At 47.6% G+C, this 137,613-nt stretch overlaps 3 protein-coding genes, 3 long non-coding RNA genes and 1 pseudogene across 11 annotated transcripts; 3 read left to right on the forward strand and 4 right to left on the reverse strand.

The window, feature by feature from the left end:
* Positions 1-35,002: 35,002 nt before the first annotated feature.
* Positions 35,003-42,293, forward strand: MMP9 (matrix metallopeptidase 9). Its single transcript, XM_002747606.5, has 13 exons — positions 35,003-35,159; positions 35,982-36,214; positions 36,569-36,717; positions 36,994-37,122; positions 37,214-37,387; positions 37,645-37,818; positions 38,231-38,407; positions 38,521-38,676; positions 39,331-39,598; positions 39,721-39,860; positions 40,190-40,340; positions 40,436-40,539; positions 41,984-42,293. Exons 1-13 carry the CDS (start codon positions 35,022-35,024, stop codon positions 42,100-42,102), a joined length of 2,112 nt encoding a protein of 703 aa, XP_002747652.1. The 5' UTR covers positions 35,003-35,021; the 3' UTR covers positions 42,103-42,293.
* Positions 42,294-44,638: 2,345 nt separating this feature from the next.
* Positions 44,639-45,242, reverse strand: LOC144582481 (U6 snRNA-associated Sm-like protein LSm3 pseudogene; annotated as a pseudogene).
* Positions 45,243-47,957: 2,715 nt separating this feature from the next.
* On the forward strand, positions 47,958-86,910 carry SLC12A5 (solute carrier family 12 member 5). Of its 3 annotated transcripts, none has more exons than XM_008996044.4 (26): positions 47,958-48,167; positions 61,100-61,194; positions 61,555-61,686; positions 61,924-62,070; positions 62,889-62,943; positions 63,421-63,551; positions 66,592-66,833; positions 67,862-68,073; positions 69,683-69,853; positions 70,162-70,260; positions 70,405-70,462; positions 71,483-71,657; positions 72,286-72,404; positions 72,735-72,833; positions 74,134-74,253; positions 74,648-74,752; positions 76,474-76,642; positions 78,504-78,699; positions 79,793-79,962; positions 80,412-80,543; positions 81,746-81,853; positions 82,978-83,100; positions 83,193-83,392; positions 83,714-83,728; positions 83,986-84,119; positions 84,330-86,910. In XM_008996044.4, the coding sequence occupies exons 1-26, from the start codon at positions 48,047-48,049 to the stop codon at positions 84,419-84,421; spliced, it is 3,420 nt and encodes a 1,139-aa protein (XP_008994292.1). In that variant the 5' UTR covers positions 47,958-48,046; the 3' UTR covers positions 84,422-86,910. The 3 variants fall into 3 exon arrangements, with proteins under 3 accessions (XP_008994292.1, XP_002747655.1, XP_035154632.1); XM_002747609.6 differs by lacking the exon at positions 47,958-48,167 and adding an exon at positions 55,434-55,572; XM_035298741.3 differs by lacking the exon at positions 47,958-48,167 and adding an exon at positions 55,663-55,750.
* Positions 48,228-49,785, forward strand: LOC118153614 (uncharacterized). The gene is made up of 3 exons (XR_004742899.3): positions 48,228-48,352; positions 49,146-49,276; positions 49,576-49,785. It is a non-coding gene; the product is annotated as an uncharacterized LOC118153614 (long non-coding RNA).
* Positions 53,804-54,674, reverse strand: LOC128932052 (uncharacterized). The gene is made up of 3 exons (XR_013535216.1): positions 54,579-54,674; positions 54,164-54,320; positions 53,804-54,048 (listed from the first exon to the last, which is right to left on the reverse strand). It is a non-coding gene; the product is annotated as an uncharacterized LOC128932052 (long non-coding RNA).
* Positions 86,911-87,885: 975 nt separating the features above from the next.
* NCOA5 (nuclear receptor coactivator 5) lies at positions 87,886-117,062 on the reverse strand. 4 transcript variants are annotated; one of them, XM_002747610.7, is made up of 8 exons: positions 116,917-117,062; positions 107,023-107,089; positions 97,901-98,227; positions 95,809-95,945; positions 94,018-94,144; positions 91,987-92,186; positions 90,272-90,592; positions 87,886-89,798 (listed from the first exon to the last, which is right to left on the reverse strand). In XM_002747610.7, exons 2-8 carry the CDS (start codon positions 107,058-107,060, stop codon positions 89,209-89,211), a joined length of 1,740 nt encoding a protein of 579 aa, XP_002747656.1. In that variant the 5' UTR covers positions 107,061-107,089; positions 116,917-117,062; the 3' UTR covers positions 87,886-89,208. The 4 variants fall into 4 exon arrangements, with proteins under 4 accessions (XP_002747656.1, XP_035154633.1, XP_008994293.1 ...); XM_035298742.3 differs by having other exon boundaries at positions 90,249-90,592; XM_008996045.5 differs by lacking the exon at positions 107,023-107,089.
* Positions 102,553-103,721, reverse strand: LOC144582482 (uncharacterized). Its single transcript, XR_013535217.1, has 2 exons — positions 103,463-103,721; positions 102,553-103,078 (listed from the first exon to the last, which is right to left on the reverse strand). It is a non-coding gene; the product is annotated as an uncharacterized LOC144582482 (long non-coding RNA).
* Positions 117,063-137,613: the final 20,551 nt, after the last annotated feature.

Here is a 137,613-nt window from a genome sequence, read left to right on the forward strand (position 1 = left end):
GTTCGGGAGGCTGAGGTGGGAAGATCGTTTGAGTCGGGGTGGTTGAGGCTGCAGTGAGCCATGGTCACACCACTGCACTTCAGCCTGGGCGACAGTGAGACCCTTTTTCAAAAAATAAATAAATAAATACAAGTCAACTACCTATCCTTTAAAAGTGGAGAAAGAAAAAAAATCTAATTAAAAGTCAGCTGCGCCGGGCACGGTGGCTCACACCTGTAATCCCAGCACTTTGGGAGGCCAAGTTGGGTGGATCACCTGAGGTAAGGCGTTCAAGAACAGCCTGGCCATCATGGTGAAACGCCATCTTTAAAAAAAATAAAAATAAAATAAAAAATAAATAAAGTCAGCTGCCCTGAAGGTATGTCTTTCCTCCGGAGTGCCCGAAATTCACCTTTTGTTTAAGCCTTTTTTTTAGCAGTTTGAAGTGGAAGAGCACAAGAGAGGGAGTAAGGTGCTCTGGGTTTTGTCCCTAAGTCTCTGTAGTTTAAGCTTTTTTCCTTAATTGAAAGATGTAAATTTTTTGGGAAAAAAATCTCAGCTCCTAAGGAGGCCAGGCGCAGTGGCTAACGCCTATAATCCCAGCACTTTGGGAGGCCAAGGCCAGTGGATCACCTGAGGTCAGGAGTTCAAGAGCAGCCTGGCCAACATGGTGAAACTATGTCTCTATTAAAAATACAAAAATTTGCTAGTCGTGGTGGCACACACCTGTAGTCCCAGCTACTCAAGAGGCTGAGGCAGGAGAATTGCTTGAACCCCAGAAGCAGAGGTTGGAGTGAGCTGAGATCATGCCATTGCATTCCAGCCTGGATGACAAGAGTGAAACTCCATCTCAAAAAAAAAAAAAAAAAGAATAAATAAATAAATAAAATTAATAAAAAGGACCAAGGGTGCTTTGAGCTATTATTTTTATGTACCTGTGTATGAGGGGATTTATCGGGTTCTTAGGTAAAGTTTTCTTTCCTAGGTTTCCCTCTTGGGTTGAGGGAATAGAACAGGGGGCCTCTGGATAGGTTAGGACACTCATCCCCTATCCCTTGCAACCAGCAGGACCAGGCCCCGGGGCAGCTCTGAAGAGCTAGGTCAGCACTGGCATGCTGACAGGTTGGTTTTACTATCTCCAGGCAGTTTTCCCATATGGACCCCATTCCTCAGCCCTACAAAGGCATATGCCCCCCCATGGCAGTAGGGTGCATCCTACATTTGACCAAGTCACTCTCCCAAGATTGGAGTACTCAGAAGTACCCCCACAGCACCCTCATTCCCATCCCCACTGAGCCTCAGGCCTCCTAGGAGGTAGAGACTGCAGTGAACTATGACTGCACCACTGTACTCTGGCTTGGGTGACAGAATTACACCCTATTAAAAAAAAGACTCAACCCTATTCTTGGCCTTGGCCACAGCATTACAAGATTGCAGAATGTCATGGTACAGATGGAACAGCCTCATCATGAAACCAAAGAGCTCAAGGCCCAGAAGGGGAAAGCTAGCAAACAGCCTGAGGTCTCCTGGCTTCTTGGAAACAACATATCGGAAAACTCCATCACAAAGACAAGCAAGCAAATCCTTGTTTTCTGCCTGTGAATCCAGGGTTTGTCCCTCCAGAGTGTGCAGTCCAGTTCTGGCCTCAGCTTTATTTTTTTGTTTTGTCTTTAAAATTCGTTTTCTCTTTTAAAAGATTGTTTATAGACCAGGCGCTATGGCTTACGCCTGTAATCCTAGCACTTTGGGAGGCCGAGGCGGGTAGATCACTTGAGATCAGGAGTTCAAGACCAGCCTAACCGTCATGATGAAGCTGTGTCTCTACTAAAAATACAAAAATTAGCTGAGCATGGTGGTGGGTGCCTATAATCCCAGCTACTAGGGAGGCGGAGGCAGGAGAATCGCTTGAACCTGGGAGGCAGAGGTTACAGTGAGCCAAGATCGTGCCATTGCACTCCGGCCTGGGCAACAGAGTGAGACTCCACCTCAAAAAAAAAAAAAATTGTTTCTAGAGATGGGGACTAGCTATTTTGCCCAGGCTTGTTTCAAACTCCATGGCCCCAGCTTAGAGAGACTTATGGAAGCAGTGAAGGGGCTCTGGGTCAGAAGGACATTACAGCGGACGATTGAGAAAAATGTAGAAGAGCCAAGAGGGAAAGAGGAGGGAATATGTCAGGCAGTGTGTGCGTGTCCTTTCCTGAGTCTTGGTTTTTGTTTTTTTTGCTTCCACAAAGCTTTATTTCTATTTGGTCCAAGGCTTGGACGAAGGCTCCAGGGTAGTTAAAAAGCTGCCTAGTAGCTGGAGGGAGAGGCTTAGGCAGAAGCCCTGATACTTTGACAGGGGCCCTTCAGGCTCCCAGCTGCACTTGAAGGTGGGTGAGCCTTCCCAAGAGAACCTCACCCAGACCAGCCTGGGGCACGCCACCTGGGAAGGTTGGCCAAGTGGTTGCCCAGCTTGATGAGCTTCACTTCCTCATCTAAGAAGAGACTCTCCAGGAAGTCATAGGGATGGAGGTCTGTGTGGGCAGAACTCAGGGCTTGAAGATCTAAAAGGGCTTGGTTCAGATTTTCTCCAGGGCCACGGTGGCTTCCGTGGCATCCAGGGTTTTATTTCTATTTATTTATTTTTGACACCCAGGCTAGAGGGCAGTGGTAGGATCTTAGCTCACTGTAACCTCTGCCTCCCAGGTTCAAGTGATCCACCTCAGCCTCCCAAGTAGCTGGGGCTACAGGTGTGAGCCACCACACCTGGCTAATTTTTTTGTATTTTTAGTAGAGATAGGGTTTTACCATGTTGGCCAGGCTGGTCTTGAACTCCTCACCTCAACTGATTCACCTGCCTTGGCCTCTCAAAGTGCTGGGATTACATGGTGGCCTCCCAAAGAGCCACCATGTCCAGCCACATCCAGGGTCTTACCTAACTCAGTGCAAGCCAGCTTCTGGATGTCCCGGAAGAGAGTGCGGACACTGTGCGGGTTTTGCATCTTCAAGGCACCCTTGCACTTCTCCTCGGCCAATTCATGGAAGAAATGGCCCACACCTTCCAAAGCCACATCGTCGCAGTGTAAATAGAAGCCCAGAGAGGCAGGGCGTGGTGGCTCATGCCTATAATCCCAGCACTTTGGGAGACCAAGGCAGGTGGATCACAAGGTCAGGAGTTCGAGATCAGCCTGACCAACATGGTGAAAACCCCATCTCTACTAAAAATAGAAATATTAGCCGGGTGTGGTGCAGCGTGCCTGTAATCCCAACTACTCAGGAAGCTGAGGCAGGAGAATCGCTTGAACCCAGGAGGCGGAGATTGCAGTGAGCCAAGGTTGTGCCATTGCACTCCAGCCTAGGTGACAGAGAGAATCCATCTCAAAAAAAAAAAAAAAAAAAAAGCTCAGAGGAAGGCAGGTGAGGAGGCCTGCAGGTGCAAACTGACCAGGTGGTTCACAGCTGCCTCCACCTTGGTGGAATAATTCCGACGAATCTGGGAGCTCACTGGTTGGTAAGAAGGAGCTAACCACAAACAATGGTGTTGGCTGGACCCAGAAGCAGGAGGTGACTGAGAAGATGGTCCCTGAGGTTGCAAGTGGAAAGAGATTAGAGGATGGTGAGAGTCTGGAAGAGTGGAAGTCCTGGGATCTCTTCTGTCCAAACACGGTTGAAGCAAGAAATCAAGCAAGATCTGTGAGATTGGTTAAACCCAACTCTGCTGTGGAGCCATGGTATCTTAATATAGCAGGAGTTATTAAATAATCTTCCACTGTAGAGAGGAGACAGCTGAGACTGAGAGGGGAAATGACTTCTCCAAGGTCTCGAAGCCAGGAGGATGTTGCTGGTATATGGAAGCAGGTCCGCCTCATTCCATAGTAATCATGCACTCAGGCCAAGGGCCGTAGCTCACGCCTATAATTCTAACAATTTGGGAGGCCGAGGTGGCGAGGATCACTTGAGGTCAGGGGTTCAAGACCAATCCGGCCAACATGGTGAAACCCCATGTCTACCAAAATATACAAAAATTAGCCAGGCATGGTGATGCATGCCTGTAATCCCAGATACTTGGGAGGCTGAGGCAGGAGAATTGCTTTAACCTGGGAGGTGGAGGTTGCAGTGAGTTGAAATTGCGCCACTGCATCACAGAGTGAGACTCCATCTCAAAAACAAACAAAATACCTTGAATTACTCTGTGCCAGTCACCATTCTAAGTGATTTTATACATTCATTTATTTATCCTCAAAGCCACCCTATGAACCTGCGAAGTGGTCGTCATTATTATCTCCATTTAAGGAAACTGAGGCACGGAACAGTAAAAAAATCTACCTAAGTAAAGGATGAAGCTGCGATTGAAAAGTAAGCAATCTGGCTCTAGATTCCATACGTTTAGATTGCTGTCTCATTTCTCATCATGATACCTGACTCTTAGGTGATACTTTATCTTCTCCTGAGTCAGGCTGGGTGGTTATTGTGTTCTCGTTTTACAGATGAGGACACCGAAGCCCAGAGAGAGGAAGTGACTTGCTCCAGATCACACAACACATTTTCTGGTGTAATGGAAAGGGCCATGAGTCCTGGCCAGATCTCCTGCAGTAGATAATAATCATACTAGCAGATGTTTTTTGTTTTTTTTTGGCTTTTTTGGTTTTTTTTTGAGATAGGGTCTGGCTTTGTCACCCAGGCTGGAATGCAGTGGCACAAACATGGCTCGCTGCAACCACCGCCTACCCAGCTCAAACAATCCTTCCACCTCAGCCTCCTAGGCAGCTGGGACTACAGGTATGCACCATTACACTCAGATAAATTGTTTTGTATAGTTTGTAGAGATGAGTTTTCCCCATATTACCCAGGCTGGGTGAATGTTTACTAAGCATTTACCAAGTATCAGGGGCTGTATTTGGTGTTTTGTATGCATTTTTATTTTTATTTTGAGACAGGATCTGGCTCTGTTGCCCAGGTGGGGGTGCAGTGGCAGATCTTGGCTCACTGCAGCCTGTCCTCCCAAGCTCAAATGACTCTCCTACTTCAGCCTCCCAAGCAGCTGGGACTATAGGTGCACACCTGGCTAATTTTTGTATTTTTTTTTGGTAGAGATGGGGTTTTGCCACGTTGCCCAGGCTGGTCTTTTTTTTTTTTTTGAGATGGAGTTTTACTCTGTTGCCCAGGCTGGAGTGTAGTGGTGTGATTTCAGCTCACTGCAACCTCTGCCTCTCAGGCTCAGGCAATTCTCCTGCCTGAGCCTCTGAGTAGCTGCGATAACAGGCATGTACCACCATGCCCAGCTAATTTTGTATTTTTAGTAGAGACGGGGTTTCGCCACATTGGCCAGGCTAGTCTCTGACTCCTGACCTCAGGTGATACACCTGACTCGGCCTCTGGAAGTGCTAGGATTACAGGCATGAGCCACCTTGCCCGGCCCTATATCCATTTTTAAGCTACAGTCACAGCAACCAGAAATACTAGATACTCCCTGCATTCCCATGTTACTGATGAGGAACCTGAGGCCCAAGAGCAGTTGACTGTCTGACGTCATGTGCTTGATCGTCAGCAGAGCTAGGATTCAAAACCTGGTTTACTGACTCCCAGTCCAGTGCTCCTCATGTTGCACCAGGTGCCCCAGGAGGGCAGCGGGGCTGAGAGTAGGTGTGAGGGTTTATCTCTACCTTCTCTTTTCATGTCACTGTTGTCTATGGGTTTAGCTAAATCTGTTTTTAAAAACCTATTTATGTGCCGGGCGTGGTGTTTCACGCCTGTAATCCCAGCACTTTGGGAGGCCGAGGCAGGTGGATCACGAGGTCAAGAGATAGAGACCATCCTGGTCAACATGGTGAAACCCTGTCTCTACTAAAAATACAAAAAATTAGCTGGGCATGGTGGTGCGTGCCTGTAATCCCAGCTACTCGGGAGGATGAGGCAGGAGAATTGCCTGAACCCAGGAGGTGGAGGTTGCGGTGAGCCGAGATCGCGCCATTGCACTCCAGCCTGGGTAACAAGAGCAAAACTCTGTCTCAAAAAAATTAAAAAAAATAAATAAATAAAAACCTATTTATAGCTTAAGACTATACCACCACTTGGGATAATGAGTCCCTTAAGTTGATTCCCCATGGTAGAAATTAAGGCTTCCTTTTATTTGTCCTAAATCTTTCTCTTTCACAATTGGAGGGGAATAGGGCAGTGGGGAAAGGCTCAAGGACTAGAATACTTGGATTTAGAAAATAGGCTGAAGGGCTGGGTGCAGGGCTCATGCCTGTAATCCCAGCACTTTGGGAGGCCAAGGTGGGTGGATCACTGAGGTCAGGAGTTTGAGATCAGTCTGGCCAACATAGTGAAACCCTGTCTCTATTAAAAATACAAAAATTACCTGGGCATGGTGGCAGGCGCCTGTAATTCCAGCTATTTGGGAGGCTGAGGCAGGAGAACTGCTTGAATCGAGGAGGCAGAGCTGAGATCACGTCACTGCACTCCAGCCTGGGCCACAAAGTAAGAGTCCATTAAAAAAAAAAAAAAAGAAAATTGGCTGAAGTCCAAATAGTATTTGACTGTTTGTTTGTTTGTCTGTTTGTTTTTCGAGACGGAGTCTTGCTCTGTCACCAGACTGGACTGCAGTGGCATGATGTCGGCTCACTGCAACCTCCGCCTGCCGGGTTCAAGCCATTCCCCTGCCTCAGCCTCCCAAGTAGCTGGAACTACAAGCACATGCCACCATGCCCAGCTAATTTTTTTTTTTTTTTTTTTGGTGTATTTTAGTAGAGACAGGGTTTCACCACGTTGGCCAGCATGGTCTCAATATTCTGACCTCATGAACCGCTCACCTCAGCCTCCCAAAGTGCTGGGATTACAGGCGTAAGCCACCGTGCCCGGCTGACTGTTCGTATATGATGGAATTCCTGACATCAGGCAGCAGGCAGCATGTATGGAAACATCTGATCACTAAAAAGACATAAGGGGTAGGCAGGGCCTGGATTTTCATCTCCTTTGATCTGTCTTGTTTCCTGTGGGATCCCCAACATTGAGCACATTTTGCTGATACAGGCAGATAGATACTAGATAGCTATTTGTTGTATGAATGAACCAATGAACCCTCATTTTATTGACAAGGAAACAAAGACCCAGAATATCAGGGGTCTAGCCAGGAAAGCAAGACTTCTGTCAGATGATTCCAAAGAGGGAATTTAGGCCACGTGAAGTGATTCACACCTATAATCTCAGTGCTTGGGGAGCCCAGGGTGAGAGAATCACTTGAGGGCAGAGATTTGAGACCAGTCTAGGCAACATAGTGAGACCCTTGTCTGTACAAAACAATTTTTGATATATATATATATTTTTTGAGACAGAGTCTCGTTCTGTCGCCAGGCACCAGGCTGGAGTGCAGTGGTGCAACCTCGGCTCACTGCAATCTCTGCCTCCTGGGTTCAAGCAATTCTCCTGCCTCAGCCTCCTGAGTAGCTGGGACTATAGGCGCATGCCACCATGCCCAGCTACTTTTTGTATTTTAGTGGAGACAGGGTTTCACTATGTTGGCCAGGATGGTCTTGATTTCTTGACCTCGTGATCCACCCGCCTCGGCCTCCCAAAGTGCTGGGATTACAAGCGTGAGCCACCATGCCCGGCACAAAACAATTAAAAAAAAATTAGCTGGGCATGGTGGCATGTGCCTGTACTCCGAGCTACTGGGGAGGCTGAGGTGGGAGGACAGCTTGAGCCCAGTAATTTGAGTCTGCGGTGAGCTATGACTACACCGCCGTTGCACTCCAGCCTGAGCAACAGAGCAAAGACCCTGTGTCTCTCTAAACACACACACACACACACACACACACAACACAGGGAATTGAATGTGGAGAATTAGCTACAAAGTTGTCTTATGGGTAGAAATAGCAACCAGGGGAAGTTGAGACAAACCCGAGATTAGCAACTTCAGGAAGCTGCTACCTCCCCTAGGGCTAGAGAAGCTGGAATCACAGCAGGTCCATCTAGCAGGAGCTGAACCATGAAGTAGTCACTGCAACTGCTAACATTCCCCCGCCCCATCCTTCCCAAGGATGAGAGAAATGGGGGAGAAAGACCCTGGCTTCTTCCTTCTTCCTCTCCAGTCTCTCACCAGGACTTCCCATTGGCTGATCCTAGCCAAAAGCCAGTTGGCAAGGGAGTCAGGAAACATGGTTTGCAGGGATTAGCCTCTGCTGTATGGAGCAGAGCAGAAGGGCAGAGAATGGATTTGAGACAAACAGAAAGTTACCTGCCCCAAATAATCCCATACCTGGGAAAGATTGCGTTATGTATGCATTGGCAGGCAGCGCCCCTCCCCCAAGTCCATGTGACCTTTCTAGGCTCTTTATTTTTACACGTATGGCTTAAGCATCACCTCTTCCAAGAAGCCCTTCTTCCCAGCAGAGCTGCTACTTCCCATCAGTGCATTCCCCTAGCATGCTCTGCCTGCCTCTGTCAGAACATACACCACCGGCGGGGAGATGCTGCCAGTTACCTGCCAGGCTCCTCGATGGACGGAGCCTCCCAAAGCCAGTCCAGAGTTTGATTTTATTTCTCTGCTGGGCAGAAAGTGATTGTTGAATGAGTCAGCTGTTATCCCCGGAAGGATAACACGGGGAAAGGAACACTAGAGTCAGAACAACTGAGGGTCCGCAAGTCTGTTTTCTCATCTGTAAAACGGGAACTTTGAGGAGTGAGAGGGAGAATGTGTGGTAGGGCAGTTAAGCTCATAGGCTCTGGAGTCAGACCATCTGCAGTCAACCCCCAGCTCCACTTTAGTTACGTAACACTCTACTCCTCTGTTTCTCACTTATACACTAGGAATGACACTAATATTTCATGTGGTATCTGTGAGGATTAAATGAAACGGTGTGGAAAACAGTGCAAGTGCTTAATAAATGTGCCTAGGAGATCGACACCATCCTGGTCAGCACGGTGAAACCCCGTCTCTACTAAAATACAAAAAGTAGCTGGGCACGGTGGCGCGTGCCTGTAGTCCCAGCTACTCGGGAGGCTGAGGCAGGAGAATTGCTTGAACCCAGGAGGCAGAGGTTGCGGTGAGCCGAGATCTTGCCATTGCACTCCAGCCTGGGTAACAAGAGTGAAACTCCGTCTCAAATAAATAAATAAATGTGCCTAGTATCATTATGTGTGGTGCCTAGCCACATGCCTGAACATCACATAGGTAAGAGATATCCCCTCCCCTCCCCTCCCTCCCCTCCCCTCCCTTCCCTTCCCTTCTTTCTTTCTTTTTCGACGGAGTCTTGCTCTTGTCACCCAGGATGGAGTGCAGTGGCACAAGTACAGGCATGAGCCACCGTGCCTGGCCTTTAATTTTTTAATTAAAAAAAACAGAGATGGGGATTTCTCTATGTTACCCAGGCTGGTCTCGAACTCCTGGCCTCAAGCAGTCCTCCAGCCTTGGCCTCCCAAAGTGTTGGGGTTACAGGTGTGAGCCACTGCACCTGGCCAGGCCCTTGTCTTTCTTGTTGATCACTGTAGCCCTATAACCAAGCATAATCACTGAAACATAGTAGGTGTTTAGTCAATCTTTTGAGTTTTTTTTTTTTTTTGAGATGGAGTCTCGCTCTGTCTCCAGGCTAGAGTGCAGTAGTGCGCACTGCACTTGACTCACTGCAACCTCTGTCTCCTGGGTTCAAGTGATTCTCCTGCCTCAGCCTCCTGAGTAGGTGTGACTACAGGGATGCACCACCACGCCCAGCTAATTTTTATATTTTTTAGTAGAGATGGGGTTTCACTACGTTAGCCAGGATGGTCTCCATCTCTTGACCTTGTAATCTGGCCGCCTGGGCCTCCCAAAGTGCTGGGATTACAGGTGTGAGCCACCATGCCCAGCATTTTTTTTTTTTTTTTGGAGATAGGGTCTTGGTCTGTCACTCCAGCTAGGGTACAGTGGTACAAACATGGCTCCTGTAGCCTTGACTTCCTGGGCTCAAGTGATCCTCCCACCTCAGCCGCCCCCCACCCCAAGCAGCTGTGACCACAAGCATGCACAACCATGCCTGGCTGTTTTTTTTAAATTTTTATTTTGTAGAGACGAGGTCTTACCATGTTGCCTAGGCTGGTCTCTGACTCATAGACTCAAACAATCTGCCCACCTCAGTCTCCCAAAGTGCTGGGATTACAGATGTGTGCCACCACCCCGGCCTCAATCAGTCTGTATTGGGCCATAGAAAAAGGCTGAGTTTCATTTGATAACACTTGTCTGCTTGTGAGTCCAGCGTCTGGTTCTGTGACCTTCCCCTCTGTCCCAGGTATCACAGAGGATACCTACACCACCTGCCTACACCACCAGCACAGCCCTGGCACTGAGCCCTCTCACAGAGGTCAAGGGACCATCCTGGGATTAAAAGTGGGGACTTTGGGGCCTGTGAGGTGGGGGCATGCATGGAAGGAGACAAGGGTCTGGAGCAAAGGACTAGCAAAGGAATCTAACACTTATTGAGCACCTACTGTGTGCCAAGCACTGCACATGCTTACTGCATTTCATCCTTACAGCAGCCTGCAAAGATTGTTCCTCCCATTTTAGAGGTGATGGAATGTATGTTCCAGGGGTGAAGGCATTTGCCCACGGTCGTGCAGAAATGAAGGAGCACAGCTGGGTTTGAACTCTAGACTGTCTGGCTCAACCCTATTTTTTTGTTTTTTGTTTTTTTTTGAGACAGAGTCTCATTCTGTCACACAGGCTGGAGTGCAGTGGCACGATCTTGGCTCACTGCAACCTCTGCCTCCCTGGTTCAAAGCGATTCTTCTGCCTCAGCCTCCCGAGTAGCTGGAATTACAGGGTACACCACCATGCCCACCTAATTTTAGTATTTTTATTAGAGACGGGGTTTCACCATCTTGGCCAAGCTGGTTGCCAACTCCCGACCTCGTTATCCACCTGCCTTGGCCTCCTAGTGTTGGGATTGCAGACATGAGCTATCGAACCCAGCCCTTTTTTCTTTACTTTTCTTCCTTTCTTTTTTTTTTTTTTTTTTTGAGACAGAGTTTCACTCTTGTTGCCCAGGCTGGAGTGCAATGGTGTGATCTCAGCTCACCACAACCTCCACCTCCCAGGTTCAAGCGATTCTCCTGCCTCAACCTCCCGAGTAGCTGGGATTACAGGCATGCACCACTATGCCTGGCTAATTTTTTTTGTATTTTTAGTAGTGAGAGGGTTTCTCCATCTTGGTCAGGCTGGTCTCGAACTCCCAACCTCAGGTGATCCGCCCACTTTGGCCTCCCAATGTACTGAGATTACAGGCGTGAACTATCATGCCCAGGTTCTTATTTCTTTTCTTTTCTTTCTTTCTTTCTTTTTTTTTTTTGAGACAGACTCTCGCTTTCTCTCCCAGGCTGGAGTACAGTGGCAAGATCTTGACTCACTGCAACCTCCGCCTCCTGGGTTCAGGCAAGCACATCCGGCTTATTGTTGTATTTTCAGTAGAGATAGGGTTTCACCATGTTGGCTAGGCTGGTCTCGAACTCCTAACCTTAAGTGATCCACCTGCCTAAGCCTCCCAAAGTGCTAGGATTAAGATATGAACCACCAAGCCTGGCCCTCCCTGTTATTTTCACTGTACCCAATCTACCTCCCAGAGAAGGGAGGAGCAGGGGAATGGAAGCTGAGCCTCAAGCCATACAGGAAGCCACGAGAGCCAATGCTGAGGCCAGGCTCAGGCAGAGTGACAGCTTGAGACCATGACTTTGACAGCTGTGCCAAGGCTGGCCTGAAACGGGGAAGACTAGCTGTGATTATCAAGACAAAGGATAGCCAGGGGCTGCAGCAGGGCGCTGAGGAGGTGCTGGGCTCCTAACAGAATGTCCTTGAGCCCTTATCCCAACAGAACAAGCTCTCTACTTACTTGCTCTGTGACCTTGAGCAAGTTACTCAGTCATCTCAGTTGGGCGTCCTCGCTTGTCACACAGTCATCACACATGCTGAACTGTCAAGGGATGACATGAGACGATGCAAGGAGACAGAACTGGGTCAAGTCCAGGTGAGGGCTCAATTACCAATTAGTCTATCATCTGAGACAAGTCACTTCGTCTCTCTATGCCTCAGTCTCCCTACCTAACAAATGGGCACAGTACCTGCCACACCAGTTCTCTGTGAAGATATAGTGATTAAAGTACGGGCTCTGGAGTAGTTTCCCTGGGTTCAAATAATGTTCCACCCCCTTAACTTGCTTAGTCCCTCCCCTCCCCTCCCCCTGCCCTTCTTCCTTTCCCTCCCCTCCCCTCCTCTCCCCTCCCCTCTCCTCCCCTCCCCCCTGCCCTTCTCCCCTTCCCTCCCCTCCCCCCTGCCCTTCTCCCCTTCCCTCCCCTCCCCTCTCCTCCCCTCCCCTCTGCCCTTCGTCCCTTCCCTCCCCTCCCCTCCCCCTGCCCTTCTTCCCTTCCCTCCCCTCCCCTCCCCCTGCCCTTCTTCCCTTCCCTCCCCTCCCCTCCCCCCTGCCCTTCTTCCCTCCTCTTCCCTCCCTTCCCCTCCCCCCTGCCCTTCTTCCCTTCCCTCCCCTTCCTCCCCTCCCCTCCCTTCCCTTCCCTTCCCTCTATCCTTTCCTTTTTTCTTTTCTTTCTTTCTCTCTTTTTCCTTCCTTTCTTCCATCTTTTTTTTTTTTCAGACAGAGTCTCCCTCTGTCCCCCAGGTAGGAGTGCAGTGTCACAATCTCAGCTCACTGCAACCTCCACCTCCTGGGTTCAAAGGCAATTCTCCTGCCTCAGCCTCCTGAGTAGCTGGGATTACAGGCACTCACCACCACACTTAGCTAATTTTTTGTATTTTTTTTTTTTTTTTAGTAGAGACGGGTTTTCACCATGTTGGCCAGGCTGGTCTTGAACTCCTGACCTCAACTGATCCTCCTGCCTCAGCCTCCTAAAGTGCTGGGAGTACAGGTGTGAGCCATCAAGCCCTGGCAGTTCTTTTTCTTTAAGCCCCTTCCATTCTAGGAATTGCAAGGTTATTCTGTACCTTGGTTTCCTTCCCTGGAAAGAGGGGGTGAAAGCACACTGACTTCATGGAGCTGTGATAGATGATCTGCTCAACAGGAAGAACACAGAATGGCATCTGGCACAGGTGAGCTCTCTGTCACTGAAATCACGAGCCCTGGGTCTGGAACCTACTAGTAACTAACGCTTGCTGCTTGATGGGCACCGCTTGGGACACTTTACCCTTTGACTGTAATCCTCAAAGCAATCCTATGAGCTAGGTGATATGTCTGTCCCCATTTTACTCAAGAGGAGCTGTTATTCAGATGTCCAATGACTTGCCAGAGGCCACAGCAGGTAGGGCCCAGACCAGGATTTGAGCCCCGGCGGAGTCTCAGTCATTTATTCATCGCTAATGAAGGCTCCACGAATGGAGCAATTAGGATGTCTACATTATGTATGAACGTGTTTTGGAACCAGAAGAGATGTAAGTGGAGAATGCCTTCAACGAACCCTAAAGGCTCGGTGAGGAGGGCGGGGGTGAAAGGATGGAGGGATCGCTCTGTTCAGCTCCTGTTTGCTGCCAGCAGGGGGCGCCCGCTGCCTCCACCAGGTCTCCCAGCCCTGAACCAGGAGGCTGGGCTGAAGACCTGCCCACTGGCCCATCCCCCAGGCGGACCTTGGGGACCACGTGTAGGAGCTGCAGAGAGTGGCGATGTTAGCCCATGCAAAGCCAGGGGCATGCCAAGAGGGGTTTACCTCCCCAACCGGGTTGCGAAGCTGCCTCACACAGACCTTCCAAAAGATGCAGATGCTTCAGCCTCATCTGGCCCCTCCTCCCAGCAGAACCTTCTGGGTGGCCGGGCACAGTGGCTCAGGCTTCTAATCCCAGCACTTTAGGAGGCCAGGAGTTCGAGACCAGCCTGGGCAATAGAGGGAGACCCCCCCGTCTCTAAAAAACATAAAAAAAAAAAAAAAAAGTTGCCGAGTATGGTATTGTGTGCCTGCAGTCCCAACTACTCCAGAGGCTGAGGTGGGAGGATTGCTTGAGCCTAAGATGTCAAGGCTGCAGTGAGCTGTGATCATGCCATTGCACTCCAGCCTGGGCAATAAAACGAGACCCTGTCTCAAAAAAAAAAAAAAAAAAAAAAAGGAGGCCAGCAGGCGCAGTAGCTCACGCCTGTAATTCCAGCACTTTGGGAGGCCAAGGAGGGCAGATCACTTGAGGTCAGGAGTTCAACACCAGCCTGGCCAATATGGTTATCTGTTCCTTTTGTACCCTCCAGAAATGGTTTTTTTTTTTTTTTTTTGGTGGGGGTGGTTTGAGGTAGAGTCTTACTGTTACCCAGGCTGGAGTGCCATGAACATTCATAATGTTGTATAACTGCCACCACTAATTAAAAAAAAACACACTAATTTTGATCACCACTACATTGAAAACATTTTGATCACTGCAAAATAAAACCTTGTATCCATTAAGCAATCTATCTTTATTTCCCTCACACTGTGGCCATTTATTTTATTTTGTTTTGTTGGCCTTTTTTTTTTTTCTTTGAGACAGAGTCTCACTCTGTTGCCAGGCACCAGGCTAGAGTGCAGTGGTGTGATCTTGGGTCACTGCAACCTCCGCCTCCTGAGTTCAAGCAATTCTCCTGCCTCAGCCTCCCAAGTAGCTGGGACTATAGATGTGCACCACCACGCCCAGCTAATTTTCATATTTTAGTAGAGATGGGGTTTCACCATGTTGGCCAGGATGGTCTTGATCTCTTGACCTTGTGATCTGCCTGCCTCGGCCTCCCAAAGTGCTGGGATTACAGGCGTGAGCCACCACGCCCAGCTTTTTTTAAAACAGAGTCTCTGTCACCTAGGCTGAAGTGCAATGATGCCATCTCAGCTCATTGCAACCTCCACCTCCCAGGTTCAAGCGATTCTCAGCCTCCCGAGTAGCTGGGATTATAGGCACCCTCCCATCATGCATGGCAAATTTTTGTATTTTGAGTAGAGACAGGGTTTCATTATGTTTGTCAGGGTGGTCTTGAACTTCTGACCTCAGGTGATCTGCCTGCCTTGGCCTCCCAAAGTTCTAGGATTACAGATGTGAACCACCATGCTCGGCCAACCATTTGTTTTTATGTAGCCAAATTTACTGATTTTTTAATTTTTAATTATTTTGGAGGACAGATTTTGTTCTGCCGCACAGGCTGGAGTACAGTGTTGTGACCCTAGCTCACTGCAGCCTCGAACTTCTGGGCTCATTCGATCTTCCTGCCTCCACCTCTTGAGGAGCTAGGACTACAGGTACGCACTATCGCAATCAGTTTATTGATCTTTTTCATAATGGCCCTAAGATTTTGTGCTGTGCATGGGAGTACTTTTCTCACTAGATTATTAAAAGGCAAAGGAGGCCAGGTACAGTGGCTCAGGCCTGTAATCTCAGCACTTTGGGAGGTTGAGGCTGGTGGATCACTTGAGGTCAGGAGTTCAAGAGCAGCCTGACCAACAAGGTGAAGACCCATCTCTACTAAAAGTACAAAATAGACAGGTGTGGTGGCACATACCTGTAATCCCAGTTACCTGAGAGGCTGAGGCAAAATTGCTTGAACGCAGGAGATGGAGTTGGCAGTGAGCCGAGATCATGCCACTGCACTCTAGCCTGGGCAACAAAGTGAGATTCTGTCAAAAAAGAAAAGAAAAGCAACAGATTTTCAAGTTATTATTAATGGTCAGTGAAATCTTTTTTTTTTTGAGACAGAGTTTTGCTTTTGTTGCCCAGGCTGGAGTTCAATGGCGTGATCTCAGCTCACTGCAACCTCTGCCTCCTGAGTTCAAGGGATTCTTCTGCCTCAGCCTCCTGAGTAGCTGGGGTTACAGGAGTTGGAGGGTAGGGACCTCCCATTTGTCCCCATCTGTAGCCACAACATGAAGTTGGATAGTGAGTAAGTATGCAGTTAATGGTGATTAAAGGCAGTTTCTACTTCCAGATTATAAAAGGAAAACATCTCATATTCTCTTCTAGTCCTTTCAGAGTGTGTTTTTTAAAATTATGTGTTTCATCCATCTGGAGTTGATTTTAGTGCTGGGAATGAGGTAGGGATACAGCTTTATTTTTTTCCAAGTGGCTAGCCAGTTGAACCAACACCATATTGAGTAATCTGTCTTCCCCCTACTGATTTGAAATGCCACCTTTAGCATATACTCAATTCCCACATGTATTTGGGTCTATTTCTGGTGATGGCTCTGTCTGGGATTCTATATTTTTTAAAAGCTCCCCAGGTGATTCTGATGCAGCCAGTCTGCAGATGGTGCTTATCTATTATGAGATATTTTTGTGGATTCTTAGCAATAAAGGAAAAAAGAGTATCACAAAGTTAAATTTCTTTTTGAGGGTCCTTCTTATATTTTGTGATTATGCACTTACTATACTTTCGATTTTAAGATTTTAAAATAAATTAACATTGAGAGTAGACAGTCATTCTGGCTTCTTTCCCTCCCTCCCTCCCTCCCTCCCTCCCTTCTTTCTTTCTTTCTTTCTTTTGAGATGGAGTTTCGCTCTTGTTGCCCAGGCTGGAGTGCAATGGCGCGATCTTGGCCACAACCTCCGTCTCCCAGGTTCAAGCAATTCTTCTGTCTTCGCCTCCCAAATAGCTGGGATTAATGTCTGGCTAATTTTTTGTATTTTTAGTAGAGATGGCGTTTCACCATGTTGGCCAGGCTGGTCTCGAACTCCAGATCTCAGGTTATCTGCCTGCCTTGGCCTCCCAAAGTGCTGAGATTACTGGTGTGAGCCACTGTGCCTGGCCTCTGGCTTATTTATTTCCTGTTTTGTTTTTTTTTTCTTCTTTTTTTTGAGAAGGAGTCTCACTCTGTTGCCCAGGTTGGAGTGCAATGGCTCGATCTTGGCTCACTGCAACCTCTGCCTCCCGGTTCAAGCGATTCTCCTGCCTCAGCCTCCCGAGTAGCTGGGACTACAGGCACATGCCACCACACCAGGCTAACTTTTTTGTATTTTTAGTAGAGACGGGGTTTCACCACGTTGGCCAGGATGGTCTCGATCTCTTGACCTCATGATCCGCCCGCCTCGGCCTACCAAAGTGCTGGGATTACAGGTGTTAGCCACCATGCCTGGCCTGGTTTATTTATTTCTAAGTACATTTTTAAAGAAGTATAACATAGAGAACATAGAGAAATGTGCACAAACCCAAGTTTGCAGCGTGATGAATTCTCACTGACTGCACACACTTATATTAGTTTCTTGGGCTGCTATCAGAGATTAACACAAACCTGGTGGCTTCAGACAACAGAACTTATTCTCCTACAGTTTGGAGGCCAGAAGTCCAAAACCAAGGTGTGGGTGGCTCTAGAGGAGAATTCTTCCTTGAGTCTTCCAGCTTCCAGCAGCTCCAGGAGTTCCTTGGCTTGTGGCAACATCACGCCAACCTCTCTGCCTCCATGGCCTGCTTCTCTTTATCTCTGTTTCACATCTCCTTCACCCTTTCTCTCTCTCTCTCTCTCTCTCTCTCTCTCTCTCTCTCGGCTGAGTCTTGCTCTGTAGCCCAGTCTGGAATGCAGTGGCATGATCTCAGCTCATTGCAACCTCCACCTCCCGGGTTCAAGAAATTCTCCTGCCTCAGCCTTCTGAATAGCTGGGATTACAGGCACCCACCACCATATCTGGCTAATTAAAAAAATAAATAAATACGGGGTTTCTCCATGTCGGTCAGGCTGGTTTCAAACTCCTCACCTCAGGTGATCTGCCCACCTTGGTCTCCCAAAGTGCTGGGATTACAGGCGTGAGCCACCATGCCTGGCCAACCTTTATCTTACAAGGACTGCAGTCATTGGATTTATGGTCGACACTAACCCAGAATGAGCTCATCTCAAGACCTTAAATTCCATCTGCAGAGACTCTTTTTTCTAAATAAGGTCACATTCAGAGGTTCTAGGCTGATACATCTTGTAAGGGATGGGGAGCACAATTCAACCCATGAGATCATCCATGCCACCAACAATCCCATGTCAAGAAATAGGATGAGCCAGGCGCGGTAGCTCACATCTGTAATCCCAGCGCTTGGGGAGGCTGAGGCAGGTGGATCACAAGGTCAAGAGTTTGAGATCAGCCTGGTCAACATGGTGAAATCCTGTCTCTATTAAGAATACAAAAATTAGCCAGGCGTGGTGGTGAGTGCCTGTAATTCCAGCTACTTGGGAGTCTGGGGCAGGAGAATTGCTTGAACCTGTGAGGTGGAGGTTGCAGTGGGCTGAGATCATGCCATTGCACTACAGCCTGGGTGACAGAGCAAGACTCCATTTTAGTTAAAAAAAAAATACGACATAGTTCGGTGTGGTGGCTCACGCCAGTAATCCCAGCACTTTGGGAGGCTGAGGTGGAATGATCACTTGAAGCTATGGACTTTAAAACCAGCCTGAGCAACCTAGCAAGACCCCCATCCCTACAAAATATACAAAAATTAGCCATGTCTATAGTCCCAGTTACTTGGGAGGCTGAGGCAGGAGGATCCCTTGAGCCCAGGAGTTTGAGGTTGCAGGGAGCTCTGATCAAGCCATTGCACTCCAACCAACAGGGATACCCTGTCACACACACACACACACACACACACACACACACACACACACACACACAGAAATGAAAAGAAATAGGATACCGTACAATGCCAGAAGACTTCTCCACGCTCTGCCTGGCAGTGGAGTAATCATTATCTTCTCCTAATTTTCTTCTTCCTTTTCTTCTTCTTTTTTGAGGCAGAGACTTAGTCTGTTGCCCAGTCTGGAGTGCAGTGGTGCAATCACAGTTCACTGTAACCTCAAGCTGGGCTCAAATGATCCTCTCACCTCAGCCTCCTGAGTAGCTGAGACTATACAGACACACACCACCAAGCCCAGTGAATTTTTTTCTTTTGAGACAGTTTCGCTCTTGTTGCCCAGGCTGGAGTGCAAGGTGAAATCTTGGCTCACTGCAACCTCCACCTCCCAGGTTCAAGTGATTCTCCTGCTTCAGCCTCCCGAGTAGCTGGGATTACAGGCATGTGCCAGCATGCCTGGCCAATTTTTTGTACTTCTAGTAGAAATGGGGTTTCACTATGTTGGCCAGGCTGGTCTTGGACTCCTGACCTCAGGTGATCTGCCCGCCTTGGACTCCCAGTATGCTGGGATTACAGGTATGAGCCACTGCTTTCGGCCGAGATCTAGTTTCTTAAAGGGATTCTGGGGCTTTAGAAGTTGCAGGACTAGCTGGGCATGGTGGCTTGTGCCTATAATCCCAGCTAATTGGGAGGCTGAGGTGGAAGGATCACTTGAACCGAGATGTAAGTCCAGCCTGGGCAACAAAGTGAGACCTCCTGTCTCTCTATTAAAAAAAAAAAAAGAAAGTGGAGGACCCCTGAGTCACAGGAAGCTTTTCAAGTCTCTAAGTGGGGTTGAGTGGGGTTTTGGGGTGCTTTGTAGGGAAGAGAGGACCTCCCCTGCTCTCCTCACAGGCTCCAGGTCTACTCTGAGCCCACACCTGCCCCAAGGCATGCTCACTGGGGTCTTCCTTGCTGAGCAGTGAGTGAGGCAATCCCTGCAACGAAGGTGTGGTGTTTCTGGAGTGAGCCTGAACCTCAGGGCAAGACGGGAGGACAACGTACTTCTCAGCCATTGCAGGGTGTGTGTGACCTGCCCCACTAGTGGGTGACTCAGGCTGAAACGGGACCCAGCACTCACCCTGTCTAAGCCGCGTTGGTTAGCGTCTGGAGTGCTGTCAGTTGCTTTACATTTGCCCTTCAGGGAAATGCTTTTGCACTGACAGATGGGGGCCCAGATTGGAGGCTGTTAAATCTGCAAAGCCCTACTCCTCCACTTTCACACGGCACTCCTATTCACACTTCAAAACCTGGCCCAGGTGGTGTTCCTGCTGAACCCTTTCCTGATCTCTGACCTCTCCCCCATGGAGTGAATAATGTTGTCTTCCAATACGCACTCTGGCGCCAGACTGCCTGGGTATAAATCCCATCTCTGCCGTTTACTAGCTGTGTAAACTTGGTCAAGTTACTTAACTTCTCTGTATTTCTCTGTCTACATCTGGGAAATTGGAAAAATTATAGCACCCATTTCACTGGGTAGTTGTGGGGGTTAAATGAGTTACTATACATAAATACTTAGGACAGTGCTTGGCAGACAGTATGAGCTCACAAAGAGCTGACTAGTATTACTCTTATTATTATTATTTAGACAAAGTCTTGCTCTGTCACCCAGGCTGGAGTACGGTGGCATGATTTTGGCTCACTGCAACCTTTGCCTCCCAGGTTTAAGAGTTCTCGTGCCTCAACCTCCTGAATAGCTGGGGTTACAGGAGAGTGCCACTGCGCCCCACTATGTTTCTTTTTTTTTGTATTTTCAGTAGAGATGGGAGTTTCACCACGTTGGCCAGGCTGGTCTCGAACTCCTGGCCTCAAGTGATCCTCTCACCTTGGCCTCCCAAAGTATTGGGATTATAGGCATGAGCCACTGTGCCTAGCCACTCTTTTGTTTGTCTTTAAGAGATACCTAGGCGAGCTCAGTGGCTCACGCCTATAATCCCAGCACTTTGGGAGGCTGAGGCGGGCAGATCATGAGGTCAAGAGACTGAGACCATCCTGATCAATATGGTGAAACCCCATCTCTATTAAAAATACGAAAATTAGCTGGGCGTGGTGGTGTGTGCCTGTGGCCCCACCTACTCGGGAGGCTGAGGCAGGAGAATTGCTTGAACCCAGGAGGTTGCAGTGAGTCCAGATTGTGCCACTGCACTCCAGCCTGGGTGACATAGCGAGACTCCGTCTCAAAAAACAAAAACCTAAGGCTGAGCATGGTGGCTCACGCCTCAAGTCCCAGCTGTTTAAGGTTACAATGAGACATGATTGTGACACTGCACTCTAGCCTAGGTGACAGAACAGGATCCTGTCTGTTAAAAAAAAAGAAAAATACCTGAGAATACAGAGAACACAGCAGATAAGGTTCCTGCACTCATGATATGTTCTCAGCCTGTGTGGACAGATAGACAAATAAACAGGAAATTCTGTCTGAATGATGAAAAATGTCTCAATAAGGGAAGTGGTGGGTTGAGGGGAGTCATGGGAGCACTGAAGAGGGCCCCTTCCCAGGTTGGGTGGTCAGCAGCATTTTCCTGGAAGAAATGACATCTCAGCTGAAATATAAAAGATGAATAAGATTTCACCAGGCAAAGTGGGAGGGCAGAGAGGGGAAGCGTGGGAAGGGTTTGAGGCAGCGGGGATGGATAGTGCAAAGGCTCAGAAGCCAGAGCTCTTAATGTGCTTCAAGAATCGAAGCTCAGGATGGAGCGTGGATCCTGGAGTGTGGGTGGGTGGGTGCCCTTGGCATTTACACCAGTTATTTACTGCATCTCTTCGTGACCTGTCTTCCTTCCTAGTGTGTGAGCTCCTACAGGACAAAGCTCACATCTTTAATTCCCTGCGCCCAGCACCCAGCTCAGCACTCAGCAGGGATTCAATAAATGTTTGCTGAATGGAAATGAGAAATGAGAACCCACCAGGGAGCCATCTTGGGCAACCTTTTCATTTGCTTAACCTATGAATTTGGAATTCTTTTTAGCCTTGGGCTATTCTTAATAGCCAAGTTTATTTGTTTGTTCAGAATTGTCATCTGCTGTGTGTCTCAGACTTCTGTTAATGAGGTGGTTCTGTCCGGGCAAAGTCAAGTTTCTGGCCCAACAAGGTGAAACCTGATTCTTTGAGTCCCTCTCTGGATAACATTGGTATCTGTAAACTTTTTTTTTTTTTTTTTCCTGAGACAAAGTCTTGCTCTCTCACCCAGGCTGGAGTGCAGTGGTGAGATCTAGGCTCACTGCAACCTCTGCCTCCTGGGTTCTCCTGCCTCAGCCTCTCCAGTAGCTGGGATTACAGATGCCCACCACAACATCCAGCTAATTTTTTTATTTTTTTTTATTTTTAGTAGAGACGGGTTTTCACCATGTTGGCCAGGCTAGTTTCAAAATTCTGACCTCAGGTGATTGGTCCGCGTTGACCTCCCAAAGTGTTCACAAGCGTGAGCCAGCACGCCTGGCCAAACTTTCTTTTTTTTGAGACAATTTCTCCCTCTGTCACCCAGGCTGGAGTGCATTGGTGTGATCATGGTTCGCTGCAGACTTGACCTCCCAGGCTCAATTTATTCTCCCATCTCAGCCTCCTGAGTAGCTAGGACCACAGGTGCATGCCACCACACCTGGCTAATTTTGTTGTTGTGGAGACAGAGGGAGGAGGAGGGGAGTCTTGTTATCTTGCAGGCTGATCTCAAACTCCTGGACTCAAGCCTCCCACCTCGGCCTCCCAAAGTGTTGGGATTACAGGCATGAGCCATGATGCCCGGCCATCTGTAATCTTTCAGGCTTTGCCATGCATCAGGTCACCTGGGGGATCTTGTGCACATGAGGCAGATTCTGATTCAGTAGGTCTGTGGTCTGGCCCGAGATTCTGTATTTCCGACTGGCTCCCAGGTGCTGTCAATGCTGCTGGTCTGTGAATTACACTTTGAGTAGCAAGCCATTAGACAACATTGCCATCTTTCCTGGCCCTCTCTGTGGTGATGACTGCAAACACAGGCTCAGCAGGGCCTTGGATGCCAGGCTAACAAGTTCAGTGTTTATTCTGGAGGCACTAGGGAGCTGGGTGCTGGGTGCTAGAGGGGCTGAGCTATTGCAAAAACAGGAGAGAGGTGGCAAGGCTGAAGCTCAGGCAGAGGCAGTGGGAACACAGAGGACGGTGGTGTCATGGGCTGACTGTGTTCCCCCCAAAATTCAATGTTGAAGCCTTTCAGAAGGTGACTGCATTTGGAGACAGGGTATTTAAAGAGGTAATTAAGTTAAAATGAGGTCACGGGAATGGGCCCTAATCCAGTATGACTGGTGTCCTTAAGAAGAGGAAATTAGGACACAGACATGCACAGAGAAGAGGCTGTGCGAAGACAAAGAAAGGAGACAGACATCTACAGACCAACAAAGGGGGCCTCAGAAGAAAGCAACCCTGCCAGCACCTTGACCTAGAACCTCCGCCTCCAGAGCTAAGAGAAAATACATTGTTGTTGTTTAAGACACCCATCTGTGGGACTTGGTTATGGTGGTCCAAGCAAGCAAATAAATACAGAGGGATGGATTAAAGAGGACTGTCCAGATTGTCAGTTACTTGGGATGTCATTGTCAGGGGCTATCGGATTCTGTACTGGTGATTTGGAAATTGGGAAGGCCTGGAGAGACAAGCCATGAATAGAAAGCTCGGGGAGGAGCCCAGAGGGAGGAGCAAGGCTGGGGAGGGCTGGATTTGGACCAAGTTACATTGGAGGTGCCATGGGACCTTGGCAGGTGCTATCCAGGGGGCTTTAGGACACGAGGCTGGGGCTGGGTTCTTGGGTGTAATCCAGCACTTTGGGAGGCCAAGGCGGGTGGATTACCTAAGGTTGGGAGTTCAGGACCAGCCTGGGTAACATGGTGAAATCCCGTCTCTACTAAAAATTTAAAAAGTAGCCAGGTGTGGTGGCACGTGCTTGTAATCCCAACTACTCGGGAGGCTGAGGCAGGAGAATTGCTTCAACCCTGGAGGCAGAGGTTGCAGTGAGCTGAGATTGCATCACTGCACTCCAGCCTGGCTGACAGTGGGAGACTCTGAAAAAAAAAGAAAAAGAAAAAAAAAAGAATAAGAAAGAAAGAACAAAAAGAAAGACAAGAAAAGAAAGAAAGAAAGGAAAGCAAGCAAGCTAGAGGAGGAGCCCAGAGGGAGGAACAAGGCTGGGGAGGGCTGGATTTGGACCAGGTTACATTGGAGGTGCCACTGGGACCTTGGCAGCTGCTATCCAGGGGGTTTTCGGAAATGAGGCTGGTGGTGCTTTCTGTTAAAGCCAGGCACTCAGGGGGTGAGGAGAAGGAAGAGAACGGTCCTGTGTTATTGGGGACCCTGTTTTTTTTTTTTTTTTTCTGAGATGGAGTTTCACTCTTGTCACCCAGGCTGGAGTGCAATGGCGCGATCTCAGCTCACTGCAACCTCTGCCTCCTGGGTTCAGGCAATTCTCCTGCCTCAGCCTCCTGAGTAGCTGGGACTACAGGTACGTGCCACCGTGCCCAGCTAATTTTTTTGTATTTTTAGTAGAGACGGGGTTTCACCATGTTGACCAGGATGGTCTCGATCTCTTGACCTCGTGATCCACCCACCTCGGCCTCCCAAAGTGCTGGGATTACAGGTGTGAGCCACCGCGCCCGGCCGGACCCTGGGTTTTAAATAAGTAAAACCATCTCAGGCTAACAAGCAAAAAGGAATGTACTGAAAAGGTTTCTGGAGGCTCACAGCTGCGATGTGAAGGCTCAAGGCCAAGCTTGGAAGGTGAGCTGGAGTTGAGGGAGATTGGTCCGCAGTGTGCATGATCGGGAACACGTAGCAGGGCCAGCCTAGGAGGACCCTCAGGACCGCTGGGCTCTGCTCATCCCTCTATCCAGCAGTCACCTAAGATTCAGCGATATGGGGAGACGGCCCAAACCCAGTCGCATGTCTGCATCCTTGATGCCTAGGGGAGGATTCCAGTGGGAGGAGGCCTCTCTGTCCCTGGAAGATTAAAGATGGCTGCCACTCTGTGATACTCCTTGTGTGGAGAATTGGGCTCTATCTCCCTCTCCTGGCCTGTGACTGCTTTGGCCAATAGAATACAGCAGATGTGACACTATGCCAGCTTTGGGCCCAGACTTTAAGGGAACTGGCAGCTTCTGCCTTGGTCTCTGGGAGCCCTGAGTCACGCTGTAAGAAGACTGACTAGAGACACCACATGGAGATTACATGGGGAAGGGAGAAGGGCCCACTGCAGCCCAGCCTTCCAGCGAGCTCTGCTAAGACCCCAGTGCTTTATATGTTTCCTTCTTTTTCATTTTAGAGATGGGGGTCTTGCTATGTTGCCCAGGCTGGTCTCAAACTCCTGGACTCAAGTGATCCTCCCACCTTGGCCTCCCAAAGGGTTGGGATTACAGGCCTGAGCCACCACACTGGCTGACCCCCATGTTTTAAAATGTACCTGGGATTTTGTTTTTATTCAGGTATGTTGAGGCCAAAAGATCAGGAGATGATTGTCATTGAAAGACAGTTGGTTACTCACAGTTCTCAAGAGGAGAGGGCATGCTATGTCACACAGGGCCACATGGGGAAGCAGCAGGGGCAGTCAGGGGGCAGAAGGAGGAAGGGGGAAGTGTGGGCCAGATACTTTGATGTGGTTTTGGAGGGAAGGACTAGGCAAGGCAGGGTAGCTGAGCTGGGTGGATTTAGGATTGGCTAGTTTGAACAATTTCCTTGGGTTCTGGGCTCTGGAGTGGTCTCTAGTTGTCTAGTACCTGAGCAGAATGACTTAGGATGGGGGTTAGCATCCTGAACTGCAGGAGCTGATAAAAGGAGGTAGGTGGTGGATGGGGCTTATGGGCTCAAGATTGGTTGGTTTGCAATGAAGAGGTGCTCCCAGGCGAGATTGCCATCTCTAGGAATTGGCTATCCCTAGGAGGGGCAGTCCCTCTCTGGGGCCATAAGGCCGCTGGATATCAAAGCATCATAAAATACAGAAAAGAAAAAAAGCTTAATTAATAGACCAGGCATGGTGGCTAACACCTGTAATTCCAGCACTTGAGGCTGAGGCAGGAGGATCACTTGAGCCCAGGAGTTTGACACAAGCCTGAACAACATAGTGAAACCCCATCTCTACCAAAAACAAACATAAAAAATTTGCTGGGTGTGGTGGCGCATGCCTACTCAGGAGGCAGCTACTCAGGAGACTGAGGCGGGAGGATCGCTTAAGCCCAGGAGTTAGGGGCTGCCGTGAGCTATGATCGTGCCACTGCACTCCAGCCTGGGCGAAAGAGTGAGACTCTGACTCAAAACATAAAAAACAAAAACATGATTAATCCATCCAGGAATGAAAGAAAAACACCTTGGGCTTTCCAGTCCACACTGAGCCACCAGCTGACTCCCCCAGCTGAGGCCCCAGGCATCACAGAGCAGAAGGAGCAGCCCTGCTGTGTTCTGTCCAAATTTCTGACCCACAGAATAGTGAGACAGAGTCACAATAAAATTGTTGTTTCATTTCAGAGCCTTTAAGTTTCAAGGCTGTTTGTCATGTAGGTGTAGATTTCTGGAGCCCCTCTATCCCCTCAAGACTCACTCATTCGCAGACTCCTTCCCAGTCTCAGAAGGGACCTGGGAAAGATAATTCCATGATCAGTTAGAGATACGACTCTGATGACCATGTAGTGAGCTTTTAACTCCCATTACAAAGATGAAGAAACTAAGGTTCAGGGAGGGAAAGTCATTTACCCAAGGTCACACAGTGCAAATCCAGGCCTGCCACATTCCAGTGCTCAGCCCCTTCTACTGCACCAGCTATCACCTGGTTGGCCTCTCTTCATGGAGCCCATGGTTGACGCTGAGAGATCCTTATGGATGGTCTCCAAGCCAGGCCTCCCATGAATCTCACCTGCCCCCTCTCCACATACTCCTTGTGTTTTCCCACTGGAGAAATCCTGCATTGCCTTTCATCAGGAGCTGGGCTAGAACTGCTACTTCCAGACCCTAGGAAGCTTCAAGTGCTTCCCTTCCACTGGCCTTCCTGCTGCATCCATGCAGAGACAGTGCCATCTTCCCTGCATCCTAGCGCCCCTGGCTTCAGGTATATCAAAGTCCCAGCACTGTGTGAAATTCAGGTTTGAACACATCTCAGCAGGCTTTGTGAATACATTAGTTTTTATTTTCCGCTAACATGCTACAGGGGTGGAGGGAATGGGAGGGGGCACTAGAACTTAACATGCAAATGTATGCAGATCGCATCTAAATGAGGGTGTCCCAGGATTAATGGAAAGAACAGGCAATCAGAGCAGGCCCAGCCCAGCCTGCAGCCCTGGGGCTCTGCAGCAGCGCAGTAGGAAATGACTCTCCCGGGAGGGTGTCTTGGGCTCTTTTTCAGATCGTGTTCTTTGAAGCAATGTCTCCACAGCACAGGGGAAGGAAGAGCTACGGAAATTGGTTCTGGATACTTCCTGGCAAAGTGTTCTCAATTGCTTCAACTATGTTGGGGGTGGGTGGGGGAGAGGGGGTAGAATCTCTGAACCTCTCCGTTAACACAGCCAGCAGCGTCTGTCCCTGTCAGTTATTTCTAAACCAAAGGAGCTTGCTAACATCTACTTCCAGATCATACCGATTACTAAATCAGAATCTCTTGAGAATCTTTGTTTTTTAAAAGTCCCCAGCCTTAGGAAATCCTGACGCAAACCAGGGGTTCTTAATCTGGAGGCTCTTACAGGTTCTGAGGGCCCTGTATAGCAATGTTCTCAACCCTTCCCCTGCATCTTAGAATCACCAAGGCTTAAAAAAAACCCAATGCTCAGGCTGCACCCTAGACCAATTAAGTCAGAATCTGTAGGAAGAGAGGTGAAAGTCAGGCATCAGTATTCAAAAGAACATCCCAAGTGATTCCAATGTGCAGCCACATTTGAGAAGCAATGCTGAACAGGCATTCCTACGAGACACTTGTTTCCCCTGTGCTTTGGGGCTGTCATTTGCTGCAGGCCCACCAGCTGGTGCCAGGTTCAGAACACTCCTTCTAGGAAGGGGACCATAGTCAGAATTCGTGTGCAGCTGGTATGCACTGGCATAGCAGCATCAGTTGTAAAAATACTGAAATATGGCTGGGTATGGTGGCTCATGCCTGTAATCCCAGTACTTTGGGAAGCCGAGGCAGGTGGATCCCTTGAGCCCAAGAGTTTGAGACCAGCCTGGGCAACCATGGCAAAACCCATTTCTATAAAAAATGCAAAAGTAGCCAGGCGTGGTGGAGTGTGCCTGTGGTCCCCGCTACTTGAGAGTCAGAGGTGGGAGGATCGCTTGAGCCTGGGAGGCACAGGTTGCAGTGAGCTGTAATCGTGCCACTGCTTAACAGAGTGAGACTCTATCTCAAAAGTAAAATAAATACTGAAATATTTCCCCATCCATTTGTAACTGGGGCTGCTTTGAACTTTTTAAGTGCCCCACAGTCCTAGCATCACCCTCCCCTTCTCCCCAGACCCCTGGACCTAATCAGTTCCTGATTGGTTAGGGCTCCTGAGGACCTGCTTGGTAAATATTTGAACATCATCCCCAGCTGTAATATTATGGTGGGAAGCACCTGCTTTATATAGTCAGAAAGGGCTAGATTCCCACTTGCTTTTGGCACTAGCTGTGTGACTTTTGGACAAGTGGCTTCATCTCTCTGAACCTGTTTCCTCCTCTGAAAATGGGGTCAAATGCCCTCCCTATCAGCGTAGAGATGAAGCTGCACTAAAGCAGAGATCTCAAACTGAGCATGCATCAGAATCACTTGGCTGGGCTGGGTGCAGTAGCTCATGCCTGTAATCCCAGCACTTTGGGAGGCCGAGGCCAGCAGATCACCTGAGGTCAGAAGTTTGAGACCAGTCTGGCCAACACAGGGAGACCCTGTCTCTACTAAAAATACAAAAATTAGCCAGGCGTGGCCACAGGTGCCTGTAGTCCTAGTTGCTCAAGAGGCTGAGTCAGGAGAATTGCTTGAATCTGGGAGATGGAGGTTGCAGTGAGCCAAGATCGGGCCACTGCACTCCAGCCTGGGTAACAGAGCAAGACTCTGTCTCAAAAAAAAGAAATACTTTGGCTTGTTAGGACAAAGATTGCTGGGATGCACCCAGGAGTTGCTGATTCAGTTGTTCTGGGGTGGAGGATTTATGTTTCTAACAAGTTCTCAGGTGCTGCAGAGGATTCTGGTCCTGGGACTACAGTTTAAGAACCATTGAACTGGAAGATGTATGAGAAAGTGGGCTGGGCCAAGAGTACAGGCTCAACCCAGGCTTGGAAAAGGGTCAAAATACGTGCCAGTTGCCCTGTGTGTCATACGGGCTTCTCCCTCCTGAGCCATTCCCCAGGGCTCTCTCCATCCATTTGCCAAGTAAGGACCGAGCCCCCGCTGAATGTTTAACTTTGGGTTTCTCAAAGATTAAGTCCTCTTCCCAATTCCTCTGCTTTGTGAACAGGGCCAGATTTAGACCTTTAGTAGCTGTGATTACTAAAAACATGGTGCCCCTCTCGTCTGTCGTCCATAGCACAACAACACTAAACACTGAAATGACTATAAAAAGAACAAAAGAGAACTGATTTTTTTCCCCATGCTGGCTACTTTGAGGAGTTTTTCCCCAAATATCAAAAACAATATTTTTATTTATTTATTGAGATGGGATCTCTGGAATCTCACTCTGACACCAAGGCTGGAGTGCAGTAGTACAATCAATCTCCGCTCACTGCAACCTCCACCTCCTAGGTTTAAGCCATCCTCCCATCTCAGCCTTCCGAGTAACTGGGACTACAGGTGTGCTCCACCAAGCCCAGCTAATTTTTGTTTTTTTGTAGAGACAGTGTTTTGCCATGTTGCCAGGCTGGTCTTGAACTCCTGGCCTCAAGCAGTCCATTGCCTCTCCCTCTGAAAGTGCTGGGATTACAGGTGTGAGCCACCACATCCGGCCATAAACAATATATATATATATATTTTTTTTGAGACGGACTTTCGCTCTTGTTACCCAGGCCAGAGTGCAATGGTGTGATCTTGGCTCACTGCAACCTCTGCCTCCTGGGTTCAGGCAATTCTCCTGCCTCAGCCTCCTGAGTAGCTGGGATTACAGGCATGTGCCACCATGCCCAGCTAATTTTTTGTATTTTTAGTAGAGACGGGGTTTCACCATGTTGGCCAGGATGGTCTCGATCTCTTGACCTCGTGATCCACCCGCCTTGGCCTCCCAAAGTGCTGGGATTACAGGGTTGAGCCACTGCACCCGGCCACAGACAATATTTTAAATGTATATGTTGGGTCTGCACCTGCTTTGCTGGGACCCAAGCATGTTCTTACCTGCTAGTGGCCAACCCAGTGTCAAAGGAACTGGTTCCAGGCCCACTCTCTTTCCCCTCCACTTCCACGACTCTCCCTCCACAGCACCATCCCTTCTTGTAGACAAGAACCTCTCATCTTAAATAAAACTCCACTTGAGGCTGGGCATGGTGGCTCATGCATGTAACCTCAGCACTTTCAGAGGTGGAGGGGGTGGATTGTTTGAGGCCAGGAGTTTGAGACCAGCCTGGCAACATGGAGAAACCCTGTCTCTACACAAAACCAAAAATTAGCTGGGCTTGGTGGAGCACACCTGTAGTCCCAGTTACTCGGAAGGCTGAGGTGGGAGGATGGCTTAAACCCAGGAGGCGGAGGTTGCAGTGAGCCTAGATCACATCACTGTACTCCAGCCTGGGTGACAGAGTGAGACCCTGTCTCAAAAAAAAACAAAAACAAAAACAAAAACAAAAAAGACCCTTCATTTGACTGTTCTCTGCCCTGCCAGCTACCTCACTCTTATTTTCCTTTTTTTATCTCCCACTTTCTTTTTCCTACAAATTCCAGCCAAATACCTCACATCTGTTCTCTCTGTTGGTTCCTAGACATAACTCCTCCAGTCTGGCTTCTGGGCAACCACCCCTCCCTGCCACTAGTCTGCTGCCCCCACGGACTTCCTGTTTGCTAGAGCCAGTGATCTGATCTTAGCACGGGATTTGGAGTCAGAAGGCCTAGGCAGGTGCTGTGTCACTCGCCAGCTGTGTGACTGTGACCAACTTAAAGCACTTCTCTGAGCTGTGGGTCTGAATGTTAATTTGTAAAGTTGAGATGAGAGCATTAGAGTAACAGAATCATAATAGCTAACCTTTGTGTGAGTGCATGTGTGTGAGCGTGTGTGTGTGTACCTGCTAAGAGCCAGGCACTGTGCTGAGAATTTGCAATGTATAATCACATTTAATCCTCTACAACACCTCCAAGAGAGGTCTGCTCCTTTCCCCACTTTAAATGAGAAAATGGAGGCATAGTGAGGTAAAGTGATTTGCCTAAAGTCACACAGCCAGTAAATGATAGGTATAGAACTTGAACTCAGGAGGTCTGATTCCAAACTTTATGCCCTGTGGCTTCCCTACTGATGGTGCTCAGTACAGATAAGTGGGAGGTGTGACTTAGTGTTAATGGGGTCTCGAAGAGTCAGTGTGGGAATTGTCATTACCCTGAAGCTAGGGATGGCAGGTGTGTTTGTGGGTGGGGGCGGGACACTTTTGAGTGATGCTCTCCCCTGAGGCAATGTCTTGTAGGATACACACCTTTCTATTTCATCTCAGACTTCAGTGTCTCTTCCACATCCTGCCAGAGGCTCTCTGGCCTGGCTGCCCCTCCCCTTTCTGGGTGGTTTGGGAGAAAGAAGCTTGGAGTTCCCCCATCCTAGATAGCAGGACAGATTCCTCATCTTGTGAGGCTGACCCTGGCCTGGGGGTATGGAGTTATTAATAGTGGCCTGCATGGCTGTGTCATCCAGCTAGTGACTCAGGGCTCCAGGGGTGCATAAGCTACCTCAGGGCATAAGCTACCTCAGTGAGCAGATTAGGGTCCAAGCTATGACTCTACTTGAGGGTATATCCTGTTCTCTGCCTGCACTCCCAGGGTCTTGGCTAAACTCTGTTGTGGTATTAAAAAGAGAGGCTGGGGGGAAGTGGGGAAGGGGATGTGGTAACTAGAACCACTTCCTGCCATTGCAGTGTTGAAAGCCAAGCTCTGTCCAAGTTCCCCTTGATGGGGGTTGGGGAGTCAGGGGGTAAAGGAGGAAGTTGTTGGGAGTGGGGGCAGGGAGGTTAAGAAAAGGAGAATTCTTGTTTGGATTGACTCCAGGAATTGAGATCTGGATTTTCTAGCTGCTCTCTCCCTATTCCCATTTGGTAAAAACAGCTGCTGTCCTGAAGGTGATCCTAATTAACATAGCGGCAAGCACTTACTCTGTGCCAGGCACTTCATATTTGCTAATTCTTTGATCCTTACAAACACCTCATGAAGGAAGCACTATAATTACTCCAATTTTACAGATGGGGAAACTGAGGCAATTAAATGGTTGTGTCAATTGCCCCTTCCACATAGCAAGTGAGTGGCAGAGCTGAGATTTGAACTTAGGCAGCCTGGCTCCAGAGTAAAGGCTCTTGCTCTGTGACCACTATGAGTCTCTGTTTCCTCATTGCATGATGAGGGTAATTGGAATACATAAATACACTTTCCTTTTGTGATGCCTGCCTCTCTGGCAATTAATTATTCATTCAATTTCTCCCCTTGCTGAACTCTCAGTTCCATGAGCAATGAGGCAAAGGCTATCTTGGTCACTACTTGTATTCCCAGTTCTTAGCATAATGACTGGCCCAGAAAAACTCAACATGAATGTGTTGAATAAATGATCTTTAAAAGGTTTGAAGATCATCAACAATGGTTGTTTGAGTGTCTGATAAAAGTTTTAGACCCTTTACATAGAAAAATCAACATATACCATTCGCTGGGAGTGAGTCTGCCCCTCCCACTCGCCCAGGATGAATTTGGCAATGTTTGGTAACATTTCTCGTTGTCACAACTGGCAACTGGGGGAGGTGCTACTGGCATCCAGTGGGTAGAGGTCAGGGATGCTGCTACGCATCCTGCAGTGCACGTGACAGCCCAAAGTGTCAATGGTTCTAAGTTTGAGATATGTGACCTACATACACAGATATATATGTATGTCATATTTGGTACCATTGATGGCAAGTTGGGGGTAGTTATTGGATTTTTCCTAAAAGCCCGTGTCTGCCATCCAGATGAAGATTCCCCCAGACTGGAGGATCTCTTCCTCTTAAATCATATTGCTGTATGACTTCACATTCCCGAGTCTAGAATCCAGTTCCTCGTGGGTCTCCTGTCCTAGCCTCTGATTCCCTAAATGCCTGGGCCTCCTCTCTTACCTTCAGTGGGTAGCAGAGGATCAAAGGGGAAGGATCCAGGTTTTATGCGCTGCCCCTCTCACCGCATCCACCTACTCACGTTTATACTGGGGTCATCCCAGTTCCCTGTAAATGGTAACAAAGATGAAAAGCTTCAGAACCAGGCAGTTCTGGGCTTGAACGCCAGGTCTGTGGATTAACTTGCTCTGTGATCACAGGCAAGCCCCTTAACTCTCTGAGCCTTAGTTTCCGCCTCAAAACAGGAGGGATACTCATTGAACCTACCTTACAGGTGGTAAGGATGAAACGAGAGGCTTATAGATAATTTATTATGGTGCTTTACATAGTAAATCTCAAAAAATGCATTATTATTATTATAGTTCAGATAAGTGACTTGCCCAAGGTCACAGAGCTGGGAAATGGCTGAGCTGGGACTGAAATCCAGGACTTCTTGACTCCAAAGCAAATGTTTATTAGTTAGTGAACTTTAGAACTTCAGCTTTTCTGTAAAGGAAGTTAATTATCTCCATCTCACAGACTCATTTATTAGATAAGCATATAAAGTGCCTGGCACATAGTAGGTCCTTTAAATATGGCTTGTTGGGCTGGGCGCTGTGGCTCATGCCTGTAATCCTAGCACTTTGAGAGCCCAGGTGGGCAGATCACTTGAGGTCAGGAGTTCAAAACCAGCCTGGTCAATGTAGTGAAACCCCATCTCTACTAAAAATACAAAAAAATTAGCCAGGCATGGTAGTGTGCACCTATAATGCCAGCTACTTGGGAGTCTGAGGTAGGAGAATTGGCTGAACTCAGGAGGTGGAGGTTGCAGTGAGCTGAGATCGTGTCACTGCACTCCAGCGTGGGTGACAGAGTGAGACTCCATATAAATAAATAAATAAATAAATAAATACAGCTTGTTGAGTTGTTAGCATGTTTTCCCAAACAGGGCTTTGAAGAAGGTGAATATAGACACCACCTGACATTGACTGGCTAGGAAGCAAGGAGGGAGGGAGGCTGCTGGTGTGGGGGGCTTGGGAGGGAGGCTTGGCATAAGTGTGATAATTGGGGCTGGAGCTTTGGCTGCATGGAGATGGGCTGGAGAACCGAAAGAGCTCCTAGAGATCGTTTTTCCCCCACATCCTGCCCTGATTTGCAGTTGATGAATCCTAAGCTGAGAAAGGGGAAGGCATTTGGTCCAGGTTACACTGCAGTTTAGAGCCCAGTAACCCAGTCTCCTGATTCCAAGTTGGAATCATAGTCTTTTGGCAGGGTCTGGTCTGTCACCCAGGCTAGAGTACAGTGACATAGTCATGGCTCACTGTATCCTTGACCTGCTGGGCTCAATCGATCCTCTCACCTTAACCTCCCAAAGTGCTAAGATTATAGGAATGAGCTACCGCACCTGGCCTAGAATCTTAGTCTTGGCCTCAGTAATTAAACCAATCACAACCATCCATCGAGGACTTACAACCTACAGTGAACTAAACATTTTATATGTTTGATTTCATTTTATCCTCATGTCAATTTAGGGACAAAGAGTCTCCTCTCCAACTTTATTTATTTATTTTTTTAACGGCTGAGGAAACAAATTCAGAGTGGTAGGACATTTGCCTGAGGTCCTGAGGGAAGAGAGTAAAGTCATGTCTGCTGGTTTTTAGAGACTGCTACTCTCCCCTTTACTACTCTGAAGATTCAGCCTGCCGAAAATACGGGGTTGCCCTGGTGGAATTCCCCAGTCCCTGCCTAGCAGAGCCCACTCCCTCCGCCCCCAGATGAAGCAGGGAGAGGAAGCTGAGTCAAAGAAGACAGAGCCTGGAGTGTGGGGAGGGGTTCAGGGAGGAAATCTGACCAGGGAAGGGGTGTTGGAAAAGGCCAAGGATGGGCCAGGGGGATCCTTAGATTCAGAAAGAAGTCTCAGGGAGTCTTCCATCAATTTCCCTTGGCTGACTACTGGAGGCTTTCAGACAGTGGGATGGGGGAGTCTCCCAGCTTCATCCCCATCCCTCCCTTTCATACAGTTCCCACAAGCTCTGCAGTTTGCAAAACCCTACCCCTCCCCTGAGGGCCTGCGGTTTCCTGTGGGTCTGGGGTCTTGCCTGACTTGGCAGTAGAGACTGTGGGCAGTGGAAAGAGGAGGTGGTGTAAGCCCTTTCTCATGCTAGGGCTGCCACACACACACACACACACACACACACACACACCCGTCCCCTGAGTCAGCACTCGCCTGTCAAGGAGGGGTGGGGTCACAGGAGCGCCTCCTTAAAGCCCCCACAACAGCAGCTGCAGTCAGACACTGCCACCCTCACCATGAGCCTCTGGCAGCCCCTGGTCCTGGCACTCCTGGCACTGGGCTGCTGCTCTGCTGCCCCCCAACGGCGCCAGCCTACCCGAGTGGTCTTCCCTGGAGACCTGAGAACCAATCTCACTGACAGGCAGCTGGCAGAGGTGGGAAAACACCTACTCTGGAGTTGGGGAGGGCTGTCCAGGACAGTGCTGAGTGTCCCAGAGAGGACACAGGGCCTCAGAGGAGATGCTTTAGTGGTGTGTTAGTGGTGATGGGCATATATGAAGAACAGAGGTGTCCAGGGTTAGGCAATGGGGAGTCTTGTGGAGCCTTTGAGCAGTGACGGCCAGAAATGGGGAATGGGGCTTTCCTAGGTGGGAAATGGGAAATGTTTTGGGGTCGGGGAGGCATTGGAGAGTCCTGGGGTAAGCATGGGCTGGGAGTGAACAGGGGTAAACCTTATGCAGCTATGGGGTAGAAATGGGCTAGTGACATCCAGGGGTGAGAAAGAGCTGAGGATGTGTAAGGGAGGGGAGATTCCTGGGTGGTCAGAAAGCACTGGTGTCTGGAAAGCATTTATACTTTATTAAATGCTAGTCCCTGCTGGGCAAGGTGGCTCACACCTGTAATCCCAGCACTTTGGGAGGCCGAGGTGGTAGGATCGCTTGAGCTCAGGAGTTTCAGCCCAGCCTAGGAGGCAACATAATAAGATCCTGTCTCTACAAAAAGTTAAAGAAATAGCAAAGCACAGTGGTGAGCACCTGTAGTTCTAGCTATGCAGAAGGCTGAGGTGGGAGGATCGACTGAGTCCAGGAGGTTGAGGCTGCAGTGAGCTATGATTGGGTTCCATTGAATTCCAGCCTGGGTGACAGAGTAAGAGACCTGTCTCTTCAAGAAAACAACAACAAGAACAACAAACAACAGACTCCATGAGCAGAGAAAGGGGTCAGAGCTCTGACATGTGTCTGCCCCTGCCCCCACAGGAATATCTGTACCGCTATGGTTACACTCGGGTGGCAGAGATGCGTGGGGAGTCGAAGTCTCTGGGGCCTGCCCTGCTGCTTCTCCAGAAGCAACTGTCCCTGCCCGAGACCGGTGAGCTGGACAGCGCCACGCTGAAGGCCATGCGGACCCCACGGTGCGGGGTCCCAGACCTGGGCAAGTTTCAAACCTTTGAGGGCGACCTCAAGTGGCACCACCACAACATCACTTATTGGTGAGCCGGGGCTGTGGGGGCGGCGGGGTGGGGCAGGGAGGACCGGTCTGGCTCCTAGGCCATTGGTGAACATGTCCTGTCTTGGACGTGTCCCTGGGTTTCTCTACTTATTATGTGGCCTGTGGGGGAGCGTCTCCACCTCTGAGCCTCTGTTTTTCCTTCAGGGAAATGGCTCTTGCCATCCAAGTCTTCCTGCCAGGGCCATTGTGAGGGTCTGTATAGAAAACAAAACCCAAAAAACAGTCTGGAAGCGATTTATAGATGAGAGCGTGGAACATTGTGTATGTTGAAGTGCCTGCTGCCCCTCTCCAACCTCTCACTTCTGACCTCTTTCCTCTGGCTCTACCCCTACAGGATCCAAAACTACTCTGAGGACTTGCCGCGGGCGGTGATTGACGACGCCTTTGCCCGAGCCTTCGCGCTGTGGAGCGCGGTGACGCCACTCACCTTCACTCGTGTGTACAGCCAGGACGCAGACATCGTCATCCTGTTTGGTGTTGCAGGTGAGAGCGAGAGGAGGGAAAATCCAGGAGAACTGGGCGGGGTCAGGGAAGGGCCTGTAGGCGGCTGCGGCGCCGGCTTCCTTTTGCCTGATGGCGCTGCCCTGGCTTCTGCGGCCCCTCCCGCCAGATAGTGCGCAGGGCCAGGGCGCCAGGCTCGGAGAGCTTCGCGCAGGCGGGATTTCAGCCCGCATTTATCTCGGAGTCCTTACCGTGGGCAGCGCACAATCTGCGCAGCAGTACTCGGCGAACCCTCTTCCTCTTCACCGGTTTCTCCAGAGCACGGAGACGGGTATCCCTTCGACGGGAAGGACGGGCTCCTGGCACACGCCTTTCCTCCTGGCCCCGGCATTCAGGGAGACGCCCATTTCGACGATGAAGAGTTGTGGACGCTGGGCAAGGGTGTCGGTGAGATCCTGAAGCGTCCTGGCCCCCCGATTCCCTTTTCCTCTCCCTCCCATCACCAGCCGCCCTGACTCTGGTCCCCCTCTTCCCGTAGTGGTTCCAACTCAGTTTGGAAACGCAGATGGCGCCGCCTGCCACTTCCCCTTCACCTTCGAGGGCCGCTCCTACTATGCCTGCACCACCGACGGTCGCTCCGACGGCGTGCCCTGGTGCAGTACCACGGCCAACTACGACAACGACGGCCGGTTTGGCTTCTGCCCCAGCGAGAGTGAGTGTGGGGGCGCGCCGAGGGCTGGGGGCGCCCACCACCCTTGATAGTCCTGGATTCTAATCCCAGCTCTGCCACTAGTGCTGTGTGGCCTGCAATTCACCCTCCCGCATTCTGGGCCCAATTTTCTCATTTGAGAAACGAGGAGAGGAGGGATGAACTGCAGACCGTCCATGGGTCAAAGAACAGGACACACTTGGGGGAAATAATGTGCTCTCTCTGCCTTCTCCCTCTTTCCCACCTCCTCCTCGCCCCAGGACTCTACACCCAGGACGGCAATGGGGACGGGAAACCCTGCCAGTTTCCATTCATCTTCCAAGGCCAATCCTACTCCGACTGCACCACGGACGGTCGCTCGGACGGCTACCGCTGGTGCGCCACCACCTCCAACTATGACCAGGACAAGCTCTACGGCTTCTGCCCCACCCGAGGTACCTCGGCCCAGTCTAACAGGTTCAGCCCCGCCCTCTCATCACGCATTGGCCCCCGAAACGCGGCTCTTCCGCCCATCAGTTTGTCTTTCCACTCTCATTGGTCCTCAGGACGGCCGTGACTCCGCCCACTTCCACCACATTCCCCCCCCCCCCACCATCTCTGACTTCCAATGGCCCATCTCTGACTTCCAATGGCCCCGCTCCACCACCGAGGCTCGGCCTTTTCTGCTCAGCTGGCAGCCTCTTCCTTGGTCTGGTGTCCCAGACCCCGCCCATGGGTCTAGCCTCGTCTCGAGTGCTCTACAGCGCCCCCTAGGCCACCAAGATGGTCTAGCTCCCTATTGGGTCGGCCCCTGGTTCCCTATTGGTCTCATCTACCTGGCTCATCCAAAGCCTTGGGTCTCTCCAGCCGACTCTACAGTGATCGGGGGCAACTCGGCGGGGCAGCCGTGCGTCTTCCCCTTCACCTTCCTGGGTAAGGAGTACTCATCTTGTACCAGCGAGGGCCGCGGAGATGGGCGCCTCTGGTGCGCTACTACCTCGAACTTTGACAGCGACAAGAAGTGGGGCTTCTGCCCAGACCAAGGTGGGTGGGGTCCTGAGGCTCCGGGGCTGGGGTTCCCGGCTGTGGTGGTGGTGCGGTGGCCAGGGCTAGAGCCTCAGCCCGGCGCTCACATTTCAGGTTCCCTCTCCCTCCAGGATACAGTCTGTTCCTCGTGGCGGCGCACGAGTTTGGCCATGCGCTGGGCTTAGATCACTCCTCAGTGCCGGAGGCGCTCATGTACCCCATGTACCGCTTCACTGAGGAGCCCCCTTTGCATAAGGACGACGTGAAAGGCATCCAGCACCTCTATGGTAAGGCTCTGGGGCAGGGTTGGGAGGAAGAGAGGAAAGGGTGTGTCTGTGGCGCCGTGCCAAAGAATGGGGGTTTGGGGGAGAAACGGGGGGTGCAGGAGAGGTGGGACCTCAACGTCTATCTGGAAGTAGAGCTTGGGCCCAGTCGCTGCCATGTCAGTGCTTAGAGATGGTGTTAAAGAGACTCTAGAGAGAGATAGGCATGGCTTCAAAAGCCAGTCTAGGCTGGGCATGGTGGCTCACGCCTGTAATCCCAGCGCTTTGGGAGACCCAGGGGAGAGGATCGCTTGAGCAGAAGAGTTCCAGACCAGCCTCGGCAACACAGCCGGAATCCCATCTCTACAATAAATAAATTAGTCAGGCGAGAAGGCACATGTCTGTAGTCCTAGCTATTCTGGAGGCTGAGGAGGGAGGATCCCTTGAGCCCAGGAGTTCGAGGCTATAATGAGCTATGATTGCACCACTACACTCCATTCTGGGCCATAGAGGATGTCGGAAAAAAAAAAATGTCTTCTGGTGTTGGGAAAGGCAGGCTGAGTGAGAAGGAGTCTGTGTGCCAGAGGGGGCCTCACTGAGCAGCTTTGGGGAGCAGATGTTCTAGGGGCGCAGAGGTATGCGGGAATAGGGAGTGTCTCATCACATGTCTCTTTTTAGGTTCTCGCCCTGAACCTGAGCCACAGCCTCCGACCACCACTACACCGCAGCCCACGGCTCCCCCTACGGTCTGCCCCACCGGACCCCCCACTGTCCGACCCTCAGAGCGCCCCACAGGTCCCCCCTCAGCCGGCCCCACAGGTCCCCCAACTGCTGGCCCTTCTGCGGCCACTACTGTGCCTTTGGATCCGGTGGACAATGCCTGCAATGTGAACATCTTCGACGCCATCGCGGAGATTGGGAACCAGCTATATTTCTTCAAGGATGGGTGAGGAGGCAGGGATGTGTGGATGCGGGAGGGGGCCTGGTGGAGGGGATGCCCGTCCCTCCCCGCCCACTGGCCCTGGGTGCAAGGCTCAGAGCCCGTCCTTTCCCTCCTCGCGTCCTCAGGAGGTACTGGCGATTCTCTGAGGGCAGGGGAAGCCGGCCACAGGGCCCCTTCCCTATCGCCGACACGTGGCCCGCCCTGCCCCGCAAGCTGGACTCAGCCTTTGAGGAGCCGCTCTCCAAGAAGCTTTTCTTCTTCTCTGGTTAGTTCTCTTCTCCCCGTCCGCCGCCGCGTCAATCCCCATCAGTCAAGGAAGCCTAGGAGACCATCGATAACCCACGAAAAGTCTTGTGCGTTTTAGAAAAAGACGCCCCCTGGCGGACGCAGTTTAGCAAACGTCGGGGCGGCTGAGTTTCTGCCCCCTCCTCTCCACGCCCTCGAGCCCCCGGACCCAGCGCCTCTGGCCCTGCAGTGCAGAGACTGCGGGCACGCGGGCTAGGAAAGGCCTCGCTGGGATCTCCCTCCTCGCGTTCTAGAAGAGTGCGTGCGCTCTCTGCGTCCCCAGACCGAAGTGACCCTCCTCCCCTGCAGGGCGCCAGGTGTGGGTGTACACAGGCGCGAAGGTGCTGGGCCCGAGGCGCTTGGACAAGCTGGGCCTGGGCGCCGACGTGGCCCAGGTGACCGGGGCCCTCCCGCGCGGCTCGGGGAAGATGCTGCTGTTCAGCGGGAGGCGCGTCTGGAGGTGAGAGCTGCCGCGGCTGCCGGCAGGGGGAGCCCGGGCGCCGTCCGGCGCCCGCCCGCCGGCTCAGCACCTGTCTCTTCGGTGCCCGCCCGCAGGTTCGACGTGAAGGCGCAGATGGTGGATCCCCGGAGCGCCAGCGAGGTGTACCAGATATTCCCCGGAGTGCCCTTGGACACGCATGACGTCTTCCAGTACCGAGGTGAGGGCTGAAGATGAGAGCAGGGGAGGGTCCCTTCATGAGACACCGCGCTAGGCTCCTCTGTCTTAGTGATTGGTCAAATTCTGAGCGGGAAGAAAAAGCCCTTGAAAATGGAAGCAAGTGCCTCAGCCCGGATAAGATCCCAGTAGAGGCAGCGGCCTTCTCCAGGTCATATAGGAAGTCAGGGATGCAACCAAGACCAGGACCCAGACTTCCTGCCAACCCGGCTGGAAGCTCTTTCCCCTTCAGTACAGGACACAGGTGGTTTGCATGGAAGCTTATTTGACAATAGTCATGAAGTGCTGACAATGTGCCAGACAATGTGCTACAGCGAGAGATAAGACAATTCACAGCTGTGTGACTTTGGGCAAGTCACTGGTTCTCTTCGCTTAGAGCCTCGGTTTCCCCATCTGTAATATGGGGATGATAGCTGGAATTACACTTGACTTCCCTTTCTCCTCAATCACATCCAAACAGTTGACAAGGTGAACAAAATTTTCTGCCACTAAAATCTTTTTTTCAGTCTGTCTTTTGCCATCTTCTTTATAAACACCCCAGCCCAAACCATACTGGTTGTCCAGGACCTTTAACATATTCCATGAGGTTAGGGAGGGGGTAGGAGTGGAGGGCAATAGTCTTGGGAGTGACCCCAGATCCATTCCAAGGTCAAAGAAACTAACTGGATCTGACCCTGTGTTCTCATCTCTTCCCACTACTCCTGCTATTTACTCTGCTCCACCCACACTGGCTGCTCTTTGAACAGATCAAGGACATTCCCAGCTTAGAGCCTTTGTGCCAGTTGTTCCCTCTGTCTGGAAGGCTTTCCCTCCAGATTGTCACCGGGCTGTCCCCCATCTTCCTTCAGGTTTCAGTGCTAAGGCCACTGCTTCAGTGAGGCCTTCTCTGATGCTTATTATCTATTTACTTGTGTTCATTTTCTCCATAGCTTTCTCTATTTTCAAAAACAATCTTACTTATTTATATGTTGGCTTGTTAATTGTCTCTTGCCTCACTAGAGTGTAAGCACTAAGATAAATGAGATCATGCCTGCATTTTTTTCTGCTTACCCCTAGTGTCTTGAACAGAGCACATAGTAGGTGTTGATGAATGAACAATAAATACTTGTTGATGAATGAACAGATTTGTTCAATGAATAAGCGTTGAATGGATTGTTCTGAGCATTAAGATAGTTGGTCTACTCATTTGCTAGTTCATTCACAAAAATGCATATATTGTACCTACTGTGTGCTAGGCTCTGTGGCAGTGATTTGGGCCTTGAGGTCTGTGCCCTCCAGCATTTCACAGACAAGGGGGTGGGGGGGATGGAGGTGTTACGTGAAAACCTTAGAAGTGGCAGAAGAGATGGTTGTAAAGAACTTGTTCCTATTTCTGTACATGTGGGAGAATTAGAATCACTCCTCTCATGCCTGCCCATCTCCTGCAGAGAAAGCCTATTTCTGCCAGGACCGTTTCTACTGGCGTGTCAGTTCCCGGAATGAGGTGAACCAGGTGGACCAAGTGGGCTACGTGACCTATGACATCCTGCAGTGCCCTGAGGACTAGGGCTCCCATCCTGCTTTGGCAGTGCCATGTAAATCCCCACAGGGACCAACCCTGGGGAAGGAGCCAGTTTGCTGGATACAAACTGGTGTTGTGTTCTGGAGTGCAGGGAGGAGTGGCGGTGGGCTGGGCCCTCTCTTCCCACCTTCCTTTTCTGTTGGAGTGTTTCTAATAAACTTGGATTATCTAACCTTTAGAAGCAGACTTTATTTATATATGTATGCACGTATGTATGTATGTATGGGTTTAACTGACAGAATGCAAAAGAAAAAGAAAAACAAATAACTGATAGAGTGCAAAAGAAAAAGAAATAGCTGATAGAGTGCTTTCTACATGCCAGAAAGTGTTCTAGGAGCTGTAATTGTTAACATATTCAATCCTCCCTATTAGGAAAGTATGATGTGATTATTTCTATTTTATAGTCAAGGAAATGATTAACCTATTTGATGAATATTCATCAAACATTTATTAAGCCCCTACATAGAGCCAGGCCCTGTACTGGGCACTGGGGATAGAGAAATGAGTTAGACTTTAGAATGCATAAGATTGCCCTTGGAACTTGCTTAAAATGAATATAACTCCAGGCTCCACCTCCAGAGAGTCTAACTTATTTACAAGGGTCATTCTATGGCTGGTGGGGGTGGGATCACACTTGGGGAGTGTGCAGTGTATGATCTTTTGTTCAATAATGATGAAGTGTATGTGTGTGTGTGTGTGTGTGTGCGCGCGCGCGTGCGTGTGTGTGTCTATGTGTTGTGGCTGAGGTCCAGGAACGTTTCTCAGTCAAGATGACATCTGAAGTGGAATTGACTCAAGAAGGATGAATGAGAGCTTCTTCTTGTGCAAGGGACAGTCCTTCTTAGAGGGTAATTTACTAAGAACCACTAAACCTAAAAACGTAACTACTTTCTGACCCTCACACACATGTTCAAGACAACACATAGAAGGATGTTGACTGCGGCATTGCTTGTTAGTGAAAAACTGGCAATAACCTAGGTGCCCAGTAGTAAGGCGTGGATAAATAAAATATGGGTCATATACCTGATGATAGTAGCTACCCCTTGTACAGCACGATGTACCAGGCACTGTTCTATGTGCATTATGTGTGATAAAACAAGCAGATGAGATAGGTACTCCTATTACTTTGTAGGTACTATTATTGCTGCCATCACCAAACCCTTGTTTTACAGATGAGGAAACTAAGGCACAGAGGATTACACAGCTCACCCAAAGCCTCACAGCTAGTGAGTGGTAACGTGGGATTTGAATGTGGGTTCTTGGTGCAAGTGCTGGGAGAATAAAAAGCAGTGGCTGTCTGGAGAACTTCAAATGGCTCAGAACTCGAGCGTGGGGTAGTAGCAGGTAGATGAGGGGGAATGGAGATGATTCTGGAATGGTTAAGATAGGAGTGCTAGTTTGGGCTAGATGAGAGAAGTCCTGAATGCCAGGCTGAGTATGCATTTGACCTTCAGGATCAAAATCAGCAAAGGGACTTTATTGAAAGATTGGGGCCCATGAGTGGAGGTGATGGGTTTGATCAGAGATGATCATCTGGACCCGGAGCCCACATGGGAATTTTTTTTTTTTTTGAGACAGAGTCCTGCTCTGTTGCCAGGCACCAGGCTGGAGTGCAGTGGCGCAATCTCGGTTCACTACAACCTCCACCTCCTGGGTTCAAGCAATTCTCCTGCCTCAGCCTCCCAAGTAGCTGGGACTACAGGCGCGCAACACCATGTCCACCTAATTTTTGTATTTTTTTTAGTAGAGAGGGGGTTTCACATGCTGGCCAGGATGGTCTCGATCTCTTGACCTCATGATCCACCCGCCTTGGCCTCCCAAAGTGCTGGGATTACAGGCGTGAGCCACTGTGCCCAGCCACCCACATGGGAATTTAAGGAGGAGTCCAGAGAACTGCCCTCCTGAGTTTCCTCTCTCATCTGTTTCTTGCTCACCAATGACCCACTCCCACTGGTATACAGACATTCCCCGCCATGGCTTGTTTACAATCTCTCTTAACTCCTGTTTCCCTGTAGATAGTAGTCCATTTCTCTACCCTTCCCACCCCTATTTATGAGAAAACTTCCCAAAAGCATGGTCTCTACTCACTGCCTCCACTTTCTCAATCCCCATTCTCTCCTCAGCCATTTCCAGCCTGACTCCCACCCCACTACACCACCAAAGTCACCCTCTTCAAAGCTATTTGTGACCTTCTTGTAGCCAGATATGACAGGAGCTCCTCTCTGCTCATCCCACACCAACTCTCCCTACATTGACATAGTAGATCCTGTACTTCCTCCTGAAACTCCTGGCTTCTGGAACCTTACTTCCGGGTCTCCTCCTACCTCACTGGGTGGATCTTTCTCTTTCCGGTGACAAAGGCACCCTTGTGCTCAATCCTGGGAATTCTCTGCTCTGTGTATACTCATTCCCTGTGATGTCTGGTAGCCCACAGCCTTTTTTTTTCTTTTTCTTTTTTTCTTGTTTTGCATCTTGGTGGTCATATTTACTGGAAGAGCTTGAGAAAAATGAAAATACCATTTAGCTTAAGAAGTTGTGGGTTACTGCAAATCAACTCATTTCAGGAGTGGAAGAATCCCTGGAATTATTTCTTAATATCAAAATGTATGCAGGTTTCTCTTTTGAATGTCTTGTACATTTAGAGAGGCCATTGTACAAAGTCTCCTGTTTTCCCTACAGAACAAATTCTTTGTTTCGGTCAACTCTCAGTGGAGGGGCAACCAAGACAACGCCATCTCCCCGTACAAAGAGCACTGGAATATTCCGTTTGTTGATTTATATATCTCTTCCTTTGTTTCGTCATCAATTTCTATAGTACTTACAGTTTCTTCCACATCTCCCAAGATCACATTTAAATGTTGATCATAAGCATGTAATCTGCCTCGAAGCTCTCGGCCATTTCTCATTTTCACATAAATTCGCTCATCTAGGCTGAGCCTGATAAGATCCAGGGGCTCCTCTGCAGTGTTGGTAGTTTTTTGCTCATCTACATCGTCTGCCATGTTTCAAATAGCCTCAAATAGCATCTCTCTGCTAAAGACCTGACATTTACATTCCCTGCCTTAACCTCCTCTCCCCTGCCCCAAGCTCCAGACTCCCATGTTCAACTGCCTACTCCACATTGCTCTTTAGCTGCCTAACAAGCTTCTTGACCTAACAGGTCCAAATGGAACTTCTGGGCTCCACCTTCCAAACGTGCTCCTCTGTTTTTAACTACCTTAAAAAGAGACCACATCATCCACCCTCAATCAAGCTGAACACCTAATCAGTCCTAAAATCTAGGAATCAGTTATTTAAACTTCTTTTCTAGTTCAGGGCTTCTCAGCCTCTACACTATTGACATTTTGGGCTGGATCCTTTGTGGGGGATTGTCTGACGCTACGTCTACCCTGTACCTTGTAGCATGTTCGATGTCTTCCCCTAGGAGGTGGCAGGATCCATGGCCGGATGCCAAGCCCATTCAGGGTCAGCCCCCTTTGCTAAGAAAGGCCCCAGTATGGGGATAGGGTGCAGCAGGGTAATGTTGAACTGTGACTCACGGCCAGGCAGCCCTGGTACAAACCCAGAGGGCCCAAGAGGCCTTTAGCCCCTAGATGTTACCCCCCGCTCCAGTTGTGATAACCAAAAATGTCTCTGAATATTGCCAAACGTTCCCTGGTGGCAACATTGCCCCCAGTTGAGAACCATTGCTTTAATATAATAAATATACAAAGGTAGCTTCATAAGTGTACATTTGAAGACATTTTCATAAATGGAACACAAGTGTATAACCTGCACCAAGTCAAGAAACAAGAGACTGGGCATGGTGGCTCATGTCTGTAATCCCAGCACTTTAAGAGGACAAAGCAGGTAGATCGTCTGAGGTCAGGAGTTCGAAACCAGCCTGGCCAAAATGGTGAAGATTCGTCTCTACTAAAAATACAAAAATTAGCTGGGTGTGGTGGTGGGCACCTGTAATCCCAACTACTTGGAAGACTGAGGTAGGAGAATTGCTTGAACGGGGAGGTAGAGGTTGCAGTGAGCTGAGATCATGCCACTGTACTCCAGCCTGGGTGACAGAGTTAGACTTTGTCTCAACAACAACAAAGAAAGAAATATTATGTTGTCAGCACCCTAGAAGCCTGCTTGCAATCACTACCTCTTCTCCCCAAGGGGTACCACTATCATTACTTCTAACAGCTTAGACTTTGACTATTTTTGTACTTTATTTAAAATAGTGTCATAGGGTATGTTATTCTTTTGGGTCTGGGCTCTTTTTCTCAAGGTTCTATTTGTGAGATTCATCCATATTGTTCTGAGAATTGTGATGATATTCCATTGTGTGAAGGTACTACAACTTATTTCTCCATTTTACTGTTGACAAACATTTGGGTAGATCCCAAGTTGGGGTATTATGAACACTGCCCCAGGAACATTCATGTAAATGTCTTTTGGTGATCATGGGCAGTCATTTCTTTTGGGTATATACCTAGAAGGAAAACTGCTGGGTTGAAGGATGTGTGTATGTTCAGCTTTAGCAGATGTTACCAAACAGTTTCCCAAAGTAGTTTCTGCCTAACTACACTCCCACCAGCGATGTGTGAATTGCCAGGATTTCTCCTTGACTTCACTCTTATGGTCATGCGCCACATCCGATCCATCAGCAGGTGCTGATGGTTTCACTTTCAAAACCTAACTGGAATCAGGCAACTGCCACCACTCTAGTCTGGCTGTCACCACTCCCCAGCTGGGGGTCTGCAGGAACCTCCTAATTAGACTCTCAGCTCCATTCTTTTTTTTTTTTTTTTTTTTTTTTTTGAGGCTCTGTCACCCAGGCTGGAGTGCAGTGGCTTGATTTTGGCTCACTGCAACCTCTACCTCCTGGTTTCAAGTGATTCTCCTGCCTCAGCCTCCCAAGTAGCTGGGATTACAGGCATGTGCCACCACGCCCAGCTAATTTTTGTATTTTTAGTAAAGACAGGGTTTCACCATGTTGCTCAGTATGGTCTCGAACTCCTGACCTTGTGATCTGCCTGCCTCGGCCTCCTAAAATGCTAGAATTATAGGCATGAGCCACTGTGCCTGGCCCTTGCCATTCTTTAGTTGAGCCTTCACCCAGCAGCCAGAATTATCCTGTTAAATTATAAATCAGATCACATCATTCCCCTGCTCAAAAAATCCAGGCTCCTCCCCAAAGCCTTCAGAAGACCACATGATCTGCCCTTCTGTCTTCCCTCATCTCCACTCAGTCTCTTCCAGACACAATGGCCTTGCTGTTTCTTGGACAGTTGGGGTTCCTTCTCACCCCAGGTTTCTGCACTTGCTGTTTCTTCTTCTAGAGAACTCTTCCCCCTAGATGTCTGCATAGCTGTCTCTTCTCATCAGTGAGGTTTCAGCTCAAATACCACATCTTCTAGACCACCCCTCAAGTAGTCTTCCCTCCTACCCATTATCCCATGGCCCTATTTTTAAACATACACTCAATCTCGGATGATCTCATCTATGAGTTTGCTCACGTATAATCTTTCTCTCCTTATTAGAATTTAAGCCACGTGAGGGCGAGAAGCCAGTGGATCTCATTAACAGACGTATCCCTCGCACTATTACCTGAAACACAGAAGTGCGATCCACATGTGCTGAATGAATGAATGAGTCGCAGGTGTTTAGGAAGACCCTAGCAGAGGTGCTCCCATTGTAGGGACGACTCTCACCTGCAGGTGGTCTCCTCAGGCCCTTCGGGTGGCACTGGGAGCACAGGGCCTCCCATCGAAGTGGCCAGATTCAGGAACCCTCCGCACAGCGGGCACTAGGACCCTGCGCAGCGCCGCGTCTGGCAGGGGGCGGCGGGTTGGGGGTGGGGGGGATCCGCTCTTTCTCCCTCCTAGAGCCCGGCTGCAGCCACTTGTGCGATCCGGGCCCTCGCCGCGGCCGCCTGGCCTCTTTCCGCGCCATGAGCCGCAGGTTCACCGTCACCTCGCTGCCCCCGGCAGGGCCCGCCAGAAGCCCTGACCCGGAGTCCCGCCGGCATTCGGTCACAGACCTCGACCACCTCCCGGGGGAAGACGTCAAAGGTAGAGGCCGCAGGGGGCGGGGCTTGCCGGTGCCGGGCGGGGCGACGAGGGGGAGGGGCCGGGGCAGACCGTCTGTTGGAGGGGGCGGGACCAGGACCGGGGGCGGGGAGGGGTCCCAGCTCTAGGCCTGAGAGGGGAACGGAGCCGGGACCAGGAAACCGTGAAGGGGAGGAGCCAGACGTGAGGTGGGCGTGACTACAAGGGAAAGGGGTGGGGCCAGGGAAGGAGTTGGGGCGGAGGCGAAGGGGGCGGGTTTGGTGATGGAAGGGCGGGGGGTCAAGGCGGAGACTAGGCCGGATGGCACTAAAGGGGCGGGGGCATCTCGAGTAGGGAGCCGGATCAGAGCTGGGAGGTGACACTAGGAAAAGAGAGGGCTGTGTGTTGAAGCAGGGTGGTCAGGAGCCCCTAAAAGGGAGGCGGCGGGACTAGGTCGGTTTGGGGTCAGGAAAGGTCAGGACCCGTGGGAAATGAGTTGGGCCAGGAGGATGGGAATAGGGCCAGAGAGAGGGATAGGGTCGAGGGCAGGAGGAAAACTGAGTCAGGGTTGCGGAGGCAGGTGCCGGGTCAGCGGGTCCTCGGTGCCTGGCAGGTCCTCCAATCCTCTACCTCACTGGAGGCGTGGCGGACAGCGACTGGGGATCCCGGGAAGGAGACAGGAGGCAGGGAAGTTAGTGTGACCCCTAGTGTGGAAGCTAGATCCAGGGAGGATGCCATAGGGTCGCTGATCCCGACCCTCGAGGACCCACTTAGCTCCTTGTCTGCTCCAGCTCCGTAAGAGTTGGTAGAAGCCGGCATAGGCGAGGTTGGGGCGTCTTCCTCGCAGGCCCTGTGCAGGGGTCTTGTAATGGAAGTTACACGCAGGGCACAGAGTAGAGGGGAAGGGAAAGATCCTTTTGGCTTTCGATGAAGTAGCATCCTGGGTGCGTGCACAGTGTCCCCGCAGGGGCACTCATCAGGGGACCTCTCCCTGGCTCTTAGGCCCTCGGGTCTGGAAGGAACAAGGAGAATCGGCTTGTAGTGGCCCCAGCAAGGGGAGGAGGAGGAGGAGGAGGAGGAGGAGGAGGAGGAGGAGCCTCCCCAAGCCGCCAGGGGTCGCTGCCGAGCCGCAGGTGAGCTCGCCCCGAAGCTAACCCAAGCGCCGAAACCCCTAGAGTAGCCCTTAGCGGGTTATCTGGCGAACCTCCTCATTGTACGCATGACCAAATTGAGGCCGAGAATTTCGAAGGGCTCAGTCTCGTGAACCCAACGCCTCCTGGTTGTGGCCACTTGGATTTCTTGGGCTCCTGCTATTCTTCATCTTTCTCATAATCCATCTCTTTACTCATTTTTATGAATGATCTTACCAGCCTCCCAGATTCGAAAGTCAGAAATTGTGGAGCCATCTCAACCCTTCCTTTTCTCTTTCCAGCAAATCCACTGGTCCTCACGTCTTGTCCATTCATCTCTGAAACTTACCCTGAATCTGGCAGCATGATCCCCCTCTGTCATCAACACCCTGCTCCAAGCCTCACGTGGCCATGACCACATCCTCTCCACTGGCCTCCCTGCCTCCAGTCCTGCCCTAGCCCTCCTCCACAAAAGCTCTCCATCACTTGCAAAATAAAGGCCAAATCCCTAAGTCTGTCATTCTCTTTCCTCATTTGCTTCTGGTGTTCTTGTCCACATTCATTCTCCCACCTCCATCAGCCAGGAAAACTCCTACTCATTTTGTAAGTTATAGCTCATTTAACCTTTTCCAAAAACTGTTTTCAGTTTCCTCTTCGACCCACCCACTGCACAATTAGTGCACTCGTCCTAGGGGATGGCAGTCATTTTCTTTACTTATGGGTATCCTCCATCGGAACATCTCAAGGACAGGGACCAACCATTTCCTTTATCTTTGTGTTTTGAGTTCCAGACCTGGAGCCTGACACTTGGCACCTACCAAGTCATAATGCTCATCAGAGAAGAGAAGGGTGGCTGTGGGATTCTGCTTCTCTACTCCTGCCTTCTCTTCTCTCACTCCCCATCCCCTGGCTTAGGAATAAGACAGCCCTCTCTCCTGTCCTAAGGTGTTTGCTGTTTTCCCATTCACACTCTCAGGCTCCTGCACAGTTGAAGTGAAACACAACCCCCAGGCTTTGCGTGTGCAGGTGTGTGTGAGCCTGGAATGCTGTGTGCTGTGGCAGGGGCTGTGTGTGTGTGTGTCTCATGGGAGGAGCATCCCCCATTGGTTCTGATGACCTGTGGTGTGGTCAGTGACTCAGTCAGTTCTTTTATTTGTCACTGTATTGGCAGCATGTTGAAGGGTGTGCAAATGTGTGCATTTCTGCATCTATCTGAGAGGTGGGTACCTGTGTGCAGAATTATATTGGAAGTTCCATCTGGACAATGATTTGGGTGACTTTTAACCTTTTAAACCTGAAACAGCCTCAAGCACCTCCTCTTTGGTAGATCACCACATGGGAAAGTAGACAAGGTCTCCTCAGGGGAACCCAGCATCTGGTGGTATCTTCCCCACAGCTGTTCTTGTATCAGTCCTCCGGCCCAATAGATTCTCTTCCCACCTCTTGTCCTCACCCAAAGGAAGGGATGGCAGCACACCTATGATTGGGAAAGGTTATGGGGGAGATGGCATGTGTGTGTGTGTGAGATTATCTTTTATTCTGGGCCAAAGGAGCAGGGTTTGCCAGTTGGGGTGCTTTCTGCTGCCAGAGTATGAGCTATAGGTGAGAACATGACTTACAGGGAGTGAAAGAAGCAAGGCGAGGCCAAGCCTCAAATCTAGCACTAACCCTGGATTGTGAGCCACACACCTCACTTGCTTCACCTGTCATGGGAGATTGATTGATGGCTACGGATGAACAGAAGTAGACCTGGTGACAGTTGTTACAACTCTGAGATGCTCCCCTATTCCTTTACCTGATCCCCCACTGTGCCTCAGTTTCTCAGGGAGTCAGGGCCCTAAAAAGAGCCATGGGCCTGGTAAGACTAACAGGAATTGGGCTGTGTCCCCATGGAGGGGGAGGGAGCTAACTTATGCTGGAAGGATGGAGCAAGACCACAATATAGCCCATCTGTGTCCCAGCTCAGACTCTGTTGTATGACCTTGGGCACACTGCTTCCCTTCTCTGGGCCTCAATATACCCATCTGTAGTATAAAGGAGTTGAACAGGAAGCTATCTAAGGGTTCTTGTAGCCATAAAAATGCTAAGATTTTGTGACGATTTGAAAGGATGAAGCTCTCTGCCTCCTCTAGACCCTAACTCATGTTTCACTCTCTCCATCTGTAAATTGGGAAGAATAATGCTGTTGTTGATATATATATATCGGATCTGGAGATCTCCAGTCATCCCATCCCCAAGCCAGAACTCAGAACCACACTGCCCAGTACCTCAGCCCAAGGTGAGACCCAGGAATCTCCATGGCAACAAACTGGTTATGAACGGGGCTGCAGTTGCCATGGTGACAGGCTGCTCTTTCTTTCTCTCTCTCTCATCCCCATCCTCTCCCCTCCCCTCTTCTCAATGAACCAGAGCGATCTTTAGGCCTCAGTTCTCCAGGTGGGGTGGGGGTGGGGGGTGGGTGCAGTGAGAAAGGGGTCCGGATTGGGAAAGAGGGAAGATGGGCTGACTCTGCAGGGGAATGAGGGGCTGTTGGGGTGCTGTTGCTATGGTGATGGGCTGCAGCCTGTTAATTAAACCCCTGGTTGCCACGGAGACGGTGGTGGTTGACGTGCTCCGCAGTGAGCCCTGTGTGTGTGGGGTGTGCTTTGCACTGGACTTATCAATTCACCGCTAAGGTTTTGGGTCCAAGGATGGAGCATGTGGGTGGGAGAGAAGAAGAGTGAAGGAGGGCCTTCAGGGCCTTGGGCCTATGAGGCCACAGCTAGGGGTGGGTGGGTTAGGTTGTGGGGATAAGGCAGTGGAGATGAGAGGGAGAGGGATTGAGCCATAAGGGGGAATGCTATGCCTGCCTCCTGTGAAAAGAGGACCCAGTCCAGTGACTCTAGCTTCCTCCAGACAGCCCCTAATTCTGGTTCAGTGGATGGAGTCCTGGGCAGGAGGTCAGGGGACTGAATTCTAGTCCCCAGTCTTTTACAAGTTCACCACATGAAGAAAATGTGAACCTTTCCATTTTCAGACTCCAATTACACAATATGTGGAGAATGGAAAAAATAATTTATATTGTTTCTTCCAGTTCCCAAATTCTGACACTCAGGAGGCAGCTTCTCTGAGCTTTTTTCTCTCTGAGACATATGGTGGGAGGGGGTATGAGTTTGAGAGACTCAGAGTTTAGAAATAGGACCCTCCCTAGCTCTGAATCTTGTGCTGCTTTAATGAGAGGGTTTCCCTGGCCCCAGATCTCCCTAGGGTTCTTGGTGGGGAGGGGATGCTGTGCTGGCAGCCAGATTCCTGGGGCTGTGAGCTGCAGGTCACCTTTTCCTGGCCAGTGCCAGGCTGGCAGTGTAGCAGATTCCTGCCATGTGTTTCTAAACCTCACCACAGAGAGTCAGCTGGAGGCCAAAATAGGGCACAGTCTTCCTGAGAGGTGAGAGTGTCAATGAAGGGGCTGGGATCTACCCCTGGGACTGTTTGTTCACTTGGTATGGCCCCCTCAGGAAGGGATATGTGGCTTTGGTCTGAGATTAGTAGAGAGAGCACTAAGAGTTTTAAGAGCAGGAAGACGCGCCATGGATTATGCAACCTAACTCACTTTTACAGATGGGATACTGAGGCCCACAGAGAGAAGTCCAATTTTGCCCAGGAATACACAGAGAATTTGGGGGCAGAGGATACGATAGAACCACTATCTTTTGAATCTCAGATGGCCCTTGAGATGGGAACTCTAGTGAAGGTGGACAGATGGGTTACCCAGGAGAAGAGGAATCACTACTGCCTTCACCTATATTCCCTAGAATCCTCATACATGCGTCCAGTCCCTGAGTGGCCAAAGCTGGACCACAGATGAAGGAAAGTAACCCCAGGGGAACATGCAGACTTGGGATTGCTGAAAAACCTCAGCATATTCATTCCACAGCACTTCTCAGAAAAACATGCTACACGTGTTTTACTGTGTTATGCATCTCTGCAGAGTAGTAGACCACAGTGCTGCTGCTGCTGCTGTTGCTACTGCTGGTGTGTGTGTGTGTGTGTGTGTGTGTGTGTGTAGTGGAATGCTTAAAAAATTTTGAACACTGGCCTTCTCATCTGCTATTCTTTTAACCTCTGTCACCAAACTTGTCTTACCCTTTCGGTGGTTTTCTTTTTGGGAGAGCCAAGGATACCCATGCCCACAACTTGTCTGAATAGCTAACTCTTCACCCTAAAGGGTCCTTCGGGTATCCAAAAAACCAAGTGGCAGCGATACTTGGTTGGTAGGTCCCTCAGAGGCATCTTTGAGCCAGCTGCTGAAGACTCCACGGTTGACCCAAACTGAAGCCACTGACAAATTTATCAATACAAGTAAAGCGGAGACCTGGGTCCTGTCCATGGTTCTGAAAAAGTGCTGTCCTGTATTCTGGTCTCCAGGTATATGAATGGCTCTTTAGGATCCTTGCAGGTTTTCTGGAGGCTTCCCCTTCAGTTGCAAGCCAAGAGTCCATTCTAGCCCTGCACTTCTGAAGCCTGAGCACAAGAAAAGGAAGAAAGCGCATCTCAGACCTAGTCCCTGTTTCTTTTATTTTCTTTTTTCAGGAGCGAATGATCAGCAGCTGCTGAGGGGCTTGGGTATGACTGCACCCTTGTCTCTTTTATGGAGGCAAGACAGATTTTATAAGTTCTGTTGATGACATGAGTCCTAAACTGGAGTGAGGCAAACTGGATGCTAGACCAAATTCTGCCATTCCCTGGCATTATGTCCACAGCAGTCATTTTCCCTCTATGGGCCTTAGTTTTTTCATCTGTGAAATGAAAGCTGTGTGTAAGATACAATGACTGATCCTTTCCCAATCCTAGAACTCTTCTGAAATTTAGAGGATGAGCGAGAGAGCTAGTGTGAGTCTGAAAATTGTTTACCTTGATCAGCTCCCGCCCTCAGATGTTTAGATCTTCCAGAGACTGAAAGCTTGCAAACCTCTGATGCCAATTCCTGAGACATCTGCACCACTGGCTCAAACCTGGACCCTAGGGGTGCTGAGGGGTCCCAGTATGATCAAGCTTTTGGAGGATTGGCCTGGGTGGGGTGGGGGGGGAGGAGGACAGAGAACATGTAGGCTCTGGAAGCCTCAGAAAGCAATCCTGGATTAGGGGATTAGATACTTCTGCCCCAGGAGAAAATCTGGTCTCAAAACGACAGGCGGCCTCATTCCCCCCTCCCCCACTCTGTCCCTGGCCAGCCTCGGGACCGGCCTGTCCTCCCTAGAGGCTGCACCATCCCTGGTGGAAAGTCAGTGCTCCCTGGAACCTCACTGCTGCCTCTTCTCCTCCTTACCAGGTCTTATCCCTAGATCAGTCTGCAGTCAGAAGGTCCCTGGCTGTGGGCTCCAGGGAGTTGTCTTGGGAGTGGGATGCTAGGACTCCTGTCAGTCTAAGCACAATGAGAGAGTTCCTTGTAACTCCTCAGGCGCTACCGCCCTCCATTTTAAGACAGGTTGGGTCAGTCAGCCCAGTGACCTGAATGCCCCTGGGGGTAGCACATTGCTTTAGTTATGGGCCCTGGGCTCTAGCTCCAATCTCTTAAACAGTGGTATGAAAGAGGGTCTGGCTCTCCTCCCCAACTTCGGGGTTGGCCTCTCCAGTCTTGCAGAGAGGCTTCCCAAGGGCCCCATATTCCATGGCGCACCTCCATGGCCACTTCAGTGCCCTTTATCTCCCCCCTGGGGGTTACCACAGACCCCCAGTTGGGCAGCCGCTGCGGGGCCGCCTCCCTGCGGCCGCGACCTAGTTCCCTGCCGTTATTTTTAGGGCGCGGGATGGCACCTGCCCACGTGCCGGGCCCCGCCCGGAGAGTGGGTGGGGGGGAGCTGCGTCTGCTTAAGGGAGGCGAGGCCCTGTCCCCTGAAGCACCCCCTACATCCCACCCACGCAATCCCCCAGTTTTCTTGCAAGGGGGCCACTAGTCGCGCTCTGCCCGCCCCTCATCTTCTCTTCTCCCTCCCTCCCGCTCTCCCCCCCAAAACCCCGCCAGTGGCTCACGCCTCCTGCATACGGGATGAGGTGAGCAGCGCCGCTGCTGAGAGGGGGCGCGCGCGGGTGTGAGCGTGTGTCCGTGTGCGAGTGTGTGTGTGCGCCGGGCGGGCGGGCACTGCAGCTTCTTCCTCCGTGGAGCGGAGAGCGAGAGCGAGCTAGAGCGAACGAGAGAGCAGCGAAGGCAGGCAGAGGGGCGCAGGCGAGGCGGCGCAGCCATCCCCGGACCAGGGGCCGCGCCGCCACCATGCTAAACAACCTGACGGACTGCGAGGACGGCGATGGGGGAGCAAACCCCGGTAAGCTGTGGTCCGGGGGCGGCGGGGGAGGGAGCAGCGAGGAGAGGAGGCAGCTCTGGGGTTAGAGGCGGAGCGGGGGCCACCTCCTTCAGAGGGGAGGGTGGGACTGACCCAGGCGGTGGGCGCCGGCAGAAGCCTGGAATGCAGCTCCATTGGAATGCTCCGGCCGCTGTCCAAGGTGCTGGAATGCGCCGCGCCCGGGGGCAGAGCTGGGGGCCGGGGGATTGTCGCTGTCCATGGCTTCGGGCCGACTTGGGTTAGCTAAACCGAGGAGGTGGTGGGAAGGGGATAGAAGAGCTAGAATGGGCTGACGTGGAGCTCGACGGCGGGAGGAGGGCTCTTTTCCCCGACAGGGGACCCCGGAGTCCTGGCGCAGAGTGGGCAACGGTGGTGCCGGGGGGCGCAGTCTGCTGCAGTCCCTGGTTCTAAGACTTCCATCTGGAAGATGGGGGAAGAGGTGGCTGTGTGTGTGTGTGTGTGCGCGCGCGCGTGTGTGTGCGCGTGTGTAAGGGGTTGGGGCTATATGACAGCCCCCGTCCGGGCTGCGGTGTCTCCTTAAGGGAACCCTTGGTGCAATCTGGGACCCCTCCCCCAAGGCTTCCCAAGGTCCGACCTCAGACTGAAGCATACCTCCTCCATTGATTTTCAGCTCTACTTTGCAGAATCTCCCCCTCTCTCTCTCGCTTTCCCGTGGGTTCCGCTTCAGGACGGGAAGGAACATCACCCTCCTTTCTTCCCTCTTTCCCCCTCCTCTCAGTTCTCTGGGACGGTTCAGGGTGGGGCGGGGGGTTCTTTTCAGTTACCTCTGCTAGCTCCCCCAGTGAGGCCTCAGAAATGGGGTCCCAGCGGCTGAATCCTCAGCGCCGCGGCGCGGACACTGCGGACGCGCTGCGGTGGGTGCGGAGACTCGCAAGGAGCCGAGGGGCTTGGGACAAGTCCTTTTGCTGCTCCCGCTCTCCCCCGCCCTCCTCCGCGGTTTCCTTGCTCCGAGGTCTTGGGGCCAGCCACCCCCTCCGGCTCCCAGGTCCCCCGCCGCCCCCCAGCGGTCTCAGCCATCCATCACGGCTGTCAGCCGCCCCCACCCCCCACTCTCCAGAGGCGCTGCGTCCCCTGCGCACTAGCGCGCTTCCTGCTCCTGCTGTCTGCGCTCAGCGCCTTCAAACGTTCCCCTGGGCACTGCTTGACCCTATGAGCCGACTCCCGCAGATCCCTCTGGGGGATGGCCCCTAGGGCTGAAAGAGCAGGGTCTTCTAGGGATTGGCAGCCTTGACTCTGAGGTCCTCCTGATCTTGGATACTGAATCTCAGTCAGGGCCAGTGGCCACTTGGAAAAGCTAGGGACACTAGGGTCCCTGATCCTTTGTCTGACCCCCCCACCCCCACGCAACTCCTCATTTCTCTTGGGGGCTGAGTGGTATACAGGTGCCAGAACTCATAGCTGGCCAGCTTATCCACCTCCCCAGTGACCCTGGGATCACCTCATCCAGCATCCACCCCCTCCTCCGCGGGCTTCTGGCTGGAGGGGGAGGGGGTTTGGCAAAGTTGAGTCTGCAGCAGCGCCAGGCATCCTGACGCGGATCTTTCCATCTGGGATCCCCTTCAGATGCCTCCACTTTGAAAGGGGGACTCAGATGAGAGAGCATCTCTCTGTTCCCTCAGACACCGGGTATGGTCCTATACCCCAGCACCCGCTTTCTCTGCTAAGGTTTCACCAGGCCTTGGAGTTTCCATGGGGTCTTAGGAGGCCTAGAAAAGAAGCATCACTGTGTATGCGGCAAGAGTTGAACTGGGAACTCGCTTCAGTTCTATCCTTCCCTCTCTGTTAGTTTCTAGACACTGAGTGCAGCGGATTCATTTGGAGACCTTCTTTCTATACATAGGGTCCAGGACCTGGAACTCCAGTGGCTAGAACCTGGGTCAGGTGCTCTGGGTCCCAGAGAAAGAAGATCCCCACCCCGCCACCCTCCAGTGGTGCCTGGAGATGGTGGTAAGAGGTGCTAAGGACCTTATGGACTTGAGGGAGGACCATCAGGTCAAGTGCCCCGACATCTCTGATTCTAGATTCTTGGGGATGTACGAGAAGGAACTCGTTGCTGACCTCGGTGGCAGGTGGGAATGGCCCAAGTAAGTGGGCACTTCTGGACTAAAGAAGAACCCAGGGATGCGGCCTTGTCTCCTTTCCCCTTGGGGTCTGACGCCCCCTCTCTCTCTCTCTCTCTCAGAGCTGGCCTAGGGATTCCCCCAGGCCCAGCCCCAGGCCCCGGGGAGGCTTCTTAGCCTGCGCTGCTCGCCTGTTTCCTCCCCGGGAGCTCTGGCCGCCGCAGCTTAATTGAAAGCCGATTCGGGTTGAGAGCTCCCAGGGGGCGGGGGCGGGGAGGGCTCAGCCTCAGTCTGGCCCTGCCTCTCGCGCGCGCCGCTCGGCGCTCCCGCATCACCCTTACTCTTGGCTCTGGGGAATCAGGGCGAGTTTCCCCTTAGCTGTTCTGGTTCTTTGAGAACTCGGAAGCTCATCCCCCATCCCCCTCAACCAGTGCTCCTGGCGTTCCAGGGAGGGGACGAAATCAGCCCTGGCTGACAAGTCCGGGGAGCCTGGCGTCCCGCCCAGGCAGATAGTGAAAAGGCGGGACCCAGGATGAGCCTACCTAGCCGCCCTCTCCTTTGCCCTCATCTCCTGGCCCGGATCCGGCCTGGAGTCTGGCTCTGCGCTGCGCGCCGCGTTACATAAGCGGCTGCGGGCGCGCGGCCCGCTAGGCTCGGCGCTGCGCTCTCGGCCTGCGCGGTCGCCATGGAGACCGGCGTGGGGCCACCTAGTTGCAGGGTCTCGGCCCGGACGCCCCCATTTCCGTCCTCTGAGTGCCACCCGCCCCTGCGAAGGAGGAGGCGCTTGGGAGGGGGAGTGAAAGGCAGAGGGGAGGGGTTCTCTGGTCTTGTCCTGACCCTAAGAGGGAAAGCTGGGGGGAAAGGGACCCAGCTCCATAGGAGACAGTACCCCTAAATCTTATGGCTGGAGGTGCAGTATGGGATGGGGAGATCAGGCTGGGGGGGCACCAAGTATGTTAATAATAATCGCAATTGCAATAGCAGCAGCAATAGCCACACGTGACGGGCACACCTAACATGCATAATTTAATTGAATCCCTGCAACAGCCCTATGAGTTAAGCTTGGTTAGTATCCTTTTGCAAAGGAGGAAACTGAGGCATAGAGAGTTTGTGACTTGCTGAAAGTGACGACACAGCTAGTGAAGCTGGAACTGGAATGTCTGTTTCCATAACTCCAGCCCCCTTTCTTAACCGTTAGGAAACTTCCTCTCACCTCAGGTCCCCTTAACTTCTCTAGTCCACACCATGGTGTGCTGAGAACAGGAGGCATACTGGCAGCATTTTAACGGGAGCAGGAATCTACTTCATCCTTGTTTCTCCTGTTCTCTGGCCCGAGAGTTATTCTGAGATCCTGGGGTCCAGAGGGGAGCCCGGATAATTTAGTCCCAAATAATTTTTCCTGACCACCTATTATGCGCTGGGCTCCCACTGGGAGGATGGGTCTGTTATTCCCAGGAACTCACATATGTGAGAAGAAAGAGCTGACGCCCCCTATTTGGCAAGCAGGAGTTTCTGCCTTGATGGATGAGGTGGAGGTGGTGGCAGAAGTCTTGGTGATGGGTTTCCTTGGAGCAGGTGAGGCATCATTCCTCCTGGCCCAATTTTTAGTCAGGAAGAGATTGGTTTTATAACAGAGACAGGCCATGCTCTGGCTGGGTGATTGAGAAAGGTTTCCAGGAGGTAGAGAGGAGGACCAGGAAGATGCAGATGAATGGAGATGGGGAGAAAGGGATGTCAGCTGTTGAGGGGACAGGAGAATCAAGGTGTGTAGGCCCTCAATTTCACTTGGAATTTGGTCAGTGGTGAGTTTCTGCAGTGTCCAGAGAGATGTCAACTGCTGGAACTCAGCCCTGGAATTGAAGAAGGGTCATGGCTGAAGCCAAGGAAATGTACCTTTGGGGCCTCTTATATCTTTCTGAAAGGATCTTCCCCCTGGTGCCCAAGATACTTTCTCCTTGAGTGATCTCATCCAGGCGCATGGCTTCACATGCATCCTACACATATTTACCTGGCTTACCCCCACCTCTTTCTCCTGGCCAGCCTCTTTGCTGCATATATCCTGATTCATATATCCAGGTGGCTTCAGGTTGTATCCACTTGAGTGCCCTACAGTGCCTCACCCTCAGCTAAATTCAGCATCTTCTCCACCTCCAAACTCCTCCTCTTCTAGTCTTCCCATTTATTAAATAGCACCATCATCCAACCATTCACCCATGCTAGAAACCCCAGGCGTTATCCTAGATTCTTCCTCTCCCCCTCTCCAAACATCTGGCATTGAAATATGCCAGTAATTCTGTCTGTTGCTCTACATTGCTCTGGTCAGGGACATCATCAGCCCTAACCTGGGTTACTGAAAGTCTCTAACCACCATACTTTGTCTTCTTCACCTAAAAGCTCAAATGATGGCTATAAAACATGGGTTTATTCATGGCACTTTTTAAAATTTTTTCTGAAACTCTTCAATGGCTCCCCATTGCCCTCTGGATGAGGTCCACATTCTTGAACATGATCTGCTAAACGCTTAAGGGCCCAGCCTACAATTCCCTTCCCAGGCTCACCTTTTCACTTTTCACTACCCCTTCCACAGACTCCAGCCAGATAATACTTCACTCCTCTAACCCACTCTGTTTGCTCTCACCTCTGGGCCATCGAACATGCTGTTCTGCTATTCTCTCTGCCTGGAACACCCGCCCTGCCTCCCTCCCAGTCTAGCTCTTACTCATTCTTGAGTTCTCAGCCAACACGTCACTTCCTCTGGGAAGCCTCCCATGACCTCCCAGGCTGGGCTGGGTGCCTCTTCTGTGTCCCACAGCCCCTTGATCTTCTGTCATAGAATTTACCATGATGGATTGGAAATTCCTGGATACTGGTTTGTCTCCCTGCACTTGGATTGGTCTCCTGAGAGCAAGGATGGTGTCTTCTGTGTTTTACCCTGCCTTCCTCATGCCTGTATTGGCACGTAGTAGACACTTGGTAAACACATCATGAGTGAAGATGACTAAAGGGAATAGGAGATGCCAGAGGAGGTCACTTCTTCAAGAAGTAGAGCATCTTTGGGGCTGTAGTGCTCCCAGAAGGCAGACCTTCCTTACTGACAAAGAACATGCTTCCACCCCAAACAACAGTGTGAGCCCAGCTGTAGTCAAGAAGGGAACTCTGGAGAGTCTTGGGGTGCCCTGGTAAATGGAATAAGACCCCAAAGAGCAAGGAAGCACTCACACATCCATAAATACGCAGTGCATGCCAGCTAGTGCATTAGGCTCTTTATACATTCTGTTAACTACATCTCTGCAAGGAAGGTGGTATTAGCCCCATTTTCCCAATGGGCAAACTGAGATTCAGGGGCTACCATGGCCTCATGAGTGTATGCCTAGGTGGTTAAACAACAGCTGATTGGTGCCAGATCCCTGACTCCTCTGCCTTCTCAGGTGATGGCAACCCCAAGGAAAGCAGTCCCTTCATCAACAGCACCGACACAGAGAAGGGAAAGGAGTATGATGGCAAGAACATGGCCTTGTTTGAGGTGGGCTGCTAGGGCTGTTGGGCTCCCACCTACAATTCATCTTCCTGATTCATCAGCTATTCCCTCCCTAGGGGACAGTACCCTTCTCTCCACCCCTTCCTCAAGCCCAACTTCCTTGAGTCTCCCCATCCCTCCTTCTCCCTCCTGGGCTTTACTCCCTCTGCTTCCTGCTCTCCTCTTCTCATCCTATCATTCTTATCCCTGTTCTCCTTCCCTGTTCCTCCTCCTTTCCCATCTCATCCCAATCAAAATGATTTCTGGTTTTGAGCTCCTTGTCCCTATTTCTCCCTCTGCCCCTCACCCGCCAGCTCACCCCACCTACTTTCCCAGCCTCCTAGCACTGACACCCTCCCTCCATAGGAGGAGATGGACACCAGCCCTATGGTGTCCTCCTTGCTCAGTGGGCTGGCCAACTACACCAACCTGCCCCAGGGAAGTAGGGAACACGAAGAGGCAGAAAACAATGAAGGTGGAAAAAAGAAGCCAGTGCAGGTGAGGGCTTTGGGGGACAAGAAATGGAAGAAAAGAGATGGATGATGGGGAAGGATGGGGGAGGAAAATGGATTTGAATGGAGGGAGGGAAAGGGGATACAAATCAGAAAGAAGAGGGATGAAGGGATGGGGATAGAGAGAAGAGGAAGGTGGGGGTGGAGGAACACGGAGGAGGAGCACGCCTGGGGTGTTGGTAATGGTGAGGGCTGCAGAGACTGATGCCGGCCTCCCTGGCAGGCCCCACGCATGGGCACCTTCATGGGCGTGTACCTGCCGTGCCTGCAGAACATCTTTGGCGTCATCCTCTTCCTGCGGCTCACCTGGGTGGTGGGCATTGCAGGCATCATGGAGTCCTTCTGCATGGTGTTCATCTGCTGCTCCTGTGTGAGTGACACTCCTCCCCTCACCACCCCCTGACAGCTGGGGCTTGGCAGAGGCCTGGGGGTGGGAGGTGGGAGGATGGAAGCATGAGACCCGAGCTTTTTATAGGAACCACTGCTTATGATCTTTGAGAGTAAATTAGGTCTGACTGGTCCTTCCTGCATCTCACAGCCTTGTCCCTGATGGCTGTTAACCATGTTTCACCTGGATCTCTCTCTGCGTGTAATTACACAAGTGATGCAGCTTCATTGATGAAAATGATAGGGGAGAGAAGAAAATAAAATTCACCTGTAATCTTACAATAGTTAACATTTTGGTAGGTCCAGACTCACAAAAAATGAGATTATGTGTTGCAAACAGCATTGTAACCAAATTCTTCCCATTCTTTCTAAAAAATCAAATATTCACCAAATGCCTACTTCTTGACACATTTATGTGTCCTCTACGTAGCCTTGAGACATCTGCAAGTGAGGTACCCAGTATCGGAGCTGTTATGCCTATTCCATAGATGGAGAAACTGAGGCTTGGAGAAGTGAAGTGAATTGTCTCAGGTCAGGCAGCTGGTCAGAGATGAGGCTGGGATTTCCAGAGCTCTCTTATGCTGTGGCTTGCTTGGGCTCATTCCGTTAACATGGTGATTAAGAGGTTTTCTTAAGAAGAAGGACTTGGCAGGAGTAGAAGTTGGAACGGGCCCAGGGAGCAGCTCAGTGGAAGAGAACCTGTGGGTTTGGCTGGTGTTTATGGGGTATAAGGCTTGGCCCCCACCCAGGCCACTGCGGTCCCCACCCCAGCCACTGCTCTGATGATCTTTTTCCTCACAGACGATGCTCACAGCCATCTCGATGAGTGCAATTGCAACGAATGGTGTTGTGCCTGGTAGGTAACTGGGGCTTCATGGGGATGGGGGATGGCTGAGTGGAAGGAGGGATAGTACCCTGGGTTTTGGAGGACATCAGGACCCAAAAGAGGTAATATTATAGACTAGGGGGCTGGGCTGTATCTGTTTATGGATAGGTAGGGGAAGCCCTATTGGGGGAAGAGGAGGAGGAGGCAGTTGCTGGTGTTGAATAGAGCAGCCCTCCCCCCACTCAGCCTGAGACCCTCCTCTTCATCATTCAATTTTCTGAGCCATGATCTCTTTAAAGGGGTAATTAGCAACAGGGTAATTAGTGTTCCAAAATCCAGGCAGAGTGGCTTCCTGGGTCTCCAACCAGTCCCCTTTCTAGGGCTGCAGGCTGTAAGCCTACGAGGCCTGGAGCAACCCCTTTCTGCCTCTGTCACTGAACACCCCTCACCCATTATGGCAGCCCAGTGCGCCTCGACCCTCTCGCTGATGCCAGATTCTCTCTGCAGCTGGTGGCTCCTACTACATGATTTCCAGGTCTCTGGGCCCAGAGTTTGGGGGCGCCGTGGGCCTCTGCTTCTACCTGGGCACTACCTTTGCTGGGGCCATGTACATCCTGGGCACCATCGAAATCCTGCTGGTGAGAGGGGCTGAGGAGGAGGTGTGGGATCCCGGGCTGTCAGTCAATCAGTGCTCCCTGGACACCTCCTATAGGCCAGGTCATTCAATGAGGCCGAAGATGTGGTTCAGTAAGGCCAAAGTCAGGTGTGGTTCTGTTTCTAAAGAGTTCACAGTCTAGTTGGGGAGACAAGACAATAATTATGTAACATACACAGCTGTCATTTATCAGGCACCCACTGAGCTCTCAGCATCCTTCCAAGTGCTTTCCAGCCATTCTCTTGAATCCTTATGAGGTTTAAGTATTATGATGCCCATTTTACAAATGAGAAGCTCAGGGAGGTGAGATAACTTGCTCAAGGTCACTCAGCTCTCAGGTAGGTGGCAGAGGTGGGTTGATGAGTTAAAATATGGTAGAAATAATAAGAGTAATGTAATGCAGCAGCGACCATTGTGTGATTGCCTCCCACGGGCCGCAGACTGTGCTAGGTACTCTATGATGTTAATGGTAGATGGCTGATGGCTACTGGATTGCAAAAGAGAAGAACCAGGGGAGGGACCTGTGTGAAGAGATCTGTTGGGAATAGTGACTGATGGAGAGAAACCAGGTGCTGGGCAGTGCTTGAAGGCCAGGAGTGGTGACTTAGGTCTGCATTCTTCTTCCCCTCCCCTTCCTGTAGGGTATGGGTGCTGATGAGGGTTCCCTGGTGGATAGGAAGTGGAGCTGACATGTCCCAAGCCTATGCAGGCCCCAAGGCTTGAAGTATATCATTTTATGTTATCCTCACAACTCTCTCCTGAGTGAAAGGTGGCCATTTTATTTTATTTTTTGTATTTTTTGAGATGTAGTCTCACTCTGGGTGGGAGTACAGAGGTGCAATCATGGCTTACTGTAGCTTCGACCTCCCAGGTTCAAATGATCCTCCCATTTCAGCCTCCCAAATAGCTGGTATGCACCACTATGCCCAGCTTATTTTTGTATGTTTTTGTAGAGATGGGGTCTCACTGTGTTGCACAGGCTGGTCTCAAACTCTTGAGTTCAAGTGATCCTCCCACCTTGGCCTCCCAAAGTGCTGGGATGACAGGCATGTGCCACTGCGCCTGGCTAAAAGGTGGCCATTTTACAGATGAGGAGAGCAAGGCTCAGAGTTTAAGGAATGAGTGGAAGGAATATGAGCCTTGGTCTTTCTGACTTCCAGAGCCTGTGCTTGTCCATTATACCACACTGCCTTGGAAACCTAAAACGAGAAGGTGCCACAGCAATTAGTTTTGCAGCAGGATGGAATAGAGCAGGACAGGGAGGATGGATGGGGCATGAAAGACCTGAGGAGGCAAATGATGAGGGAGAATAATAGACCTCCATTACTTTTAAGAATTAAAATATTTAAAAAATTGTTGTAAAAACAATTCCACCCATTGCAGAAAATTGGGAAAATATCCAAGTCATAAAAAAAAGTAAAGAAGGATATTAAGTCACCCAAAGAAAATCATCACTAACATTTTGGTGTATTGCCTTCTAGTTTTTGTTTTTCTATGTGGTATTATTTTTTATGTAAAATATAACCCTATGTCATAAATGTTTCCCTAAGCAACTCATATTCTGTTGGTATATATTATTTACAGTGAAAATAACTCTTGGAATAATGTAAACACTAATATTTAGCATGAGAATTTAAAAAAATACAGATGTATACAGAGAATAGATTATCCACATTTTTTATGATTCAGGAAAACTGATAACATTTTGATGTACCTATGAAAACACATATAGACATATACTAATATATGTATATCTTTTCACATATAAGTTTATGAAAGTGAGATAATAAGACATATTCTTTCTCAAAAACCTGATTGTGTTCACCTAATGTACCATGGATAGCTTTTAAAGTCAATCCATATAAATGTATGTCATCTGGCAGTGACTTAATCCTGTAATCCCAGCATTTTAGGAGGCCAAAGCGGTTGTATCACCTGAGGTCAGGAGTTCAAGACCAGCCTGACTGATATGGTGAAACTCGTCTCTACTAAAAATACAAAAACTAGCTGGGCATGGTGTTGGGCACCTGTAGTCCCAGCTACCTGGGAGGCTGAGGCAGGAGAATTGCTTGAACTCAGGAGGTGGAGGTTGCAGTGAGCTGAGATTGTGCCATTGCACTCCAGCCTGGACAACAAGAGAACTCTATCTCAGAAAAAAAATCTATGTCATCTTTTTAAATAGCTCCATAGTCTGTGTGGGGATATCATGATTTATTCACCCAACCTCTAGTGATGAACATTTATTTCTACCATTCCATTAGAAATTATTAAAATGAAGACCGGATACGGTGGCTCAAGCCTGTAATCCCAGCACTTTGGGAGGCTGAGGCGGGTGGATCACGAGGTCAAGAGGTCAAGACCATCCTGGTCAACATGGTGAAATCCCATCTCTACTAAAAATACAAAAAATTAGGTGGGCATGGTGGCACGTGCCTATAATCCCAGCTACTCAGGAGGCTGAGGCAGGAGAATTGCCTGAACCCAGGAGGCAGAGGTTGCAGTGAGCCGAGATTGCGCCATTGCGTTCCAGCCTGGGTAACAAGAGCGAAACTCCGTCTCAAAAGAAAAAAAAAAAAGAAATTATTAAAATGATAAATAATTATTAAGAATTATAATTAAAAATGACAGAAGTAATCACTCCCAGCATCCTTGCAGTGCCATTAAAAATGTATTTTTATTTGTTTTTGAGATGGGGTCTTGTTATATTGCCCAGGGTGGTCTTGAACTCCTGGCTTCAAGTGATCCTCCCACCTTGGCCTCTCAAAACATTGGGATCACAGATGTGAGCCACCGTGACTGGCCTTGCAATGTCGTTTTAAAATGGCTGCATCATAGTCCTTACAGGACAGGACATGCCTTCTTTAGCAATTCTCCTATTACTGGATGGCATTTCCAGTCTAGGACTACTGTGATTGTGCTGTGATGAGGATCTTTTTTTTTTTTTTTTTTTTTTTTTAAAGCCCTGCCTGTAGTGTGAAGAGCCACTGACTTAAGTCTCTGTTCTTCCTGCCCCTTTCCCACAGGCTTACCTCTTCCCAGCCATGGCCATCTTCAAGGCGGAGGATGCCAGTGGGGAGGCAGCAGCCATGCTGAACAACATGCGTGTGTATGGCACCTGTGTGCTCACCTGCATGGCCACTGTAGTGTTTGTGGGCGTCAAGTATGTCAACAAGTTTGCCCTTGTCTTCCTGGGTTGTGTCATCCTCTCCATCTTGGCCATCTATGCTGGGGTCATCAAGTCTGCCTTCGACCCACCCAACTTCCCGTGAGTGCTGCCAGTCTGAGCCCAAGGAATTGTCCTCTTACCTTTCCTGGCTCTGTTTCAGAGTCTTTGTGACAGTCTCTGCCAAACTCCCTCTTCCTGCCCCTCAGAATCTGAGTGGTGTGGGTTGGGAGCAACTTCCCTTGGAAAGGAAAATCTCTCTTAGTTTGGGGACAGTCTCTTCAGAGTGGGGTAACTTTTCTGGAGGAGGGAACAATTTTCCTTTTAAGAGTCAACTGCTTGCTGGTGGGGTGGACTTAGAATTAAGTGGGAATGAATTCCAAAGCAATGAATATTCTCTGTGGTAGGGAAACCTTTCCTGGGTGGGGACAATCTCCTGGAATGAGGCAATCTCCTAGTGTTGGACAATTTTTCCAGGATGGGAAAAGACACAGAAGTCTAGAGGGTTCAGAGGCTCAGACCCGAGTCCCCTCCATCCACTGCTCAGAAGAAGGGGGCTTCCCCTGAGACCGCTGTCCGCGGTGCTGAAACAGCGTGGCGTTAACGCCGTGGTTCTCCCCCTTGGCTGCTTATTAGAATTACTAGGGTAACTTAAAGAAAAAAAAATGCCGGCCGGGTGCGGTGGCTCACGCCTATAATCCCAGCACTTTGGGAGGCCGAGGCGGGTGGATCACGAGGTCAAGAGATCGAGACCATCCTGGTCAACAAGGTGAAACCCCATCTCTACTAAAAATACAAAAATTAGCTGGGTGTGGTGGTGCGTGCCTGTAGTCCCAGCTACACAGGAGGCTGAGGCAGGAGAATTGCTTGAACCCAGGAGGCGGAGGTTGTGGTGAGCTGAGATCGTGCCATTGCACTCCAGTCTGGGTAACAACACCCAAACTCCATCTCAAAAAAGAAAAAAAAGGAAAAAAAAAATGCCAATGGCCAGGCTTCATTTAACTTAAACGAGGAACTCTGGATATGGGGACCTGGCGTCCATGTGTTTGAAAGCTCTCCTGGTGGGTGTATTGTGCAGTCAGGGCAAGGTTATGTGGCTTCCCACCTTCCTCCCTTGTTTCTCTCCCTAGGATCTGCCTCCTGGGTAACCGTACTCTGTCTCGCCATGGCTTTGATGTCTGTGCCAAGCTGGCTTGGGAAGGAAATGAGACAGTGACCACACGGCTGTGGGGCCTTTTCTGCTCCTCTCGCTTCCTCAACGCCACCTGTGATGAATACTTCACCCGAAACAATGTCACAGAGATCCAGGGTATCCCTGGTGCTGCCAGTGGCCTCATCAAAGGTCTGTGGCGGGGCAGGGAGGATAAGGGCTGACATCCAGGGAATGCTGCAGGGATTGTAGGTTAAGCGGTCAGGATTAAGGGGCCCTCTTTGGGATTCAGCTAAATTCAGTCAGCTTTAATTGAGCACCTACTCTGGGTTACATTCTGTCTTTGTCATTGGGGAGGAGTAGAGGTGAAAAGGAGACAAGTGTCTCACCACTGGTAGGAAAGGAAGTCATCAATGTAACAAGCAGTCACTGAGTACCTATGGAGTGCCCAGCATTGTGCTGAGTGCTAGGAACACAAAATAAATAAGCCACAGTTCCTAGCTTCAAGGAGATTAATGGCAGAGATGGATGTGTTAGCAAATACATTATGCCATACATAGATGGGCATTCAGTGCACAGAGAATGCTCAGGGGAGGGACAGTGGGAGAGTTCATGTGTATAAGATGGCAATAGGCTTCCTGGACTCACCTGAGGAGGATTTTGAAGGACAAATGAAAGATCTTCATTTCTATGAGCGGAATAAGGAAATTGCAACCAGAAGAACAGCTTGCCTGAAAGCACACAGATGCAGAAGAGTATATTGTGTCCTTCCAACCACAAGTAATTTGGTATGATTGGGATACAAAGAGCAAAGGAAGGTGGGGAAAGAAGTGATGTAGCAGAGGCTGGCATGAGCCAGATTGTGGCAGGCTTTGAAGCCATGTTGGAGAGTTAGTGCCATATTATGAAGGCAATGAGCCACTGAGGGGTTTTGGGAAATAGAGGGACATGGTCAGATCTTCATTTTGAAGGTTCATTCTGGCTACTAATGTGGATGGGCTAAGGGGGTGAGAGGAGAGAGTCAGGGGGCCCAGAAAGGGGCTGATGCTGTGAGTCCAGGAGAGAGAGAGATGGTGGTTTTCTGAATGAGAGTGATGTCTGTGGCTGTTACTGCAGTGCTTCTCAACCAGGGCTGTTTTGCCACCTAGGAAACACTTGGCTGTGTCTGCAGACAGTTTTGGTTATCAAAACTGGAGGGGTGTACCTGGCACATAGTAGGTAGAGGCCAGGATACTGCTAAATGTCCTACAATGCTATAGGTCAGTCCTTTGCAGCAAAGAATTATCTGGCCAGAAAGATCACTAGTGCCATGGTGGAGAGACCTTGGAATGGAGAGAAGGGGCACATTTAAGAAATATTAAGGAGGGGTTGAGAGACAGAAGTTAGAGGTGGTGCTGAAGTTGGGGAAGGGAAGAGGGAGCAGTTGAGGGCAGGGCATCAGAATTGATGATGGTGCCATTTACTGGGATATGGGATGCAGAAAAGGAGCTGGTTTCAGGTGAGATCAATTTGGGACACATTGAGTCAATCTGAGATAGGTCTTTATTTGCCCATTTGCTCTACTAGATTGGACTATTTGAGGATAGGGACTGGGTCTGATTAGTCTGTGAAAGCCCTGCCTGTGGCCTGGCCCAAAGCAGGAGCTTAGGAAATGTCAGTGGAAATTAAATAGATCCAAGGCCGAGGAGAGTCAGATGGGGTTGATCTTGACCCTGACTTTTTGACCCCCCCTCACCTCCTGGTCCCAGAGGTCTGGTCTCCTGATAGCTGGCCTCCCTCTGAGCATTCTATCTCCCCACAGAGAACCTCTGGAGCTCCTACCTGACCAAGGGTGTGATTGTGGAGAGGAGTGGGATGACCTCGGTTGGCCTGGCCGACAGCACTCCTATCGACATGGACCACCCTTATGTCTTCAGCGATATGACCTCCTACTTCACCCTGCTGGTTGGCATCTACTTCCCCTCAGTCACAGGTGAAGGGGAGCTCAGAGAGGGAAGGCTCTGCCTGGGAGTGGATGGGGAGGAGAGAGTCGATGATGATGTTGGGAATTTCTTAGTCCAACAACACCATCACGTAAGCAGGGGCCCACATTTCACTTCCCATTGGACACATGAGGGAATTAAGGCCAGGAGAAGCCACGTTACATGCCCAAGATCTCACACAAGTCAGTACGCTAGGACTAGATCCCAGGCTCACTGACCCTGAGGCTGGTGCCTTTTTTCTCATCTGTCTGGTCTCCTGTGGCCCTGACTTGAGTCCTAGCTGCACTTCTGTTTGCAGGGATCATGGCTGGTTCTAACCGCTCTGGGGACCTGAGGGATGCCCAGAAGTCAATCCCCACTGGCACCATCCTGGCCATTGCCACCACCTCTGCTGTCTGTATCCTGCACAGCTACACTGGGGCCACCCTCGGGGGAGGGCTAGAGGGAGGACGGCTAATGCTGCTGCCGTACCTGCTGGTACAGGAGGGGTGGGGAGGAAAGGTATTGAATCTTGGGGATTTTCCTTTATCCTCTGCTGCAGACATCAGCTCCGTTGTTCTGTTTGGGGCCTGCATTGAGGGGGTCGTACTGCGGGACAAGTAAGAGAATTGGGGTTGATCCTATTCTGGGGATGGGTAGGCATCGAAGACTGAGTTCTGGGAAACAGACCCAGCAGGAGGTGCTGGGACCTGTGGGAGGGGTCCGTGGGAGGGAAGCCACAGGGGTTACTTGCAAGGTCGTCTTCTATTTTTTCTTCCTTCTGTCACTCCAGTTTGAGAAGCTTGAATGACGTCTCATTTCCTTTAGGATAATGATACTTTCCTTTTCTTTTCTTTAAAATGGATTAAGTCAATAGTGTATCTAACATTTACTGAATGTCCATGTGTTGGTCACATACACAGGAGTGTTATTTATCTGTGCTCCCAGAACCTTGGAGGGAGCACAGATAAATAACACATGGGTTTTGTCCTGAAGGAGCTCTTTTGGGTGGGCCTCTACTGGCCAACAGACTTTGAGTGCAGTCAGTAGGGATGGCCATACAGGAAGGCCTGGGGGCTTCAGTCCAGTCCTTAGGGGTCTTCCCAGGGAAGTATTTTCAGAGGAAGGGAGGCTGAAAGTGTCTTATACACTTTATCTCATTTATCCTTCCTTCTTTCAAGGTTGAGCAGAGATTAGACAGCTTGGAGGAAGGGCATTCCAGGCAATGGGGAGCTAGGGTGGAGGGGAGAAACGTGTGCGCATGCCTGCAGCTGTAAGTGCTCTGTGCCCTGGAGCACTCACTTCTGAAGGGCATGGGCACATGCAACTGGCCGGGTGGTATAGGAACGCTTCTCAGAGTCACTTTCCACTGCTACCGCCAGGCTTCTGTAAAGGAATGCAGTGGAGCTGGGACCTATGCTGGAGCCAGGCCTAAAGGCCTTGTTTTCAGCATCAGGAAATTAGAGATTGATTTTATTAAGGAAAAACAATGGAACATTTAGGGCTGTGCCTCCCCTGTCACCCTTACAGAGCTTAGTTCTGTGGCAGGCATGAAGTTGGTTCTGCAGTTGATATGGACACCTGCCCTGGAAATCCAGGTGGCACTGCTCACCTGACATCTCCTGTCCACTTCATTCCAGGTTTGGTGAAGCTGTGAATGGCAACCTGGTGGTAGGCACACTGGCCTGGCCATCTCCATGGGTAATTGTCATCGGGTCCTTCTTCTCCACCTGTGGGGCTGGGCTGCAGAGCCTCACGGGGGCTCCACGCCTGCTGCAGGCCATCTCGAGGGATGGCATCGTGCCTTTCCTGCAGGTCAGTGTGGAAGCAGAACAGCCCACCCCTGGTAGCCGAGCCAGTCAGGCCCCTTCCCAGAGAGACCACACAGTGACCAGGGCCATGGCCACCCTTGACTTCCTCCTGTGCCACTTCCGCTCTGCACTGCACAAAGAATGAGTGTGTCTGACTTGGGATTTGGCCCCTGGTCAGTGCATCTCATGAAGCACTGTCTGCTCTTGGGGAGAAAACAAATGGTCCTGTTTTGGCGCAGTGGTTGGTCAGAGCCTCGGGGAGGCAGTCAAAGGGCAAGAAAAGGGTAGCTTTCACCATGGTGCTTAAGAAAAAAAGGCTAATGGAGAACAGGGTCGTGGTGGCTTGCTGGCTTCCTGACAGCTCCTCTCCCAGCTGGTCCCCTTCAGCTGCTTTCCCCCTCTAGGGATCATTTGAACTTCACTGTACTGGGGTGCCCATGTCAGGGTGGGCAAGACATAGCAAAAGCCTGTTATCCATTTGTGTTCTCCTAGAGTAAGAGAAATGCATCTTCTCCCTACCTCCTCACTGGTGGTAGGATTCCTGCCTCTACTCCACTGGCTCCCAAGATAAGGGGAGAGGGATGAGAAGTTGTTAAGGTCTCAGTCCCTCATGATGATTGCTCTGTCCTCAGGTCTTTGGCCATGGCAAGGCCAATGGAGAGCCGACCTGGGCCCTGCTCCTGACTGCCTGCATCTGCGAGATTGGCATCCTCATTGCATCTCTAGACGAGGTGGCCCCCATCCTCTCTATGTGCGTGCCTGACTTCTTGCCCTCCTCACTGGCTCAGGGTGTTTCTGTATCTGAATCCTGCAGCCGTGACCCATGACAACCCACTTTAACAACCCCAGGAATTTCCCCACTGGTCATAAAAGCCCATTGTTTGTTATAGAGAGTCACTTGCATGTGTTATCAGGGTGTATTGTAAGGGTATTTTGCTTTGAACCCCTTCCTAAGCACCAGAGCATGATCCAGCCACCTCCTGACTTCCTGCCCCCTTTACCCCTTTCTCTCTGGATGCTGCTGTTTCTGTTTCTGCCTCCCTTTGCATCTCTGTCTCCCGGGGGCCTTCCTGTGTTCCAGGTTCTTCCTGATGTGCTACATGTTTGTAAATCTGGCCTGTGCAGTACAGACTCTGCTGAGGACACCCAACTGGAGGCCACGCTTTCGATATTACCACTGGTGGGTGCTCTGTCCTCACACTGCCACGGAGCCACGCCTCCACCCCAGTCCTTACCTCACTCCAGCCTTTTCCCTCTGGGTCTAAGGACCCCAAACCTGAAGAGGACATTCTTTTTTCTCCAGCTTTTGTTGACCAACTCACATGAGGAAGGTCCTGTAGCAGGTCTCCTAACAACCATAAATAAAAACATAGGGCCAGGTGCGGTGGCTCACGCCTGTAATCGCAGCGCTTTGGGATGCTGAGGCAGGTGGATCACTTGAGGTCAGGAGTTTGAGACCAGCCTGGCCAACATGATGAAACCTTGTCTCTACCAAAAATACAAAAATTATCTGGGCATGGTGGCAGAGGCCTGTAGTCCCAGCTACTTGGGAGGTTGAGGCAGGAGAGTCACTTGAACCTGGAGGCAGAGGTTGCAATGAGCCGAGATCGTGCCATTGCATTCCAATCTGGCAACAGTGAGACTTTGTCTCAAAAACTAAATTAAAAAAATAAAATAATAACATAGCAGCATATACGTGGTCTCAGCTGGAATACCTCTCCTGTCCATGATGCCCAATAGCCCACAATATAGCAGGGAGGCTGTAAGTCAGCCAACCGGAGTTCAAATCATGACTTTGCACTTCCTAGCTATGAGACCTTGGACTGGTGATGTAGCTTCTCAGAAACTCCGTTTCCTCAGCTGTGAAATGGGCATGATAGCTGCACCTGCCTTGTGGGGTTCTTGGGAGCACTACAGTACATGGCAGATGCTTGCTGCACAGAGACTCCAGTTTCTCTCACCATTTTCCTCTATGGCTCTTCATCCTCTCCTCAGGGGCAGGCAGAGCAGAAATGATCGTGCTTGTTCTACAAAAGGAAACTGAGGCCCAAAGAGGGAAAGCAAGACTGTGGCATAATTGGGCTAGAACTGGGGCTGTCCACTCCTGTCTGGATGCTCCAGCTTTGCTGGTGACCTCCTTTGGGAGGTCCTGTTTCCACATGAGAAACAAGACCCATGAGACCTTGGCCTCAGAACGCACCTTGCCAGGCCTGTCTGGCAGGGTCTAAGGCACAGGGACAAGGGTGGTGTGGAGTGTCAGGAAGTGGGCAGGGCATGGGGTTGTGCCCTGTCTTTGGTTTCTCCTTCACTTAGAAGGTCCCATATCCCCTGGTCCTCATGGGTATGATGGTGTGAGTTCCCCAAGACTGGGCTGTCACCTCCCATGTCTTGCCCATGCCCTGCCCCATCTCCCTCTTGTTGTCCAAACCCAGCAACAACCCTGCTGGGGCTCACAGGCTGGGTCTTCCCACCTTGTCCAGGACCCTCTCCTTCCTGGGCATGAGCCTCTGCCTGGCCCTCATGTTTATCTGCTCCTGGTATTATGCACTGGTGGCCATGCTCATTGCTGGACTTATCTACAAGTACATTGAGTACCGCGGGTGAGTGTCAGGAGTGGAGCGGGGTGGCGGCTGGGGAAGGCTGAGGGGTGGTGGGAAGAAGAGGGAAGGGATCATGAGGGACTGGGGTTGTGAGGGCGTGATGAAGTAGGGAGGGAGAGGATGATATGGGGTGACATTGCAAGATGAGTGTTGGGGGCAGAGGCTTTGGGAAATGGACAGGAATGGTGAGAGAGAATGGATTTGGAAGCTATTTTCCAAGGAAACTTATCCAAGGCTTGATTGAGTCTGTTGGCAGGAGCGACACTTATGTCCTTTCTGAGCCTGAGAGATGGCTCTGCCCTGGGGTAGCCAGTGTGGCGTAGATGGTTCTCCCTACCCCCTCCTGGCGTTCTGCACTCATGTGATCCTCCTTCCTGTGATCTGTCTCCCCCAGGGCAGAGAAGGAGTGGGGCGATGGGATCCGAGGTCTGTCTCTCAGCGCGGCTCGCTATGCCCTTTTACGCCTGGAGGAAGGGCCCCCACACACGAAGAACTGGAGGTAAGTGGCGAGAACACAGGTGTGCATGAGTGTGTGTGTGCGTGTGTGCAAGGCTCAGGAGATAGGGGTGGGGGAGTGGGGAGGGAGCAGGGCCTGACTTATTTTGCTTGCTTTGTTTTGCTGAGTGGTACCCTAAAAGCCTAGCCTTATCCGATTCCTTCCCACCTAAAACACTTTTCCTCTAACCCCACCTACCATGCTATTCTTCTGAGCATCTATCCCTTCATTCATTACATCATTTCCATCATTTGTTCATGAAATATATGAATGCCTGATGTATGGCAAGTCCCTTCCATTCTCTGGGGATGTAGGAAGCACGCAGTTTTGTGGACAGACAAACATCGGGTCATGTAGCATTTGCTCTGGGACAGGTGGAATCATTCCCTTTGGGAGTTATAGGGGCTCTTAGCACTTTGTGAGGCCAAGGTGGGTGGATCACGTGAGGCCAGGAGTTTGGGACCAGCCTGGACAACATGGCGAGACCCCATCTCTGCTAAAAATACAAAAGTTAGCTGGGCAGGCTGGGCGTGGTGGCTCAAGCCTGTAATGCCAGCACTTTGGGAGGCCGAGGCGGGTGGATCATGAGGTCAAGAGATCGAGACCATCCTGGTCAACATGGTGAAACCCCGTCTTTACTAAAAATACAAAAAATTAGCTGGGCATGGTGGCATGTGCCTGTAATCCCAGCTACTCAGGAGGCTGAGGCAGGAGAATTGCCTGAACCCAGGAGATAGAGGTTGCAGTGAGCCAAGATCACACCATTGCACTCCAGCCTGGGTAACAAGAGCGAAACTCCGTCTCAAAAAAAAAAAAAAAAATTAGCTGGGCGTGGTGGTGAGCACTTGTAGTCCCAGTTACTCAGCACGCTGAGGCAGAATAGCTTAAACCTGGGAGGCAGAGGTTGTAGTGAGCTGAGGTTGCACCACTGTATTCCAGCCTGGGCAACAGAGCGAGATCCTGTCTCAAAAATAAATAAATAAATAAATAAAGAGGAAATCAGAGGTCAGAGAGGATCTCACAGGTCACAGAAGGCAGAACTGGAGCTGGAATCCTCACTCTCTACCGCAGTCCTGGGTGCTGCATGCCCAACCCCTCATTCATATCCCTGTGTTTCACTTTGCCAAGAGTAGAGCCTGGAACTCTGATCATTGGCTTGTCCTTGCCGATGTTTACTAAACTGGGCTCTCAGAACCTGGGGCTCTGCAGTATTGAACCGTGAATTCCCAAATGCTCAGCACAGGGTCTAGCCCAGAGTAGGTGCTTAGAGAATGCTGTGAAGTTGATGGGTGTTTGGAGGACTAAGAAGGCTGAATGACTAGGGAAAGGGATGCATAAATAGATGGGTGGGTGGATAAGTGTGTGTACATGTGGGAGGGCAAAAGGGTGAATAGATGGTTGTAGGAATGGGTGATAGGTAGGTAGATGTGTGGATAATTGAGTGAATAATGCATGTACAGGTAAAGAAATAAGTCTGTGAGTAGATGACTGAAGGATAGAATAGGTGAGTGGGTAGTTGAATGGGTAGATAGGAGAGTGAGGTGAATGGAGAGATGGGTTGGTGGCTAGATGGGTGGATGTTTAGATGGATGGATGAGTGGTGTGAGTATAGGTGGATGGGACAGAGGGTTATAGAGGGCAGATGGTTAGGTGACCTGCTGATGGGTGTATGGCGTGCGGATGGTTAGGGGCATATTGATCATGTGACTCTGCATTCTCTTCAGGCCACAGCTGCTTGTGCTGGTGCGTGTGGACCAAGACCAGAATGTGGTGCACCCCCAGCTGCTCTCATTGACCTCCCAGCTCAAGGCAGGGAAGGGCCTGACCATCGTGGGCTCTGTCCTTGAGGGCACCTTTTTGGAAAATCATCCCCAGGCCCAGCGGGCAGAAGAGGTGAGTAGAGACCCTGGTGGGCTTGGGGAAAAGTCAGGACACTTAGGAAGATATTCTCTGTCCATCTATTCACCCTTTTGCCCTCCCACATGTACATACGCTTATCCTTCCTTATCACCTTCAGGTCAAAGGAGGGGCAGGCTTTTCTGTTTCCTCCTTTAGAGGAGGAGCCTAAGGCCCCAGAGAGTGAGTTCTTTAGAATTCAACTCACAGCATGAAAGACCATCAGAGGCAGAAGGGCCCATTTTATGGATAAGGAAACTGAGGCTTAGAGAAGTCAGGTCACGTGTCTAAGGAACGAAGATTCAAATTAGGACTCCTGGAACTCCTACTCTAGATTCCTTCCTGCCGAAGTATAAATCTTTCAAGGTGATTTCCCAGTCATGGGCTCTTGATCCCTGCAGTTTGGGGTTGACAGGGTGAGTATTTACATTTGGTACAGGAAGAAACTGAGGCCCAGAGAGGGAAAGCCACTTGCTGAAAGTCACAAAGATGGTGGGAAATAATGTCAGGATTTGAACCCAGGCCCCTGCTCTGTGTCAGCTGCTCTTGGCTTTGCCCATTAGTCCATGCCTACAGAGCAGCCTACAGAGCCGCCGTGGGCTGTGGCGGCCAGTGTCTGCATTAAGCACATAAGGAGGTGATTGGATCCCGGGGGTAGTAGAAGAAGTAGGTTCTGTCTGAGGGTCAGGCCTTTCTCCCATCAGTGGAGAGACTAAAAGAGGCCCGAGGGAGCAGAGGTGCGATGGGGAGGGGCACCCCTGATGGCTTGCGACAGTGACTGCTTCTGCCTCACTGGGCTGTTCACACCGATCTGTCAGGGCCCAGAGCTGGAGGCCTTGACCGGTCAGTTCCATTCAACACGCGGTGGCTGAGAATGTGCAGTGCACCAGGCATTGGGCGAGGCACAGGGGAGACGGAGATGTTCAAGACAAAGTCCCAGCCCTCGAGGTGCTCACAGCCTGGTGGGGAAGACAGCATGCACAGAAGGCTCTCGGAGCCACCGATGTCGATAATAACATCGCACAACGTGTTGAGTGTTCACGATTCCTCAGGCAGGAAACTAAGCCCTGTGCACTCCATGGCATGTGGTGCACCCTATTCCTAAATGAGGTAGCCGTCCTGACCCCCGTTTGACAGATAAAAAAACCAAGACTCATAGAGGTTGGGTGACTCACCCAAGGTCACACAGCCAGGAGGTGGCAGAGATAGCAATTGAACTTCTGTTTGATATCAGGGTGGCGGTTAAGAGTGTGGGGTTTGGAGTCAGACTTTCCTGACTTGAATCCTCACAATAACATTATCTATGTATCCTTAAACAAGTCTTCATTTCTCCAAGCCTCAATTTCCTCATCTATGGGAGTACTAAGACTATTTCCCTCGCAGTGCAGATCAAATGGGGTGCCTTTAAAATACTTACCATGCTACTTAAAAAAATTGTTGAAACAAATTGGCTGTGCAGAGAAGCCCCGTTTAATTCTGGTCTGGGTGGGGTGGTATCTGAAGACAGTGACATTTGAGCTGGGCCAGACAGGGCTCCCTCTGCAGTTTAGCAGGGACGTGTGTCAGGGTGGTAGTAGAGAGCATGTCGGGGAGGGGTCTGTGTGCACAGTGGCAGGGTGGCAGAAAATGTGCAGTCAGATCATGAAGAGCCTTGATCAATCAGTAAGGAATGGGGCACAGAGATGATGGGGAGCCACGTGCCATTCTGGTGCCAGAGGCAAACGTGATCAGAGCTGAGCTTCAGGAAGACTGGGATGAAAGGAGGGGAGAGATGGGAGGGAGGGAGGGAGGCGACAACAGGCCCAGGCAGGGCCAGGGAGGTCTGAGGCTGGTCCTTGTCTGGTCCCTGCTTCCCCAGTCTATCCGGCGCCTGATGGAGGCAGAGAAGGTGAAGGGCTTCTGCCAGGTAGTGATCTCCTCCAACCTGCGTGATGGCGTGTCCCATTTGATCCAGTCCGGGGGCCTTGGGGGACTGCAGCACAACACTGTGCTTGTCGGCTGGCCCCGCAACTGGCGCCAGAAGGAAGATCACCAGACGTGGAGGAACTTCATTGGTAACGCTGTGGGGGCTGGGGGTGGAAGAGGGGTGGGGCTGGGGGCAGTAGAGGGGTGGAACTGGATTTCTGCTCCTTTGGGCCTGAGGGGTTTCCCAAGCACTGCACACCAAGTGTGGATTCAGCATATGCAGGTGACAGCAGTCAAGGCTGGCCACGTGCCAGCCACTGTGCTGGGCGCTGGGGACTCCGCTGTGAATGAGACAGTCTTGGCTCCTGCAGTGCTCACAGGCTCTGGGAGGAACACAGTGCTGGGCAGTGGGAAGAACTATAGCTCTGAAGTCACAGTGGCTGGGTCCACACCTCAGCTCTGGTCCTGAGCTGAGTAATTGTGCACACGTGACTCTCTCCCTCTGAGCATCAGATTTCTTGGTAATAGTAGTTAATAGTATATGTAATAACTAACATTTCTAGAATGAGTTCTGTGTGCCAGCAAGTTGAGGCTTTTCCTAATTCTCTCATCAGTCCTAGGAGGGCTAGTCATTGTTATCTCTATCTTTTTTGGTGTGAAGCTGAGGCACAGAGAGATTAAGAAGTTTGCTCTGGTCGGGTGCAGTGGCTCACACCTGTAATCCTAGCACTTTGGGAGGCCAAGGCAGGCGGATTGCTTGAGCTCAGGAGTTGGAGCTGGGTAACATGGCAAAACTCCATCTCTACAGAAAAAAGGAAAAAGAAATTTGCTCCAAGTCACAATACGGGGAAGCCAGATTATGAACCAGCCCTGAGGCTGCACTGTGAACTCCAAGCTATTCTACCTCCTTTATAAGTAGATCGTGGTTACAAGGTGTTGGGATGATTCAGTGAGGTCATACATGATGGGTTCTTCATAATCAGAAAGGGCAAGTGGTGTTATTGCCATTTGACAGGTGGGGAAACTGAGGCCCAGAGAGGTTGAGAGACTTTCCCAGATCCAAACAATAAATATGTGATGGGGCCCAGGTAGATGCTGGTTTTCTGACCACTCAGCTCATGGCTAAGGCCAGGTGGAATGGGGTAGAGTGCTGGGTGCCAGGAGCCCTTGTGGCTGCTGCTGGGTGTTGGGAGAATCAGAGTCACTGTTTCCCCCTCTGGCCTTCTCCTCGGCCACCCTCAGAGCTGGTCCGGGAAACCACAGCTGGCCACTTAGCCCTGCTGGTCACCAAGAACGTTTCCATGTTTCCCGGGAACCCTGAGCGCTTCTCTGAGGGCAGCATCGACGTTTGGTGGATTGTACACGATGGGGGCATGCTCATGCTGCTGCCTTTCCTGCTGCGGCACCATAAGGTGAGTTGTGTACATGAGTGTATCGTGTGAGTGTGTGTGTGTATGTATGTATTTATGCGCTTGTGTGCACAACCGCAGGTCAGACTCATGGGCTCTGGCCAGGGTCAGCTTCCCTGTCCTTCCTCCCCTGCGAGCTCCTGGGAAAGGGATCTGCTTACCTCCTTCATTTTGAGATTTAGGAACTGATGTTGTCTCCTCTGGCAGGTACACTGCTCTAAAGAGAGCAATGCTTAGCCTGAGCCAGTGATGCTTTTTTTTAATGGGGGACCCTCAGACTTAAGCAGGGAAGGTTTTGTAGAGAGCCAGCCCCCAAGACAGAGGATTTGGGGTCTGCATGTATGTGTGAGGAGTGGGTGGCAAGAGGGGAAGAGTGAGGGGACGGGGTCTGGCCCTGGATCTCCTCATCGCATCTGGGCTGGACCTTTCTGGATCCCTTTCACCACCTGCAGGTGTGGCGGAAGTGCAAGATGCGCATCTTCACTGTGGCCCAGATGGACGACAATAGCATCCAGATGAAGAAGGATCTGACCACATTTCTGTACCATTTACGCATCACTGCAGAGGTCGAGGTGGTGGAGATGGTGAGTCCTCAGGAGATGATGCCACTGGGGTTCCACCTGGCCCTCTTGGCCCCAGCACCAAGTAGGGCAACTCTAACACCCGTCAGCTTATGATGCTGGATCCCTTCCCCTGGGCCACCTCTTAGCCTCTCACATATTCAGCTACCCTGCTCTTCTTCATAAAAATAGCCATGTCTAGTAGTGCTTATTATATGCAGGGCCCTGTTCTATACACTTCATATGTATATCAATTCCAACAACAACCAGTGAGATAGATACACTTATCAGCATTTCCATGTTACAGATTAGGAAGATGAAGTACAGAGAAGTTAAGTACAGTCATGCCTTCATTGCTTAACAAAGGGATGTGTTCTGAGAAATGTGCTGTTAGGTGATTTTGTTGTGTGAACATCACAGAGTGTGCCTATACACACTAGATTGTCCAGCCTACCACACACATAGGCTTATGGCTCCTAGGCTGCAAGCTGTACAGCATGTTACTGTACTGCGTACTGTAGACAATGGCAACACAGTGGGAAGTATTTGTGTGTCTAAACATATCTAAACAAATACAGCAAAAATGCAGCACTCTAATCTTATGGGACCACCATTTTAGGGGCAGTCTGCCATTGACACACATACAATGGTGTTATTTGGTATATGACTGTAATTTGCCCAATAACACATAGTATATGGTGGAGCCAGGATTCAAACCGAGGTAGGCTGCTCTAGGGTCTGTGCCCCTGGTGATTATCCTATAGAACCTCTTGTCCAACCATCCTTTCAATTCATGTATCCATCCACCCATCCCTCTATGTATTCATTAATCTACCCATGTATTCATTGAAGTGTTCATTCACTCACTCTCCCATTCATTCATGCATGTATCCATTCATCCCTTTGTTCCTTTTCTTCTTTCCCTTCTCCATTCACCCAGGTGATTAATTAATCCACTCATTCATTAGTTCATCCATTCACATGCCTGGTCCTGTGCTGGGCTGAGGAGGGAATCAGCTGCCTGCTTTACAAGAGCGTTGCCCTCTCTGCTCCATCCTTGCCTCTCACAACCCTTGATGAAATTAATGACTGGGTAGGGAAGCCCTAGGTTGCCAGAAGGAAGGGGGCCTGGCTTCCTTACTTTGGCTTTTCACCGGGGCTCAGACCTCATGCTTTCCTCCTTGTCCCTCTCCCCACCCCCAACCCCAACCTCTGTTTGCCCACAGCATGAGAGCGACATCTCTGCTTATACCTATGAGAAGACATTGGTGATGGAACAGCGCTCCCAGATCCTCAAACAGATGCATTTAACCAAGAACGAGCGGGAGCGGGAGGTGAGGTTGTCCTGGCTTGGCCCTGAGAGTCTCAAACTGCTGTCAGTTCTGGGTCTGCAGATTTACAATGGCTCAAGGCTGACACTCCTTGCATTTCTACCTTCACCCTCATTTCTCTGATTCCCAAACCACACCTCCTGACACTGATTTCCCTGACAGTGGGAGTACACACTGCAGCTTCACCTGCCAACCTCCCAGCCAGGAGGCAGAGGGACTTTGGCATGACAGAGCTTCTCCTATGTATGTGACTTCTGGGTCCTGAGAGAGAAGAGTGAATGCTAAATACGTGTGGATGAAGAGTCCTCGGGGGTGTGGGCTGGCAGTGTGAGGGACAAGGGCTCATGTAGAAACCCTCAGAGAGTGGGTAACAGATGGGTATTTAGGGATATAACTGATGCATGGGAGTTAGGGGCAAATCCCCTAGGGTGTGATTGATGGGGCCTCAGGTGTAATGGTGATGAGCCCCTCACAGGATGTGGGCAGAAGATCTCCTAGGTGTAGGTGATGTGAGACACCAGAGTACGGATGAAAGACTCACCTGAGGGAGTGGAGTCCTTGGGAAAATGAGTGGTGCTACCCCAGCTGGGGACCAAAGGGCTCCTGGAGGTGGGTGATAAGTTGTCTGGGGAATGGGTGGCAGTCCTACAGGTGAGGGTAACAGAGCCATGGATTTGAGTCTCCCAGGGTGGGTAATACCCTTCTCAGAATGTGGCTGATGGATCCTCAGGGGAATGAGTGATGGGTACTTTGAGCTGGGAAGGATGGATCCTCCAAGGCTGGGAGTGTTATCCAAGGGAGGTAGTAAAAACGGTAAAACATGGCATGGGCACTGACCGGTGGACTGTCAGGACTGACATTGGACCATAGTGCTAGGGCAGAACCTTCCTGTGCCAAGGTTAACCCTTTTGTTGCCAGATGGTAGGGAGGTGGGGTTCTGGAGAGGAGCTGGGGCAGGCAAATCAGTGGTGCAATAGCTATTTGGTCTCAAATTATAGCAATATTTTAACAACTGGTACAGTTCCAGAAAGTGCATCCTGGCTGAACATCATCTCTAGTGATAGCTCTTTGCAGGGCATGGGTGGTGACTCTCAGCAGAGCTGGCAACAACCCATGTCACTCCCTAGATCCAGAGTATCACAGATGAGTCACGAGGCTCAATCCGGAGAAAGAATCCAGCCAATACGCGGCTCCGCCTCAATGTCCCAGAAGAGACAGCTGGTGACAGCGAAGAGAAGCCAGAGGAGGAGGTGTGCAGCTGGGGTGGTTTGGCCCCAGCCAGTGGGAGCAGAGCCCTCGGCCTCCAAAGGACTCACCTGCCATCTCTTCATTCATCCCTCAGGTGCAGCTGATCCATGATCAGAGTGCTCCCAGCTGCCCCAGCAGCTCCCCTTCCCCAGGGGAGGAGCCTGAGGGGGAGGGGGAGACAGATCCTGAGAAGGTGCATCTCACCTGGACCAAGGACAAGTCGGTGGCAGAGAAGAATAAGGGTCCCAGTCCTGTCTCCTCTGAGGGCATCAAGGACTTCTTCAGCATGAAGCCGTATGGGCCTGGGGGCTAAGGGCTGAGGGCTGGGGTGAGCTGAAGGGTCCTGCTCCCCATGACAGAGCAAGAGGGCAGAAGGCATCCTGGTCTGGCAGCCTGCAGAGCCAGCTCAGACATTGTCTTGGTTTCCCCATCTGAGGACTTAGGGTGTTGGGCCCTGTTTGCTAAGGCTCAGAATTCCCAGTTGCAGATGAAGGGTGCGGGGGCTGGCAGAGCAGGACTCAGGGCAGATGACCATGGCCCAAGCCCCCAGTGTCTTCCTCTTTTTCTGATTCTGCTCTTTTTCTTTTCTTTTTGCATCTCTTGTGTTTCCTGAAGGGAGTGGGAGAACTTGTAAGTGCTTCAGCATTTTTTTCATTCTCTCTTCTAGGATGGCCAGGGTTCCCTACCCTCCTCACTCTATTGTGAGCCCTTGATTGGTGCCGCGACCTCTGGGATCTCTGAGTAGCCTAGCTTGGAGAGGTTTAGGATTGGTGGTCCTGGGCTTGCAAGAACCACGCCCCAGCAGCCCAGTTAGGGCTGGAAGGGCGACTGGCTTCAATCTTCCCTCTTCAGGCTCACGTACTCTCCACCTTTCCCTCCTTCCGCAGGAACCAGTCCAATGTGCGGCGCATGCACACGGCCGTGCGGCTGAACGAGGTCATCGTGAAGAAATCCCGGGACGCCAAGCTTGTTTTGCTCAACATGCCTGGGCCTCCCCGCAACCGTAATGGTGATGAAAACTGTATCCTGGAATTAAAATTGGGGGAAAGAGGGAGGTGGACGTCAGGGAAGCTGGGTCCTGTCCCTGGGATGGAATTGCTGAACTGTTTCTGCCTCCGGATCAGCACCTCGGACGGGGACACGGGCGCGAGAGGTCCCCTGGCAGCCTAGCGCTACCCGAATTTCATCGGGAGGGAAGGAGATCGGGTCTTTCTCCTTGACCGGCTCACAGACATGGAATTCCTCGAGGTCCTCACAGAGCACTTGGACCGGGTGATGCTGGTCCGCGGCGGCGGCCGCGAGGTCATCACCATCTACTCCTGAGAGCCAGGACCTGCCACCCGGGCCCAAGTGCGCCCTCGCCGCGGCTCCGGAGCCCTCGCCGCGCCCCCCCGCCGCTGTCACCGTTTACATACAGACCCTGTGCCCGTGCCCTGGTCCCTTACCCCACTGCCTGAAGCCTGGAGGCCACGCCTGTGGGGGCTGACTCGGAGAGGGCACCCCGCCTCGCGGAGACCAGAGCTCCTCAGTGCCCGGTTGGCCTGTGGGTCCGCGCTGCCCTTTTTCTAAGCCCGGCCTTGTCTTCTCGGAGGAGACGCTGCAATAAAGGTTGGGAGGAGGCGTGGAAAGGAGAGGAGCTGGGGCCTTGGGGACCCCCAGGTAGTCCATGCGGCCCATTCTTCCCCTTCCCACGCCTGCCCGCCGCGGTCCTCGCTCTGCGCTCCTCCGGCTCCCGGAGGCGCGCGGGGTGGGAAGGCGGCGCTTGCCGTCTCCGCCGCCCCTTCTCGCCGAGCCGCGGGGCGCGGGCGGCCGAGCCTATACATAGTGTACAGGAGACATCGCGTGTATTTTTAACGTCCCCATATTTATGTGACTAGAAGCGCAACAGACTTCTCGCCACAGTCGAGCTCTCCCGCTGGGGGCACTGCGGGGAGGCGGAGGCCTCGGGAAGCTGAGTTTTCCTTGACGTCCAAGAGTTTGAGAGCAAAAGTGATTTAGGCCCAGGCGGGGGTCGTGGTCCTGGTCCCTCCACACCCCTGTCCGGCTCTCGCCTCTTCGCCCTTTCCCGCGCCCTTGGCTTCCCACTCTCCCTGCCAGTCCTTTTCCAAGATGAGGTGAGACAAGGGTCCAACTTTTCCTGGATTCGCCTCCCAGCGAATGTGAGCTTCCACTGCGGCTGCAGAGACGCGCAACCTCTTCTCATCGGCTCTTATGCAAGTTGGGGCCAGGATTGGGGAGGGGCGCTCCTCAACGGGAAGAAACCGAGAGGCCCGCGCCCCGCCGAGGAAGCCCCGCCCCGGTGCCTTTGCTGGGAAGCAGGCGTCTCTCCTCAGTCGGCTTGTCGCCTGCTCCCCGTATCTCATGGCTCCTCGCCAAAGACTGAAATTATGGAGCTGGAGGGCGCCCCCTCCCTGGAGTTTCCTCCCTGGGACAGGTCGGGAGGAGGGGGCCCATTCTGGTTTAGGGGGCCGACCTGCTGGGAGGCCCCGGCGCCGCCCTTGACTTTCCCTCCTCCGTCCCCAACTGGCAGACTCCTTCTCTGTGCTCTGGGGCCGGGCCTTGCTGCTTAGCAGCGGCCTCTAGCTCCGTCTCCCGGGGTACCTGGGCCTGCGGGAGGGCTGGAGTCACACGCGCTTTGTTCTTAGCGCCTGTGTGCTCTCCTGTAGGACCCAGGGCCTTTGGCTTCCCCAATTCGTCCTTGGCGCTTCCGCTCCACCAGCCTGGTCTGAGGCATACTGTCCTCAGAGAAGGCGCGGTGGCCGGGTTCCCTTCCCCTAGGGCACGTTACTAAGGGGGACAGGCACTGCATGCTCGTTCCAGCACCATCTGGGACTGGGTACAGTACCTCCAGCCCCAGGGCCCTGACCTGCGTACCTAGTTAGACATCTCACTCACCTCCCAGAGCTGGGGCCACTGAGTACTCCTGACCTCACCACCTTTTTTCCTTTGAGCCTGAGGTAGAGCTGGAGCTGGCACCACCTAGACAGGGTCAGGTGTGGCTGGGGGTAGGTTTGGAGGTCTGCCGGTTATGCCAAGGTCCCCCTGAGATTAGATCAGGGGACTGGATAGATTCAGGTACTCAATCAGTAAGCTGGAGGTGTTAGACGCCAGGCCCCTGCATCCTTCAATGGACCTCCCTCTGAGAACCACAGCCAGGTCCTGCCTTCTGGGGGCCTGAATATTTCGGGGCTAACGTGGTGGGCTGTGCAGAAGGGGGCTGTATCAACATCAATTAGGGAACCAAAGTTGCACTATCTGGGCCCAGATTGTCTGGTTGGCAAGAGCAAAGTTTCCGTTGATGAAACAGACATCCCACAACAAAAACCCAAGTTTTCTGTGCTACATGTGCAATATTTGTTATGAATGTTATGTCATTCATCAAGTTATCTTTATAATCACTGTAGTTAGATGTTTCATGTCCATTCAAGTGACTTTTATTCTGAGTGCAATATTTCAATAGCCTTGTAGTGATAACTAGTGTTGCTTTTGTTTTAGATGATCTATGTGCAGGGCAATGCAATGAAGTTGAAAACCCTTGTAAATAGGAGAGGTTGCAAACCAAATCAAGAGTATTTATTACTATTCTTACTATGATTATTAGGCCTGCCTTTACTTTTCAGCATAAGTGTTCAGTATTCCGCATCCTGCCTCAGTATTGATCTTGTGTTCTTTGTGCCAATATGAAAAGGAGAGGGTTGGTTCTTTCCTTTATTGTTGAATGCTCCCATTTAATGCTTTATGGCTTTTACTGTATTACTTTTTTAGACTCCCATCTGCACAAAATGCAATAAAAATAATTTTATTATACCCTTCATGGCCTGAGATGTGCTGTTTAGACACTCCAGGGGCCCTATAGGACCCCACGTTTTTTTTTTTTGAGATGGAGTTTCACCATGTTGGCCAGGCTGGTCTTGAATTCCTGACCTCAGGTGATCCACCTGCCTCGGCCTCCCAAAGTGCTGGGATTACAGGCGTGAGCCACCACACCAGACCAGACCCCACACTCTTAAATCAGAAACACCGACCTCCACTGACGGAAGAGATGGGCTAATGCCCCAGGTCTGCTGATCTAATTTACATACCGCTAGCTTTGGGGCCCTGGCTTGGAGAGCAGCACTAACATCATCTCCTAAGACTGGTAGGCACTTACTAGGTGTCAGGCTGCACTGACATCTTCCAGGAGGTAGTGAGCACTTTCTAAGTATAGGTGTCAGGCTGCAGTGATACCCCCTTAAGGCAGTGAGCACTCAACACTGTTCAGGCTGTTCTCTCAGCACGTTGATGCCTAACCCATGGGAGGCCTGTGCCACCCACTTCACCACACCCACCCCAAGTTATTCAATGTTCTTCAAGGCTCCTTCGGGTTCTATGGATTCTGCCAACTCCCTGTACAATGGGTTGAACAGAGGGTGGCAACTGAGACAAAATGAAAACAGGAAGTGCCTCTCTACCAGAGGCCACCAACCACAAATGGCCTCCTCACATTCCTGTTTTCCTTTTCTAGAATAAGAGGACAAGGCTGCTGACACAAAGAATGTCTGCCAGAAGCAGGATGTTGAACACAGCACTATAATTAGCCAGTAGGCTTTTGCGCTGAACTGTTATTAAAGCCTCTAACTAGGTGAGCCACCTATGCAGAGAAGGCAGGGTTCTAAGAGGTTTGAGGCCGGATCACATGCTGAGGACAAGAAGGGGCAGACCAGAGTCCTCGACACAGGAGCCCTCACCTCTGACTCGGGGAGTGTTCTGCAAAGAGGATATTCACACCCAAGAAAGATAAACACAGCTTTTACTTTTTGCATTTTAATCAAAAAGTAATCATTTCATTTTATTAACAACACAAGAGTTCCAAAGAGAAAAAAAAAAAAAAAACACTATATAACACAAACAGGTCAGAACATAAAATGCTGCTATTTGGGGACCTTGAATTTTGAAACCATTGTTTTCTCTGCCACTGTCAGGGACTCAGCTGGTCACTGCTCTCCCTCTCCCCTGCTAGAGGATCTCGAGACCATGATCCACAGGGATCTGCTGAGTACAATCCCTGGGGAGAGGGCAGCTTTCTGCGGCTCCACTTAGAACCACAGCCAGAAGCCCTCCCTCTAACAATTTCACTCTGGTACAAAAGTCATGAACAGCCACCTATCTCAAGAACATGTCCAGCTACCAGAAATCTGACATCAAAGTGGTCCCTACCTCCTACTGCTCAGGAAACGGAACAAGAGTCTAGACAAAAATAAGAGCCTGGAGTTTTGAGCCAAAAGCTCAAAACAAATCATTGAAGAAATGAGTGTTCATGGCCAGAGTCTCAGAATTGACTCCATGCAAGTGCCGCTGGAGGGGGATGCTGACAGAACTGGTAAGGGGGAAGAGTGGTGGGGCCCAGATTCACAGTTTGTATTAAACTGCTGCTGACTGGAGCTGTTCAGTCCATTGGAGATCTTCCAATGAAATGAAAACAAAAAATAAAAGAGAAAAAAACAAAAAAGCAACCTTGGCTCAGACAGAAAAATTCTTCTGTAGCTGCCATGGCCATTCCTCAACAATCCAGAGTAGCTGATTTATGAATCTTCGAGCAGATCCCAAACGTGGGGTTGGGGTATGATGACACTGTGCCTGCCAAGGCCAGTCGACTTTTCTTTAACTCTAGGCAGGAGTTGCAGGCAGGAGCTTGAGCTCTGGTCGACATGTTTGAAGCTTGAAAGTCTTGGTAGGTTCACAATGAACAAAGGTGGTGGCTACTGACATGACAAATGCCATTCCAAATGTCGCCAGCTGGGCCTGGCTCCGAAACCAGTAGACAGAGGGACTGGAGAAATCCCATCAGATATAAGCCCAGACACCTGTACTGCCCAAGTGACTCCGGAGATACCTATTTTCTACAAAAATCCAAAAAACAAATCAGAATACAGCCCCAAATGCAGCATAAACTTGGTAAGGAATAAGCAACACAGCCTTGGGCAGGAGAGAGAGCAGGTGGTAGAAGAAACTGATGACACTCAATGTAGACCTGGAGAATGCCAAGAATATCCTCCAAACAACTCTATTTAGAACGCAGTAAGTGGGAGGCCAGGGGATGAGGGGACTGGGGACAGTTGAAAGATTTAGCCTCAGTAATGCCTCTGGTAAGATCCCATGGGGGCCTGTGGCTGCCCCATCTGTGCTGTGGTCTGGCTAACCAGGTGGGAGAGAGCAGGGCCACTTTGGATCAGGGTATCCAGAGCCTTCTGTACACTTGGATTGTCAAAGTTGATGCCTGTGGAAGACACAGGCCTCTGGCTAGCCATGTTGCTAGCAGGTGCCAGGCGACTGGAAGGTTGGCCAAAAAGCCCTTGGGAAGGAGCCCCAGGTCTGGGGCCCATGTTCTGAGCAGATCCTCCCTGTCCCAAAATGCTTGGAGGCTGATTGCCAGAGGCCTGTGATCTTTGCTGAGGCTGGCTGTTTGCTGCTGTGGAAAAATTCTGGTTCGGGGTGTTTCCGGCAGCAACCGAGGGGGATGTAGAGCTGCTATTGGCCGCCACTGTACCACTATTGAAGAGGCTGAGGATTTTGGCCTGAAGCTCTTGCTGGGAGGTGGGGGGTGCAGATGGAGTGGGTGTAGCAGAGGGGAGCACTTGGCCGCTCTGGAGCGGTTGGGAGCTTGGCTGTGTCTTCAGCGAGGCACCCGAGGTCGCCCCGAGTGGTTGGCGGGAAATCGGGCCTGGAAGACAGAAGAGGGAGGTATCTGGTTCAAAGTACCCCCCAAGGGCAGGAGGCCTAGCAGCCAAAGGAAGAACAACAATCACTGAGTCACATCAATCATATAGTACACAGACAATAACATCAATTTCCCAAGGGGCTACATCATGATATATGCTATTTACAGAAAACAATAGGTTAGTTCTCCTAGAGAACTGCTAAAAAACAAAAGGGCATCCATCCTGGCTACCAGGGATTCAGCAATACTAGTCAATCCACCACATTAACTACGGGGATCAGCATTCAGTACCCAAATAATAAAAAGTTATTATTAACATTATAGCAGCAATGGATGGCCCATGGAAGAACCCAAGGGATGGACTTATTTCCCTTACCCACTCCAAACAGCCCTGGGCCTGACACCCTCCCAACAGAGCCTGGGGATTAGAGAAATGCAGAGTCAGAACTTCACCTCGGCCCTGCCACGTAGCTCACCAGGCAGAGAGTCGGTGCTGCTCCTCATCAGCCGCTCCTTCCGCTCTCGCAGGTAGTTGATGATCTTGTCAGTCTCTTCGGCAGTGAGGTACCTGTTGTCTGCCAGCAGGTTGATGAGGCTCTGGATGGCTGGAGGGTGGCCCCCGCGCACTCCCTCCTCAGGGCCTCCTCTCTCTCTTTCCTGCAGGATGGCTTCATCGGCCATCTTGGCTGCCTGTCTGGCAATCTCCTCACGTTCCTTCTCCCGGCACTCATTCTTGTAACGCTCATAATTTCTGGCCACCAGCACCATGGCATCTGCCTGGGGCATGTTGCGATGCTCTGTAGGAGGAAATGACATGAGTTATTTTCTTTCATGACATATTTAAGTGCCCGCCTGCTGCCTCTATCAAGTCTTTCCTAACCTTATACCAGCAAGAAAATCACTTTGGTGACAAAAAGGCTTGAGATTGAGAGTAGGGTGGTGTGGGTGGACAGATGAAGGGCAGGAAGGGAAGTGAATGGATACCTTTGGTGGGAGCATGCACCTTTGTATACAGCTGGTTCTTTGGGGGAATTCCTAGATCACAGACTTGCAGTAGTAAAAACCAAAGAAACATGACAGCCTCCTGCAGATTCAAACAGGCCATGTGGGGAACAGCCCCGGGAGGCAGGCCCAGCAGCCTCTAGACCAGCAGCAGGAGGCCAACAAGGCCCTCTGGAAAGCTGGGCTCTCCACTGTGCTCCTCAGGACAAAGCTGGCCTACTGTTTTTTAATTCATCAGTTCAAAAGTCATGGATTTAAGATCAAATTGTGACCCTAAATAACCTCCTCTCCTCACCCATGGGAAATACGGTTTACCGGGTAGTGAGAGGACTCCTCAGAACTTTTGTCCTCACACATCTTGGGGACTATTCCTCAGACGGACAAATGATCCACTGGAGATCCTTACGTAATTGTATGGTTATGAGGATAAGGAATGAGGCCAACAGAGATGCTGAGTGTAGTGGGAAAACAGTAAGTCTGTGCTGCAAGAGGAGCAGGGTATCAGCTGGCCGAGTCTCAATCCTCTGGGTTCAGTGCTTGAAAAGCTACTTCTAAGAAGGACTTCGAGAACTGGTCCTGGGCCTCTACAGGGTCAAGGCCTCTTAGTCCCTCTGGTAACTTCTCATAGCCCTTCTGGTTACTTCTCCAGCACACTTATAAAAAGGATCCTAAATGCCTGTTATATTATCTGTCCTCCATTAGAAAGCTGGGCGAAAGTAAGGATTTTGTCACGTTCATTGGTGTACATGCCAGAGGTGTGCTGGAGCCAGATCTCAGTGGCAAGAGCCAACTGTGCACATTTCTTTCCAACTCTCCCTTCAGTGACTTCATGTTGGTGGTTTGAACTGAAACATGGTGGGAGTATGTATTCCACGGAGATCAGCAAATGCTATAAATGTCCTCCCCCCGTCCCACAACTTGTTGTTAAATATTTGTCAGTACACCACTGTATATACCTAAAGCTAAGTATAATGTAACAGATAGTAGGCCCAGAACTGTATCCACTGAGAGACTATCAGATAACAACTATGCAGCACTCTTCCACGGTACTTAGAGAGGGGCCCTACCATGTATGAACTGGGATATAAGAGTCATTTGCCCAAAACCTGGTTCTTCTGAGTAAGGCATAAAGGACTAATAATGGACTAGTCACTACCTCTGGTATTTTGACCCACTTAGGCCCCTGTACCTTGCGGGGTTCCAAACATGATGTTGACTGTGCAGGAGCGGTGAATCTGGTGTTGCTGGGTGATGACAATAGCAAAAGGAGAACCTCCCCTGCTAACATCCTCCAAGGCTTGTGACAATGACACCTCTGTGTTGAGGAAGATCAAGTCCACTACCATGCCCAGGTCTCGCACCTTCCGCCCCACAGACTCAGCATAGTCTCTATAAAAACAAACAAGATCCAGGTAAGTGACCAACTCCAAACCTGCATTGTTGTGTCTCAAGCCAGCTGTGTGTATTCCTACTAAGAACTCAAACTGTAGTCCATCCCAAAACCATCTTTAGGATCTAAGGATCTAGATCAATTCTCTCTCTATACCCTGGCTCAGAATGGCTTGACCTGCTTGAGGTCATATCAGAAGTTGCCAGTAGCACAGTAGGATATCCAGGTCCTTCTATTGATTTTCTAGCCCAGTGGTCCTTCCTTAACAACATCCAGCTCCCTAAGACTTGTGACACTTATCTCTTTTTGGGTAGGCTGCATAATACAGTGGGAACATAATGGGCTTAAATGACAGAAACATGGTTTTGGATCCCAGCTCTTAGCATCTACTTGCAAAGTTCTGAACTTTTAGTCAAGTCCATTTACCTCTTACAAACATCAATTTCTTTACTAATAAAACAGGAATAATATGGCTCAGTTCATATGTCATTTCTTTCACCTTCCCTCCAATCTAAACTAGACCTCTGATACTCTTTTCTCATAGGACTCACAGCTGTATGCTTTTGTCACCTGCCCCATTAGGGTGTAAGCTCCACCAGTGGAATGAGACTATGTAGCCCCAGTACCCAGCATCTGCCACACATACAAAAGATTTGCTGAATGAATAAATTTTATGTGATTACTGTGAAAATTAAAAATAATTTACGTAAGGGGCCTAGCATGGGGTAGTACACAAAGTAGGTACTCAGAAAATGACAGCTATTATGTGTCCAGAAAAAGCTCCTACAGTTAAAAGCAGCATCTATTGCTGAACAAGACAGCCAAGAGCCTGTGAACTCTGCCTATTACTTGGTGTCTCAACACCTATTTCCCTAGTCACTGCCTTGAAATTAGCTCTTTAACCCCAAACTGCTAGAAAATACATGAAGTTATTTACTTAGTACTACCTGGGGAAAGGGAATATAGCTACTGCCAAGCCTGCAAGCTGCTATACTCCCTTCTGCTTCTCTGCTCTGCCTCTTCAAGGAGAAAATGTAAAACAGGGATGCAGTGAAACAATGCTGTGAGCCCTAGCTTGGTAACATGGTCATTTAACAGTTCTGCAAGGCCATGGCACTTCATAAAGACTTGGTTCTTGGCTGACAAATGCAGAGATGTGTCTCCCAAAGTATTGGGCATTCGGGTTGTCCCATGAAGGGGTTATCTACTGCTTTGCTTGACCAGCATCTAGACCCTCTTCCACTCTCAGTCTGCATGGTTCCACAGGGCTAATCCCACCTCTAGCTCTTGGGATGGGAACATGACAGCCCTGGCCAATCAGAACATTCAGCACCCCTGTCAAAGTGACAGGCTTAAGGATGGGAAAGTAAGTCAGGTCAACCTAAGAAGAATTCCAGAACGTTAGGTAGAAACAATGGGAAAGAGAAGCTCTCTTTCCACTTGGCTTGCTAAGCTAAGAAGACACATGTTTAGAGCCAGTGCCGTTCTGCCTTTCTTCAAGCACAAAACCTGCCTGAGAACAAAGGCAAATCTGAGTAAAGAGGTACTTAGATACTGACACAGAGACCAAGTCTTGATGACATGGTTTGACTCTGGATGTGGCCATGCCTCAACTTCCCAGTTACTTTCTGCTTAAATAAAAAATGTCCCTTTTGGGCTTATGCCTGATTGAATTGAGTTTTCTGTCACCTATAACTGAAAGAACTCTGGCTAACACAGCACAGTAATGCAAGAATACACAGCTCAAATTCAGTGGATAGAGGTGCTAACAGGAGCCTGAATTTCTCTGACTCTTCTCCTTACTAGGGAGAAACACTGAAGGGTTCTTACTTTGTCTGTTTGTTGACCACAATCACAGAACAATCAACGGGCCTTTCGGCATCAAAGCGTCTCTGAATTTCCTCAAAATATTGACGATAAAGCTCTTCTCTACGCCGTTCCTCACGTTTCAAACGCTCTGCAAGACACCACAAGGGTAAACTAAAATAAGGACTGGATCCTTCTATAAAGACAAACCATAGGCCTCATTTTAAATCCTGCGCTATAGGCAAAGGTCATAATACTCTGAATCAATCCCCTGGTCTATCTCCTAAAATAGCTAGTATTAATATTTTTTATTATTATAAATTAACCTAAATGTAATGGTTGGATTAAAGGACATCGTGATTTTAATGCTGTGTCTGACACTCACTGCCAAAGTGCCCTATGGGAAGGCTGTTACTAATTTACACCTCCACGGAGGTAGATCATCTAGTGCCTGTTTGTCCACACTTTAGTCAACACTGAGTACTGTCATTATTTTTAAGTCTTGCCAACTTGACAGACAAGAACAGTAATCATTATTCTAATCTGCATTATTGCTGACCTTTTTTTTTTTGAAAAACAGTAACAACAAAAAACCAAGTAGTAAAGTTTTATAACAAATTAAAAATGAGGTTCTTAAAGATTTCAACTTGGCCAGGTATGAAATAATTTAAGAACCTTTAACAATGTATTGAGAAAAACCAGGCTTTAAAAAAGACATTTGTGTCTTCATCTAAAAAAGAGATGCTGTTAGATCAAAGTTATAAAAACCAAATACCTGTTCTGCATAGTCCGTCAGTCACAGTTATCTGGTCAATGGGCAAAAAGTAAGGACTTAATGTCTTCAGCTCCAATATTTTGTTCATTTCTCCCCCCCCTTTTTTTCTTTTTGAGACAGAGTCTCACTCTGTTGCCCAGGCTGGGGTGCAGTGGTACAATCATGGCTCGCTGTTACCTCAACATCCTAGGCTCCAGCAATCCTCCTACCTCAGCCTCCCGAGTAGCTGGGTACTACAGGGGTGCACCACCGCACCTGGATAATTTTTGTATTTTTTTTTGTAGAGATGGGGTTTTACCATGTTGCCCAGGCTGGTCTTGAACTCCTGGGCTCAAGGGATCCACCTGCCTTGGCCTTCTAAAGTGCTAGGATTACAGGTGTGGCCACAGTGACCAGCATTTTGTTCATTTCTTATTGCTGGAATTTCATATTTATTTCTTCTTGCTGGACGACTAAACCAGATGATGGTGCTAACCTGCATCTTAAAAATCATTTTCAGGCTGGGGGTGGTGGCTCACGCCTGTAATCCCAGCACTTTGGGAGGCTGAAGAGGGCAGATCACTTGAGGTTAGGAGTTCCAGACCAGCCTGATAAACACGGACAAATCCCGTCTCTACTAAAAATACAAAATTATCAGAGCATGGTGGCACATGCCTGTAACCCCAGCTACTCAGGAGGCTGAGGCGGAGAATAGCTTGAACCCGGGAGGTGGAGGCTGCAGTGAGCTGAGACCACATCATTGCACTGCAGCCTGGGCAACAAGAGCAAAACTCTGTTTCTCTGTCTCTGTCTTGCGTTCGCGCGCTCTCTCTCTCTCTCTCTCTCACACACACACACACACACATACACACACACACACACAAAATCATTTTCAAGCCAAATGCTCTTTACCTATTAATAGGCTATTTGTATTTCTTCTTTTTATACATTGCTTGGCCAAGTCAGTAGCCCCTTTTCAGATGGGGTACTGGTATTAGTTCCCTCTCTTTTTTGTAAAGTGTTCTATCAATAATAGGAATAGAATGTTTCTGCTACTTTACCTTTTGCACGAGACTGACTTTCTGGGCCTGGAGGGCCTCGTCCATCAAAGCTATCTCTGTAACGGTCAAAATAAGAGTCATCCTTTCTCCTGCAATAGTCATCCATTCGCAGGTATCGGTCATAAGAGCCTTCTCTCCTGAAAAGTTAAGGAAATTTTCATAAAGATAAAACCCCGCCCTATCCTGAAAAAAATCATCTAGAGAATTCTTTGGGATTAGACAAATGAGGTTTATATCTGGAACTCACTGCATACCAGCTCTGTGGCTGTGATAGAGTTAACCTGTCTCACAAAATGATGGGAGGGGATGAACAGAGATGATATACAGAAAGCACTTAGCATAGTCCTTGGCATATAGTAAATGCAAAATAACTGGCAGGAATTATTGATGTTAGTTTTGAGGAAACATTACATGAACCTCCCCTGTGCCTTTTAAAAATTACACTAAAATGTCAGCTGGGTGCAGGGGCTCATGCCTGTAATCCCAGCACTTTGGGAGGCTGAGGTGGGTGGATCACAAGGTCAGGAGATAAGACCATCCTGGCCAACATGGTGAAACCCTATCTCTACTAAAAATGCAAAAATTAGCTGGGCATGGTGGCAGGCACCTGTAGTCCCAGCTACTCGGGATGCTGAGGCAGAAGAATTGCTTGAACCTGGGAGGTGGAGGTTGCAGTGAGTCAAGATCATACCACTGTACTCCAGCCTTATGACAGAGTGAGACTATCTCAAAAAAAAAAAAAAAAAAAAAAAAAAAAAAATATATATATATATACTAAAATGTATATAACAATAATTTGCCATTTTAACAATATTTATTATTATTATTATTACTACTACTACTACTACTACTAGAGATGGGGTTTCACCATGTTGCCTAGGCTGGTCTTGAACTCCTGAGTTCAGGCAATCCACCCACCTCAGCCTCCCAAAGTGCTGGGATTACAGGCATGAGCCATTGCGCCTGGCCTCACAATTTTTAAGTATACAACTCAGTGGCATCATATTCACAATGTTGTGCAACCATCACCATTATCTATTTCTAAAATTCACTTCAAACAGAAATTCTGTATTCGTCAAATAACTCCCCTCTCCCCAGCCACTGGTAATCTTTAAATCTACTTTCTGTCTCTATAAATTTGCCTATTCTTGATATTTCATATAAGTGAAATCATATAACATAAATCATACAATATAATATGAACTCGTGTAAGCGAATTCATACAATATTTGTCTTTGTGTCTGGCTTATTTCACTTAGCATGTTTTCAACGTCCTTCATGCTGTAACACAGATCAGAACTTTATTCCTTTTTAAGGCTGAATGATAGCACATTGTATATACATACGACTTAAAAAAAAATCCACATTGGGTGCAGTGGCTTACACCTGTAGTCTCAGCACTTAGCTCAAGAGTTCAAGACCAGCCTGGGCAACAGAGTGAGACTCCACCTCTATATAAAAAAATTAGCCAGGTGTGGTGGCATATGGCTATAGTCCCAGCTACTTGGGAGACTGAGGAGGGAGGATTACTTAAGCCTGGGAGGTCAAGGCTGCAGTGATCTGTGATCATGCCACTGCACTCCAGACTGGGAAACAAGTAAGACCTTGTCTCAAAAAAAAAAAAATCTATTAATCTGCCGACAGACATCTGGATTGTTTTTACCTTTTGGTTATTGTGAATAGTACTGCTATGCGTATTCATGTAAAACTATCTGAGTCCCTCTTTTCAAGTCTTTTGAGTGTATACTCAGGGATGGAACTGATAGATCATATAGTTAATTCTATGTTTAACTTTTTAAGGAACTCCCAAACTGTTTTCCATGGTGGCTATACCAATTTGCATTCCTACCTGCAATTTCTGAGGGTTTCAATTTCTCCATACCTTGTCAACACTAGTTATTTTCTGTTAAAAATTTTAAAAATCATTCATATATTCAGCTAAATTTATTGAGCAGCAGCACATCTACCACTCAACAGACACTAGAAATATAAGGCTGATAAAATTACTGCTCTTACAGAGCTTTCCATTGGTTTAGTAGAACATACATAAAAAGAACTTAAAAAAAAACAAGCAGAGTAACTACATATGTACCTGTACACCGGATCTCGGGAGTCTCTCATGTCTCTGTATCTGTCGTACATGGGGTCTCGCTGATCTCGAAAATCCCTAGAGTCTCTTAGATCACGAAAGTCTCTAAGATCCCTCATGTCCCGAACATCGCCGCGCACACTCCTGCTGTCTCTGTGATCCCGCAAGTCTCTATGTCTGTGGTCCCGCAAGTCTCGGGGGTCTCGAATGTCTCTGCTGTCCCGGGCATCCCGGCCATTTCTGCCATCCCTGGACTCTCTCCTTGGACTTCCCCGAATTGGGGATCGATCACGCCTTGAATCTCGACTGTCTCCAAAGCCATAAGGATCCCTGTGGGAGGTAGCAAGAAGATGCTAAGACAAAGAAATTGAAAGTAGCCAATGCATCAGCTCTTTATAGGAGAAAGTCCCCACCCTCCAAGCATTTTTCTTTAAAACAGGGCAGCCAAACAGAACATGACTGAACATTTAAGGACAGTCATCCATCTGGTCAGCAAATAGTCCAGAGGTTGCAACATCTCAAAAGATCGGGACATCAAAAGAATGCACGACTAAAAGCCAAAGTTTTTGACTGGATAACAGTATTTATCAGACTTTCAAAGTAAAAGTGTCTTTCCACCAGACTTGCTTGAAAGAGACTTTACAAGGGGTAGAAAGTTGGAGGGACAGAGCAAGGAGGCAAGACTCATGAAGAAAAAAAGAACAAATGGCACAATCTCATAAAAGTGATCAAAGGAATTATCTTTAAAGTATGGAAAATTCACTTAACATTACGTTGGCAGGATAATAAAATTAAGGAAAAATAAGTACTACAAGATACACAAAATAAAGGATCAAAAACAACCAGTTTCTCTGTTTTGTCAGAGCTATTGAGTACTGGTATCTCTCAATCTGAGGGTTTATGCAGAACCTGATTCCTTTTTGCTCAAGATGGTTTTTAAAAAAGGAAACATGAACAGTGAAGTCACAGATATGCTTTGTCTGCTCTGATTCAATGTTCTTCATGAGACATTTCACCCCACTGGAAACTCCTCTTTAACATATTTAAAATTAAAAACTTCTGATTCCAACCCTTATCAGCCCCATTCCCCACTTTCTTACTTCTGACAAAATCATCTTCCCAGTTATCAAGTTTCAAGTTCTTGAATATTAACTATGCTTTTTCCTCCCCCAACCCAATAAAGTCACTTGTTCATTTTTTTTCATTCCCATTGGATTTGTAAGTCCAATCCAAGTCCTTATTTCTATTTTGACACCAATACATAAAACATAAAATTAAAAATCAATCTACTTGATTTCAATTAATTCAACACACAAATACCAGATTAACTATTCTAAAATGCCAACTTCTATGTTAGAAATCCTAATAAATCTGACTCCTATTTCTCCCTCTCATTTCTAATTCAACCTTCTCAAGTCTACTTCATTCTTATGCAGTATGTCTAGATCACTCACAGGACATGATCTATCTTGATATTTTTATTTATATGATTTCTATACTTGGAATATTTTTCCTGCACTAATCCAAGTGCCATCCAATCTACACAGGCAAGTTTATGTCCCGTGTCTTCCAAGAAACCTTCCCTACCCTTCCTAACTGCTGATCTCTTCTGCTTAGCTCAGGGCACCTTCTATCTGTATTACTCATCTTGATCTGGCATTTACCTTTTTACAACAACATCTTATGTCTGACCCACTTTAAGGATTACCTTCTCCGTAAAACCTGCCCTGAACTCTTGATCTTCCCCTTCCCCAACAAACATGCTCCCCTCCCAACCTTCCCATCTCTATAAATGGCACATCCACCTACTCAGTTGCACAAGCCAGGAAACTGGGTGTCATCTTTCTCTTAAAGCCTCATCCTCCCAACCATATTTCCAAATTTTCGTCATTCTTTCTCAGTTCTGCCCACTTTCCTTTATCTTCTTTGGTACCACTGAAGGCCAACGCATAATCGTTTCACCCTTAAACCACAACAAGAGCCTTCTAAAGCAGTCTATGTTTCTGCCTCTTTTCTTTCTCCTGAAAGATCACTCTACAGTTGTCTCTTACATATGTAAAACCCTCCACTGGTTTCCCACAGTATGTATTTATTTATTTTTATAGGGTGAGGTCTCACTATGTTGCCCTGGCTGGTGTGCAGCGGTTATTCACAAGTGGGATCATGAATACTACAGCACTGAACTCTTGGGCTCAAGTGATCCTACTGCCTCAGTCTCCCACGTAGCTGAACTACAGGTGTGTGCCACTGCACCAGGCTCCCAAAGTATTTAGAATTCAATCTAAAACCTCTACCAATGCAATGAAGGTCCTGAATAATATTGGCTCCTGTCTTCTCCAACCTTGTCTCAACCTCTCCCTAGTTCACCACTCTTTGCCACACTGGCCTTTCAGCTATAACTAGCCAACGTCTTTTCTAATCCCTTTACATAAGCAGCAGGAAGAGATCTATACTCATTTTCCAGGTCTTAACATATAAATATCCCCTACTCCCTGATTCTGTTAGATTCAATATAAGTTTACCTTCTGCCCCTAAAATTCTCTCATAGCATTTTGTTTTCACTTTTGCCATTTATCACAAATTGACATTACATATTTATGTCTGTCTGCCCTACTAGACTACAAGCACCACAAGGACAAAAACTATCTTACTTTGATTCTGTACTACAAACCCACTATGTAGAACAATGTCTGTTATATGACAGATGCTCTATACATATGTTGAATGAATCTTGCTCCAGTATAAACCTCTATAACTGCACTTACCATACTGTTCTGTAATTATTTTTACATGGCTTTCCTACCAAATAAGAAGTTCTCTTGAAGGCTTCATAGCTCTAGGATACAGCATATGAGTTCCGCAAATATTTAATGAACTGAATTATTCTATTAAACTGTAACCCTCTCAAGAGCAGGCAACATGTTCTGTTTATACTTTTGTCATCTAACAGAGTTACACATATTAGGTATTCATCATGTCATCACCTTGTGGAAAACCTCACTTCAGCCACATGGGCACAGCAAAAACCATTTAATTGCCTTTTTTTTTTTTTTTGCTTCCAGGAAAAATACTTGTTATATATTTTAAGGTTAACTAGCATTCCTGATTTATGGGAGCAAACATATTGTAGACCAGGGAATTTAAACGAGGATAGCTAAGCATAATTTTTCTTACTAGAATAAAGTAAAGACTAACCAAGACTCTTACTTCACCTTTCCTTATTATATAATCCTCCTAATAAGCAACATCTGATGTAGTGTGAAATGTGGGCAAATATTCAAGATCCAAAGAGAAAGGACAATTGCAAAGTGTTTTTGGATTAATGATCGGCAGATAAACCTGCCTTGGGGAGCAGTTAGAAGTAGTCATTAGAGGTGGAATCCAATTTCAAGTGTTCTTGGCAATCAGGGCTGAAATATCATGATCCGGACAGACCACAGACCATACACAAATCCTTGGGCTGGTGGAAATGAGGGTGCGGATACAAATAAGAACATGTCATAGCATGTTATTTACCACCTTAGGAGTATTTTAAGTGCTATGTTTGGTCCTCATTATTTTGAATCCATTGAAAAACCTTACTTACCTGTCAGAGTCCATCCCTGCAAGTTGACTAAAACCCTAGATTTGCACAATCTGGGTTCAATCTTCCAGTCTGAGAAGGCAAGCCCCTCCCTTTCCCTCAAATAATCTGAAGTCCATGTGCAACAAAACTACTAATTCTCTCTCAAGTGCTTTCAGGGTAAAAACGTAGAAGAGGTGATACTCACAAAAGGGAAAAGAACCAAAGGCATGGTGGAAGTAGGAACAGAGGGGATAATAATTTTCTCAAAAGGAAAGGCAAAGCCTTTTTCCTTTCTCCAAAAGATAAACACTACGGTAGACTGCTGTTCTTCTGGAGATGAAAACAAAACAAAAATACCTTTAGGGTTGGTTTAGGACCCAAACAAAGAACTCCTCAGAACAAAAGGGCTCCTGCTGCTGACCCCAACATGTTTTTCAAAACAAGACCACAGCTAACAAAAGGGTAGTAGTGTGCAGGATTCAAAGTGCAAGACAAAGCCTCCTGAGGGAGATGCTGAACCTCAGATGATAAGTGGGTTAGAATCAGGTTTCTGGAGCGTAATAAGGTTCACAATATCATCCCACAGCACCAGAGGTGTTTTACTAAAGGAACCAAATGCAGCATACCCTCAGGTACTACATCACTGGAGGATAAAAAGAAATTATCAGTGGTTAGATTTCAGCACTGGAGTCCACAAACTGAAGGCAGGTGGCAAACACAACTAAAATTCTGCTGTAAATTCCTCATATATTCAGCAGGGGGTGGAAGGCAAATACTCTTTGCCTTTAGAGGAATATAGTCACATCTCTGGGAAACATTTGAGAGTTAAGGGCGAAAGGGGTGAAGGGGAAAACAGTGGCTCTGGTGGCAAGTGATGTGCTTCTGGTAGAATGCGTCTCTTCCTGAGGGCTAAAGGGGTGTGCAGAGCAGTAGGCGTTTGACAGCCTACAGAGTAAGAACTGATAGATGATCATCTTGGAAAACGCTGATGGATTTTGAGCCCCTCCTTGGCCAGAGACTGAAACTTCACATCCAGAATGGTTTTCTTCGGCTTTGGTTCTACAGATGCTCAGGGAGGAAGACCCCTGACTTTTTCTTTCTTTTCTGCAAAGGTTAGCATCTACTTTCTTCCTTTCTGTTCACTGGAATGTCTTCCTTGGGAGAACCAGCCTTTTCCTGACCCTGAAAAATCCTTCGTTAGCTCTTCAAACTTCTGTCACAGATATACTGTCCACAAATATCATCATCTAAATGGCTGGCTGCTGTGTGATGTTGATCCCCAACCATGAGGGCTTCATGCTGTTGTTAGAAATGGCGACAACAGACTTGTGCAGAATATTGCTGTTAGATGCAAGTGGGATATGGGGTGCAATGAGATATCACACCTCACAGACCCAAATTTTATACATGCCCATGCTTTTCCTCAGCAAGCACTGATGACTTTCTTCAGCACAAACAGAACTTTCTTGTTGGTAGAGGTGGCAGTTGCTGAGAACTGATGACTTCTTCGAGTGTTAGTGCAGAGGTAATCGCAACCTGGAATCTTTCTATGGCCCACCTAGAGCTAGGGCTGTCTCACACCCAAGGAGCCAACAGTAATCAAAGGTATTAAGGCCCTGTGGATAAGCAGAAAGCATTTCAGGTCATATAAGAAACTTGTCTACAGCCAGGTTAATTCTGATAAGCCAATACCCAATGACTTTCACCAAAGAGATACCATGTTTAACATCTTTCACAAATATATGGGGGAAAATCCTCTGCAGAGCTTTGGATGTAGACAAGTTAATTCTGTTTGTCCTTCTTTAAGTCATTCAGAAATACAGTCTTACTTCTAGTACCTAGAGGCCACGTCTGCATAAGGATATGCTACAAGATCTGGACTGTCAAGGTGTTGAGCTGAAGATGGTAACTGAGACATCTCAGGTACAACCAGAATCATGATCCTGTTTTTGAAGGACTAATGCTTAGTATTGATGCTTGACAACTTGCAAGGTACTCACAGGAGTCCAATGAAGTGACCATCAAGAGTTACATGATAAGAATTCAGGCTGAAATGTGATCCAGAGTAGAAATTCCTCAAGCAGCGCTCTGTGCTTGGCTTGGCCAATATTGTCAGAATTATACACCGACAGCCGGAGTCATTAGGGAGGTGGTGCAGTGGTGCACACTTCATTACTGAACAGAGAGCAAAGCCAGCAGAACTGTGGTTTACTGAAACATTTGAAGAGGTGATAATCCTGTGAAAACTCCCAAAGATACCTAGGTAAGTCCAGCAAAATAAGGTGTTATAAAGGTCTTTCCAGTGTGCTTATACTAATATTCTTATTAAATGCAAAAAGTGCTAAAAATGTAGAGGTCTAACTTAAGGAAATATTTGCCATAGGCAGTGTTTTTTTTCCCGTGAATGATGTATCCCTACGGCTGCATCAAACACAAAATGATTAGGGCTGCCAAATGAAGGCAGTTTGTTGTTAAATACTGATACAGTTGGAGTTATCTCAAGGTTTTGACTGGAAGCACGCATCCAAAGGAGGTACCCAGTGTTCACCCTCAGTTAAATGATTTGCCCCTTCTAGGTTAATTACTCGCCTGTCTTGGCTACTCTTTGTAATTTATGTCTGCCCTACTGGTATATCTTAAGAGATAAAGTATGATCGGAACAATGATTAAAATGTTAGTGCTCTATTTAAAATACAATATTAAACGTCTTTTTTTAAGGTAAAAAATTGGGATTTTTGAATACAATATTAAATTTGTCTTTTTTTAGGGTAAAAAACTAGGATTCTTAGCTCAGATTTTAGATGGAGTTACTAATTGTGACCATCCTTCTTCCCTGAAGCAAATAAACATGACTGTATGGAACTTCATCATGTTAAATAACATGCTGAGGAACCCAGCTAGGGACCTATCACCAAAGGGAAGATGGAATGGAATTTGTTAATGGAATTTGAATTAGCCTAACTGCCCCTCCTGTTGATTATAAAGTAGGAAGTCACTACCCTATCCACACCACCAAATGACCTCATTTTAAAATTTATTTCTCAGGAAGGTGATACTTTAAAAGGCATTAAAGGTGATTTGTAAATTTATATATTTGGTAAAGAGCTCATGTTATTTTTTTAGACAGGATCTCTCACTCTACTGCCCAGGCTGAAGTGCAGTGGTGCGATCACAGCTCACTGCAGCCTCAACCTCCTGCACTCAAGTGATTCTCCCGCTTCAGCCTCCCCAGTAACTGGGACTACAGGCAAGAGCCACCATACCTGGCCATTTTTTGTAGAGATGGGGTTTCACCATTTGGCCCAAGCTGGTCTCGAACTCCTGAGCTGAAGTGATCTGCCCACCTCAGCCTCCCAAAGTGTTGGGATCATAGGTATGAGCCGCACCTGGCTAGAAGCTCAGTTTATAAGGCCCTCTCCAATGCTGTCTATATGTTTGTTTGTGTGGGGACTATCATTAAAAAGGAAAACAAAAGCATAAAACTATTTCTAGATTGGGGTGAAATTAATATTTTAAATTTAATGCTCTGGCAATGGCTATTACTAGGTTCCAACCAGGGATGTTGGTCATTCTCCAACACTGCTATGTTTGTTGAATATCTACAACCAACTGGAAATGTTAAAAGCATTTGGTTAAGTATCATTAACAGAATGATATAAAATACCCTTCTCAATCCATAACAGAAACAGGATCTACTCTCTATTCTGCAATGTGGCTTGTTTATTTTTATTTTTTGCCTGTGGAAACAGACAGACATTACCCAGAGATCACCAAAGATCACCATATATCATGGAGACAACAGAGAAGGGGAGGATTTTACTAGTGGGGTCCGAGTCTCTTCTAGTTACAAATTCCACACTCCTGCTAAGTCACCATGAAACACACACGTTAGCGTTCTTTGGAAACTAGATACACACCGTATGTCCCTTTCAACCCACCTGGCGACTAAAGCTTCTAATGGGAACCCTGTATTTCTGACCATTAGATGCAACTCTTCTCCACCTATATTCCATTCTGTACTAAGAAAATAAGGAGCAATACTGATACGACCACCCAAGATCTGTGGCAGTTAGATGAAGGCTATTGAAAGCAGACATATACAGAACTGCTGAAGTTCTGCAGAATTTGTTTATGCTCTTCAGGATACTCACACATATACACAAATCAATCAACAGAGAATTTATCTGCGAGCTGTAGGCATTCCTTAGAGAGAACAGACAGAATACCTATTTACATGCCCACTTCTGCAGTGAAACCAACCAATGGCCAGGGAATCCACACATGATTGCTGTGGCACAGCTGTAGCTATGGTATTGGATTCAACTCCGCTGCCCAGGCAGAGAGGACAAAGAATCCAAATGAATGAAATCAGCAGCATTACCTTGCCCTTAGGGTCTGCTTAAACTCTGCAGAGTGGGCATGCATAATCTATTCCCCGTAGCCACAACTTCACATCCAAGTAAGAGTACATACATGAAACATATAGTGGCCATTCTTTCCTGTAAGTCGGTAACAAAATACAGGTGTTTTTGTCCAAAAGCAGGACAGCTCTATGTTATGCATAATGCTCAATTAATTGGGTTCCCAAGTGGAGCTACCAGTACAGACGAGGATTCACTATACGCAATGCTGTCCAGTTCACTGTGGTATGTTGTTTAAGTATGCTTCTGGGGAAAACTGGCTTTTTTAATTAGAGGCAAGGCAAAATCCATTAATCTACTTGGGCCTCGAAGAGACACTAGATATGAAATATATCATTTGTATGAAATATATCATATCTCTCTGCCCTCTACACAAAACTGCATCCACTGTGTGCTGTTATGGGGCTAGAACATTTGAATATAATATCCTTATTTTTGGTGTAAATGGTAACACTAATAAAGCTCTTCTTTGAGAGAAGGGACCAATTTAATGTGTATCTTGAGGGAACACCCCAGGATTATTTTTTTTTTTATACACTGGAAGGAAGAATATATTGGGAAAACACCCTTGACTTCCGTGAAAGCTAAGAAAAAGGGAGACTTTCGAGAGGTGGAGTGTTTTGCCCTTTTTATTTCCCCTCAAACAGGTAACCCAAGTATGTAAGCAAACCGGGGATCTGCAGCACAGGCACAGCAGCAATCTCTCAAGCAGCACTTTCCGTAAACCTGGGTTAACATCTGGACCGGCAGCCATTTGGAATGAAGAGTCGAATCTCTGCTGCCCACTGCAGTGCAGCATGGCATACACCAACAACTCTGGGGCACTCCTTCTGCTCTGGAGGCTCCCATTGACAGGTGAGCTGGGGACAGACAGAGGTTTATCCTCTTCCAATTGCCTGCAACTCATGTTGCAAGCTGAACTTGCTGGATTTGCCACCGAAAACACAAAGCTTCCTCTGTATCTCCTGATGTATGTTTAAAAAAAGCAGCAAGGCCCTTCACACAAGGTTCATGTTCTTATTGTTTGCTTGAGCGTTTCACTTGTTGGGGGGAAGAAAAGACCTTTGGTGTACGAAGCTGGGCTTAACTCCCCAGAGCCCAACTCTCCCAAGGTAACTCACGGCTTCAGGGTACTTTACCTTCGTGTGGGGCTGGGTCTTGATGGAGCCGTATTCATATTTCTTCTTTCCGCTGCCTTATTAATATCTGAAAAGAATAATCAACCCATCTGTTCAATGCTACGGAATAAAAACAAGATCATCAGCATAATTCAAATGAAAGCAACAACAACAAAAAACTACAATGACAACCAGATGGTGTAAGAAAAGCCATTCAGCAGAGACACACCGTCACTCGGGCAATTTTTATTACTGAGTTAAGGTAGTACATTGTCATGGCTTGGTAAGAAATGTTTCCTTAGTTTTCTAGTTAACACGTAATCTGTGTTAAACTAATTATGTCAATGTTTGAACACTCTGCCAAACCCTAGACCTGACATATTCCCTCCAATGGGAGGGGGGAGGTTGTTTTCTAACCTCTTGGAAAGCAGCTGTAAGATTCTTTTTGTGACGAAGAAAGTCGAGGGAAGGTAAGGAGAGTTTAAAAAACAAAAGAGCAAAGGCAAATAATTCTATTTTATGTTACTAAGAAGCAAGAGCTGGATTTCATTGTCCTAAAACTTCCAATATCCCATGAAGTAGGGCCTCCTGATAAGTGTTGATTTCTATTGGATAGAATCTTCCAGAATAACATGCAGAAAATTAATTTTTTTTAAATAAACAAATAAGACGACCTGTTAACATCTACAACCTTCACAGACGGATAACCAAGAATAAGGATTGGCATTTGGTATAGCAGAGTTAGGTAATACAATACTTCTCAGAAGGTATTTTCATGAGAGAAGGCTGGCATATAAAACTAGGTATGGGAGAAAAGGGGAATCACATAAGCTTAAAGCAAAGCAAATGTGTATAGTTAAAGCCTGCTTTGCTAAAAACAAAACATACCTGCTTTACAAAAATGAAAGTGAATAAAAACACCACATATTAAGAAATCTATGCCCCAAAAGAATACCTAACAATGTTTATATGACTTAAAGCTAAATAAATACATTACAAATTTCACACTTCAGAGGAAGAAATAGAACTGCTTTCTGCTACAATATAGGTTATTCCCCTTTTTCCATATTAAGCAATTAAGTGTATCTAATGACATCAAATGTTATTATGCAGTACTCACATAATTCGAGTGCTTTAAAATAATAATTACGTATTTTAAAAATCCCAACCAGATTACTATCACATGGAAGACCACAGCAATAAAAGAAACTTAGAGGTCTGGTACAGATTTTACGCTGCTATGTTGCTAACTTTTGAGTTCCTGTTCAAATGAGGGTAGTCTTTAATTCCATTTTAAATCAGAAGTCTCTGTTTTGTCTAGAATGGCTTCTGACAAAACTGAAGATAATATAAAGCTAAATAGAGAAGCATACCTTACATTGCTTCTTAGCTTTTCAACTAAGCAGACACAAGATATAATCCTTCTATTTTAAAAAAACCTGAAAAGATTTTCTATATAAGACTTGGTCAGTAATATTTGACCATAGCTTTTGCATGTACTAGCACAAAGTACAGTCACAAATGACAACTCTTAAAGTTGATAATGGTCTAAATTACAAATTATATAATGACAGGCCTTATAGGAAATACCTAGTTCTATTATACATAATTGTGAAGAATACTAGTTCAGGTTTAGGACTTACTGAATCTGTTAACTTACTTTGTACCACTTTCTAATTATAGGTTGGCTATGATTCAGAGAGAAATATAGTATCTTTGAGTATTTAAGTAGTTTTCAAGGTGTCTCTGGAATACACTGGTTGTGTATTAAGATTAAAATATATATATATAACAACTTCAGCAGGAGTTCATGTATTATTAAATGGCCTTGTGAATAAAGAAAACTCACATCTAAACACTTGACTAGACCCAGCAAACATTCAGGTGAGAGTACAACACATATAGTATTACTTTAATTGGCAAGTTTCTATTACCAATAATTTGCTGTCTACATACAAAAAAGAATATTACATTGTGTAATTATAGCCAGTTTTGTGAGTTTCCCCTACAGGACTGGGGAAATCACATGGTCATGTATATTTTATCTTTAGGACCTGTTCTAGTTTAGAATGAAGGACATACATATTTTACTTTGAAGCTGGTGAAATCTTTTTGTAATTACTTGAAAAGTTAAAGAACATTCAAGATTACATCTTTAAAGCATTCTGATTGTAATTTGCCTCCTAGTATCTGTTTTCATTGGGCAGTCCAAAGCATTTATATTTGGATGGCGTGTGATGTTTCTTCTGCAAAAACAAGAATTCTCAGATCAATGTCTTATTTTAGGGGTTAGTAAATTTTCAATGTGGTATGTCAAACGTTTGTTTATTCATCGCTATTTAAGAGTTGCTTAAACTTCCATCTTGGCTGATGTATGGAGAAAATGAGACCTGGAATTTTTTTTTTTCTATCTAATAGAATTGCTCAGATTAGGGTAGGGCTGGGGAGTTTTCAGTGAGAGTTGTAAAAACACAATCACCAACATTACTGTCAATCCCCACACACCCCAAAAACCCTAACACGTGTGCACACAGAACTCATGGAAAAATCCATGAGTTCAGAAATACAGAAGAATAAATAATTTCAGGGAGCTAATCAGGTAGAACAAAGATTTAAGGAGTCAAGAAAAGCTTGCCTCATCCAAATTTTTTGTCACAGAATTTGAAAACCTGTCAATTGGAGGCAGGGGGTTTATTCAAACAAGTTTTTCTTTGAAAATGCAAATACCGGGACTGCTAAAGCACCAACTCAGGGCTTTATATAAAAGGAAGATACCAGAAAATAATCCAGAAAACATGTAGGAAATGAGCAGAACCGTTTTAAACCACAAAAGAACGTGGTGAAGAATTCCCAAAGACACAATATCTAATCTAATCTAGTCTTATTTTGTATTAATTAATCAGATTATTTTCTCCTAAATCCTTACAGAGAGATATAATCAACATCAAGGAAATAGAAATGTTGTTACTATAAAGAAGGGAAAAAAGGTAGAAAGACAATTGGGTGATCTTTCTGACATTAGATGGGGAACTATGATTGGAGAAATGAATCAACAAGAGGGCAGTGGCAACTTGGGAATCTCTTTCCAAGGAGAGGTATAATGTCTCCTCTGTATAGAAAAGGGAAGAAATGGTACTTCTTTCCCCTTCTGCTGTACTTAGTCTGGCCAACTGCCCTTTAGACTAAAAGTCCTCTCTCAGTGTCTTCTCCACTTCAGTTTGGGCGATACTTCCATACTTTGTTAATTATATTAGCAATGTGAATGCCATTCAAAATCATCATAATCACCATGAAGTGCTTAATCTCGGCCTGAATATTTATAGTTTCCAAGTGGTGGTCTGAAAACAGTTAAAAGCACTTCTCAGTTAAGAATTTTTAGACAAGAAAAAGAGCTTTACATACAAGGGAAAAAACTGGAAAATAATCTAGAAGACATGCTGCAAATGGCAGAACCATTGTAAACTACAAAAGAATGGGGTGAAGAACTCCCAAACAAGTACACAATATCTAATCTACAATTTTATTTTAGACTCATATGCCAGACAGGGCTCACACCATGGTCCTTGGATAATGCTATAAACAAAAATGCATGTTTCTTTCATTCATGGTACCAAGAACTACTTTGTTCTACCTACTTTTTAATTGGATCATTATAAAACAACTCTTTTCACCTTAAAACCAAGTTTTATAGTTCACAAGCTACAGCCACAGAAAACAATGAGGACTAGGAATAACAAGAGCAGTGCTAAACAAAATTTACAGGAGGCCCTCTTTGGACTGAACTCCTGAACTAGGCCCAACAGGCCAAACCAAACTCATGATGAAGTTCCACACTACCAAGCCAAGACAAAGCTCTTTATCTGACGTTCTGCAAAATCAGGAGATAAAGAACCCAAGTCAACACAAACAGGCCAGTTTCAGTCAGCATGATAAGGAAGTCTGCACTGCTTTATGCTTCACAAGAAGGTAACTTTGAAATGACCAATCCACTTTCTGTTCCTTGTCTCTGCTTTCCTTAGCCCCCTTTTCTGTTTATAAAGCCAAACTCCTCTGCTCATCTCATCGGAACACTTGTTCTATTTTATAGAATGAGGTGTTGCTTGATTCTAGAGTTACAAATAAAAGCCAATTAAGATCTTTAAACTAAGTGTGTTGTAATTTTGTCTTTTGACAGCCACATGAACCACAATGCTTAGTGACAGCACCACCATTAGCTGTTGAAAGAACCCTGAAGCCTATACTGTTTTACTAACTGACTGCAAATGACATAAAACTCCCTAAAAGGCTTAGTTGAAAACCAGCTAACAATCAGGAATTACTAAAGTGGAATTACATGCTGATAAAGATATTGCCACTTGGAAAACCATACTGACAAGACAGCGAATATCACACATTAAATCCCCCAAATTGGTAGGGGAAATGACAAGATTCCTCACTAAACTACATCTATGAAGACAACTTTGATAATATATTGCAACATCAGGGATATTGTAATGAGTTATATTGTAACAAGTCAAGGATAAGAGAATGCTATGCTTGCTCTTTCTAAATCAACCCTTGAAGCTCACTTTGAATACTATAATTTCCCTCACATTTAATTATTTCCTTTATTCTCTAATTAAAATAATTATTACATCTTTAACTGTATTAGAATATTGTTCCTGGGAACAGAAATAGGGAAACAATAGTTTATACTTACAGAACGCTTACTTTGTCCCTGAGCCTGTGTACTAAGAATATTATGTGCAATATTTCATTCAATCCTTTTACAACTCTTGCAGTCAAGTACTACAATTTCTACTTTACAAATGAGAAAATTGGAAGTTTAGAGAAATTAAGTGACAGGCCACACAATCATCAGGACGCAGAGCTGAGACTCAGACCCAGGTCTTTCTCATACCAGAGTACTTAAACACTATGCTATGCCGCCTCCAACAGGGAGTGGAAAGATACGCTTTCCATTTAGAATATTCTTGCTAGGACTCCCTGATCACAACACTGATGGAACCTGGAAAAGGTCCAGTCTATGCTAGACACTCCATTGCTTAAATGCCCCAGAGATGCCCAATAGGGTAGGACCTATTTATTCAATGACCACTTCAGCTTCTATTACCCCAAACTACCATGTTTCTGGGGTTTGCTAGCAACATTCACTACTATTCTTCAGACAAAAAGTATCAACATTTAATTTCCTACCCTTCTTATTCTTTTAAGAAATGAGCACTTGGCTGGGGATAGCAAATCTGAGCTGCGGTCCTACTTTGGGAAATGTACTCAAGTCATTTGATTTCTCTGAATCTGTATTTCCTTTCTGACAAAATGGATATTCTGCCTGTGTTAGCTATGTTGACTCAAGGAGAAAAATCAGCTGAGATAAAACTATTTTGGATTTGCAAAGGTTGAGCTAATCTAAACTACTAAAAAAAGAGTCTGAGCTGCAAAAATTTTAAAATACAGATTTATTTAAGACTAGCAATTTTTCAACTAAACTGTACAAGTAGAGAACAAGCAATGAATCTAAAAAGGATAGCTTATAATTAATACAGTGAATGCTTCACTGATTCATAATGTCAAATGCCTACTATGTTTCACACATGCCCCAGGCCTTACACATGTGAAAATGACAAGGCTAAAGTCCTTGCCTTAACGAAGTTCATTTTCTAAAAGGACTGGCTCTCAGCTCTGCTGTCCAGGCTGGAGTGCAGTGGCTCAATTATAGCTCCTTGCAGTCTCAAACTCCTAAACTCAAGTGATCTCCCTGCCTTAGCTTCCTGAGTAGCTGGGACAACAGGTATGCACCACCATATCCAGCTGATTTTTTTTTTTTTTTTTTTTTTAAGAGATAAGTCTCCCTATGTGCCCAGGCTGGTCTTAAACTACTGGGCTCAAGTGATCCTCCCACCTCAGCCTCCCAAAGTGTGCCACCATGCCTGGCCTGGAGTTCACTGTTTAATAAAGGAGAGGCACAAGTACACAGATAATTACAATATAATCTAAAGTGGGATTATGGCAGAGATAATGGAGTCCTAATTTTGTGTATGTGTGTGGCAGGCAAGAGGAGCAAAGCAGAGAGGAGACTGGGAAGAACGTGTGTATGAAGCGGGTGGGGGTGAATGGGAGGGGGAGTAGGCAGGGAAGGCTAAAAAATAACATTTAAACTGGGTCCTGGGGAATGAGTGGGAGTTTACCAGAAAAAGAAAAGTCATCCCAGCAGCACATACAAAGGTAAAGGAATGGTGTGAAGGACACATCAAATTACAAAAACTACAGGAAGTCTAGTGTTGCGAACCTGGGGATAGGAGGAAGAAAAGAGAAGAAAGACATGAAGCCAGAGTTAGACCAGATCCAGACAGCAAAACATTTTACTATGGAAAAGGAAGCTCAAAGCAAGAAGGTCTATTAGGGGGCTATAAACTGTACTACCACAAGGTCTCAATGAAGCCAAATTAATGAAACTTTATGTATATCCCAAAATGAGGTGAGGGAGTATTTAAATGTAAGACATTCAAAATATTGCCCATTATAGTAACCTTCCTCAAAGACCATTGATTTGACACGGGAGAAAAAAAAATGGAAAAAACCATGATTTTATTTTCAATAAAGAGCTCCCAAGTAGTTAGGACTACAGGTTCATGCACCACCACATCTGGCTGGTTTTTTTTTTTTTTGTTTTTTTTTTTGGTAGAGACAGGGTCTCACTATGTTGCACACAGGTTGGTCTCAAACTTCTATCAAAAGAGATCTTCCCACTTCAGCCTCCCCAAATGTTGGGGTTATAGTATGAGCCACATACCCAGCCTTAAGACACTTTATAGAACTAAAGGTATAAGACAAGACACTCTTTTTTTAAAGGCAACTAAAGCTGCCCTGATCCTTGCCTAAAGTTGTCTGGTCTTTACACAGGCTATCTGGAAAAGTTCTGATTCTTATGAGGTACATTATTTCCTTAATATAAAATTGGTCTAGTTGACCCATTATCTCTTAAGTGAAGGATAAAAAATGACGATGACCATCCCTATAAATATTAATATCCGGTAGTAACAAAACCACCATTTAAAAAGCAGTTTCTTAAAAGGCAGTGAAGGGCCAGGTGTGGTAGCTCATGCCTGTAATTCCAGCACTTTGAGAGGCCGAGGCGGATGGATCACCTGAGGTCAGGAGTTGGAGACCAGCCTGGCCAACATGGTGAAACCCCATCTCTACTAAAAATACAAAAATTAGTCAGATGTGGTGGTGGGTGCCTGTCATCCCAGCTACTTGGGAGACTGAGGCAGAATTGCTTGAACCCGGAAGGTAGAGGTTGCAGCGACTCACGATCTTAGCTCATAAGATGACTGGCAGGAGAAATAAGTTAGTATTTACCATTACTAAGAGTAACAGTGACTTTAGGAATAGAAGTTTCATTCTTCATGTGGGTAGTCAAAAACAAGGGAACAATGTAAACTGAAGGGAATAAAAACTTTAATATATTTCCTGTGAAGATTTTCCACTCTTAAAAGCACAACTAAATGTCATTAATTCTCATAGTAGTAAAACATTACACAAAGGCACTGCCATCTGCAGGTCATAAACATGGACTGCTTGCAATGAAGTTTCAAACCATTAAATATTTTCTCATCAGACTTCTAAAGAGTCTATCCAAAAGTTGTTTATTCTGGCCAGGCGTGGTAGTTCCACCTATAATCCCAGCACCTCGGGAGGCGGAAGCAGGCGAATCACCTGAGGTCAGGAGTTCGAGACCAGCCTGACTAACAAGGGGAAACCCTCCCCTGACTCTCTACTAAAAACACACAATTAGCTGGGCATCGTGGTGCATGCCTGTGATCCCACCTACTCGGGAGGCTGAGGCAGGAGAATCAAATGAACCTGGGAGGCGGAGGTTGTGGTGAGCCAAGATCACGCCATTGCTCTCCAGCCTGGGTGACAAGAGCGAAATTCCGAAACTCTGTCTTAAAAAAAAAAAAAAAAAAGGTTGTTTCTTCTTAGCTCTCAAGCACTGGTAGATGAGATTCCATTTGCTGAAATTCTGAAACGGATGCCGCAGTTAAATCAAATTCTCAGAAATGTGAAGAAAATGACCTTAGCCTTATGTAAATTCTACATCGTGATCATACCAAGGTAACCCCAAACAAATATGTTTTTAGCAGGGGGATTTTTTTCTGCAGCCTTTGAGAGGAGGGGAATAAAACTTGAATAAGCCTGAACCAATTTATCCGACTTTCCTTTCAATGAATTAAATTAAATCTGCTCTTATTCACATAAACCGATCTTATGAACACACTATTAACTTACAAATAAGTTAATCTGTCAATGCCTCCTTTAAACGTGCGGTGTTCACAGGCATTCAACATTGAGCATACAGAATCTAGAAAAATACCTTCCAATGAACCTTGCAACATGGATTCTCTAGTAAGTATATTCTACAAGGAAAATCAGTGATTCTAAGTTTAGGTTAAGAGAAGTGTCAGGTTTCAAAGGCCATTCGAAGAGAGACAGATGAGCTAAAGGAAAAGCAAAGAAATCAGAATAAAGGAAGAAATGGATGTTAACAAACAGCCAAGTGATTTCTAATATCCACAATGCAAAGCATGGGCTTTACTGGTTCCAAAAAGTCGACACAAAGTTAGTTTTCACACCCAGACTGACTCATAGAGAAAACATTAAATTAAGAGTTGTCAAAACTTACAAAAGCTTCCCCAGCATTTGTAGAAACATCTTTTTATGAGCCATCAGGGGGTTACGACATCACAACGGAGGCACACCCGGTGCACTTGAGCGGATAGTTCTTGCAGTTCCCTGGGACTAACACTTTTAAGTCAGCAATGACAAGAGTTTACAACAAGAAAGCTGTTATGTCATTATCCCCTAAGATCCTAGGGCATTTCACAGAATCTGTTATGCTCAGGGAAACAGGGTGCAAGCCAGAAGAACCACAATTAATCCCATACTCCTAGAGCAGCGTTTCCCAAAGTGTGGAACGCAGAGTAATTTCAGGAGGAACAAGGACACACCGTTTATTTTAACAGACAAATATTTATTTTTTTATAAGCATTAAAAGAATAACTGGCTTTCCAGTACCCGGTTTGTGATTAAGTTGCCGCCTTAAATATATTTAAGGAGAAAAAAAGTGTCAGTTTAAATAAAAAAAAAAAAAAAGTAACATTTGATAAATAGCAGTACAGATGGTCCACGGACATAAAGATGCAACGCGAGGCTGAAATGTGGGCAACGCCGTCCTTAGAAACGCCGGGAGCCCGGAAAGCCGGCCGAATCGGGCGCTGGCGCTGAGCTATGTGGTAACCCCAGGCACAGTTCCTCTCCCAGTTCTCTGCGCCTGGGGTCCGCGCCTATAAAACGCGTGGGGTGTCACATGACAAGGAGACACCCCCAAGATGTGGTCAGGGGGGGCGAGGCGGTGGCGGGGAACAGCGCTCCGTACACCGCTCGGCGTTGCACACCCGAAGAACACCCGATGCCACGGGTCGCCTTCACCCGGGTTCGAATCCCGACTGCGCCACTGACTCGTTGAGGAACCGCGGGCGAGCGACTCCACCGATTCGACAAGGGGGTGTGGGGTGTGCGGCTCAACCAAACAGAGAAACCTTGAGGATTCCTAGTGACCGTTCGTGCTCAAACAGGCGGCTGCGGTGCGACACCGCCCATTTGCGTCCGCCGCAGAGGACCACAGGCCGCCGCCGCTGGCCGGGCCTGGGCCTGACGGGAACCGGAGGCGGCCGCGCCCAGCACCGGGCATGCGCAGCCCCGCGCGCACCCGGAGAGGAGCTGAGGCCGTGGCCGCGCGTCGAGTGGGCCTTCCCGCCTCAGCCTCACCGTCCGGCCACGCAACCCCCCCAAATAACCTCCTGCCCGTCAGCCCGACGCCTCGGCTGACGGCCACCGCTTCCCGGCACTCACCGCTACCAGCGCGGCGGGCTCCCAGCCGCTCCTTCGCCTCAGGCCCACCGCTGCCGCCTCCTCGTCTGCCCACCTGCCCGCCGTAGGACAAAGGCGCCACCAACCGACCGGCGCGGGCACGAGGCAATGGCGGCCGGGTGGAGAGTGGAGATGGGGGCAGAGGGCGCGCACGCAGCGGCAGGCGCGGCACTGTCGCAAGAGCGCACGGGTTTACGGCAGGGCTGAGTTGGAGCGTTGATCTCCTTGGCAATGAAGGCCGAGAAGTGGCTCTCCGGCGGCGGTTGAAAACGCAAGAGGTTGCCTAGCAACAGCGTCCTAGGCTGAGAATTGGCCCCACGGTATTCCTACAGTCCCCGCCCCGGAGTACTTTCCTTCTGTTTTCAGAGCACATTCCCTCTTCCTTAACTGTGGGAATAGAACATTCAAATCCCCAAATACCTTGATTTAGTCTTGCATAAAACTGAAAACAAAAACCCCAATTACCTATACGCGCGTGTATTGGAGAATATACATATGATCCTGTAACCTCCAGATCGCAAGGAACAAAGAGAGCAGAAAGGTGGAGAAAATGTTTTATTTAAATTTACATTTAAATAGGCTCTGTACTCTATTAGTTTCACTGACAAGCGGCAAAAGTCTTCTGGAGATATAGTTTCTTCTTGAGTTATTTATTCTTGGAATATTCATTCAACGTCAAAAATTTCCCAGAATGTAACTGTTGACCGTGAAGCCTGTAAAATGTGGTATTGTTCATTTCATGTATAGAATATATTTGTCACAGGGAATGGGATTTGCTCACACAATAGTAGATGCACTCTGTTAATCACAGCCATAGCTATATGAATCAGGTACTCTTTTATTAGTGTTGGAAACGCCTCAGGCTCCAAGGGGTCTAGTTTTTCTCCTTGTGAATATTGCCTGCTAGGAAAAAATGGTGCCTGTGGAATTAAAAACTACAAGAAACCAGATTTCTTTGACATTTGCTCCTATGCTCATTCCTTCACTCATTTATGCACTGAATGTTTATTACATACCTACTATGTAGCCCCGTACTTATGATATGGCTACTGTTAGGCACTGTTATGAGCAAATGCAGATACTTCTCTGCTATCTTGGAGATTACAATGTGGTGAAAGATAGCATTAGGCGAATAATCACACTTGAGTGGGTAACTGCAAACTGAGATAAACGCTATGATGAAAAGAAATAGGGATTCTCAGTGGGTGTAACTGGAACTTCAGTTTACTCACAGGCAATGTGTGTTATTCCAATTCCACTTTATAAGACTGTATGAAATTAGAAGTAAAGGCCTAAAGTCTCAAATAATGGATACCCAACAAATGTTCATTCTTATTCCTTTCCCTCCAATATAGATCCTAATACTATGAACATTTAAGAAGAATCATATTGGCTGGGCGTGGTGGCTCACACCTGTAATCCCAGCACTTTGGGAGGCCCAGGGGGGCGGATCATGAGGTCAGGAGTTCCAAGACCAGCCTGACCAATATGGTGAAACCCTGTCTCTACTAAAAATAAAAAAATTAGCCGGGCGTCTTGGCGTGCTCCTGTAGTCCCAGCTGCTCGGGAGGCTGAGGCAGGAGAATCGCTTGAACCCACAAAGGGAAGGTTGCAGTGAGCCAAATCAAGCCTCTGCACTCCAACCTGGGTGACAGAGCGAGACTCCATCTCTAAGCAGCAACAACAACAACAACAAAATAATCATACTAATTAGATGATTAAGATAACCAAGCTTAGGGCAAAATGTTGGTTTAGAGGTGAATGGCTGTTCCTTAAGTGGGTAGTGAACTTTAGCCAAAAGATGTATGTATTCAGTGACTTATTTAGTAAGTGTTTTCTATGTACTTGGTTTTGTGGAGAGTAGAGAGTATGGTAGATAAAGTCCTTGTGCTTAGGGAGCTCATGGCCTATTAGGTAATACAAACAATAAACAAATGATAATATATAATGTTTGATGAGTATGTTTGATAGAGGACCAATTTAATTTTATGAAGAAAGATTCTTATATGGAGGCAGGTGCTCAGGACTTGATGACTTCTCATTTAGATGTTAGCTTTACGTAACAGGTAATATCTATTGTGTGCCTGTCATGTGCTGAATCCCTTACAAATATCATCTCATTTAATCCTCACAACAGGCCTATAATATACTTACTATATTCCTATTTTACAGATGTGAAAACTGAGGCCAGTTAATTTGCTTGTGGTCCCACAGAGAGTATGTGGCATGGCCAGACTCAAATTTGTGTGGCCTGATGCCCAAACATGCTATTTTAACCACACATGATACTGTTTTCTGGGATAAGAAGTTCCCTTCTAAGTCAGGGGGTACTTGATTGGTGTAAAGCCTCTACCCCTTCACAGATGGGCACCAAAGTTTGACCAGTGGATAAAATGTAAGACTGTTACAATGGAGGCTGTCTAATTTCTGTCAGATGGATCTTTGAGCTCACTGGCTCTTAAAATTTGGTGTACAGTAGGTTACCCCTTGCCATAAGGGGAGAAAGGTGTAGTTTAATGTGTGCCCAGTACTAAAGAAAGATTGTGTGTTTCCTAGAACATATGAGAACTTGGCCTTGTGATTTACAGGACAGCCAAGAGAGGGCAATGAGCAGTTCCACTCACACAGCAAACTGGAGGGGGCAGCATTTGGTGCTCAGCAAACACCTGTTAAATGAAGAAAAAAAGTAAGGAAGAAAGAAAGAGTAAACTCAATACCATACTCAATAGTGGAGGAACTTTTTTGAGACATCAATTTGGTTTTATTTTAATCTGGTATTTTTCTTAGTATTTCAGACTGCTCTATGGGATGAAGCCAGACACTTCTAAGGTAATGAAGCGGTGATTAAAAAGTATCTAAGCAATAGGTTCAGGAATATCCCAGGATGGAGAGCCAGAGGGCCTATGAAAAAGAAAACACACAGGTTTTTTTCTTTCTTAAGACAAGATTACTGAAGAGAATCAGAAAGTAGGATCAGAAGGCAATCTTGAGTAGAACCCTTCCATTTTGACAAATTCAGGGCATAATATAGCCTCTTAAAATTTCACTTTTGATTTTTTTTCTTTCTTTTTTTTTTTTTTGAGACAGTCTCACTTTGTTGTCCAGGGTAGGTGCAGTGGCATGATTAAGCCTTGACCTTTTGGACTAAAGTGATCCTCCCACCTCAGCCTCCTGATTAGCTGGGACTACAGGCATGTGCCACCATGCTGGGCTTTTTTTGGGTAATTTTTGTAGAGACAGGGTTTCACCATGTTACTCAGGCTGGTCTCAAATTTCTGGGCTCAAGCCATCCTCCCTCTCGGCCTCCAAAAGTGTTGGGATCACAGGCATGAGCCACTGCACCCTGCCAAATCTCACTTTTGTATTGGTAATGAGTGAGCTGGCATAAAGACCTATTCTAAACGCCAACAGCACTCAGATGCAGCCTGAATTTACAAAAACACTTTCAGAAATACGTTGCATATTATCTGACACAACCCAGTAGAGGGGAAGCCTAGTATTTAAGAGTGACGACTTTGGTGATAGAAGTCAGAATAGAGGTTAACTCTGGGGAGGTTAAGATTTAAGATAGAGGTTAAGACGGGAGGAGCTTGAAGGAACTTTCAGGGAGATGAAAATATTCTATTTCTTGATCTCATAGTGGTTACATGGAAAGTATATACACAGGTAAATGTTTATAAAGTCATATGTTTAAAATCATGTATTTTATCGGGAGGCTGAGGCAGGAGAATTGCCTGAACCCAGGAGGCGGAGGTTGCGGTGAGCCGAGATTGCGCCATTGCACTCACTCCAGCCTGGGTAATAAGAGCGAAACTCCGTCTCAAAAAAAAAAAAAAAAAAAAAAATCATGTATTTTACTACATGTGAAATATATGGCAATAAAATTTTAATTAAAAGAAAAAAAGATGAAGATTTAGAAATCAAAATGATTTGAGTTCAAATCTTGGCTCTGTCCCTTAACATAGCTATGTGAGTTTGAGTCTTCTTTTATACATTTGATGTGTATTGAGTGCCTCCTAGATTTACCATGCTAGACATAAGGACGCAGCAGCAAACAAGAACAAGATGGTCTGTGCTTTCACAGAGCTTCAGCCAAGCCAAGGGTACCTGTCTTGAGACTGCAGATAATAACACCTTCCTCATGAGGTCAATTGTAAGGATTAAGTGAAATCACACGTGTAAAGTTCCTGGAATATAGTTGATGCTCAAAAGCAAACAAACAGACCCAAACATTTTATAGATTGTGAGGAGCCTAATGCTTAGGTGAAGTGACTTATCTAAAGCCATACATTTACTAAGAAGTCAAGTTGGAACTAGAACTTAGAACCCAAGTCTTAATTCCAAGCCCTATAATTTTTCAATTACAACTACACTTTTCTGTTATATATCATATGTATGAAAGGAAAGCACTTTACACACTGTGCCCGATAGCTAGTGTTTATAAAGATCCCTGAATGACACTGTGGTAGAGTTGTCAGATTTAATAAATAAACTAAACTAAACTAAACTAAACATTTTGGGTCAGACATGGTGGCTCATTCATGTAATTCCAGCACTTTGGGAGGCCAATGCAGAACTGGTTAAGCCCAAGAGTTTGAGGCCAGCCTGAGCAACATAGAGGGACCCTGTCTCTACGAAACATATAAATACTAGCCAGGTGTGGTGGTGTGCATCTGTAGTCCCAGCTACTCAGGAGGCTGAGGTTCGAGGACTGCTTGAGCCTCGGAGGTCAGGGCTGCAGTGGGCCATGATGGTGCTACTGCACTGCAGCCTGTGTGACGGAGCGAGAACCCGTCTCAAAAGAAATAAACAAAAATTACGTTTTTGAAAAAAGTATGCCCCATGTAATATTTTGGATATATTTATACTAAAAAATTATTCATTGTTTTTCTAAAATTTAAATTTAACTGGATGACCTGTATTTTATCTGGCAACTCTACACTGAAAGAATCATTGAGTTTTAAATAGATGTTTCTTCATTAGAAGCAATCTTAGTTTCTAAAAGATTCATGTAAAGAAAAAGACTTTGAAAAACATTTAGAGATTGAGGTGCTTCTTTGTTTCTTTGTTTCTTTTTTTTGGAGACAGGGTCTCCGTCTGTAACCCAGGCCGTAGTACAATGACATGATCAGGGCTCACTGCAGCCTTAACCTCCTGAGCACAGGCAATCTTCCCATCTCCGCCCTCCTGAGTAGCTGGGACCACAGGCACACACCACTAGGCCTGGCTAATTTTTATATTTTTTGTAAGATGCGGTTTCATCATGTTGCTTAGGCTGGTCTCACACTCCTGGGCTCAAGCAAGCCTGCCGCCTTGGCCTCTCAGCGTGTTGGGATTACAGGTGTGAGCCACTGCACCTGGCCTGGTATCTCTTAATTTCATTTCTTAATTATTATTTTTCTGGTTACATATACTGGGACAGAGATTCTATGACCCAATTTCATCTTGCCGTCTTTACCCAGAACTTTCACATTACCTCATTTACTCTACACAGCGATCCTATAGGATGGATGCTAAATGATTTGAACTTAAAAAAATTTCTTAACATTTCAAACATACATCAAAGTACACAAAATAACATAATACATACCTTTCTACTCACCAGTGTGATTAAACAAATGTAAAAGCTTTTACTAACTTGCTTTAGAAATAAAACGATGTAAAAACAGCTGGCTGGGCATGGTGGCTCATGCCTATAATCCCAGTATTTTGGGAGGCCAAGACCAGTGGATCACCTGAGGTCAAAAGTTCAAGACTAGCCTGGGCAACATGGTGAAACCCCATCTCTACTAAAAATACAAAAATTAGCTGGGTGTGGTGGCACACACCTGAATCCCAGCTACTCAGGAGGCTGAGGCAGGAGAATCGCTTGAACCCGGGGGGCAGAGGCTGCAGTGAGCTGAAACTGAGTTATTGCACTCCAGCCTGGGTGACAAGAGAGAATCTTTGTCTCAAAAAACAAACAAACACAAAACCAGGTAAGGCCCTTCTCCTATCACCCTCGTCTCTCTCCCCAGATGTAATCACTCTCCTGAAATACATTCCTATGTATATTTTGTACTTTTTATTTTATTTTTAACAGAGTCTCACTCTGTTGCTCAGGTGAGAGTTCAGTGATGCTATTGCTCACTGCAGCCTCAAACTCCTGGGCTCAAGCAAACCTCCTGCTGTAGCTGCCCGAGTAGGTAGGATGACAGGTTCACACCCCCATGCCTGGCTAATTAAAAAATTTTTTTTTTTTGTAGAGACTGGGTCTTGCTATGTTGCTCAGGCTGGCCTCAAACTTCTGGCCCCAAGGGATCCTCTCACCTTGACCTCCCAAAGTGCTGGAATTACAGGCATGAGCCCAGTAATACAGTGCCCAGCTTGTATTTTTTACTTTTATTATAAAAAATATTTCTGTAAACTGTATAGTGTTGTTTAATAGTGTTTAAATATAGTTTATGTATCCTTTTGTGACTTTTAATAAAACTGTACTAGGTTTTTAAGATTTAAATATGTTGAAACATGTAACTAGTTTACTGATTTTTTTTAAATTGTACTTTAGATTCTGGGATATATGTGCAGATCATGCAAGATTGTGATATAGGTACATTCATGGCAGGGTGGTTTGCTGCCTCTATCCCCCCAGTTTACTGATTCCTTTTATTATTATTATTTCCAAAGCAATCAGTTTACTGATTCTTAAAGTGTGGCTCCTGGACCAGCAGCATCAGCAGCATGTGAGAATTTGTTAGAAATGCAAGTTTTCACTGAAAGAATTAGAAACTCTAGTAGGACCCAGTCATCTGTCCTTTACCAAGCCCTTCTAACGATCTTAGTATACCCTGAAGTTTGAGAACTACTGCTCTAATTTATTTATTTTATTTGTTGGCTAGGATTGTATGAATCAGCCACAGTTTATGTTTCATACTAAGGAAGTTAGGTTTTGTTTTGTTTCAATTTTTGTTATTGTTGTTTTTGTTGTTGAGACAGAGTTTCACTCTGTTGCCCAGGCTGGAGTACAGTGGCATGATCTCAGGTCACTGTAATCTCTGCCTCCTGGGTTTAAGTGATTCTCCTGCCTCAGCCTCCCGAGTAGCTGGGATTACAGGCCCCTGCTACCACACCCAGCTAATTTTTCTATTTTTAGTGGAGATGGGGTTTCACCATGTTGGCCAGGCTAGTCTCAAGCTCCTGACCTCAAGTGATCTGCCTGCCTTGGCCTCCCAAAGTGCTAGGATTACAGGTGTGAGCCACTATTCCCCATCCTGCTTCTTTTTACAAATAGTACTGCATTGAACCTGCTAGTGCATATCTCCTTGGGTACCCATTTCAGAGCTTTCCAGGATACTCATTTAGTAATGGAATTGCTATCTTTGTAGTAGATCACATTTTAAACTTCACAAGATTTAGCAAGATTACTCTCCAAAGAAGTATTATTTAAAGAAGTATATTCCTGCCAGCAGTGTTTAAGTAAGTACCATTTGTAAATTCCTTGCCAACTTTTGATATTTTCAGACTTTATTCATTTATTTATTTTTGACTATGATGATGGCTGTGAATGATATCTTTGTGGATTTCACTTTTATTTTCCTGAATTGAGTGATATTCTGCACTGTATCCTACAGCTGTCTGGGTGTCTTTATTCGTGAATTGCCTGTTCACATTTCTGGCCCATTTTTCTATTAGGTTTACCTATGGTTTAAACAAAATTAGTCCATAGGAGTTCTTTACATATTCTGGATAGGGATCTTGTGTCCTGGTTAGGTCTTCTCTCTGTGGTTTGTCATTTTACTTTGTTAATGGTGTGTTGTCATTAAAAAGTTTTACATTTTAATTCAAATGTTTCAGCATTCCACTCTATGGTTCTAAGTGTCTTGTTTAAGAACTCCTTTCTCAGTGTCATATAGATAGTCTCCTTGGTAGATACTACCATGATGTCAATTTGATAGATGAGTCAACTGAAGCACAGAAAGCTTAAATGACATGCTCAAGGTCACAGATTGCTGGAGATGAGTGACTTGAGCTCTTGGTCCCTGGGTTGCACTGCACTCCACAGTTTCAGAACTTTTCGCCATCCTGTTCTGTTGTTTGTTTCATGAGAACTCCTGTCAGCCTTTTTCTGTAGATAGAGAGGGCATGCAGAGCTCAGATAGGGTGCAAGTTTGGTGCAGTTTTTATTTATTGCATAATGAAGCACCTGGCTCTAGACGTCAGGATTTTTTTTTTTTATAAAAGATTTAAATTATTTCAAAGAATTTCAGAGTTATAGAAAAGTCGCAAAAAATAGTATAAGAATAATTGGCCCAGCATAGTGGCTCACACCTGTAATTTCAGCACTTTGGAAGGCCGAGCTGGATGAAACTGGTGAGCCCCAGAGTTTGAGATCAGACTAGACAACAAAGTGAGACCCCATCTCTACAAAACAAATACAAAAATTACCCAGGAGTTGCTTCCGCTCGGCTGTTTTTCTGCACAGAAGGACCGTACTGGGCGCCCAGCCGGAATGGCATGATCTTGAAGTCCCACTTCCACGAGAACTGGCAGCGGCTCGTGGCCAGGTGGTTCAACCAGCCGGTGCGGAGGATCCCTGGACGCAAGGCCCGGCAAGCCAAGGCGTGCCACAGCGCCGAGTGTCCCGCGACGGGGCCCATCCGGCCCATAGCACGCTGCCTATTGGCTCGTGGTGCGCTGACCCACGGTTCGGGGCCCGCATGGAGGTGCGCGCTGGCCGTGGCTTCAGCCTGGGGGAGCTCAGAGTGGCCGACATTCACAAGAAGGCAGCCTGGATCATTGACATTTCTGTGGATTTGAGGAAGCGGAACGGAACAAGTCCAAGGAGTCCCTGCAGGCCAACGTGCAGCGGCTGAAGGAGTACCACTCCAAACGCATCCTCTTCCCAGGAAGCCCTCAGCCCTCCAGAAGGGAGACAGTTCTGCTGGAGAACTGAAACTGGCCACCCAACTCACAGGCCCGGTCGTGCCCATCCGGAACGTCTATAAGAAGGAGAAAGCTTGTGCCGGGCGTGGTGGTTCACGCCTGCAGTCCCAGCACTTTGGGAGGCCGAGGCGGGAAGATCACGAGGTCAAGGGATCGAGACCATCTTGGTCAACATGGTGAAACCCCGTCTCTACTAAAAATACAAAAAAAGTTAGCCTGGCGTGGTGGCGTGCGCCTGTGGTTCCAGCTACTCGGGAGGCTGAGGCAGGAGAATCTCTTGAACCTGGGAGGCCAAGGTTGCAGTGAGCCGATATTGCGCCGGTGCCTTCCAGCCTAGTAACAGAGCGAGACTCTGTCACACACACACACACACACACACACACACACACACACACACACGATGTTGAAAAGAAAAAATAAAGCCCTCTTGGGGACTTGCAATAATAATAATAACAATAATAATTACCCAGGTGTGGCGCTGTGCACCTGTAGTCCAGGCTACTGGGAAGGCTGAGGCAGGAGAATTGCCTGAGCCCAGGAAGTTGAGGCTGCACTGAGCCATGGTTGCACCACTGTATTCCAGCCTCGGCGATAGAGTGAGACGCTGTCGAGAGAGAGAGAGAGAGAGAGAGAGAGAGAGAGAGAGAGAGATAGATAGATAGATTTGAATGTCCTTCACACAGATTCCCCAAAAGAACATTTCACCGTTTGCTCTATAACTCCCCCTCTACCCATCTCTTTCTGTTCAGCTCTGACTCTTGTCTAATCTACAGACTTCATATGCATTTCACAAATGGTCCCAGTAATGTCCTCTTGAGCAAAAGAAAGTTTTTTTCCTAGTCCACGATCCAATCTAGGATGCATGCTGCCTTTAGTTTTCAAGTCTCTTGAGTCTCCTTTAATCTACAACAGTTCTTCAGTCTTTTTTTGTCTTTCATGACCTTGACATTTTTGAAGAGCACAGGCCATTTGTTTTGTAAAATGTTTCTCTTTGGGGCTTGTCTGATGTTTATTTATCATTAGATTCAGGTTATACATCTTTGGCAGGAATGTGCAGAAGTGATGTTGCATCCTTCTTAGCCAGTGTTTGTTCTAAACCCTTTTGACTAGAACCCCCTGCAGCATTATGTGCATAGATGCATTTTTTTCCCTCTCAAAGGGATTAAAATCTCTTATATACAATTCTCAGAGGGCTCACACAACGTAATAAGAGCCAAGACATGGTCAGGCATGGTGTCTCACGCCTGTAATTGTAGCACTTTGGGAGGCCGAGTTGAGTGGATCACCTGAGGTCAGGAGTTCGAAACCAGCCTGGCCAATGTGACGAGACCCTATCTCTACTAAAAATTCAGAAATTAGCTGGGTGTGTTGGCACATGCCTGTAATCCCAGCTACTCGGGAGGCTGAGGCAGGAGAATTGCTTGAACCCAGGGTGTGGAGGTTGCAGTGAGCTGAGATCGCGCCATTGCACTCCAGCCTGGGCAACAAGAGCAAAACTATGTCTAAAAAAACAGAAAAAGAAAAAGAAAAAAAAAGAAGCCAAGACATTCCACATTTCTCCTTGCTGTCTTGGTGGGAGTTCTTAGTTAACAGGGCTGTCTGAAAGAGGCTAGGAGACAGGCATTGAGTCGGGGAGAAGAGGTTTCTGCAACACTCTGCAGGCTTCACCACCCTCTGGGACCTGCCTGTGCTGCCCCGGGGAACTTATCTAGTGCATCATGCAAACAGATATTCCACTCTCCAGTTTCCTTGGCCCAAGTTTATTGAGGGAATTTACCATTTATGAAGACTTGGTGGATCAGAACACAAGCTGTGGAATCTGGATGGTCTACGTTCACTTCCTGCTTTACCACTTCCTAGCCAGGCAAACTTTGGCTTCAACCTCCCTGCACCTCACTTTCTTCATTTGTAAAAGGGGTGTAAGAATAGTCAGAAGGTCAGGGTGAAGTAAGTTAAATGAGGTATCACGTATCACTCTTAGAATCATGCCTGGCTCATCGTGTGGGCTCATTAGCTCATAGATCTCACCTTCTCTAGGTTCACTTAATGACATCACACTTTGTGTCTTGTCCTATTTGTTAGACCATTCCTAGAAAGCAGAGGGCCTTGGGTTTTCACAGATGGAATAAATTTCACTGATCACTGAGTGATCATTGAATTCTGGTCCCCCAGGACATTGGAGTGGGGGTGAAGGGGACTTTTTTGGGAGCATATCAAGTTCCTGGTGAGCCTCAACGAAACTAATAGCTTCTCAAAGCAAGAGTCTGTAAAACACAGTGAATCAGAATGGAACTGCACACACTTGACAAGCTGTGCTGTATGTTGATAGAGGCAGCTCAGAGAGGTGTTGAAAGACCATCCTAAAGTCCCTCCAAGCCATTAGAGAGCTTCCTTGGCAGGGTCACCTGGCTTGAAGCCCAGCCTCAGTGACACCTACCCATGTCAGTATAGCTCTGTACAACTGTGGTAATAAGAATAATGGTCCCCTGAGGAGGTCCATGCCTTGATCTCTGGAACCTGTGAATATGTAACCTTACACGGCAACAATAACTTTGCAGATGTCATTGATCTTGAGATGGGGAGGTAGTCCTAGATTACTCAGGTGCACTCAATGTAATCACAAGAGTTCTTATAAGAGGGAAGTAGGAGGCTCAGAGTCAGAGAAGATATGATGACAGAGGCAGAGGAGGGAGGGAAGGAAGGAGGCATAGGCCAGGGGAGAGAAAGATGCTACACTGCTGGCTTTGAAGATGGAAGATGGGGCCACAAGCCAAGGGAAGCAGGTGGCTTCTAGAAGCTGGAAAAGGCAAAAAAACAGATTCTCCCCCAGACCACCCAGACCCCCCAGACCTTCTGACCCGTTTTTGACTTTGGACTTTCTTGTCTCCAGAGGACTAAATAAATATGTTTTCCTTTTCTAATTTTACATGGCTTACTTTTTTCCTTTTAATAATTAAATATTTAATCCAATTAAAATCAGGTTTTAAAATTTATTTAATTTATTTTTATTTTAGACAGAGTCTTGCCTATTGCCCAGACTGGAGGGCAGTGGCACAATCTTGGCTCACTGCAACCTCTGCCTCCTGGGTTCAAGCAATTCTCCTGCCTCAGCCTCCCAAGTAGCTGGACTACAGGCACACGCCACCACACTTGCTAATTTTTTTTTTATTTTAGTAGAGACAGAGTTTCACCATGTTGTCCAGGCTGATCTTGAACTCCTGAGCTCAGGCAATCTGCCCACGTTGTCATCCCTAAGTGCTAGGTTTACAGGCGTGAGCCACCGAGCCCAGCCTAAAATCAGTTTTGATTCAAGATGCCATAGGTAAGTGTAATTAGATTCTCTCTCTCCTCAAGCAATCTCGATACCAAATAACAGTTTAACCATTTTTGTGTTTCTTATTTACCACATACATTCTTTTCTACAGGAGGATCAAGTTCAGGGATATCAGTTGTTTCTATAGCTGTCTCTTTTTGAGGCAGTCTATACTGTTTCAATTATGTTATTCTAGATGGAACATGTTTAGTTATTCTGTTTCCAGAAGCCATGTGAAGTGTACTTGTGAAAACATTTAAATAGAATTATCTTTAATGTAGGTAAGTGAATCTTGCTTGTGCTACTCAAATGACCAGATTAATCTGAGTAATGTCCTCCTTCACTTGGAATTCAAAGGATCCATTTTCCAATTTGCCTACAAGTGTTGGGGTATACAAATAGAGTGTAACTCTAATAATCACACAGAAAGGCAAAGAAAAATGCCAGAGTCAGGCAGGCCAGCTGAGTCAGTGGCTCATTGTTTTTTCAAGATTTTTATTCATTGAGTCCCGGGTAGAACTTGAGAATATTTATTTATTTGTTTTTAAAAAACGCTGTCTCAGGTTTGCAAACCACTGGGCTGGTTTGCAAATTAGAACTGCAGAGATAATATACCTAAAAGCCATTTGCCACGTGTCACCAACTTTCAGGGTCCCTGACATATAATCCAAACTGAGAATGTTAAATCTCCCTTATGAGGGTTAGAACTGGATAACTGGCCAAGTCAGTAGAGACAGAATTTGAAGGATGAGTTCTCCAAATTCAAAACTTAGTGGTGTTAATCAACCATTTACCCTTATTCATAGTTTCTGGAAATCAGGGTTTCCAGAGGGGCTTGGTTAGTCAATTTTTTTCACATAGTCTTAGGGCCTATCCACATGGTCTCTGGGCACAGGCTTGTGGAGAGAGGGCTTCCTCACTTCATGGTGGCTTCAGAGCAGTTGTGCTGTGCACATGAAGCTCAGGGCTCTGAGGGAGTGGCTAAGAGAACCAGGCAGGTGCTGTATTGCCTTCTATGACAGTTTCAAGAGTCACATAAGCCTGGCCAGATTCAAGGGAAGGGAGCGTAGACCCCCATTTCTCAACGGGAAGAATATAAAAACCCCACTCTGAGAAGAGCACGTGGAATGGGAGATACGGTTGCGGCCATCAGTGGGAAATGCAATGTGTCACAGTGGAGTCATCTGTTGCCCCCACATTCAGTGCCCCAGAGCCTTTCTCTCAAATCTTTCTTGAATCTGTCCACGTCTCTATGTACCCCTGCCCACCACTAGTCCAAGCCCTCTTCATCCCTACCTTGGACCCCTTTAACTGCCTCCAAATCAGGGGCCAAGCTTCCACTTTTCTTTCCCTTCAATTCTTCTACAGCTAGAATGATATTTTTATAAAAAATTTTAATTGCACTCCCCATTGTTCTTGGAATAATAATAAAGCTGCCTTCAAGACCCTGTGAGATCTGGATCCTTTCTGCCTCCCAGACTTACCTTATCCCACTGTACCCTTGCTTCCCAACCTGCAACCCCATCGGTATTGTTTCAGGCCCGACGTCCACCATGTTCTTTCCACCTCAAGGCATTTGTACCCCCATCTCCTCTGTTTAAAATACTTTTCCAGCCCCTTTCCTACCTCATCCCACTCCCTCCTCCTTTTCACCTCTTTTTTTTCCTCTCTGACTTTGTGTCATAATCCTTTCACCTCTTTAACTCCTATTCATCCTGAAGAATGAGTCTTTGCAGATATAATTAATCTGGGGCCATACTGCATTAGGGTGAGCCCCAATTCAATGCTGAAGTCTTAATAAGAAGAGGGAAATATAATTGATATCTCACTTCCCTGCACTCCACGTAGAGAGGGAGTATGGCATGGTAGCTAGGAGCACAGACTATGGGTTTAGACTTCCTGGTTCTAAATCCTGGCTCTACCATTTACTAGCTGTGTGACCTTGGGCATGTACTTAACCTCTTTGTGCCGCGGTTTTTTTCCTTTGTAAAACGCAGATGGTAATAGTACCTGTCTCAAAGGATTGCTATGAACGTTGATGAGTTAGAAAAGTCAGCACCTGGAAAAAGGCCAGCCACTTGGTGCTCCATAAGCTTGGCTGGTGGTGGTTCGTCAGCTTGTTGCCTGCTCTTCTAGGATTGCATGGGATGCTCTTCTGCATTTCTCTTTTCTGTCCCTTGCCCAATCGGAGGTCAGGTAATGGGGTGTGAGGAGATGTTTCCTATTACCTCCTAATCTATGACTTTAGACCCCCAGCTGAGGATAAACAGGTGCTAAATATATTATGAACCTTAACCTGGGGTTTATGAACTTGGATGGAAAAAATTTACTCCCTTATTTTCATTGACCTCTAACTTAAATCAAGCATTTCTTTTGATCATGAATGTAGGCAATAGACTACAGTAGTGCGAGCAGGGCCTGCTACATTGTCACTAATAGAAGGCACAGATATTTCTATTTGATCTCACACTAGAGCTGCTGCTGCAGATGTCTTGAATTATTGTTTGCACACATCATTACTTTGAAATTATGGAGGTTTTAGACTTGCCACTAGAGCTTGTTATTTAATCCATTAATAAAGAGGCACATATAGGCTATATCACATATTTGTCTTAGTATTTTGATGACTATATTTCCATATAACTGGTCTCCTTTATAACTCTATCATATTTTACATTCACAAAGATTTTTCTGAGAAGGGTCTGTAGGATTCTCCAAATAGCCAGAGGCTTCTACTACACAAAGAAGGCTTAAGAATCCTACTTTAAAGAAAGTAGCCAACAACTGGGGTGAAAAGCTCTCTTAAGGGCATACTAAGAGGTGAGTGCTTTCTTTGGGTCAGACGTTGTGCTGAGGACTTTATATATATCTTCATTTAATCCTCCCAACATCCTTAGAAGTAGGTATCATTATTTATTCCCATTTTACAGATGAGAAAATTGAGGCTCACAGGAGTAGGCAAATTACCCAAGGTCACAGAGTAGTATGTTAGTGGCAAAGTCTATGCTCTGAATGATTTCAATGACCTGCTTCTCGTATAAATCCTTTGAGTCTTTGCCACTACCCTGCAATGTAAGTACCTCATACTTTCATTTTGCAGATGAGGAAACTGAGGCTTAAAAAGATAGAGTTATTTTATTTCTCATTGTTAACTGATATAGTCAGGATTCAAACCCATTTCTGTGAGATTCCTAAGCCCACGTGTCCCAGTGTATCTGGCAGAGTTAATTACAGGTACCATGGAAATATAGCCTGGGAGAGCTGTTGGTTTATCAGATACCTTTCTAAGCCATCCATCAGGATTAGGCAGTTTGGAAAGAAATTACTACTTCTACTGTTTTTGCTGTGGGATGACAGAACTGTGCGGGGAACGTCTTTGTGGATGTGAAATCCACATCAGCATTTGGAAAACTTCATTAGCCACTATTGTCTAGGCTAGGGAGTTAAAAGTAGGAAGCAAGAAATAAAAGAATACATGGGTAGGAAGTTCTGTGTTGGCTCATGCTGAAACGGAAAGAATCATTATTTTGAAACCATTAATGATGAACTTGGTAAGGATCAAAGTAGTCTCATGATCTGTAAATCTAACGAAATGAAAATGAGGTAATGGTATGTTTTATAACTATGGAGGATCTGAGAAGCTGGAAATTATCTCGGCATGAATACTATAAGAGAAGTGGAAACAATGGAAGCCATCTAGAAAAGGATCTTTATTCAGCTTTATTTATAGCAGGTATTCGTCTTGTCTTTCAATACAGAGATCACAAAGGAGTTTGTTTCACCTTGCTGGGTGTATGAAAATACAACGGTTGTCACAGTCCCTGCTGCTTCCTTCCATGGAACTTAACTCATACAAAGGAGGGAAAGGCAGAGAGGGGAATGAATAGCTCGGGGTGGGAGGGGAGACTGGAAGTAAGAGAACTGGGGAGAAGAAAAGAACTAAGAGAGATTCTTTCCACCATTGCCCAACCCCCTTTCTCTAAGTTTTTACTTTTAAAAAATATTTTTTAACAGAGATGGGATCTCACTATGTTTTCCTTTCTGATATCAAACTCTAGGCTCAAGTGATCCTCCCTCCTTGGCTTCCCAAAGTGCTGGGATTATAGGTGTGAGCCACTGCACCTGGCCTCAACACCTTTTCTCCAGACCCGAGCTATCTAACATAGTAGCTACTAGCTATATGTGGCTCTTTACATTTGATAAAAGTCAATACAATACACCTTCCACTTTCTTGGTGGTACTAGCCACATTCCAGATGTTCAACAGACACACGTAGCTAGTGGTAAGTACCGTATTGAACGGCATCAATACAGAATGTTTCCATTATCACAGAAAGTTCTATTGGACAGTGCAAATAAATGCTCCAATCCACCTGGATGTCTAGGAGTATTTAAAGCCTAGGACAAGGGAAATCCCATGACTGTAGCATCTCTGGCCCAAAGGACAACAGAGCTCCGAGTTTTTGAAATAAGACATAAGGGTCCCAGTTTCCTGGGTGACCTTAGGCTAGCCACTTCTATTCTCCAGAACTCAGTTTTTCTGTTCTTCTCCTTCTCCTTCTCCTTCTCCTTCTCCTTCTCCTTCTCCTTCTCCTCCTCCTCCTCCTTCTTCTTCTTCCTCTCCTTCTTCTTCCTCTTCTTCTTCTTCTTCTTCTCCTTCTTCCTCTTCTTCTCCTTCTCCTTCTCCTTCTTCTTCTTGAGATGGAGTTTCACTCTTGTTGCCCAGGCTGGAGTCCAATGGTGCAATCTTGGCTCACCACAACCTCCGCCTCCTGAGTTCAAGTGATTCTCCTGCCTCAGCCTCCCAAGTAGCCAGGATTACAGGCATGTGCCACCATGCCTGGCTAATTTTTTTTTTTGTACTTTTAGTAGAGACAGGGTTTCCCCATGTTGGTAAGGTTGGTCTCAAACTCCCAACCTCAGGTGATCAGCCTGTCTTGGCCCCCCAAAGTGCTGGGATTATAGGTGTGAGTCATGTGCCTGGCCCTCAATTTTCTAATATTAAAGAGTAATGCAATTTTTGTTAGACATTATGTGAGAAAATCACATAGTTAATTCAGTCCTTACAATAACCATGTGAGCTCTTAGGCCCATTTTACAGAGAACAAACTAGAAGTTAAGAATATGCTTAAGGACACACAGTCAGTAGCAGAATCAGATTTTGGGCCAGGCCTATGACTTCAGAAGTTACACTTTTACTCATCAAACAATGCTGCCTACTGCTGCTAGTTCCTCATTTGTGAATCAAAGTATCTTTGCTGTATTCTCCCAGAAACAGAAACTGAGACAAAAATTTGAGTGCAAGTAGCAAGTAGTTTATTTCAGAAGTGACTCCGGGAAGCACTGACCGGGTAGTGGCGAAGTGAGACAGAGAGGAGAAGGAAGCCATTACAGCGTGGGCAAATGAGTAGGTTACACTGGGGGCACCTGTGGCTTCACCTTGACTGGATGGATGGTGTGGAGCACAAACCTTTTAGTTATCTCAGCTGGGGGGCAAGGGAGCTGGGGCATTGATCCATCAACTCCTCATCTGTCATTGGTAGAAGGCTGCATTATCTCCAGCCCTTCTGGCCTGCCCTCTAAAGGGCTAAACATGCTCTTGTGGCCAAAAAAGGCTCTGGGGCAGAAGGTCACAGGTGCTTGAGATAGGGAACAGGAAGAGTAGGAACAGTGAATGTGGAAGGGCTGAGGATGGAGAGCCAAAAAGGTGCTACATGGGGATTGAACTAAGTCCTCTTTCTGCTCTAAACAATTAGTGGCTAGTAGTGCTGGTATTAGGTATTTTTACATCACAAAACCTGAAAGCATAATGACTACAGTCTACCAGAGCAGGTGTCCCCAAGACCTGGGCTGAGGACTGGAACCAGGCCGTGGCCTGTTAGGAACTGGGCACCCAGCAGGAGGTGAGCAGACGGCTAGTGAGCGTTACAGCCTGAGCTCCACCTCCTGTTAGATCAGCAATAGCATTAGATTCTCATGGGACTGTGAACTCTATTGCCAACCGCACAGGCGAGGGATCTTGGTTGCATACTTTTTATGAGAATTTAATGCCTGATGATCTGAGGTGGAACAGTTTTATCTAAACTAGGAACTATCCTTCCTAGCCCCTCTGTCCATGGAAAAAACAATTGTCTTCCACAAAACTGGTCCCTGGTACCAAAAAGGTAGGGGACCGCTGTGCTAGGGCATATCTGTAGGGGAGGGCCTGGAGATACAATTAGACATGTGAGCTAATTTTCAACACAGATGACGGAGTGAAGGATTAATATTCAGGGCTGGGATTTTATCTAGTTCAATACTCTAACCCCAACATGTGACACATAGTAAGTGCTCAAGGCATATTAGTTGAATGACTACATGACTGAATAAAGTTGATATGAAATAGGCAATAGAAAATGGACAAGGAGGCCAGGCGCGGTGGCTCAAGCCTGTAATCCCAGCACTTTGGGAGGCCGACGCGGTTGGATCACGAGGTCAAGAGATCGAGACCATCCTGGCCAACATGGTGAAACCCTGTCTCTAATAAAAATACAAAAAATTAGCTGGGCATGGTGGTGTGTGCATGTAATCCCAGCTACTCAGGAGGCTGAGGCAGGAGAATTGCCTGAACCCAGGAGGCGGAGGTTGCGGTGAGCCGAGATTGCGCCATTACACCCCAGCGTGGGTAACAAGAGCAAAACGCTGTCTCAAAAAAAAAAAAAAAAAAAAAAAAAAGAAAATGGACAAGGATATATACAATTATTTCACAGAGGAGGAAATCCAAATGGTTGATAAACATTTGATAGGATCCTCAACTTCCCTAATAATTGAGGAAATGTAAATAAAGGCAGCAATGAGATATCCCTCTTTACCATCAAATGGTCAAATATTAAAATGAATAACATTTAGTATTGGGAAGATTGCAAAGTAAAGACCCCTTCAAACATATGAATTTCTCAAGTGTTGGAAATAGATGCTCAGTGCTGAAAAGAAAAATGAGCACTGAGACAAAGTATCTTGTGGCAATGCAATTTTTACTTCCTGGACTTCAGGGAGGGTATTTTCGCTGGGCCATCATGCCACAAGAGTACAATGAACAAAGGAAAACACACAAACTTATCCCTTATGCATTTGGGGTTGTCCTCACTGCTGTGTCTGATCTCTGCTGACTGGAGCCAGACATCACAATTTAAACTAGAACCCAACAACTTAAAACTTAAAACTTTTCTAAACAGGTAAAAGTAATGGAGAACTGGGACATGCCTGTGAGCATGTCCAGCACAGATATTTTGGTTACAGTACAAGGACATAGAATGTATTACGTGCCTGTAAGCACGGCATGTTTAACAGCTACATAGGATAGGGCTTAACAAAGTTATTAGCACACTTATTCTTTAACAATAAAGGGTCTTTAAAAAGAAACTTTTCTACTTTCCACACCAAGGTTTTTGGAAAAGTATATTTAAATTATCTGTTAGCATTTACAATACAAATACCCACAAATTCCTTCTAGAAATCTATTGTATAGAAATAAAAGTACACATGCCCAAGCATGTGTAAAAACGTCACTGCAGCTGGATGCAACCTGAATGTACATCAAAATGGTTAAATTGGTTGTGACAGGTTTACACCATGGAATCTTACACAGTTTTTTTTTTTTTAAAAAGATTGTGTTCGACCTGTATCTACTAACCTGGAATTATTTCCACGATATAGTATTAAGTGACAAAAATGATTGCAAAAATAGATAAAGATTCCTTTTCTTATTAAATGAGTGATATATTCTTAAATGTGTAGACAGATACCTAGCAGGCTGTTATAAGGAGAGGGGTGTGAAGATAGATAGAGAACAAAAATAGAGGCCAAGGCAGGAGGATTACTTGAGTCCAGGGGTTTGAGGCTGCAGTGAGCTATGATGGTGCAACTGTACTACAGCCTGGGTGACAGAATGAGACCCTGTCTCCAGTTAAAAACAAAAGAAAAGAAAAGAAAAAAAATAGGTGTTTACAAATGTAGAAATAATATACATGGTCTAATGTTATAGGAAAATGTAAAATAGGTAATCTATTTATGATATCCCTTGGAAAGAAAAGTCTGAAGGTTCCTATAGGCCAGGATTAAAAGGTGCACATACAAATGTAAAAATGGAAACGCTGATTTGATTATGAGATGGGACCGTGGATTTTTTGGTCTGTAATGAAGCGTCCGTTTCATGTTTATTTTGAGTGGGAAAGGCTTGATTACTCACCGGGCTGTGGCTGCATGAAAAGATGCAGAATTGTATCTCTTGATCCTGATTCCCAAGTGCTTTAATCTTTCCCCCCACTAATTACTGAGAAGAACTTGCCTTCTAATGGGTCTTTCTTCAGGGGTTGGCACTTTTAAGGCAATCCGAATTTTGAGGACATTTTCCCTGCATTATTGGGCCAAGAAAGTATCTGCCATCTCTGGTTCTTACGTCTGGTA

The sequence above is a fragment of the Callithrix jacchus genome, chromosome 5, assembly GCF_049354715.1.
Source record: "Callithrix jacchus isolate 240 chromosome 5, calJac240_pri, whole genome shotgun sequence".
Taxonomy (NCBI): Eukaryota; Metazoa; Chordata; class Mammalia; order Primates; family Cebidae; genus Callithrix; species Callithrix jacchus.

Bases quoted from the DNA above. Each gene is read 5' to 3' on its own strand.
- MMP9 (XM_002747606.5), top strand. From the start codon at position 35,022: ATGAGCCTCTGGCAGCCCCTGGTCCTGGCACTCCTGGCACTGGGCTGC. The intron at 37,123-37,213 runs GTGAGATCCTGA...CTCTTCCCGTAG, and splicing joins GACGCTGGGCAAGGGTGTCG to TGGTTCCAACTCAGTTTGGA. The intron at 40,341-40,435 runs GTGAGAGCTGCC...GCCCGCCCGCAG, and splicing joins AGCGGGAGGCGCGTCTGGAG to GTTCGACGTGAAGGCGCAGA.
- SLC12A5 (XM_008996044.4), top strand. From the start codon at position 48,047: ATGAGCCGCAGGTTCACCGTCACCTCGCTGCCCCCGGCAGGGCCCGCC. The intron at 63,552-66,591 runs GTGAGAGGGGCT...CCTTTCCCACAG, and splicing joins GCACCATCGAAATCCTGCTG to GCTTACCTCTTCCCAGCCAT. The intron at 66,834-67,861 runs GTGAGTGCTGCC...TTCTCTCCCTAG, and splicing joins TTCGACCCACCCAACTTCCC to GATCTGCCTCCTGGGTAACC.
- NCOA5 (XM_002747610.7), bottom strand. From the start codon at position 107,060: ATGAATACGGCTCCATCAAGACCCAGCCCCACACGAAG. The intron at 94,145-95,808 runs GTAAAGTAGCAG...GGTGTCTTGCAG, and splicing joins AAGTCAGTCTCGTGCAAAAG to AGCGTTTGAAACGTGAGGAA. The intron at 90,593-91,986 runs GTACAGGGGCCT...TTCCTCCTACAG, and splicing joins CATGTTTGGAACCCCGCAAG to AGCATCGCAACATGCCCCAG.